The following is a 144,179-nucleotide window of genomic DNA, read 5'->3' as shown; positions in this document are numbered from 1 at the left end:
GGATTATCGATTAGTTCATCCCATACACCATCCTGTCTCTCTGCATTTCATTCAGAGATGACCCAAATTCAGAATGATTTTCCAATTTCCGCAATCTGGCCAAACATTCTGTGATGGATTCCCTGGGATTTCTCCCTGATGTATTAAAGTGATACCTCTGGAGTATGATAGCGGACTTTGGTTCATAGTGGTTTTTAAAGAAATCTACCAGTTCATTGAAAATCTTCAGGGGTACCTGGGTAAGTCAGGATTTTTATTATGCTGAATGCCAAGGTCCCACAAGCTGTGAATAAGATCACTTTCTGTTTTTCATCTCCCTCAATATTATTTCACTGGACGAAGTAAAGCATGCGCTGTACATATTGAGCCCAGTCTTCTCTGTTCCGTCATAAGGTTTGTATTTAGTGCGGCAAGGCATTTTTGCTTTCTGCTCAATGATAAAGGAGAAGAAGAAGAAATAATCTTGTTCACCTTCATCGCCAGAGACCAGTCCTCCAGTACAACCCTGCTTTATTAAAGCAAAGGTAAAGACTGCATCCTTGGCTTACAACAAATCAAGACCTGTGCTCTGGACTTACATAAACCCCAGTCCAGGCTGTGAATGTGGATTTTAAACTCCCGCTGCTTCTTTCTCACTAGGTGAACTCCCGCTCACTCAATCGTGAAATTTGTATTCCACAAAGTCCACAGGGAAATCTATTAATGATGCCCCATGTCCTCCGTGACCACTATAACAATGTCCTAGTCAATAATTATTCCTCAATCCACATCACAAAAGACAGATTAGTTGGTTATTATCACATTGCTGTTTGTGGGATTTTGTTGTGTGATCAATTGGCTACCAGGTTTCCTGTATTACAACATAGCAAATAGGAGCAGGGGTAGGCCATTTAGCCCTTCAAGCCTATTCCTCCATTCAATGTGATCACGGCTGATCTTCTATCTCAACGCCATACTCCTGTGCTCTCCCCACACCCTTTGTTGACTTGACAGTCTTGAAATCTATCTCTTTCCTTCTTAAATATATTAGTGACTTGGCATCCATAGTCCTCTGTGGTAGAAAATTCCAAAGATTCACCATCTTCTGAGTAAAGAAATTTCTCCTTATCTCAGTCCTAAATAGCTTACCCTGTATCTTCTGACAGTGACCCCTTGTTCTAAACTCCAGAGGCAGCTTCATCCCTGCAACCAGCTTGTCCAGCCCTGTCAGAATTTTATACATTTCAATGAGATCCCCTCTCATTCTTCCAAACTGCAGTGAACACAAACGTGGTCAACTGAAAATCCTGCCATCCCAGGAATCAGCCTAGTGAACAACCATGACCTCACTGAAGTATTTTTGGTTTTATAGCATTTTGAGATGTCCAGTGTTCTTGAAACATGCCATGTGAACTACTAAACAATGGTACGCGTTAGCAATCCTCTAGAACGACAAGTATAACGAGAAAGGATTGAAAAATCATGGTTAGGGCCTCTGCTATTTCCACCCTTTGCTTCTGTTAACAGCCTGATTACGTTACGTCTTGGATGTTTCTCCCAACAATGGGTCTGAAGCTTGGCAGCACTCACTGAGGAGGCAAGCTCGATTTATGCTGCATTTGTTTATGACAGTGTTCTGCCAATTCTGATTGTCATATCTTCTCTTCCTCAAAGTAAATTTATAGGTGTTGTGGGGGAATTAAAGAAATGGTTACCTGGCACACAAAATGGTTGCCTGGCACACAAAATGGTTACCTGGAAAGAGACATTAAACAGGCACTGGCTTTTAGCACAGACAAGTTACTTAAAGTTAAAACATGCAGGAACCGAAATGCTGCAGGAAGCTAGTCAGAGCTTGAGGCACTTTAAGATAAGGGCAGACCCAGAACAATAAGTCTGATAATAAGATCAGCCACAGATGGGAACATAAATACATAAATGCAACAACATCAGCCTCTGAATGTATAGATCGAAACCAGTCATTGATAGAGGAAATGTATCCATTCTATGAACAATGCTATGTTAACTGCCCATGTCTGTACCTGTCTGCTTGTAACGATGTGTTAACTACCGATGTCTGTAATCTGCCTACTCAACCTATAACGATGTGTTAAACGGCTAATGTCCGTACTACCTATTGCCTAAAAGGTATAAAAATGATCAACTGCCATTGTATAATTGAGAAGATAGCTGCCAAGTACTGCAGAGTACCAGTGTTTTCTCCCCAAAGCTTCGTGTCCGAAAGAAAACTGTATTGTTGAAACCTCCAAGTCTGACTCCGGTGGTAAATTTCCCACAACATAGAGCTAAATTTTATCAGCCTTTTGGGGATGGGCGGGAAGTGGAAAGGCTGGCAAGATGGTGGCTGGTGTATCCATTTTCTTCCTTTGCCACGCATCAGGAATGGTGGTAGAAAATCTGTCACCCAGAACTAAGGGCCTCTTGGCCTGCCTCTAATGGCATTTTACTAGCAGCAAGGGGCCCATTGTCACATGAGGATATTGGAATGTGGGTCACCCCCATGTCAACCTCTCCACCCATCACCAACAAACCCTTGCTCAGTCCTGTCTGACTGGCCTTGGTAATCCCAGAATCTACTTACCAGCCAATGAGGGCTTCCTCATCCTGCAGGGGCATTGCCAGTATCAGTCACTGCTCGCAACCTGGATGGCAGCCTGGGTGGCAGCCATTTAATTGGCTGCTGTCAGCAAGATGCTCTTCCAGACCTCGCTGATTGTTAAGTGCATTTGCCTCTAGATTTTGGCCGTTGCTGCAGGACCCCTGTCCATAGATTCCAATTCTCACAATTTTAACAATGGGACTCTGCTCAACACGGACATTCTTCAGAGATTCACTCCTCTTCTTTCTTCGTCTTTCTTAGATGGGGTACATTTGAAAAATCGGGTGGCTGATTGGAAAAGTACACGGCTGTTTGCCTATTGGTGCCAATGAAAGGTCCGGACTATTTACAGGAATGGATCACATTAGCATATTGCTGGCACCAAATGAATGCCAGCTCGTTGACTCTGAGTCTGGGCAATATTGGGCAGTTTACAAGCTGACTCAGCTTGTGAAAAGGCAAATCAGGGAGATATCCATATGTCGAGTAGTAAGGTTTGTAAGGGCTGGTGGGGACCCAGCACTGCAGCACATCAGGATATTCTTGTGGTGCCCGAGTAGTATTCAGGCTTCTCCCAGCTCAAAAATAATGACGAACTTTCGGGCTCTTCTTTAGTTGGATTGACAGATGAAGCTGGGCAATGTGGTGCATATTTCATAGAAATCCCTCCAAAAATGTCAATCTGTGTCGATAAGTGCTCAGTGCACATTATAACATTCTATAACACTTGAAACAGGCAGGCACTCGGGTTGCCCACAAGTAAGACAGACTGGCATCAGCAGGAGTAACATTGACAAAGGGGAATACCTTTTCCTCATCATTTCAGGTGTTCTCCTGCCCTGTTTCCACCCAGCAGTGCCATTCATCTGTGACAATCCCTTTAATGAAATTATGGCTTTTCACTGTTGATTTCTCTTTCTTTTAATGATGTTTTAAGTCATGAATTGCAGTTCATGATTAACCATAAAAAAAACTATACTGAGCAAATACAAAACAAAACTGCATTAGAGGATGCAACAAGTTGCAACTTTCATATGGTAAAATGTCCCAACGCATTTCACAGGAGCATTATCAAAGAAAATTTGACATTTAGGACAAAGTTTTCCAAGGGATCCACCTTCCATTCTTCTAATGTTTCATCTGTAACCGTACTAATTTTAATCATATAAAAACTTTCCAACGTAAATGCATGCCTTTAATGTTCTGCTCTGCTGTCAGTCTGGTCAAGCCTGTTTCACAGCAGTGATTCAAATACCCGGCGGAAATGAAATTATTAAAGTTACAAGTGTCAATTCTGTTGCACCATATATGTCCTCAGGCCATCCTTTGCTTGGCTGTCATGGTGCTACCTATACAATGTTCCATGAAGCCGTTCTCAACTCCCTTCAAGACACTTGCAACAAATATAACCCTGATTGCTCTGCATTCCTCTAATCCTGGTCTCTTGCACAGCCCCAGTTGTCATTGCTGTATCATTGGCAGCATTGCCTTCATCTGCCTTGGCCCTAAGCTCTCTAAGTTAGGTTTCAGGAGGGAATTTATGTAATTTGCAGTCAAACAATTGATCAAATTTGGAAAAACTCAGGGGTTAAGGGAGTGCAGCCAATTAGAACGTGGACCCAGGTTTAAATTGAAATGGCAAGTTCAAAGTGATCTCTTTTGGTTTCTGACTATGGTTCCAAAAAATAAATTTGACCAAAATTGAGCATGTCAGTGTGTGGCATTTTGTCCACTTATGGCTACTGTATGCATGGACCAGCAGAGGAAATCTAGAAGGAGAATAAAGGTATCCAGGGGCAGGATTTTTGGATGGTAGGATTTCCACTGCTACCTGGAAAGTCAGCAGGGGTTAATCAACATTGCTAGAATAGAATCCTACAGAATCATAAATCCTACAGTGCAGGAGGTCATTTGGCCCATCGAGTCTGCACCGATCATAATCCCACCCAGCTCTATCCCCATAGCCCCATGCATTTACCCTAGCTAGTCCCCCTGACACTAAGGGGCAATTTAGCATGGCCAATCCACCTAACCCACAACTCTTTGGACTGTGGGAGGAAACCGGAGCACCCGGAGGAAACCCATGGAGACACGAGGAGAATGTGCAAACTCCACACAGACAGTGACCCAAGCCGGGAATCAAATTCGGGTCCCTGGTGCTGTGAGGCAGTAGTGCTTACCACTGCACTGCTAAGCACAGTTTATAAATAATATGCCATTCTTATAAAAATATGTCATTCTTCAAGGCACTGAAAATACCATTTGTAATCACTGGATCCGATTCTGTCAAAGACATCTCAGACAAAGAGTGGAAGATAAATGAGGCCACACCTGATGTTGGATGAATCCTACTTGTGAGAAAATATATTCACCCTACTTAAGTAATTATGTTATGAAGAATCTATTTTCAGTCGGTGAGCGAATGTTTTGTATCATTGCACATGACTGAGTTCATTGTTAAATTGATATAAAATTACAATATGCAATAGTGTTACTGGAAAGTTGAATTTTCAAATTATGCATAAGCTTATTGTTTACACCTTTTGAAATAAACCAATGAAACATTCCATGCATCTCATTTCTCAATAAGGGAAAAGATGTAGGGCGGAGTTTTACCGGCATGTCCGCCCGAGTTTCATACAATCCTGCGCAAGGCCAACGGAGAATGCTGTTCCCCGAGCCTCGCCTGCCCCCGAATTCCACCGTAGTGTATTGAAAATTGCATTGTGCATTTTGACCATTTAAGTGACCATATCCATGTGCTAGCAGAGGGAATCAGAAGGGGAATCATAGAATCCCTACAATGCAGAAGGAGGCCATTCGGCCCATCGAGTCTGCACCGACCACAATCCCACCCAGGCCCTACCCCCACATATTTTACCCGCTAATCCATCTAACCTACGCATCTCAGGACTCTAAGGGGCAATTTTTAACCTGGCCAATCAACCTAACCCGCACATCTTTGGACTGTGGGAGGAAACCGGAGCACCCGGAGGAAACCCACGCAGACACGAGGAGAATGTGCAAACTCCACACAGACAGTGACCCGAGCCGGGAATCGAACCCGGGACCCTGGAGCTGTGAAGCTGCAGTGCTAACCACTGTGCTACCGTGCCGCCAATAAATGAATGAATAAATGAATCCATGTTTTAAAAGCACATGCAGCAATTCTACTTCATACGGAATCTGCTGAATCTTATTGTTTCTTCCCAGTTACAGTGTGGTAGCCACATGTAACCCAGAGATATGCGATCAAATCCCACCATTGACAAGTTGTAAAACTGAATTCAATAAACCTGATCTCGTACCATGAAAGTTGTAGCCTAGCAGTTAATAGAGTGAGGAGTTTCTTTCAAAGTCAACAAAGTTTAACACAATCCAAATGTTGAAATTTTCACATAATATGTTATTTGCACACAATATTCAAGACAGGAGAACCGTGTGATCTGTGAATCGGCCATGCTCACTACCAGCTGCTGGGCTCCCTCACTGCCCCCCTTTATCTTGCCTCCCTAATATTGAAGCTAGTGTCTGAAGAAAAGAATGCCTGAAACAAACGACTTGCGACACTGTGCTTCACAGATCTGTTTGCAATGTTGAAAAAGATGGTCATCAGGTGACCAGAGCTGTACTTTTCTTCAATAAAGTTACAGCATGATTGGAACTGCAACGTATCAGGCAGCCCAAACATAATGGCCTGAAATTTTCTGATGGCAAGGTCTCGCTTTCAGCCATTAGAAGAATCCCAACAACTCTGAGTGCCCTGAAGCCATTTCATGCTCGAAAGAGCTCCAAGTGGCTGCAAGTGTGACTTCTGCCACTCACCCATGTGCAAGTCCCACCATAGGGAGCTGCCAGCTAATCCGATTGGCTGGCAGCTCTCCAATCCTGCAACAACAGGAGCCGCAGCAGACTCAAGAGGAACATCAGGCAGATGCTTGGGTCTAAGTCCCAGGATTGAGCACAAGGTAAGTTTGAAGGGTAAGTTTGAGGAGGGTAAGGAAGGCCTGGAAGGTGCAAAGGGGGAGATCAGAGTGTTGGAGTAAAGACTGGGGCTATCAGAAGGGAGATCCAGTGGCCATCAGATCTTGAAGGTGGGGTGGGTGTTTGGGGGTGGGTGGTGCGGGGCGTGGGGGGGGGGGGGGGTGGGTGTGGCTCCATCACTCCTGAGATCTAGGCACTATCTTTTAACAGGCTTCCCCTCGCCAGATAAATCCTTGCACCAGCCTAAATATTAATGCTGGTCAGGCAACAGCCCCATTAATTGGCCACTTAAAGACCTCAACCGGGACAACAGCAGACTTCCCGTCTAAGGCCTCGCCCACCTTAGTGTAAAATCGCTGTGAGGTCAGGGTGGGTGGGAGCCCAGAGGGAATCACATTCCTTCAATTTCAGGCTATTCCACCCACCCACCACACCTAAAAACGCACCAGTGCGGGAGTGTAATATCTGGCCAATACAGTTTTTGTGATTCTTAACTACGCATCCAACTAGACGTCAACCGTGATCTGTTTAGGTTTTCCTATTCAGGAATGGGAGAATCCCCTCGTGATTAGAGGGTTTTCTTGAAAATCGATTTATAACCATGCAAAGGGTAGTTTTTATGTGAAACACTGTGGGGGTGGTCTTGAGTCCACACTTGCCCTCTGCTGAAATGGTGGTGGCATTCAAGATTCAGCGAAACTCCAAAGTCATGGAACTCACATGGATCTCATCAGATTGAGACTTCTGATTTTCACCTCTCCTCACTGTGAAGTAATCAGGTACAAGGCCATGATGGGCGTGAACATGATTTAAGTATATTTTAATGTTTTTACATTTCATTAACTCTCCTCACCATATATTAACCTCCCATCATATATTCAAACCATGCGGATGTGTTCAACCAGATGTGAGCCTGTTGTGCAATCCCCGCCCCCTCCCCACCCCTGCCCCCGAAGGGCGTAATGGTGAGTATAGCTCCCGGTGGAGAGGGACATGGCCAGGCAGTGCCCTGGCAATGCCCCCTGGCAATGCCCCTGACACTGGCCCTGGCAGAGGTTGGCACTGCCTACCTGGCAGTAACCACCTAGCAGTGCAAACTAGTGCCAAGGGGCAGTGCTGGGGCGGACCCCAGTGGGAGTCTCATGGGGGAGAGGGATTAATTTATTTGGGGTGGTGGTGGGGGGAGCAGATGTGAGAGCTGGGGATGCTGGTGATGGCCATTTGGAGGGGTGCGGTGGTGGATGCCGGCATTGATTTGATTTGATTTATTATTGTCACATGTATTAGTGTACAGTGAAAAGTATTGTTGCTTGCGCGCGCTGTACAGACAAAGCATATCATAGGTAGAGAAAAAAAGGAGAGGGTGCAGGATATAATGTTACAGTCATGGTTAGGGTGTAGAAAAGGATCAACTTAATTCGAGGTAGGTCCATTCAAAAGTTTAAGGGTACCAAGGAAGAAGTTGTTCTTGAATCAGTTGGTATGTGATCGCAGACTTTTAGAACATAGAACATAGAACAGTACAGCACAGAACAGGCCCTTCGGCCCACGATGTTGTGCCGAGCTTTATCTGAAACCAAGATCAAGCTATCCCACTCCCTATCATCCTGGTGTGCTCCATGTGCCTATCCAATAACCGCTTAAATGTTTCTAAAGTGTCTGACTCCACTATCACTGCAGGCAGTCCATTCCACACCCCAACCACTCTCTGCGTAAAGAACCTACCTCTGATATCCGTCCTGTATCTCCCACCACGAACCCTATAGTTATGCCCCCTTGTAATAGCTCCATCCACCCAAGGAAATAGTCTTTGAACGTTCACTCTATCTATCCCCTTCATCATTTTATAAACCTCTATTAAGTCTCCCCTCAGCCTCCTCCGCTCCAGAGAGAACAGCCCTAGCTCCCTCAACCTTTCCTCATATGACCTACCCTCCAAACCAGGCAGCATCCTGGTAAATCTCCTCTGCACTCTTTCCAGCGCTTCCACATCCTTCTTATAGTGAGGTGACCAGAACTGCACACAATATTCCAAATGTGGTCTCACCAAGGTCCTGTACAGTTGCAGCATAACCCCACGGCTCTTAAACTCCAACCCCCTGTTAATAAAAGCTAACACACTATAGGCCTTCTTCACAGCTCTATCCACTTGACTGGCAACCTTTAGAGATCTGTGGATATGGACCCCAAGATCTCTCTGTTCCTCCACAGTCTTCAGAACCCTACCTTTGACCCTGTAATCCACATTTAAATTTGTCCTACCAAAATGAATCACCTCACATTTATCAGGGTTAAACTCCATTTGCCATTTTTCAGCCCAGCTTTGCATCCTATCTATGTCTCTTTGCAGCCTACAACAGCCCTCCACCTCATCCACTACTCCACCAATCTTGGTGTCATCAGCAAATTTACTGATCCACCCTTCAGCCCCCTCCTCTAAGTCATTAATAAAAATCACAAAGAGCAGAGGACCAAGCACTGATCCCTGCAACACACCGCTAGCAACCTGCCTCCAATCCGAAAATTTTCCATCGACCACCACCCTCTGTCTTCGGTCAGACAGCCAGTTACCTATCCAATCGGCCAACTTTCCCTCTATCCCACACCTCCTCACTTTCATCATAAGCCGACCATGGGGGACCTTATCAAACGCCTTACTAAAATCCATGTATATGACATCAACTGCCCTACCTTCATCAACACACTTAGTTACCTCCTCAAAAAATTCTATCAAATTTGTGAGGCACGACTTGCCCTTCACGAATCCGTGCTGACTATCTCGGATTAATCCGCATCTTTCTAAATGGTCGTAAATCCCATCCCTAAGGACCCTTTCCATCAATTTACCAACCACCGAAGTAAGACTAACCGGTCTATAATTACCAGGGTCATTTCCATTCCCTTTCTTAAACAGAGGAACAACATTCGCCATTCTCCAGTCCTCTGGCACCATCCCCGTGGACAGCGAGGACCCAAAGATCAACGCCAAAGGCTCTGCAATCTCATCCCTTGCCTCCCACAGAATCCTAGGATACATTTCATCAGGCCCAGGGGACTTATCGACCTTCAGTTTATTCAAAACTGCCAAGACATCCTCCCTCCGAACATCTATTTCCTCCAGCCTATTAGCCTGTAACACCTTCTCTTCCTCAAAAACATGGCCCCTCTCCTTGGTGAACACTGAAGAAAAGTATTCATTCATCACCTCGCCTATCTCTACTGACTCCATACACAAGTTCCCACTACTGTCCTTGACCGGCCCTAACCTCACCCTGGTCATTCTTTTATTCCTCACATAAGAGTAAAAAGCCTTGGGGTTTTCCTTGATCCGACCCGCCAAGGACTTCTCATGTCCCCTCCTAGCTCTCCTAAGCCCCTTTTTCAGCTCATTCCTTGCTAACTTGTAACCCTCAATCGAGCCATCTGAACCTTGTTTCCTCATCCCTACATAAGCTTCCCTCTTCCTTTTCACAAGACATTCCACCTCTTTCGTGAACCATGGTTCCCTCACTCGGCCATTTCCTCCCTGCCTGACAGGAACATACCTATCAAGGACATCCAGTATTTGTTCCTTGAAAAAGTTCCACTTTTCATTAGTTCCTTTCTCTGACAGTTTCTGTTCCCAACTTATGCCCCCTAATTCTTGCCTAATCGCATCATAATTACCCCTCCCCCAATTGTAAACCTTGCCCTGCCGTACGGCCCTATCCCTCTCCATTGCAATAACAAGCTGTGAGATATGGTTGTGAGGTACTTTTGTATCTTTTTCCCAACAGAAGGAGGTGGAAGAGAGTCTGTCCAGGGTGCGTGGGATCCTTAATTATGCTGGCTGATTTTCTGAGGTAGCGGGAAGTGTAGACAGAATCAATGGATGGGAGGCTGGTTTGCATGATGGACCGGGCTTCATTCACAACGCTTTTTAGTTTGTTGCGGTCTTGGGCAGAGCAGGAGCCATACCAAGCTGTGACACAACCAGAAAGAATGCTTTCTATAGTGCATAGAAAAGCTGGTGAGAGTCATAGCCGACATGCCAACTTTCCTTAGCCTCCTGAGAAAGTAGAGACATTGTTGGGCTTTCTAAACTATAGCGTCGGCATGAAGGAACCAGGACAGGTTGTCGATGATCTGGACACCTAAAAACCTAAAGCTTTGACCATTTCTACTTTGTCCCCATTGATGCAAACAGGGGTATGTTGTCCACTTGCACTTCCTGGTGATGAATCATGAGATTCAGCCAGCCATTGCTCAAGTCATCTATCTCGAGGGATCATGACCAATATCTCCCTTTCACAAGCTTGCCTCATTCTCACTTAGCAGAGCTGTGAACCTCACAACCATATCTCACAGCTTGTACTTAATGCCAGCTATGGCAGCTGCACAATCCATATAAGTCGTACAGTCACTCACAGCAACAGGCAGCCACAACAAACTGGCAGGGGGCAGACTTGACTGTATGTTCTCACCCTGGTGCAAGAGATGGCACCTGTCATTACTGGAGAAGCCACTGGCAGCAGTGAGAATATTAAAGATGATGGTATGCTCATACTTAATCCTCCTTCTCCCTTCACACTTGCTTTTCCTGTCACTTCTGGTTTGTGAACTAATGTGTTGTGTTGCAAATCCGAATGCCTTGCTTTTACCCCCAGTCCCCTCAAAGCAAGCCTACCCTGCAGTCTTTCTGCTTTCAGATGCTCAAGAATTACTTACTACCTGGCCAGGCAGTGGTAGAAGAGCAGGAAGGCAATGGTGAGAATGGATGTCTGTCACTCGCTTTCGGACTCACGGCCACCATCACAGATACTGACACAAGGTGTAATTCAGAGGGTTACTTGGGGGCAGGACCCAAACATGAGGAGATATCGGACATGAGTTGCCGACAGCCAGTTCAGTGGACAAGGGCAGCACGGGTGCCAGCTCACCCAAAGGCAGGGTTGTCCACGAATTCTTGTTAAGGGACCTCAGATGAATACTTTGATCAATGGTCTCAATGTTCTCTCTGAGCGGCTCAGCTGCATGGCTGCTCATAGTTCCCATGGAGCCTGCCTACAATTTGTAGTGACCACACATGCACCACCGTGTGAAAAGTTTATCGGGCTCATGTACTTAGCAAATTGCTTGTGCACATGGAATATAATGCAAGCTGGGGGGCATGTACAATTAAATACTTGGTGCTTCACCAGGACTTCCAGCAAATCTGAGGTCACTGTCAAGGTGGATGGAGGAGTCAGCACAAACTTGGCACCTTTGCACCGAGCTTAAATTTGTTGAATAATGTGGCGTACTGTTCCTCACTGAGGGTGAGGTCGGAGTATTGTTCCCTAAAAACCCTGAGTGGATTAACCCTCCTGCTGAGAGCCCTTTCCCTCCTCTCCTCCCTCTTTCCGCACCTTGCCTTTCTCTGTGTCACCTTTACTCCTTTGCCCTGCCATGCAGGGAAGTACAAAGTGCTGCCTCTTCCCTTGTTCTGTTTTTATAATGATATAAAGTTACAAATCATTCATAAAGGAATGGGCAAACACATTGTGGGTTCATTTCTTGAGACTACTCCAGAGGCCTGGATGAATGGTCCAAACATTCTGAGTTCAAATCCTATCCTTGCCAGCTGGGGAAATTCAATGACAATTGATTAATAAATCTGGGATAAACAAATCACATTAATAATGATCATGTAACTACTGGATTTTTGTAAAAATCCATATGGTCCTGTAATATCCTTCAGAGGATAAACCTCCTGAACCTGTCTGGCCTACATGTGACTCCAGACCTATAACAATGTGATTGACTCTTAACAGCCTTCTGGAATTTCCAAGCTTTAATAGTCAGTCAAAATCATTCAAACACTAACCTGAAAGTAAGGATGGATAACAGTGGGTGGCACAGTAGTACAGCGGTTAGCACTGCTGTGTCACAGCGCCAGGGACCCAGGTTCAATTCTGGCCTTGGGTGACTATCTGTGTGGAGTTCGCACATTCTCCTCATGTCTGCATGGGTTTACTCCGGGTGTTCCAGTTTCCTCCCACAGTCCAAAGATGTGCAGGTTAGGTTGATTGGCCATGCTAAATTGCCACTTAGGCTTGAATTTTACCGGCACGTCCGCCCCCCAATTCCAAGGGCGGGTGAGGCTCGGAAAACAGCATTCTCCATTAGCCTCGGGTAGGATCGTACGAACCTCGGGCGGGCGTGCCGGTAAAATTCCGCCCTTAGTGTCAAGGGTAATTATGTGGGGTTACGGGGATGGGGTGGGATTGTTGTTGGTGCAAGCTCGATGGTCTGAATGGCCTCCTTCTGCACCGTGTGGATTCTATGAATAAATGTTAGCTAAATAACCCAACAATATTCACACCTCCATTGGCACCCATCCACAAAGGCACTGCACAGAAATAGAAAATCTCACCAAGGTTAAATAAAATGTTTTGATGACTTTGATGCTAAATATAAATGAAATTGAACTTACATTGAGCACAGGTTTTTAGCCTCATTGAACTCTCCTCAGCAAGAAAGTTGGGCAGCCTCCTTTACAGGCCTGTGTGATTTGCCAACATTCATAGACATACCTAATTCAGAATGGGCACAGATTCAAAATAGACTTCCCATCATGAGAATGTGCCACTGAGTTGAGTGTCATGAAAGGGAAGCACTTCACAAGAGAAATTCTAAACCAGTTTTGGCCTCCAGTGACAAGTTGGGTTCTAGTCCCGGGTATTGGTTTTCATACATTGACTGAATTTTCTGGTTTCCATCTTGTCAAAACTCAGGTTTTGATCTGAGTAATTGTGGTTGATTTTGGTTGTTGTCAAATCAACTAACTGCAAGCTATAGAATCCTGACACAGTACTCCAATAGCAATCAATGGTGTGATCTCTTCAATAGTGATATTTCATTGTTAAAATGGTACATAGGAACCAAGGAACATGGACACAAGGGGTAGATGGTGTTGGAGGAGCCCTCATAACATTGCCTTTCCTTACTGCCCTTCTTTTTAAAAAATTTAATCATTTCACAGGACGTTAGCATCGCTGAGTGCACCAGCATTTATTGTGCATCCCTAACTGCCCTCCATTTCAGAGGGCATTTGAGAGTCAACCATATTGATGTGGATCTGAAGTCACATGCAGGCCAGACCAAGTAAGGATGGAAGATTTCCTTCCCTAAAGGATATTAGTGAATCAGATGGGTTTGTACAACAATTGACAATGGTTTCATGGTCACCATTAGACATTTAATTCCATTTTTTTTTATTGAATTCAAATTTCACTGTGCTGGGATTTGAAGCTTGGTCCCCAGAGTACTACCTGAATTACTAGTCCAGTGACAATACCACTACACCACTGCCTCACCACAATATATGTAGCAAAGTCCAGGGTGACTTCAGTCAGGGTATGTCAAGATCTTATGATTGCTGAGCTTTCTTCAAGGTCAAGTTTGTTTCTTTAGCTTATGCACCATCTAATGTAAGCAGAAATTTTAGCCTGGATCTACATTTTGTTGAGGAAATGTGCCAAGGTAGGATGACTGCCAACTGGTTTCACCCTGCTGTAACCTGTTCCTGTGAGTCAGAGCTCATTAGGTATATCTACTGTCAACATTATCACAAGAGACATCCTGCTATTTTGAAGGCTACAAATTTGGCAGTGCTGGGGCAGGAGACTCATTGCAACACTAGAAGTGGTGAATGGATCTTAAAGGGAGGTAGATGCTGAAGTCTAGAAATTTTAGAAACTTCTGCACCAAAAGCTTTGGACTGGACTAGGCATTACGGTGGTAATCTTCTGGAGACATTGTGGAAGGTGAAAAGCCACTCGTTCTCTCTGTCCCAGAGTCCAGGAGCCTTGCTACCACTACTCCAGGGTCTAGCACAACCCAGTTGTGGCAGTCAGTTAGGAAAAACAAGGCAACAACAGCAGAGGGAAAATATCAGGAAAACAGATCAGGTTTCTCCAACAGTAACAGAAAATGTTGGAAAATCAAAGCAGGTCTGACAACATCTGGAAAGAGAATAGAGACAATGTTTTGAGTTTGGATGACCCTTTGTCAGACCTGTCGTTTGTCCAACAACCTTGATGCATGCACAGTTGGGAAAGGGATGAAAGGTAGCCTTCTCCATGCGAGCATTTATCCTATCCAACTTTGTCCTGTTTATTACATTACCTTGCTTGAATAGGATGTGATCCCAGAGGAAAATGTACCTGAAAGCACCCTGGTGCAGTGAATTGAAGAAGAACATACCCAACGGCAGGCTGTGCTCAATCTGCAACACACTGTATGTAAAAATGGCATATATTGTTTTAATATTCATTCAAAAGATGTGTGCATTGCTGGAAAGGGCAGCATTTCCCTAACTTCTCTTGAAAAGGTGGCAGTGAGCCATTTTCCCGACTGCTATGAGGTTTGCTAATGCACTTCAGAGGGCAGTTAAGATTCAAACAAATTTGCTTTGGATCTAGTCTTGTATACAGGCCTGACTGGTTAAGGATGGCATATTAACTTCCCTAAGGAACATGAGCAAACCATACAGGATTTTACGACAATCCAGTCATGGTCACCATTGTTGCGGAGCAGCAATTTTCTCCAACCGAGCATAAAGAAGAACAAAATCCATTGTTCTCACAGTTGCAATCTCCATTTCCTAACTTTTGACTCTATCCCTCTCTCTGATCACTGCTAGTTCCTTCACAACAGTGGCATGTTATTTGACACTGAGGTGAGCTCCTCATTCTATTTCTGTTCCTTTGTCCATGTTCATGCTTCCATCAGTGCTACTGAAACATGCATTCAAGCCCTTGTTACCTCCATGCTCTTCTATTCCAATTCTTGCCTGGCTGGCTTCCCATCGGGAACCCTCTGTAAAACTTGAACTTATTCAAAATGCATGCTACCTATACTCTAACTTGCAGGACTTCCTGTTTATATTGTGCATCCTGACCTACATTGGCTTCTGTGCTGTTAACACCTCGACCCTAAAATTCTTATCCTTGTTTCCAAATTCCTCCTTGGACCTCATGTTTTTGTCACTGTCTGATGATAAACGGCTGGAAACTGGTAATTGATGTCTTTTGATAGTCTCTGAGTGATCTCAGGGACTTAGACATTTTACTCTACACACCAACTAACTTGGCCTGAAATCTTTGCAGAGTTAATTTAGCCCAATATGTGCATATAAATGTGTTGCAACTCTGATGGCAATATGACCATTCTGATGATTTTCAAAGAGCTATTGCAATATAGGCTTCTTAATATCAGGCTAGTGTCTGCACACAGTTCTGATGGTGCATTTGGTCTTGGTCCTTCTTCCACTCTTGCACTGGTTTTTCACTAGTACCGAATTCCCACATTGCAGCAGTTATTTGGTGAGTTGGCAATGATGGAAAGCAGCTTCACACTTCATTTGTTAACATGGGGACCCGTTGCTGCAAGCTATGCTCATTCTGCTTTAAGCTAGCATGTCTTAAACTCCCGTGTATCTTCGCAACGCAGCACACCTCACCTGCCTGATTCCATGTGCCGACTGACAGTATAAGGTTAGAAAAACATCCATTCCTGGGATGAAAAGTTGAGGCTGACTGCTGATGCCAGTATAACATTTCACAGTTGACAAGGGAAATCAACTTATACACCAAGTAAATGCAAAAGACTGATTTTTGGTGCCAAAAATGGATTGTCTTGTACACCAGGCCGACTTAAACACCATGATCCACAGTAGGTTCCGAACTTTTGAATTCCCTCCTGAAATGTCTCCATTTCTCTATTTCTCTCCCCATGAAGGTGCTCCTCAAAGAACACTCTTTGACCAAGATTTGATCACCTGTCTTAATTTCTGCTTATGTGCCATCAAATTGTGTTTGGTAACACTCTTGAGAAGGGCCTTTAAATGCTTCATTATATTAAAGACAGTGTGTGAATGCACGTTGCTGTTGTTGTTGTATGGTTGGCATCAGAAGTGTTGTGAGGCTGTGGGAGAAATCAGCCTGAGACAGCAGCAAATGGGCAATAGTTTGACAGGCAGCCCTTGTGATTTATGTTTGAAGCCGAATAGTTGGTAATTTTGCCTATTTTCACCACGGAGACTTCTTTAAGAACATAAGAACTAGGAGCAGGAGTAGGCCATCTGGCCCCTCGAGCCCGCTCCGCCATTCAATGAGATCATGGCTGATCTTTTCGTGGACTCAGCTCCACTTACCCGCCCACTCACCATAGCCCTTAATTCCTTTACTGTTCAAAAATTTATCTATCCTTGCCTTAAAAACATTCAATCAGGTAGCCTCAACTGCTTCACTGGGCAGGGAATTCCACAGATTCACAGCCCTTTGTGTGAAGAAGTTCCTCCTCAACTCAGTCCTTCAAGACGCACTGCCTTCCCTCAGCACTCATTTCCAGGTTGCTGCAGGTAGGGCGTTGAGTGGGTGAGGCTAGATACAGCTTGGTGGCAGGTACACTGTGCCACTGCACTCTTTGTGATCACGTCATGCAGCAGAAAATTGACTTTGGCAGCGACCAAACTGGGTGTTGTGCTGCTGCTCGGTTCTGTAACTCACCCACAGACTTTAATTTATTTTTTTTGCTCTCAAAAGTACAGTAATTTAACTTTTTCACGGTCCAGTCTTTTAAGTTTTAGGTTCAGCTCTTTAAGCAATCTTCGACAAGCAACCTTAGCAGCCTGCCAACCCCACACACCCATCGCGGACTCAGAATTAGGCAAATCCAATAAATTAGTGCTAAATGTGGGAAATCACTTTGAGAAGCTGGCAAAGGAAAAGCTCACTGCGCTCCAGTCCACATGAATTGTAGTTCAGCTTGGAAAATTACAACTTGGGCTTTCAGCTTTCTCTGCAAACAGCTGAAGACTGGATTGGGTAATAAGGCGTCATCATCTGGATAGCAACTTTAAAGCGTATACATGATTTCTGAGTCATTACAAAAAAACAACAGAAGGAAACTATCTGTTGTGGTGATATAAACAAGGCCTAGTTTTAAGGCTGATATAATTGGATATCCTAAATTAAAGAATTGGGCATATTAAAATCAAACACAGTCAAACCTCGGGCAGGCCAATTATACAAATACACAGGCGTGTCTGGGCCTGACCCATCAACCACCCATCAAAGGTTGTTGCACTCTACTTGATACTTAGCAGGAGATCATTGCACCCCATTGAAATGCACCGCCCTATTGTTAGAAGCCCAGATCGGGCCAGGCTTTTCGTCACCAAAAGTTCCTGGGAGATAGGACACCTGGGGGAGCGGGGGGGGGGGCGGCGGACCCTGGTGTCCTGTCAGGCAGACATCAAGAAACCCACTGGGTATTGGAACCCTCTCCTGGGACCTCATTGGCCGGAAGCCAGAGAAGTTTCTGGAAAGGCAAGCAGGCCGGGGGATAAAGGGACACACTGTGAGACACACAGGAGCGAAGACTCGACGAAGGAGGCGGCCTTGCCCATTCGGAAGACTGACCGAAGAAGGAAGGAAGGAAGGAGCTGCCATCGAGACTCACCTTCGTGACAACGGACCAGAGGGACTCAGAGAATCAGGTCTGCAGTTCAACCAAACCATCTTTACGGGTAGTATACTTGAATCTGCTGGGGTATCCTCTTGTTTTATGTGGGTATTTTAAGGGTTAATAGTGTTATTATTAATAAACTTGTTGAACCTTTACTTGTGTTTGTCCTTTGTCCATCTTGCAAATAAGGACACTGGGGTAAAACCTTGGAGTAAGTAAACTGGTTGAAAGTATCTGAGAATTAACAGGTACAACAGTGGCACCCCAGATGGGACTTCGACAAGAAGTGATACATTGCTCCGAAGTCGAACCTTCATCCCGGTATTCTCCAACACTTCGTCTGAGCCTGAATTAAGAGGGCAGCTGCCCCATGTGACGGCCAGTCTTAAGTGAGTGAAGGACTAACACAGATTCAACCAGTAAATTGGGTCATAAATCTGGTGTCTGTAACACAAGGTGGACAAACTGTGTAGCTAGAACTAGAACAGTCTGGGGAATTTGGGTAAAATCTACGGGAGGGAATTTAGTGAAAACCGGACCCCTACCCTGATCCCTTACCTATACTCAAGTGACGAATCCTAAAAGGAAATAATTATGGCCAGTCATGCTGAATGGGAGGACCTCTGGGATTGGGGTTCAAATGTCCAAATCCACCCATGGGTCCACATTCTGTCACAACTGGCCGTAATAGGAATCCTACTTATGGCAGTGTACCTAACCATCCTCACATTTAAGTTCGCCCGATGGGTAGTGGAAGTTAAACGTAAATGCAGCAACCTACAGGCTGCAGTAAAAGTTTTGCATCGAACAGGAAAAGTAAATACAGCCCGCGCAACAGACCACTCCAAATGCCTACGCGAGATTGAAGATTTAAAAGCACAACTAGCCATAAAAAGGGGTGTAATGTGTGCATACACAACCGAAACAGGGGATAGTGACCCAGGGGTAGAGTGGGGGGATTTAGAAGAGGATGCCTGCAATTATGCAACAGCAGGCGTCACTGCCAACAGGGGACCCCCACCTCCCTTCCCGGTAGTGGAACCAACGGCACCACCTAATCCGGCCCCCATCTGGGGAAACTCAGTCTCAGCTCCTAGTCCTTGTACCATCCCAATAAACCCAGTCACTAATCCGGTTCCTGTACCAATGAATCCGGTCACCCACCCAATGACAGGACGGACAGAACCACAATGTGACTTATGTAATTCCATACACCATGACACAGCTCACTGACATAGCTAAAGTGATTGGAGTATTTGAACCCTCCAGGGATCCACATGCTCTCTTCGATCAGGTCACCCAATATCGTGTTTTAAACGGCCTCGACGAGGCAGAAGAGGTTAAACTTATTCTGTTATGTTTAAGTCTTGCCATCCGTTCCGCCCTACCCGAACCCCAGAACATGGCCGGGGGAACCTGACCAGAAATGAAGGCAGCCGTTCTGGCCGCCATAGGCTACAATAGGGATGACCTGGTACAAGGCTTAAACAACTGCCAACAAAAGCGAGGGGAGCACCCAACAGCCTATGCTGGCCGACTATGGAACCAATTTGTTGCGGTTTTCGGCCAATTATGTCGAGTCCAATTAAATGCACACCACTGGTCCACATGGATCCAGACCCTGATAGCACACGCCACTGAGGGGAGTCGGAAAGCTTGTGAGAATTTTGACCCTGATGATAATACACATACAGAAGCCTGAACCATCCGCAAAATGACTCATGTGTGGGAACGGGAAGTCAGACAAACAGATACCCCCAAGTCCACAAAACACGGAAAGATGAACCCAATCCACACAAACCCAGCCCCAGTTTGGCGTAACGAAGGGGAAGGTGGAAACAGGGGACAGGGAAACTCAGGGCACTCACCCCCATATACCCCTGCCAATCATTGATACAGAAAACCTCAGCCCCGCACAGAACCCCGATATATTCCCAACCCCAGGTACAGGGAACAAGATAAAACCAACCCCAGATATGCACCCCCACAAGCACAGTGTTATAACTGTGGGCAACCCAACCATTTTGCCCGGGACTGTAGGGCACCACCAAATTTCAGGGGACCAGCAAACCCCGCACACCCAAACACCCCTGCTGATCGCCGACACAGGGAACCACAAGGCCGCACAGGACATAGGCCCAACCCCCGACACCGAGAACGATATAGAGCTGAGCCCAGAGGCCCAAGCCCACAAGCACAGTGTTATACCTGTGGGCAACCCAATCATTTCACCCGGAACTATAGGGCACCACCCAACTACCCCACACGACCATCTCAGCGGTTCCCCGACGTTGGACCCCGACCCATGCCCTTTGAAGGACCGGCCCGACAAGCAGCTATAACCCCCACATTCCTGGCAGACAACCTAACCTATGGCGGGGAGCCCCATGAATGCCAGGTTCCGGCAATAAAAGACCCCAAGGGGCCATTTTTGCCAAAACAAAAGGGGGGAGGGGCCAGGGGAATCAGCCAAACCCAGGCTCAGGACAGTTTAAACATGTTTGTATATGGGCCATCCATGGTGGAAGAGGGAAACAGGAGGACAGGATGCGGGATATACATGGAAGACCAAGAAGGCCAGCCCCTCGGTATACAAGGTCATGGTAGACCATAAGAAAGCCGGGTGGTATCATGTGAACCAAATGAAGGCATTTGGCTCCCAGCAAAATTTTCAGCAATACCATGTTACCCTGGAAGGAGTCTTTGAGTCACAAGGAAGCCCCAACCCTCACCCCACAGCACCGAACCTAAACCACGGTCCACAACCTGTACCCCAGGTTATCAACCCCCACCCAGTATCCCCAGGAACAGCACACGCAACCTCGGTCCCCACCCCAATTTACAGGGCTTCAGGAATAAAACCCCGGCCCAGGGGACCCCGACGGAAAGGATGGGGAACTCGCAAACCTTACCCCCTATGGCGCCCCTGGTACCGGGACTCCCAGAACCATTTGACCCGGCGCTCACTACCAGAGGTGGTAATGCAGTGGGTACCTGGCAGCCAAAGCCTGCCCACATAGGTTCCCTCCACTAAGAAAGAATCAGGACATCACAGTCCAGATTGTAAATAGCTTTATCCTTCCACTCCACGCATCACCGAATTGAAAAGGGTTTCTTATCTGCCCACATTATACTGCGTCATAATTTTCCGACACACCACAGTTTGGTTGTGGGATGAAGAATCTATTATTATACTGTGCCATAGTCCTCCAACAACAAGGACACATGCCACATACCCAACATTTTATTTTCAAGCTCTGCAAACTCCTTACCCCACTCAACCCTTCGTATGACACTATTGGGCCTTTATTATTCCTTTACTTATTTTTTTGCTTTTTTTAAAAAAAAAGAGGAGTCATATGACATTCTAGTAAAGAAAAGGAAAAGAGAATCAGATATTAATAAGAATTAACAGGTGCTACCTTGATCTTCCCCAGAATGAACTACATACTTCTCTGTTATCTGGGACTCGTCATCTCAGACCAAACCACAGACACCACGTCAACCAAAGACCAGAAGATCAGCCTACGATACCCCGGATATATGTGGTTCACCCTACGCCCGATGGAAGTACAGTCGTCAGAGATCAACCTTTTGGCACCCCTAAGAAACTTTCTGGAAGGGGACTACAGAACAATATCTAAAGAACACAAACTCTTGCAGAATAAAAGACTTGATTTAGATGCAGCAAAAGCAAGACTGAAGAAGGCAAAGGTCTCAGAGGCCCGTTCAGCGGCAGAACAGGAAATGCGAATTACACAAAGTGAATTTGATCGCCAGGCAGAGATCACAAGACTTTGGCTTGAAGGAATTAGCAGCACACATGCTCATCACCTTCGTTGCCTGCATGACTATGTTGATGCCCAGTTGGCCTACTACGCTCAGTGTTACCAGTATATCGTTGATTTACAGAAGCAACTTGGAAGTTTTCCAACCACGTTTTCTTCCAACAACAATCAGACTGCTCTGGCTTCCCTATCGTCCCAAGGAACTTCTGCAAAAACGTGGACTCGGCAAGGGCCATCCGACACCGGGGGAGGCTCTACAATCAAGAGCCTTGATACTCTCCCATCTGTATTTAATATGGATAGTCACTTGTCATTTTGTACTGTTTATTGATTTGTTTTGTATATACCCGATTGATGTATTGTTTCTTATTGATTTTTAAAATTTATTTTACTTCATTTACATTTGTTGGTACTATTGTGGGTTAGGGATGATACTGTCAACCCCAAATTCGGGGTATTTGCTTGTTGAGATGGTTTGGTGAGAATTGTGCGATCCGGTTCGCTGACGCTCATTGGATCAAGAGGAGGGAATGTGGTGACATAAACAGGGCGTAGTTTTAAGGCTGATAAAATTGGATATCCTAAATTAAAGAATTGGGCATATTAAAATCAAACACAGTCAAACCTCAGGCAGGCCAATTAGACAAATACACAAACGTGTCTGGGCCTGACCCATCAACCACCCATCAAAGGTCGTTACACTCTACTTGATACTTAGCAGGAGATCATTGCACCCCATTGAAATGCACCGCCCTATTGTTAGAAGCCCAGATCGGGCCAGACTTTCCATCACCGAAAGTTCCTGGGAGATGGGACACCTGGGGGGCAGACCCTCATGTCCTGGCAGGCAGACATCAAGAAACCCACTGGGTATTGGAACCCCCTCCTGGGACCTCATTGGCCGGAAGCCAGAGAAGTTTCTGGAAAGGCAAGCAGGCTGGGGGATAAAGGGACACACTGTGAGACACACAGGAGCGAAGACTCGATGAAGGAGGCGGCCTTGCCCATTCAGAAGACTGACCGAAGAAGGAAGGAAGGAAGGAGCTGCCATCGAGACTCACCTTCGTGACGACGGACCAGAGGGACTCAGAGAATCGGGCCTGCAATTCAACCAAACCATCTTTATGGGTAGTATACTTGAATCTGCTGGAGTATCCTCTTGTTTTATGTGGGTAATTTAAGGGTTAATAGTGTTATTATTAATAAACTTGTTGAACCTTTACTTGTGTTTGTCCTTTGTCCATCTTGCAAATAAGGACACCGGGGTAAAACCTTGGAGTAAGTAAACTGGTTGAAAGTATCTGAGAATTAACAGGTACAACACTGTCATATTACTAAGTAAAATGCAATTACAATGTGATTAAATTGTAGAGCTTATGCTAAGGACATTAGCAACAGGAACAACTTTTACACAAATAGTTGACAACCATGCCACAATACTGACAGTGTGAAAAGGTGTGGTGTAGAACTACCCAAATATGCATCAGAGCAGCATTTTATTGTTAACACCCTGTAATTATGCAATCTCAGTTAAATGCATCTCATTATTATTTAGTGACTGATATATTGCAAAATTGATGAAACGTGTTGGCAAATGTCAAGATTTTGGCACAACGAACCGCAGCTAGAACAATAAAGGAGGAGCCAGAAAAACAAAGCTGGGGAAATCACATAGAAACATAGAAAGAAACATAGAAAAACTACAGCACAAAACAGGCCCTTCGGCCCCACAAGTTGTGCCGAACATATCCCTACCTTCTAGGCCTACCTATAACCCTCCATCCTCTTAAGTCCCATGTACTCATCCATGAGTCTCTTAAAAGACCCTATTGAGTTTGCCTCCACCACCACTGACGGCAGCCGATTCCACTCGCCCACCACCTTCTGTGTGAAAAACTTCCCCCTAACATTTCCCCTGTACCTACCCCCCAGCACCTTAAACCTGTGTCCTCTCGTAGCAGCCATTTCCACCCTGGGAAAAAGCCTCTGAGAGTCCACCCGATCTATGCCTCTCAACATCTTATATACCTCTATTAGGTCTCCTCTCATCCTACGTCTCTCCAAGGAGAAAAGACCGAGCTCCCACAGCCTATCCTCATAAGGCATGCCACTCAATCCAGGCAACATCCTTTAAATCTCCTCTGCAAACTTTCAATCTTTTCCACATCCTTCCTGGAATGAGGCGACCAGAACTGAGCACAGTACTCCAAGTGGGGTCTGACGAGGGTCTTATATAGCTGCATCATTATCCCCGGACTCCTAAACGCAATCCCTCGATTGATAAAGGCCAGCACACCATATGCCTCCTTAACCACCTCCTCCACCTGCGGGGCCGATTTTAGAGTCCTATGGACCTGGACCCCAAGATCCTTCTGATCCTCTGCAGTACTAAGAGTCTTTCCCTTTATATTGTACTGTTTCATCCCATTTGACCTGCCAAAATGGACCACTACGCATTTATCTGGGTTGATGAAAATGACAAACAGCAAGGGTCCCAGAACAGATCCCTGGGGCACACCACTGGTGACCGACCTCCATTTAGAAAAAGAGCCATCTATACCCACTCTCTGCCTCCTTTGGGCAAGCCAGTTCTGGATCCACAGGGCAGCAGCCCCTTGGATCCCATGCCCTCTCACTTTTTCGAGAAGCCTTGCATGGGGGACCTTATCAAACGCCTTGCTAAAATCCATATAAACCACATCTACCGCTTTCCCTTCGTCAATGTGTTTAGTCACATTTTCGAAGAACTCTACCAGACTCGTAAGGCACGATCTGCCTTTGACAAAGCCATCCTGAGTATTCTTGAGCATACTAAACCTCTCTAAATGCTCATAAATCTTGTCCCTCGGGATCTTCTCCATCAGCTTACCAACCACTGAGGTTAGACTCACCGGTCGGTAATTTCCTGGACTATCCCTATTCCCCTTCTTGAAAATAGGAACCACATCCGCAATCCTCCAATCCTCCGGCACCTCTCCCATCTCCATTGACGATGCAAAGATCATCACCAGAGGCTCTGCAATCTCTTCCCTCGCCTCCCACTGTAACCTGGGGTACATCCCATCCGGACCCAGCGACTTATTTATCTTGATGCCATTCAAAGATTCCAGCACAACCTCTTTGTTAAAGTCAACATACTCAATCTTTTCAGTCCACCGCAAGCCCGCAGTACATCCACCCAGGTCCTTCTCCTCTGTGAAAACCGAGGCAAAATACTCATTAAGCACCTCTGCCATTTCTACTGGTTCCATACAGATTTTCCCGCCTTCACCTTTTATAGGCCCTATTCCATCACATCTTCTCCTTTTACTCTTCACATTTTTATAGAACGCCTTAGGGTTTTCCTTAATCCTACCTGCCAAGGCCTTCTCGTGACCCCTTCTGGCTCTCCTAATTTCCTTCTTTAGTCCCTTCCTACAAGCCGTATACTCATCTAGATCCCTATCTTCGCCAAGCTCTCTGAACCTTTTGTATGCTTTCCTTTTCTTCTCGACTAGGTCCCACACAGCTTTCGTGCACCACGGTTCCTTTAATCTACCAACTCCTCCCTGTCTGCTCGGAACGTTGTCCTGCAGAACTCTATCAGACATTCCTTGAAAAACTGCCACCTCTCTTCAGTACATTTCCCCGAGAATATCTCCTTCCAATTTACACCTCTAATTTGCTGCCTTATGTCTTCATATTTCCCCTTACTCCACATAAGCGCTTTCCTAGCTTGCCTGATCCTCTCTTTTTCCAATGCAAGCATAAAGGAGATAGAGTTATGATCGCTATCCCCAAGATGCTCTCCCACTGAGAGATCTGATACCTGTCCAGGTTCATTGGTCAGTATCAGATCAAGTACAGCCTCTCCTCTTGTAGGCTTGTTCACATGCTGTGTCAGGAAACCCTCCTGAACATACCTAACGAACTCCTCCCCATCTGATCCCCTTACCCTAGGGATATTCCAATCTATGTTTGGGAAATTAAAGTCTCCCATCACAACAACTCTGCTATTGCAACTCTCCAGGATCTGTTTCCCTATCTGCTCCTCCAGCTCCCTGTTACTATTGGGCGGCCTATAGAAAACTCCCAGCAAAGTGATCGACCCCTTCCCACTCCGAACTTCCACCCACAGAGATTCTATAGACAATCCCTCCACAGCATACACCCTCTCTACAGCTCTGACACTATCCCTGATCAGCAGTGCCACTCCACCCCCTCTCTTGCCTCCCTCCCTGTCCTTCCTGAAACATCTGAATCCCGGCACCTGGAGTATCTAGTCCTGTCCCTGTGACATCCAAGTCTCCGTAATGTCCACCACATCACACTTCCAGGCATCGATCCACATAATGTGAGGCTGAGCCAGGAAAGAGAGCTGAAATTCCACTCTTGCTGCATTGATGTTACTAATAGACTTCCCCTGGCATGTTTTGCATCGTAACAGAATTTACACAGGGTGCTCTCCTACCGGCTTGCCACATTGGTTAATTGGCGTGGCGAGCCGGTAAGATTGCATGCGGACTGAAAAATTGGGTTGGCGTTGTGCCGCATGCAGAGTTACTGGCATTGTTTTGCTGACGGGTTTGGCTTCGTGTCCAAAAAGGGTGCAAAGCCAATTTGCATATTGATGCCATGCTTTGCATGTCATTAATGCATCCCACATAGCATCTTCCAGCCTCACAGACGCTTACCTCATTGGAGACCAGATGTGATGTCCTTGCTGGAGCCATTGAAGTCCCTGGGTGGTCGGGGCATGGCCAGGCAGTGCCCATGGAGTAGTGTCAGCCTGGCAATGTCCATTAGACACCCTGGCACTGCCCAACTGGCACCCGGGCAGTGCCTATCAGGTACCAAAGCACTGCGCACATGGCACCGTAACTGTACTGGGGCAGTGTCAAGGCGCAGAGCCTGAGTGTGGGTGGAACATATGGGGGAGGCTATGATGGGGGCATGGAGGGTGAGGGAGCTTTGCGGAGGCGGGGTGGTAAGGAGCTCTTACCACGGAGAGTTCTGCAGAGGGGGTGATTGGTGGGGAAGTTATGCAAGGGGAGCTGTTCAGCAAGGGGTAGGGAAGATCAACAAAAGGGGTGATTGGCAGACAGGGGGAGACCAGCATGGGTGGGCCATGGAGGGTCGTAACAGGGATGCCTCAGGAGGGTCTCAATGCTCTGATGTCAGCGATCCATGTTGCCATGGGGAGGATTACACTGCCGTTGATGATGGGGGTGGGGAGGGTGGGGGTGTAACAGGACATCTCTCAGTTCACTGAGAGATTGGGTCACCGGTACAATGGTGTCCTGAGGGGACTGCAGCCGACTTCACCGATGAGCGTAGGCTCCGCCACCACTGCAAAATTAGTGAGAATTGCACTTCTGTTCAAAAAAGTGACAGTGTCATAAGATTTCCTTTTAAATTCGCCCAAAAGGCAGGTCTGAAACTCATCTATTTTCCCACTCATCAGGCACTTAGAATTTGTTTCACATAATTCCACGCTAAGTGCTGAATGAGCGAGAAAATGGGAGAGTTTCAGACTCATTTTTTGGGCGAGTTAAAAAATGCAATCTTACGGCACTTAGTCAAAAAGAGCCACAATGCAATTCTCACCAGCAGGAGGTATAAATCTGCACTGGTGGAGGACTCGGATAAATGCTGTATTGGTGCAGGACCCTCTTTTTCCTCATCTGAAGTGGCCTGGGGATTTTTTTGGAGGATGAAATGCCCCGTCTTCTTGGTGGTACCTGGAATGGAGAGAGGTGGAAGTAGGTTCAATCAAGTCATTCAAGAGGGCATTAGATAATTACTTGAATAGAAACAATGTGCAGGGTTACGAGCAAAAGACAGGGAATGGCACTAAGTCAGAAGGCCCAAAATTGTAGGGGGCATCTTGCCAGTTGATACTGGGGCCACAGGGGCTGACCTTCTTGTCCTGCAGTCTTTTCTTTGGGGCATGGAATCTCCAGTGGCCTATAGACTGCCATGTGGAGGCCACCTCCATAGAGCTGAGAACCTCCACACAAAATATAGGTGCGGCTCCACTGCTGACAAAGTGCTAATGAGCTCTTCAAATCTCTTTTGATTCAGACTTTAAACATGCATATTGGCTGCCCACTTCCATTCACTGGGTAGTCAAGCCATCTCACTGCCAGCCCCTGGGAAATCTCCCCTGTGTGTCGGGGAGTTATCCCAACATAGCTCCCCGCTATTTTCCCACCTCCGAAGTCACCAGCCCGGCCTGGGAAAATTCAGCTTCGAGTGTTCTTACCCAGTCTGATCTACTTCTGAATCTTGTCTAGACAGATGGAAATGGGCAAGTGAACCGTAATCACCATTATTCCACTGGACACTGGATCTGTGGCTACAATGGTCACTAGCAAGATTGGTCTAATGGTAACTATCAGCCCCAGAAAGCAACAGTCATAGCACTTGCCCCAGCCTGGAAACTGATATTCATTCTACCCTCCATTCTGTCTGCGATTGTCTCCTTAGATGCTGTGTCCTTCCTTTGAGGCAGAGGCACTGACTGATACATTGTTACTGTTTCTCAGTGGGGACCAAATGTTGGTTCTAATGCCACAGACTCTACTGATGTTAGTAAGGAAGAGAAAGCTTTCCTGATGTCCTCATGAAGGATAATTGTTGGCTCAAGACACATCATCTACTAGTTCAATCACATACTTGGAAATAGACCTCAGGGCCTGCACATAGATACAGTGCCTTTCAAACATTCTTTAATTTCCCATGAGCTTTGGCTCCCATAATTCTGAATGTTGGCAGCCTTTTGCTTGATCTTGACAAAGAAGGTGGGACTTTCTCAGTCACTCCATGTTTCTTGCGCTCTGCCAGAGCCAATTCCTCTTGGTGAAAGTCGCTAGGCTGGTGCCTCAGAGCGAGTGCAATAGGCACTGAGTTGTAAGATGTTGGGGCAGAAGAAGGTGGGACAGCCTGACAGCTTCACGGGGAAGGTATACCAGATCTTGTAGGCCTCTGCCACTCATCATCTATCTCTCCCTTCTTGTGTGCTTCCACTGAGGAGTTAGATCAGCAGGAAAAGAGGGTATCAGCTAAGACTGAGTGAGCATTGCCTCTTTAAGATTGAAACAGAGAAATTTATGTTTGCATGGTGCTACCTGGTTGCTCTTCACTTTGGTGTTGAGGTATCTTTTGAAAGGCTCCACAAGGGAGTTCTCTGTAGTTCAGTTCCTCAGATCTATTTTACATGCGACTGCACTGATGGGTTAGCAAGGGAGAAGACCCAGCAACCTCGTGTGCAATATGTCCCATGCAACTACTGGCTCTCGCAATTGTCTTTTGATAGAGGTAAACAGCAGGGTCACTCATTTCGAAGAAACCAGGCCAAACCGTGCCAACTTGCTGTTTATTTCTGTTCAGTCACTCCCTATGGGATGGCGGTAAATTTTATTCATAATGTCAACTTAAACAATGAGAATTAACTATCTGAACCCGACATCATGGAAGTTGCACAACTGCTCCATTCTTGGAGGAGACTACGAATGAAATTTGGATGACTTTGAGCTCGGTTCAATGCGTGTGCATATCAGTAAAATGATTGCACAGGCAAATGAAACATATCCAACCACAGAATCCATACAGCACTTTGAATTGCATCTGTATGCTTGAGTAACTTAAATACAATGGAGCTACTAATCTTTCAGGATAAAATCTAATTTAGAAAGTACAATATTGCAAGATATTTCCACACATTATTTCTTCATACTGGACGATTCTGAGAACTCACTTCAGAGAAAATCATTTCTGCTCTAGTGACTGTTCCTTCTTTTGCTGATTAACAGCATTAATCAGTCAATGCGAATACAGTCTTTTATTGTTAAAACATAAAGTTTTTTTATTAGTCACAGGTAAGGCTTACGTTAACACTGCAATGAAGTTACTGTGAAGTTTCCCTAGTTGCCACAGTCCGGCGCATGTTCTAGTCAATGCACCTAATCAGCACGTCTTTCAGACTGTGGGAGGAAACCAGAGCACCCAAAGGAAACTCGCGCAGATCTGGGGAGAACGTGCAAGCTCCACATAGACAATGACCCAAGCCGGGAATCGAACCCAGGTCCCTGACGCTGTGAAGCAGCAATGCTAACCACTGTGCCACCGTGCCGCCCCACGTCATTAATATCTGATAAATGCAATAAAAATCATTTGCTTTTCTTGGTTTCAGTGGAAAGAATGATTGGTATTATTTCTATATCTAGATTGCTGATAACTCCTATTACTGGAATGACCACCATTAATAAATACACCTACCAACCAATATCTAGATGCAGCAGCTAAAATTTAAAGTGTGAACCAAGGAATAATCTATGGTTACAAAGTCTGACATTGGCCATGTCTGTGAGCACTGCCATAAAACACATTCTTTTAAAACTGTGCATGTATAATTTGTTGCTGAAGATAATGAGCAAGCAGTTTGACAGCTCCCAGCAAGGGGGAGACCACATCCATTAAGGGCCACTTCCCATTCATAGAAATTCATAGAAACCCTACGGTACAGAAAGAGGCCATTCGGCCCATCGAGTCTGCACCGACCACAAACCCACCCAGGCCCTACCCCCATATCTACCCACTAATCCCTCTAAGTTACGCATCTCAGGACACTAAGGGCAATTTTTAGAATGGCCAATCAACCTAACCCCACAAATCTTTGGACTGTGGGAGGAAACCGGAGCAGACACGAGGAGAATGTACAAACTCCACACAGACAGTGACCCAAGCCGGGAATCGAACCCAGGCCCCTGGAGCTGTGAAGCAGCAGTGCTAACCACTGTGCTACCGTGCCACCCATATTGAGGAAGGCCAAAATATTTGACAACAGTACCGACCCCTGAAACAAGTTTAAGCCCTTTACATAAAACATGGGGACAAACACCCCTGTTTGACATCCCCATTGCTATAGATTTGCATTGAACCAATCACTGGCTCCCCTCAGGAAAGTCAGGCCTACATGGGCCTGCCAGGCCTACACGGGCCTGTCAGGCCTACACGGGCCTGTCAGGCAATGCTTAAAAGGGTCATCTATTCAGCTGCAACCAAATTCATTTTTCAATATATACTTGACTGCGAAGCCAGGAGAGCTGGACTGCTTCTTCCTGCATTATATTATGCTATCCTCCCTAACTTCCAAATTACCATTGTTACCATCCTCAGCCCACAATCTCCACTCATATCCTCCTCAACCCCAAACCATACCTCTTTCCCCCAGTCCCTGCTTTCCAGATCCAATCACTCCATCTCCCAGTCACCCAATTCCACATACCTGCTGGGGATGTTGCAATGGCCCGACTTCACCTGCACTTCTTGTCCAAAGCTCCCTGGCCCATTGTTAACAATACCTGAGGCCCATAACTGTGCAAACTTTATGATGTACTTTGTGTCAGTCTTCACTTAGAGGAATCCTTTGGAATGAAGGAGGAGAACCAGTGGATGTAGTTTATTTAAGCTTTCAGAATGCTTTCAACAAGGTCTCACATAACAGACTTCCATGTAAAGGTAAAGCGCATGGGATTGAGGGTAATGTCTTGAGATAGATAGAAAGCTGGTTGGCAGATAGGAAGCAAAGAGTTGGCATAAATGGGTATTTCTCTGATTGGTCCGGAGCTAATTAGCATATTAACATCTGAGTTTCAATATGATTATCAGGCCTGGGACAGTAGTCTCCAGGTATGCTAGCATCTCTCCCCTCTCTCTCCGTAGCCCCCCACCCATTGCCAGGAGATGTCCCAACCAGTGGAGTTTACAAATACCCCCACTAACAGGGAACGGGCATCCTCACCCCACTGGTTGGGATAGAGGCCGGGGGCAAGGACCCTTCTGAGGCCAGGGGCAAGGAGGGGGGTGTCCCTTGGGCAGTACCAGCACAGTAGTGCCAGCCTGACACACTGGCACTGCCCACTGGGCACCTTGGCACTGCCCATCAGGTACTTGGCAGTGCCAAGAAGGTGAGGCCAGAGGGGGTGGGCATATTGGTGGGTGGGGCCTATTTGGGGGGAGCGATCGATGGTGGTGGGTAGGATCGGTGGGAGAGGGAGGGAGGAGGACAATCAGGTCTGGCCATCGGTGGGGGGTGTTGAGATTGGCCTTCGGGGGGGAATCAGGGCTGGTCATTGGGGGAGATAGATTGGCACTGGGGGGCATCAGGGCTGACCATTGCAGGGGAGAGATTGGAGCTGGCCTGGAGGTGTCTGGTAGGCCAGTGACCAGGGGTCGGGGGGTGGGGGGGCGGGGGGGATGGAGGTATTGGGAAGCCAGCAATCAGGAGGGGAAGGTCAGCAATCAGGGTGGATGTTCGACAATAACTAGAAGGTTAGTGATCGAGAGGCTGGCATTGGGGGAGAACCAGTGCGCCAATCTCCCCACTGACAGGTAGGTGCATGCACAGTGGCCCGCTCAGCACTATGGTGCTGGCCTCTCGGGCAGGATGAGCCCCCCCCCCCCCCCCCCCCCGCCTCCCCACTTAGTGGGCATGAATTTCTCTGAGGCACTTTGTGATGCACAGAGTGTCAGAGATTCGTTCAGGTAAGTAGGCCCGAAAAACAGATGGGAAAATCTCCGTTGGGCCCTTAGTATTTTTGGGGGGAGAATCTCAGCCATTTTCTTCAAATTTGCAAATGATACAAGGTTGGGTTGGAGGGTGAGCTGTGAAGAGGATACAGAGTTGATTAGGCATATGCATGGAAGATGCAATATAATGTGAATAAATATGTGGTTATCCACTTCAGTAGCAAAAATAGGAAGGCAGATTATTACTTGAATGGATATAAATTGAGAGAGTGGATACTCAACAAGACCTTGGTGGCCTCATGCATCAGTAATCGTGCAGGTACAGCAGGCATTAAAGAACACAAACGGTAGGTTGACCTTCATAGCAAGAGGATTTGAGTATAGGAATAGGGATGTCTTACTACAGCTGTACAAATCTTTGGTGAGGCTACAGCTGGAATATTGTGTGCAGTTTTAATGTCCTTATCTGAGGAAGGATTTCCTTTCTACTGAGGGAGTGCAGCAAAGGTTTACCAAGCTGATTCCTGAGATGGCAGGTCTATGAAGAAATATTAATTTGGTTAGGATTGTATTCATTGGAGTTCAGAAGAGTGAGAGGAGATCTCATTGAAACTTATTCTAGCATGATTGGACAGGGTAGATTCAGAAAGAATGTTCCTAGATGGTGGGAAGAGTCCAGTACTCGGGGTCATAGTTTAGGGATAAGGGATAAACCTTTCAAGACTGAGGTCAGGAGAAATTTCTTCACCTAGAGGGTAGTGAATGTGTGGAATTCACTACCACAGGAAGTAGTTGAAGCCAAAACATTGTGTGATTTCAAAAAGAAATTAGGTACAGCTCTGGGGCCAAAGAGATCAAGGGATTTTGGGAGGAAGGGGGGGATCAGCATATTGATTTTGATGATCAGCCATGACCAAAATGAATGGTGGAGCAGGCTCAAAGGGCCAGAGGACCCACCCTTGCTTCTATTTTCTATAGTTCTAACCACACTAGGTCTTCCAAAACTCCTATACTACTCCTTTCTGACTGAGAGGATTGCTCCCATGCCTTTGACAACACATCATTTCCACTAAAATTCTGCAGAAGCAACCAGATTGTCAGAAGTACCTTAACTAAAACTTGAATGTTGATGCTATTAAATCACACTGGTGGGAGTCCCTCCTGTAGCTTTTTAAAACATTGTTATTTATGGGACGTTGTTGTCACTGGCAAAGCCAGTATTTGTTGCCCTAATTGCCCTTAAATTGAGTGACTTGCTAAACCATTTCAGATGGCAGTTAGGAGTCAACCACATTGTTGTGGGTCTGGAGTCACATGTAAGCCAGGCCAAGTAAAGGACATTAGCAAACCAGATGAGTCTGTATAACAATCGATGATAGTTTCATGGTTATGAATACTGAAACTAGTTTCCAATTCTGGAGACTTTTTCATTGAATTTAAATTCCACTCACTGCTGTGGTGGGATTTGAATGCAGAGTATCAGGCAAGGCCTTGAGATTACTAGTCCAGTGACCTTATCATTAAATCACTACATGTGACATGCTGGCACATGTTTTACTGCATACATCGAAGAGCGTATTAACAGGACTGTAAGATATGTAATATGTAATGATAGATTGTGCTGACTGCCTTTATGGTGCTTTACACACATCCTCTAAAAATGCTCGGTTCCTCGGGGATAGACTACCACTATTTTTCCTGTAAACAGTTGCGCTATTTTCCAGCTCAGTTCTCCAGTCCAAATCTTGACCTTTTCAAAGATTGAATCAAACCTCCAAAGTATCAAAATCAGACAAATAGCACCAACCCTCAATTGCAGACAACAAAACGGCCACCTGGACAGAATTTTTGTTTTTGGGATAATTGAACGGTGTGCATGCCATTGCTTACATTGTAGTGGTGATGATTTGAGATGGACACGGGGACATTTATCCAAAAGTGTTTTTTGTTATTCAATTGTGGGACATGGGTGTCGCTGTCTGGCCAACATTTATTGCCTATCCCTAGTTGCCCTTGAACTGAGTGGCTTGCTAGGCCATTTCAGAGGGCAGTTGAGACTCAACCATTTGCTATAGTTCTGGAGTCATATGTAGGCCAGACCCAGTAAGGATGGCAGATTTCCTTTCCCAAAGGACATTAGTGAACCAGATGAGTTTTCCAACAATGGTTTCATGGTCATTGGTAGATTCTTAATTCCAGATTTTTTTAATTGAATTTAAATTTCACCATCTGTTGTGGCGGGATTCAAACCCAGGTCCCCAGAACATTAGCTGAGTTTCTGGATTCATAGTCTAATGATAATACCACCAGGCCATCACCATCTCATATGGCATCATTTAAATTCGAGAAAGTGGTCTTTTGGTAGCTCATAAAGGGGACAAACAAAATATTTAGGACAGTATTACTGATGTAATTTTGATTGTCAGTGTTTAGACAAATGTCCCTTCTCAGCCCATTTACTCCCCAATTGACAGTAACAGATGCTACATTAAAGACAATTTCACGGTCCCAAGTTGAATAAACTGTTGGAAACTAAATTTGGAACTGAATAATTGACTCCAGAGATTTGTTGCTTGCAATTATTTATTGATATTTATTTATGATTATGAAAAAGCAGACCGGTTTATTCCACAAAACATTGTTGCAAAGATTCCTTTATCTCATTTTGAAGTAATACTTTTCATTTGTTCTTGTGAAGCGTTTGGTGAAAATAAATTACTTTTGAAAGATAATTGTGCATTGAATTTAGCTTTAGTGTTGAAGATCCAATTCATATAGCATTTTATTTGGTACAGACATTATCTCGGCAGTTACATGACGTGATGTGAATATACTTGTAGATTTCAGTACTTCCATCCTCACAATCAAGTTCCGTTGTGATGTGTTTGGACTCTCCTTCTTTGCAGCATTGACAAATATACTCGATGCTGTCTGATTTGCTGTTGTACCTGGAAATTAAAAGATTGTAGTGAAGTAAATGTAGGAACATAGTTTTGATAACAAGTTACACGAAGGTAGAGTTTGATTGTATACTATGCCCATTTCAGTCTGAAATGTCTAAAATGCTTCCCGTTAGATGAATTGTTCAATGGTTCATGTTGATTTGAAGAATGTGTTGCCACATTCAGAACATGATCAGAAAGCATATGCCACTAGGATAATTTAGAGATACCTTTGAAAGTGCAGAAAAATGGGATTAGCTTGCCTTTCGTGATAGTTACTGTTGGTGCAGACTCAATGGGCTAAAGAGCCGTTTCTGTGCTGTATGACTCTGACTATGACTCTCCAACTCCTGCTCACTTGCTGCTGGTACCACCTGGTCTCTTCTGATCACTGGATTGTGGAGCATACAGGAAGTCACCATGCATTTGGAGACTTTCTTGACCAAGTACTGCAGGTCACTTCCTGACCAGCCATCTCATCTAAAGTTCAGCTTGAGGACCCCAATGGTCTGCTCAATGACATCCTGGTGGCTGACTGCCTCTCAATACTCATCTTGGGCTTTTTCAACATAATCATGAGTAAGGACATCCAAGGGTATCTCTTGATACCTCATTGTCAATCATGCACATTTTATTGGTGAAACAAGCTGCACGTTGAGGAAATTGAATTCCTTCCTACTCCTAGTTGCCTCTGAGTTTAAATAAATGGCAATGCAACTAAATGATAAAGTTGTCTGCCTCCGGTCTTCTCTGGTAATTGGGAATGGTATATCACCATTCCTTGGAGTGATCAGGTCTCACCGACCTCCCTTATGCAGAAGTGCGTGCAGGATTACGACAAGTGATGTACATCACCTGAAGCAAATTGGAAGGTTCCAGTAGCAGAAAGATTTTGTGCACCTGGGCCTTGATTGCCTCAGGCAATGCAATCCTAGCCTTGCTGCAACCTCTGTATCTGCCTTCCATAAAACCACCAATCTGTTTGATGATCTCCTACGTGAAACACAACCTCCTCACCCAGTGCCTTTGGTCATGTGAAGGTAGGTCAGTACTCTATGAAGACCCTGAGTGGATCAGGTTTTAAGCAAGGTGTCTTCATCACCATCCTGCTGTTCCTCTCTTTCTCTCTCTCTTTCCTTCAGCAACCAGCGCTCCACTGCCTGCCCTTAACTCCTCCCCCAATCCCCATGCTGTGAAAGGAGGACTCTGAGCATTTCCTCTATCTTGGTGCATTTCTTAAGAGCTCAGATCTTCCTCTTTCTGGATCATTGGTGACTAGATGATTCCTCCAAGTCATACTTCAGGACTCTATGGAATCACTGATGCAGTGACTCTGTGGGAAGGTTTGAACTTATAATGGGCAATTCCACTGCACCCTGGGACCCTCTGGAAAAGTCTCCAACTTGGAGTTAGAGTTGAAGAGTTCAGATAGAGTTACTTACCTGGATGGTTACTCGGGAAATGTTAGACATAAATATTTTAGTCTAAGCTCTAGGTAACTATAAAACTGATCACACCAACTCCAGTTTTGACCCCAAATTCTGTGTCAGCCTTCCATGAAACCATTGATAGCCCCTAACCTGACAAACTTCCCAATCTGACCATCCTTGACCCACCTACCAATTCATCCACCAACCCATCTCACCCAATTGCTTTGCAATTAAGTGCCATCCTACCTAAATACTACCCTACTACCTCACCTACCTTCCACCCTATCATCGTAACCACCTGCCATCCTACCCATTATATCCAATCAGCCCACCCACCTACACACCCTACCAATTCACTTATTGATTCACTCAGCCATTTGCCCATTCACTAATATTCACACTGGACATTTAAACTTTCCTTAGGGTATCTAGTGTCATAAAGAATCATAGAATCCATACAGCCAGAAGAAGGACATTTGGCCCATCGAGCCTGCACCAACAACAATCCCACCCAGGCCATATCCCCACAACCTCACATATTTATCTTACAAGTCCCCTTGGCACTAAGGGGAAATTTAGCATGGCCAATCAATCTAACCTGCACATCTGACCACCCTTGACCCACCTACCAATTCACCCACCAACTCATCTCACCCAATTGCTTTGCAATTAAGTGCCACCCTACCTAAATACCGCCCTACTACGTTAATATGGGGCAATTTAGCATGGCTAATCAACCGAACCTACACATCTGACCACCCTTGACCCACCTACCAATTTACCCACCAACCCATCTCACCCAATTGCTTTGCAATTTAGCATGACTAATCAACCTAATCTGCAAATTTTTGGAGTGTGAGATGAAACCGGAGCACGTAGAGGGAACCCATGCAGACACGGTGAGAATGTGCAAACTCCACACAGGCAGTTATCTGAGGCCGGAATTAAACCTGGGTCTGTGGGGCTGTGAGGCAGCCATGCTAACCACTGTGCCACCGTGCTGCCCATTAAGGGGGAGTGCGGTATCTGCTCTGATTCTCTCTGTGACGATTCCCGCACAGAGTGTTCTGTACTGTGGATTGGAAGTTGGAGCCTTTTCAACAGATGATTCTGTGATGCAGGTAAGTGGGTAGTTTTCTGTCCAATCAGCATCAGATAGAGGAATTCTGTCTCTAGAGGCTTTGGGCCATGGCCTCCATTAAGATAGAATAGCACAGCACGCACTTTTTATAGGTAAATTCCTGAGAGAATTTCTGGGAGAACTGTTGATCAAGTATTGATGAGATCTTGACAAAGTGTCCAAGAAAGTTTTGTAATGTGTATCAATGGTCCTGTTTAGATGCAGTGGGGTCCTTCAGTTTCAAGCAGCAAGTGAACATTAAAATTTGAGCATAGGTTTAATTAGCCCTCAAAATCCAAGCCTCAACTTGTTTCCTCCTATTAGGGGTCACTAAAGGTTCCAACTGCCAATCTACTATTGGGAGAAGTGATTAGTTGAACGGCTGATTGGCAAAATGAAGCAGCTAATAAAGAATTGTTGTTCACAAGTCCTTGGTCATTCCTTATTGCAGGCCCAAAGCATCTACAACGCATGAAATATTATCCAAACGATACAGGGTGCAATCTTACGAAAAAAATTCTAAGTGTCGAATAAACAAATAAATGGGAGTGAGTCACACTTCTTTTTGGCAAGCTGTGAGTCACAATCTTATGGCACTTTGTGCAAAAGAGGAGCGGGTGGAGCCTGAGCATACCAGTTAAGCCGGCTACTGAGGTCTTGGGATGCCATTGCGCAGGTGCCCCGATCTCCCAGTGTACTAAGAGATCTCCTGCCAACCCCCAACCACCCCATGGGCATTGGCATTCCTCCCACCCTGCCGATCACCCTCTGTGTCATTTTACCACCCCTGCCTGCCCTTGGACATTGGGACCCGCCCTCACTAATCACCATCTCTGCAGAGTTCCCCTTTCCTTACCGATCACCCCCCACTGCAGAGTTCCATTCCCTCTATGATCACACCGTCTGCCGAGTTCCCTTCCTCCCTAATCACCGCCCCTGCAGTGTCACCTTCATCCCCAATCGCCACCCTTGCAGAGTTCCCTTCCCTTCCTTTCCTGATCACCACCCAATGCAAGGCTCCCCTTCCCTCCCCCCACCATTGCGCCACTCCCACTCAGGCACTGCCAAGTTATGGGCACTGGGCACAGTTATGGTGCCCAGTGGGCAGTGTCAGGGCGCCCTCTGGGTGGTGCCAGGCACTGCCACAGGGCAGCCTGACACTGCCCACAGTGTCCCATGGGCACTTCCCGGTCTTGCCCCCAAGAAGCTTGACCGGCGAGCAGATAAGTTGAAGTGAGCCTGGATGATAACATCTGGGTCTTGCTAATGACATTTAATTGATGTGATTAATACTTCAATCGGCTTCACACCCTTTCTGAGCACAAAGCCTATTTCGCCGGCAAAAACAGGGCCAGTACGATTGGGGGAGATGATTTTTCGCCTCTTACCCAGTCGTACCACTTCCCCTCACTGAATGACGGGCAGGGTGAGGTCGTAAGATTGTGCCCACAGAATGAAGAACTACAAACACTTTAAATAGGCGAACTGCATCAGTTTGGTTATGTCAGTCACCCGGAAGCTGTCAACACTGGAGGTGCACTGAAACAATTATTGAACAACTTGGCAATGGACAGTTTGGATACAAACAGAATAAAACTATGGTGAACAAACTACACAAATGTGCATTTACCAGCAACCTTTTTCAAACACTGTGCTACTGAAGCCATTAGTTGGAATGATTAGGGTTTGTAATTAGCCAATTTTAGTTGCACATTACTATGTATACATCTGAATTCATTTAAAAATAAATCAAAAGTAATTCCTAAGCATGTAAACAGTGTTTCCAGTTCCAATCCCAGAAAATTCATTATGAAACAATATTTAATGATTCTTATTTAAATCACAATTCCAAGCATAAAAGGAAATACTTACTTAGCTGATCCAGGACAAGCACCTTCACAAAAGGCCAAATTAAGTTCTTTTGAACATGTTTTATTGTTCAGTATTTTGATGACATTTTGTACCAGTGGTTTTCGTTTGCACTCACGTACTGGAACTAATAAAATCAACAACACAGATTAAAACTTAAGCCATGGTTGAATATATTTTACAAGCCAAAAACTGGGATGGTTCAGGCACTGACTGATCATAAATTTTAAAAGATTCACCCTTGCTCAGTTAATTTTAACTTAGTTATTTCCTCCAGAATGTCTGCGCATACACAATAATTAACTCTCAATGAAACAAAATCAAACCATTCCAAAAAACTGTATTAACTCCTTGACACGAAACTGAAATGTACCATTTGTTGCTCTGTCACTCAATGCAGCTTAACATTCTAAAATGAATTTTTGTGCTGAAGGTGAGAGCCAATAGTGTTGGGGAACAATCAATATCGATGACGCCCAGGTCAAGTAAAGGATGGACGCGTCCCAGCACCTTACATAAGATGGACAGTTTAGGGTGCAGAATTCAGCTGGGTTTCAGACATGACAAACCCTCAGAAACTGAGAAACCCATGACACCATTGAGGAATAACAAGGGGGTTCTCCCAGTGCACCGGCCAAAGATTAATCTTCAACCAGCACCCAAAATAAATGATCGGGACAGTTGTTTCATTGCAGATTGCGAGGCCTTGCCACGTACAAATTGGCTCTGGCAGTTCCTACTGTGGTGAACTATAACACTCCCAAAGGATCAGGAAGTCCCCAGATCCACTTACCTTATAAGGGGCCGTGTTTGAGATCCATTTGTTGTATAATATTGTAAATAGTTCAATTGTTATTGAAATGTGTTAATCGGGAACTTCAAGGCAGAGCTATGTAGCATTCCCCTTTACGGGGCAAGTTCCCAGGGAGCCATGTGACCCATTTGGCCATTTGGGCTGGAGTGCTCAAATCCTGGAGCTGAGTGTGGGTTTTCCTTGCCAGTTCAGTGCCTGGAGTCATGGAGTACGTCAGCATTTATATCACTCTCTGTAAATAGTTACTTACCTTAATAAACAGTTCATTCATTAATTTACTTGGCGGTTGCCCATCTTTGCAAGATACTACACCTACAATATGACATTTCAAAAATACCTTGTGTTGGTTGCAAATACTTGAGGAAGTCTTGAGATTGTGAAGGCCACTGTATAAATACAGGTTTCTTCCTTACAGTCAGAAAACAGGGGAGATTGTCATTCCTTCATTCTGGGTTGGATGAACCCAGAATGTAGAGGTGAAAGTTCATTGTTTATTTAACTGTACCACACTGTTTAACATTCTCTGCAGCCTGAAACTTTGGTAGGCGGAGAGGGAATTTTTTGGATCAAGCCATGGGTGATTGGTGAATAACGATTGATTTAGAAATTTACAATATTATATTATATTTCTCATAAATTTGGGTCCATAAATGCTCCCCCAAAATTGAACATGTTCAAAAATGGTTACCTGTGACATTACATTCATAACAGCATTTTCTGGAGTCCCATATTTTGTCAGACTAAACAAAGAGAATAAACAGTAAATAGTTAATATAGTACATACTCTTCAAATCTACAGTGATATAACTTCTGTGCCTGTAAGAATATACAGATGATCATATGTTTTAATGCATGACGAAAAAAGGGAGAATTTAAACTTTTCATTTATATTTTTCTGAAATTCCTCCACTAACAATATGCTCAGTTTAAAATAAATTCTATGAAGCTTCAGAGAATCACCATCCTTTTTTACAGAACTATTCATTGGCAACCCACCTCTAAGAATCAGAATCTTCTGATGTAGTTACCATTTCACCACTCTGTGACATCTGTTTATGATACCTGTTTGAGTTTGAGACAGTCCTAACCCAGCCACCCCGACCTTCACAAGATACATACTTTAACAGAAAGAAAGAAATGAGAAAGAAAGAGCAGAAATACAGATAAGAGAAAAGATAAATGTGCGCGCAGACGCTTATTGAATGAAAGGTGAGTGATTTGCTTTGTCTTTATGCAATGGAAGATTTATTTTTGGTGAGGAGATAGAGAGTCCCACAGTAGCCAGTCAGTACTGCTGCAGTGGATGGTCGCCTGTCTTTGCAAGACTGGTGTTAACCCAGAAATATATGTGGATTCAAACATGTCGGGCAGAACGCAGTCCTGGTGTACTAACTAATACCATGTAATACGTTTCGGAGAGAAGGCAGGACAAAATCAGCACCAATGTGCAATAGGAATGCAGAGAGATTGTAAGACACAAGAAAAAAATAAACAGAAACAGCGATTGAATTGTGTGACAGCCACATAAAAACTGAGAAAGAGGGAAAAAAGAGGGATGGAACTGTGGAGTCTCAGAGAGATAGAGATAGGGAGAAGCAGATTAGAAAAGAGGTCAAGCAAATGAACGATTATGGATGAAGAAAGAGGTGTTAACTTATTGTGTGAGAGCAAGTACAGTCCATCAATTAATGACAATAACCTGCAGTTTTAACACTTGTAGTAACTATAACGTCTGCAAACTGCATGAAGAACTTCAGTGGTAGCTGCACTTTGCAGCTATTACACTTCCTGCTGAATATATTATTAGCTTGTCCTGAATTACAGAAGCAACAGCATAAGATGAAGTTTCGTATTGTCATAAGTTGAGCAGAGCATCCTGACATTAATGCTGACATGGAAGCAACGTTAAAGTAATAATTTTCTTTTTAGTTTTTTGATGGATATCAAATGATATTGGTTCAGATTAGCAATATGACGTTACATAAAAAATATGCATTCTATAACTCCATACTTGGGGCAGCATGGTGGCATAGTGGTTAGCACTGCTGCCTCACAGCGCCAGGAACCCGGGTTCAATTCCGGCCTCGGGTCACTGTCTGTGTGGAGTTTGCACATTCTCCCCGTGTCTGCATGGGTTTCCTCCAGGTGCTCTGGTTTCCTCCCACAGTACAAAGATTTTTTTAATGATTCATTCGTGGAACGTGGGCATCGCTGGCTGGCAAGCATTTATTGCCCATCCCTACTTGCCCTTCGAGGGCAGTTGAGAGTCACATGTGGCTCTGGAGTCACATGTAGGCCAGACCGGGTAAGGACGGTAGATTTCCTTCCCTGAACGACATCAGTGAACCAGATGGGTTTTTCCCAAAATCAACAATGGTTTCACGGTCATCAGTAGATTCTTAATTCCCAAATAAAGATGTGCAGGTTAGGTTGATTGGCCATGCTAAATTGACCCTAGTGTCAAGGGGATTAGCAGGGTAAATATGTGGAGTTACGGGGATAGGGCCTGGGTGGGATTGTGGTCGGTGCAGACTCAATGGGCCAAATGGCCTCCTTCTGCACTGTTGGGATTCTATGATAGTTAAAAAAATATAGTTAAAATAGAATATTGTTGTATATATTTTGTTCTAGATGTTCCTAATTAAATAAAGTATAAAAGTTCATGCTGGATTATTCGCTGCAGTTAAAATTATTTCACAATATCATTTCTTTCATCATGTACTGATGCTTATAGCAATATCCTCTGAACAATGCCAGTTTAATCTAACTACTTTATCTGTACTTGATCAGGATTCTTCAAAATGAAGAAACATCTGGTAAAGGTGAACAAAATACTGTACAAACCTCTTTGCAATCAGGCTTAGAGCTACAAGTCAATTCCTGTGATGTGACACCAAAGGAACGACATGTGTAGGTAATACAGCCATTGGTGGGGTCACTCCAACTTTCACCGACCTAGGAATGACAAATGCAACACAATGAAAAAAGGAAATGCAACTGATGCTTCCAAAGCTAATAAAACAAATAATTTAATGTCACCATTAAGTGGAAATTTGTAGGGTTTTCATAATCAACATAGTAAATAATCTCAATATATTTATTAAATATAATAGAGCTCTGACGAAGAGTTATCCAGACTTGAAATGTTGGCTCTATTCTCTCTCCACAGATGTTGTCAGACTTGCTGAGATTTTCCAGCATTTTCTGTTTCATTTACAAGTTCAGGGATGGATTCCTTCAGTTCCACACTCTTGCCACTAGAGGTGCACCTTAAGCACCCACCCACTGAAGAGACTGGAAGATTTTCTCAAGGAACAGTGTGCAGAAGGGTTTTTATATGCGTTAAAACTCTTCAGAGTTCCAGGTCAGGATCCTGGTCCCACGTTCACCATTTGGAATGCCTGCTCTCATCAGACATGGTGGCTGTCAGGTTTATCAAGAAGGGAGGTGAATTTCCAGGAAGAATATCCTGGTTGCACATCAAACAAACATGAACAACTATTTAGGAAAAAAAAAGGATTTATTAACCTCAAAGTTGTAAAGCAGAGTTAAAACTATGATTGAATAGAGATGCCTGCCTGAAATTTCTGCAGGGGTATACCGCTGGAAAGAAGTGAATCCCTGCAGAAGTGATTCAAGTAGCCTTTTACACAATTTAGCTGAGGATTCTGCTGAAGTTAAGGTAGAAGTTACAGAGAAAAGTACACAAATTCTACTCTGCCACTAGGCTTTTTGGTTGTCAAAAATTACCCTGTTGCTGAAAGCTAAATATAATTTCATATTTGTCTATTTATTTTATTATGGTTAAACCTAGAAGCTTGAAAACTGCCACATGTAAAATATTAAAGTAGCGAGATCCAGACTTTCCACCTGCAACAAGCAAGTTTCCAAATTATCCTAAATTCTCTCACCAGGTGATGCATCTTCTCAACAAACCTGTGTGTTCAAAACATTGCCAATCTGGGCAACTAGTTGATTGGTAGTACAGAACTTGAGTTTGGGTGCATAAAGAGACATTCTGTCAAAGCTTTCTGTTTTGCACTCATCAGGACAGAAGCAAAATGCCAGATTTAAAAGGGAACAGTATTTTATACTGCACAAGAAAAGGGTGCTGATTGGCTGGCAAATCAGCTCTGATTGGTTGTGATGTTGCCATAGCAAATGCACGAGGGAGCTATTTTCCCCCTGCTTTTATTTATTCAAAGAAGGTACAATGTTTGGACATATTAATTTTGCCTGCTGAGGGCATGTCTCTGCATAAGAATATATGTAACTTCTAGCAAGCACGGCATAGTGGTTAGACCTGCTGCCTCGCAGCGCCAGGGACCCGGGTTCAATTCCCGGCTTGGGTCACTGTCTGTGTGGAGTTTGCACATTCTCCCCGTGTCTGCATGGATTTCCTCCCACAATCCAAAAAATATGCTGATTAAGTGGATTGGCCATGCTAAATTCTCCCTCAGAGTATCCAAACAGGCGCCAGAGTGTGGCGACGAGGGATTTTCACAATAACTTCATTGCAATGTTAATGTAAGTCTAATAAATAATAATGTGACTAATAAATAAACTTTACTTTAAGTCACACTGTGAGCCCAACTAATAATTATAAATTGTTAGCACACTCAGGATTATTCAGCAAATGCTTTCCAATTGCAGAATCACAAGTTAGACATCATGTTCAGAGTTTTGCAAGCATGTGTTGTTTGAGTACGGTCAGTACTCTGCTTATTATGAACAACTGAAGGGGAGTGCTGGTTTGATTTGATCTGCCAATTGTGATGATACACATGCAATCTATATAAATGTATATTTTTTCTTGTTTACAAGGAATGTTTAAACTTTCAGTTTTTTCTGCGTGCAACCAGTGTGTTCGGAAAATACTTTACTCCAGGGTGTAAAAGCACGTTAGTTACTGATTTCAACTAGGAATTTGTTACTTTTATACATTAGATGGGCTTTTGCTTATTTCGAAAAATTTTCTTAGGAGGTTGATTGACAGGGTCATGTGATAATATAAAGAACTGGTTCTGTACAGAGAGAAAAGGGTTTTATAGTTGGAGTGGCTGCTCTGTTGAAGTCAGAAGCATGTGTAGGCTGTCCTGTTATTCTCTCTCTCCCCACAAAATCTCTCTGAAAACTTCAGGACTGCTAACACAATTTATAGCAAGTATATTTATGGTTGCTAACTGTATTTAAAGTGGCACTTGCATCGCTAAGAGGACTGTTGTTTATTTGGAACTGAAACAGACATAAGCCAGAAAGTAAAGTTGCTTCCTTTCAATTGTAAATAATGTTCAACTGTCAATAGTTAAACTACTTAATTTGTTCAAGTTATATTTAAACAATGTTATTAAATAAAATTTGTTTTCGTATAAAGGATCTCTAATTTGTCAATGGAATTACTCCTGGAGTAAAGCCTCCTGTCCTCATATTTAAGCCACAATAGAAAAATTGTTGGGTTCTAGCTTCCTAATGTAATTTGGGATTCTGGTCCAGCACCCTAACACAGTCATTGGGATGTACAGCTTACTTACCTGGCATCACAGAGATACTGAAATTCATATCCCATATGACTCATTTGTGTGATAGGGAGAAGATCTTTTTGGCTTGATAGCAGTGACCTGTCAGTGGAAGACACTACTCCTGTTCCACTCCATAGAACATAGAACATGACAGCGCAGTACAGGCCCTTCGGCCCTCGATGTTACGCCGACCTGTGAAACAAATCTAAAGCCCATCTAACCTACACTATTCCAATATCATCCATATGTTTATCCAATGACCCTTTAAATGCCCTTAATGTTGACGAGTCCACTACTGTTGCAGGCAGGGCATTCCATGCCCTTACCACTCTCTGAGTGAAGAACCTACCTCTGACATCTGTCCTATATCTATCACCCCTCAATTTAAAGCTATGTCCCCTCGTGCTAGCCATCACCATCGAGGAAAAAGGCTCACACTGTCCACCGTATCTAATTCTCTGATCATCTTGTATGCCTCTATTAAGTCACCGCTTAACCTTCTTCTCTCTAATGAAAACAGCCTCAAGTCACTCAGCCTTTCCTCATAAGACCTTCCCACCATACCAGGCAACATCCTGGTAAATCTCCTCTGCACCCTTTCCAATGCTTTCACATCCTTCCTATAATGCGGCGACCAGAACTGTACGCAATACTCCAAGTGCGGCCGCACCAGAGTTTTGTACAGCTGCAACATGACATCATGGCTCCGAAACTCAAATCCCTCTGCCAATAAAAGCTAACACACTGTATGCCTTCTTAACAACCTTATTAACCTGGGTGCCAACTTTCAGGGATCTATGCACATGGACACCAAGATCTCTCTGCTCATCCACACTACCAAGTATCTTACCATTAGCCCAGTACTCTGTATTCCTGTTACTCCTTCCAAAGTGAATCACCTCACACTTTTCCGCATTAAACTCCATTTGCCACCTCTCAGCCCAGCTCTGCAGCTTATCTATGTCCCTCTGTAACCTGCCACTTCCCTCCGCATTGTCTACAACTCCACCGACTTTAGTGTCATCCGCAAATTTACTAACCCATCCTTCTACGCCCTCATCCAGGTCATTTATAAAAATGACAAACAGGGACACTGAGGGACACTGTTATCCGAAAGCTCAAACTAATTACAGTTACAGATCACGACAGGCCCTCAGGATGAGTGAAAAGTAGAATTCACACTACTTTATGTCATGCAGCATTGTGAGACAATGAAAGCAAGAAATGTGGCTAATGATCACTGATAATCAGTGAAGATTTTAAAATCTTATGTCAGTATGAATGGAAGATAAAACTAGAATGTCTCCAAAATTAAGGAATACTTTATAAAGCTAGAGACTTCCCAGTAAAAGAAAGTTCGAAAAATATAATATGCATGGTCATTAATAAAATTACCACCAATTACAAGAGGAAATGAAAACGAAACAATGTGACTCAAAGCAAAGTCCTTGCGTGCAATTCAGATGAATCAATGTGAATGGTTAGTTTCCCATTGTTGCTCAAATGTTTGAGATAAGTTACACTCCTAGAGTAACTTGAAGTAGACTGGACACTTTTCAAGTCTGAAAGCCGCGATGAACAATGATCTGATCAGGTTAGCATTATCCCTCAGGACAGCCACAAATCTACTTCAATGGCCAATATACATATTGGGATTTGTATGGCTTCACTCGCTACAGGATTGGACTTAGCAGAAATCTTGTGAATAGGGCCTGATTCATTTGTTCAATATGTAAGCTTGATGCTAAAATAGGGCACATCAAAGCTATCCTGAGTGAGAATGTTCCCTCATCTGAACATTGCTTGCTGGCCCTAAGATCTGAAAAGTGGTCAGTTTACCTCAAATTACCCTGGAGGTAAAGCATCTCAAAAATTTGAGCAACAAGTGAATCTATTGTTTCATGCTGCTACTATGCAGTGGCAGCACAAGTGGTGTTTGCCACTAACAAAATGTTGCAAAGTTGAGAGCCCCGATGACTGCACGAGGCTGATCTCACCGGATATCCAGGCCCGGTAAGATCGTGAGAGGTGAGATATCGGACACAAACCCGATTTTCCGTCCCTCTCGAGATCTTACCAGCTCACCCCACCAATCAATAGGCAGGGTGAGAAGGTAAGATCGCCCCCAATGTTTTTGTATCCGCTCTGATGAGTGCAAGAAGAGTAACTTCACCAGCATTTCTTTTTTTCTTTCAGCAATAATATGGGCAATAATGATACTTCAAGAAGCAGCATAGTACATCATCACTTCAATGAATTGTTAATGCATTAACTCTCAACCAAATTCTTACATTTTGAAAAATCAAGGCTATTGCTGCATTTAATTTATTGGACATATTACATGCACCATAAGGTGATTAACATATTACATGTTAACAGAAGATGACACTGTTTAAGTGTTATAAAATGACACAATTCCAAAAGGCAGGTGTTCACTTTGAGCCTGTTTTCTCCTCCAAATATATCCTCCACAACCAATCAAAACTTTTCAATGTCATTGTTCCAGTGGAATGATGAAACAATTCCATTCTCTAATATGACAAGTGAACCACAGTTAATAAATAACTGTTTACAAATCTATTCTGCATAAAGGAAACATCAAATTCTGAATCACTTACCGCTCTTCGTGTTCCGTTATTGTCCAGACAACCTGGTGAAAAAGGAAAAGCTTCATCAGTTCCATGATGTTATGTGATACAATGATCAAAGTTATTCATTAATTCCTATTTTCATCTGACTGACTACAAAACTATCAATTGGTTTGCATATTGAGTGAAGGTAAATAAACTCACATGTGGAAACACATGTGGTTTTGTCTTCAGATAGCTTCTGTCCAGCTGGGCAAAAACAGTCTTCTTCATAGGAGGCGTAATTCATCCCGGTCACCACTGTACTGAAAATGAGAATGCCGCCATTAGTATTCTAAAGAGTAGCCAACAATGGCCACGCATGTCTTCAGGGCTTAACCCAGCAGTAATGCTCCAGCACTGACCCTGCCACATGTTGTGAGTCTGATGGGAAAGCATGGGACTAGAGGGTTACTTCAGGCACGTATCTGGCATCTGCCTGCCCAATGTAGTTGGAAAATCCAGAATTGGCCTGGCTTCTATTAGTGGAAGATGGCAGCAAGTTTCTCATGTCCCATTCTTGCTGTCATTGGGCCTGTAAAAAAGTGATGGGGTTCCGGTTCCCACAAGGTTGACCAGGAATTCTCAGGAATGGTGGGGACCCAATGCAGTCTGGAGTTACAACCAGATTATTGGGGAAAGACTGAGGGAATTCAAGCCCAAATTAAAATATTAATATGTTAACTTTAAAATTTGAAAAATTAAACTGGGATGCAATAAAATGTGGTTGTCAATCATTGCATGTAACATACTTATATTCTGAACTAATGTCCTAATTAAATTGCACACTTGGTTTAATTGTTTGGATTTGGAAGAATTGGTATTAGACTGTGATTATGTTTCTTTGGTTTGAATCTAATGAGTTGCCTTTTTTTTGCTTATTTATTCAAGGGATGTAGACATCCTTAATGTCCACTATTTATGGCCCATGAGAAGGTGGTGGTGAATGGCCTTCTTGAACCACTGGGCATTGTAGGTACATCCATAGTATTGGGGATAAATTTCCAGCATTTTGACACAGTGAAGATGAAGTAGTGGCATTATAGTTCCAAGTCAGGTAAGTGGCTTGGAGAGGTGGTGGTCCTATAAACCTTCTGCCTGTTCCTGTAGGTGGTAGAAGTAGCGGGTTCAGAAATTGCTGTCGATGAGGTGTGTTTCTGCAGCGCATCTTGTAGATGGTACTACTACACGCCAATGATGGAGGAAGTGAATGTTTAAAGTGCCAATCAAGCAGGCTGCTTTGTCTTGCATGGTGACAAACCTCTTCAGTGTTTGTGGAGTTTGACTCATGCAGGCAAGTGGTGGTATTCCATCACACTCTTGACTTGAATCTTGTAGACGGTGAAAAAGTTTTAGAGCCTGGAAGTAAGGCTACACCTTACAAAACCGAGGCTCTGGCCATCTCTTACAACCACATTATTTATGTTCCTGATCCAATTCAATTTTTGGTCAACAGTAACAACTCTTCTTTTATCTCAGGATGCTGATGCTAGGCATTTGATAATGGCAAGGCTGCTGAATGTTAAGCAAGGTTGTGTCATGTCTTCTTGATGGACACACTCATTGCTGGACACTTGTGGAGCAGAAGTTACTTGCCATTTATCAGCCTAAGTGTGAATTTTGTCCTGGTCTTACTGCAAACAGGCAGAGCCAACTTTATTTTCTGAGAAGCTGCAAATGGAACTGAGTATTACACAATTGTCAGTGAACATTGCCACTTCTGATCCTATGATGGAAGAAACGTTATTGATGAACCTTCTGAGCAGTCAAAAAAACCATCAGAAATCAAAGAAATCATAACCTAATTTTAAATGAACTGAAACCAGTTGCCCTCCTCAGCCCAAGACAGGATATTTTTCAGGTCTTACTGAATTTGAACATGGACTTCTTTGGTATCTGAGCGGCCACGAATGGTGTTAAACATTGTGCAATCATCATTGAACATCTCCATCTGACCTTATGATGGAGGGAAGGTCATTGATGAAGCAGCTGATGATGGTTGGGCCTACGCCATTACCCTGAGGGTCTCCTACAGTGATTTCATCTCAGCCCTAAATGGTTAATCCTTTCTTCTCAAACTGTGTCTACAAAAAAATCTAAAACTTGTATTTATATAGAGCCTTTCATGACCACCAGAAGTTTCAAAGAACTTTATTCAAAGGAGTGCATTTGAAGTGTAATCACTTGCAGTTTAGAAAATGTGGTAGCCTATTTGTGCACAGCAATTGATATTGATCACATAATCTGTTTTTGTGAGGTTGGTTGAGGGATATATATACATATAGAAAGAGAGAGAGACTGCGATAACTCCCTGTTCTTCTTCGAGATGGTGCCATTGGATCTTTTACCCTTCGTTTTCATATAGTCATAGACTCATAGAGGTTTACAGCATGGAAACAGGCCCTTTGGCCCAACTTGTCCATGCCACCCTTTTTTTTTTAAACCCCCAAGCTAGTCCCAATTGCCCGCATTTGGCCCATATCCCTCGATACCTATCTTACCCATGTAACTGTCTAAACGCTTTTTAAAAGACAAAATTGTGCCCGCCTCTACTACTATCTCTGGCAGCTTGTTCCAGACACTCACCAACATCTGTGTGAAAAAATTGCTCCTCTGGACACTTATGAATCTCTCTCCTCTCACCTTAAACCTATGCCCTCTCGTTTTAGACTCCCCTACCTTTGGGAAAAGATATTGACTTTCTAGCTGATCTATGCCCCTCATTATTTTATAGACCTCTATAAGATCACCCCTCAGCCTTCTACGCTCCAGAGAAAGAAGTCCCAGTCTATCAAGCCTCTCCTTATAACTCAAACCATCAAGTCCCGGTAGCATCCTAGTAAATCTTTTCTGCACTCTTTCTAGTTTAATAATATCCTTTCTATAATAGGGTGACCAGAGCTGTACACAGTATTCCAAGTGCGGCCATACCAATGTCTTGTACAACTTCAACATCTGTATTCAATGTTCTGACCAATGAAACCAATGAAAGGCTGAATGCCTTTTTTTACTACCCTGTCCACCTGTGACTCCACTTTCAAGGAGCTATGAACCTGTACCCAGAGATCTCTTTGTTCTGTAACTCTCCCCGACGACCTACCATTAACTGAGTGAGCCCTCCCCTGGTTCAATCGACCAAAATGCGTCACCTCGCATTTATTTAAATTAAACTCCATCTGCCATTCATCAGCCCAGTGGCCCAACTGATCAAGATACTGTTGCAATCCAGGATAACCTGCTTTTAGGCTGACCAACCAGAGAAAATATCCTCCTAACATCTACCCTTAGGATTTCATATTTCAATTAGATCACGTCTCGTTCTCTCAAACTCTAGGCTATGAAGGCTTAGTCCACTCAATCTCTTTATTTCTTCATGAGCTCCAGACGACATGGACTGTAACTCCAGGCTGTGTGGGGTGATATGTGATTCTCATACACAAAGCTCTGTGGGCAGCAGCACAAGTTGCTCAATTCCAGCTTTGTCTGCCTGTTGTGAACAGACTGGTGAGGGGAAAGGTAATTGTGATCCTAAGCATTTATAGTAAGCATAAGATAACATACAAAACAGGGTCAAACTGAAATTATATAAAGGAAACTATATCATACTTACTTGTTTTCACAATAATCATCTCTCTTCTTTTCACAAGCCTTATATTCGAATCCTTCATTGCATTCGAAAGCTATTCAAAGTGATTTAAAAATAAGTAAGCAGTCAGAAAAACCATCAGAAATTAAAGAAATCATGACCTAATTTTAAAACTAGTAATGCCAGTACCCTGATACAAACAATAGCACACACTCCCACTGGCATTTCTCAACTTTGAAACTAAGGTTAGTTGTATTTTCTACCAGAGAATGTTCTAAAATATGCTCATGCAGTTTTTTTTAATTCTTTGACTTTAATATGTTCTTTAGCTCTGACGAAGGGTCATCCTGACTCGAAACGTTGGCTCCATTCTCTCCCCCCCAGATGCTGTCAGACCTGCTGAGATTTTTCAGCATTTTCTGTTTTTATTCCAGATTCCAGCATCCACAGTATTTTGGTTTTATCTTTAGGTCTATTCTTCAACGGGAGAGAATTACAGAAAAAGCACGTTTGGGTTTAAGAAGTTTTGGAAGTGAAATGGAATAAAACATTTTGGGCACATGAAATAGAACCATAGAGGGCGACCTTGAGCCCGTGCTCGCCGTCTGCGGGAATGGTGATGGGGGCTCAAGATCTGGCGAAACCACAACAGGCGTGAACCAGATTTTAATATGTTTGAATGCATTAACATATTATTAACTCCCTCCTCACTGTATATCGAGCCCAAACAGTGCTAATCTTGCTAAAGTGACGTCACATTGGCGCAATTTACAACAGGTTCACTCAGGTATGAACCCGTCGTGGAGATTTCCCAGGAGAGAGGGACATGGTCAGGCAGTGCCCTGGCAATGCCCCGACACTGCCCCCATAAGAGCTTGGCACTGTCCGATTGGCAACCTATGCCAGGGGGCAATGCCAGGGGCAGACCCTAGTGGGAGCCTCATGGGGGGGGGGGTGATTCATTTACTTGCGGTGGTGGGGTGGGGGGGGGAGCGGATGTTTGGGGCAATGGGGTGCCATCATTGACTGTTTGGGGGTGGTGTGTGCCAGCATTGACTGCTTGGCGTGAGGGCTTGGGGAAGAAGAGGTCTGATATTTGATGGGAAGGGGGGAAGGGGCAGGGTACCATCATTGACTGTGTGGGGTCGGGGGCTGGTGGTAGTGACTGTTTGGGGGAGGGGAGTTGGTGTGCTGGCTCTGATCATAAGAGAGAGAGTGGTGAATGTTGGCTCTAATCACAGGTGGGGGAAGGGGGGAGGGGGGGTGGGGGGGTGGGGGGGGGCGGAGGTAAATGCCAGCTCTGATTGCAGGGGGAGGAAGGAATCCCTGAGACCTCTGTGGTGAGGTGGAGGGGAGGTTACTTTTTCCTCTGATCGGGGTGCCCTTTAAACATGGCACCCTGATCTCAGTGCAGCCAGGCTTTGCCAGTGTCTTTAGGCTCCACGCCTCTACATGACAGTGTGAAGCACGCCATTTTTTTGATAGAGTGTCATAAGATCTGGAGAGAAACACGTTGTTTATCTTGCTGGGACCAACACTGCCATTCTTTTGGTAAGATTACGTCCATGGAGATGAATTTTGGTCTCCTCACATGGACTTGAGTAGATGGACAGAACAAAGAATAATTAGTCAGGGGGAGGGAGGAAGGAGAAGCCAATAATTGGTTGCATGCCTTGTCCAGGTACATCTTTATCCCTTTTAACTCTTCCTGCAGGAGGGAGACAACCAACTCTACGTTCATCCTGCCAATCTGCAGACACCACAGAAGACTCTGGCATTGTCATTTATACATCCGACATCACGGTCAGCAGTGGGAAAGTGAACCTTGAAGTGGGGTATTGTTAGAAAGTCATGCCATATATTAACAATGGCCTCATTTATTTAGTGGGCTGAAATCACTGGTTGAGTTTTAGAATACTGAACAACAGCAATTCAGTTAATCAAAACATCAGCTTCCAAGGAAGGAGCAGGAGTGCAAACGTTTGCATAATGTTATCTTAAGCATTCAAATGCCACTGAAAAGTGAGTCAGGCTGTTCAGAAGAACCCATCAAAGACAATCGCCTTGGAGGAATGCAAATGACCACGGCTGGAATTCCCTGGTCTCGCACAACCTGCTACCACTGCCAACGAGAATGAAGAATCCCAGTCACAGGCGAGTTCAGAGAATTCAAGCCCACATTTCCCAACCCATCCACAAAACATTCAGACACTCACCTGCGTATTCAACTAAATGGAGAACATGTCATTAGACAAAATTACTTTGGACAATGGGCCATGGCTGAGAAAAGAACACTCCCAGCCATAATCTAATCATATCGAAATCAAGAATCTGGAACCAACTTGCTATGATCCCTTGTTTGGGTAATTGGTCAGATGGAGAGAAGGGATCATGTGATGAGCCAGCTAACCCTTGTTTTTGTTTTTTATAAACTGTTTTTTTCCAAGCCAGAGAGCATAAGAAAGTATATTAATTGGGTACTTTCTCTCTCTCCATCCATCCTACAATCTCCGCTGGCTGTTGGTTGACCATCCACACAGCTGGATTTTAAGAATCAACCCAACAGCTACCGACTCCAGAAGGAAAGATACGTTATCTGTCAACATCTTGAAATGGTCTCAATGCAGAATCCAGAAATATCATCAAGCCCAGTTTGAAACTACCCAAGTCATCAATCTACAATGTCTGTATACCACAAATTTTGTTGGATTTTTAAAACCTACTTAATCTATCCTTCCTTAGCTGTCTGTGTCTGAGCTCTTCAAGGCATTTATGAGGGTGAGTAGAAGCATTTTAATTATTTTTATTTGAAATCTTACCTTTTTTGCCAGGAAGGACAGAAATGCTACTCCTGGATCCACAAGAAAAATCACAGCCTCACCTGCGATGGACTCCAAACCACTGGCCCCACACCCACAATCCTGCCCCCAACATATCTCAAACCTCCCCTCACAAGACTATCCTGAAGTCTCTCCCTGGGACTCTCTGCTTCTCAACGTGCTTTCCTTTGCTATCAACAAGTCTTCTCCGACTGAACGTCTCCGACCAGCCAGCCAGGCAGTTGCTGCTTTCTGCCTATTTGGGGATGATTTCTGGCAACATATAGGTGGGGCCCAGGTATTAAAATGCCCCAGGCTGAAAATCAGGGTGAGCAACTTACTCCATTTCTCGCTTTTATACCAGCTGACCCAAGACCCACATGGGATAAAGATTGTCCCCAAGTTCTCACACTTATTAAAATAAGCCATTGACTGTTTCAAAGCTGTACTTTCTTAATAAAGTTTGATTTGACTGTTTTCTCAGTGCAGGGTACTCACGGCATTTATCAGTCAAAGATCTCCAGTCAACACATGTGCTTTGTCTGCAGCTGATAGCAGCAGATTCAACATTGTCACAGTCCAGTTCTGTAGAGTTGCTCAGGCAGTGGTCGGTTCTACAGGTTCTTTTGTAACGTATAAGTTCCTTTGCGTCACATTCTTCAAATGGTCTGTGGAGGAAACACAAATATCACTGAGAAAAAGCCACAAGACCGTGAGCAATATCTTATTAAATTTCAAGCTACATTTTTAGTTAATTCTAAGCACCAATGTGATGCCTGAAACAATAGTTTATTTAGTTAGTTCAAATAACTAAATTGACACTTCAAAACATTAGAAGAGTGAATACCACTCTTCTTTTAGGGATATTTTAAGGATTATTAATCTTTCTATTTCTTAACCATTTTACAGATGTGTGCATTTACAAGCTAATGCACCACTTCAGAATCTATCACTGTGTTTCTCATTCTAAAGATGGGGAACCAATTGGAAAATGCAGGACACAGGGTTGAGCAGATGAAAGGAAGAAGCCAGGAAGAATTACATACAGAACACCCACAGATAATATATGCTGACACACAGAGGCAAGAGTCAGTTTCTAAATACTGACTTGACATTCAGCAGAATCCTTCCATCTGATGAGATAGTTCATCACTTCCCCCCCAAAACGCCCCGCCCTCCCCCCAACATCACGTCTGGTTTTCCAAGTAGAGAAAGTTAGACAGATGAGTCAATAGGACGTTTCTCACGAAAACACTCCAGAGTGTGACCTGTTAGTTCTACAGCAGTGCAAGAAATGCATGGCCTTATGTTTCATTAGGTTTGGGAAGAGAAGAACAGATGATGTGATGCAGATTGTTGAGCCAAGCCACCAGTATCTGTCTTTTTCTCTCCAATTCTATAATTATAACGTTTGTATTTATATAGCAGTTTATCAAACCATGTATCTTAAAACACATTGCACAGTGAATTTCTTCTGAAGTGCAATGGCTTTTATGAAGGCAAATGTGGCAGTTATTTCATGCCAGTAATATCCCACCAACTGCACTGCGATCACATATGAGGAGGGAAAAGCTCAGCACTTCAACACAATGAGCATTGTGAGATTGGAAATAACCACTGAGGGCAATATAAAGGTACAAAAGTGTACCTATGAAGGTAGAAGGTAGAAGTTTCTACTTGATGCATTAACCAACAAAAAAACCTGTCCAATGGTTCCACAAGTGGGCAGCTGTCATAAGAACTGACGTTCATGGGATGTGCATGTTACATTACTCCATGCACAATCACCAGACTTCCTGCCGACCTTTCAGCGAGTATTATTCCCTAATCAGATGGTGCAGAATTTCTAACTGCCTGACGAGGTAGCCAAGTTCCGCACACATGAGGACAGCCTAAACGGGGATCTTGGGTTCATGTCACACTATCTGTAACCCCCACAACTTACCTGGGCTTGCAAAATCTCACTAACTGTCCTGGTTGGAGACAATACACACCTCTTTAACCTGTGCTTAACCCTCTCTCCACTCTCATTGTCTGTACCTTTAAGACTTGATTACCTGTAAAGACTCACATTCCAACTATTATCTTGTAAATTGATGGTGTGTCTATATATGCCCTGTTTGTGAACACAACTCCTCACTCACCTGAAGAAAGGGCGACACTCCAAAAGCTTGTGCTACCAAATAAACCTGTTGGACTTTAACCTGGTGTTGTGAGACTTCTTACTGTGCTTACCCCAGTCCAACGCCGGCATCTCCACATCATGACGAGGTGGAACCAGAGGTGGGTGACTGCATGGTTTATTTCTGCCAGCCAGCACACTGGGCTCCCTCCCTCCCACCTGCTACCAGGCCATTGCATTCAGGATTGGGGTGGGGTGGAGGTTGGTGATGGCTACCTGCCCACAAACAGTGGGCAGTCTACTAGGCCAATTAATTCCAGTCCGCAGGCACCATCTAGAATTTTCCAGTTGGCATGCAAGTCCCCCAGTCGAAATATGGCTGAGAATTTCAGGTGCCCCACCCCTCCCCCAGAGAGCAGCAGACTAGCAGTGGGGGGCAGAGAGGGAGAATCTGTCCAGTTTGGAGACACATTCCCTCACACTAACCATAGGGCCACAGCTGTGGCCGTTGATCACCTGGTGGAGGGAATGCCCCTTCACAACTCAAGTCCGGAAGCTGTGGCATTTTTGAATGTTAAAGAGTTCTGAGGCATTTCAGTGGGTCCTTTCATCTCGAAGTGCCCAGATTCTCTCCTGTCTACATTGACAGCCAGTGGCTCTGCCAATCTCTCGGTGCCGGAGGGGCTCCTATATTGCCTCCCACCTTGTGTGCCTACATGGGTGGTCAGCATTCACCAAGGCCACCAACTGGCCTGCGCATTAAATGTCCTGTCAGGCACCAACAAGGAAGTCACGACCTGGAAATGCTCCCGACCTCCAGAGACCCAGCGCCAGAAGGAAAATCAGCCCCCCGTAGACCATTTGAAAATTATTTTTGAAATATATCAAGTTATAATTTAAAGTTTTACATACGGCTGTGAAAGGATGTCGCACACTGGTGCCTCAGGAACACAAGGCGAAGGAGTTGGAGGCGGTGTACAGGACTCGTTCTGAGGAGCTGACTTACAATGCGGCTTGCTGGGGTCATTAACCTTCCAATCCAATGCTGTTTTGTGGCAGCAATTGGAGTCTTCTATTTTCCCACCTGGTCTCATGCAATCATCAGTGGAACTATCTGTGCAAGAACCTGAGAAAGAGGGAAAAAGCGTGAAATGTTTGTCCTAATTGCATGACCAATATCAAATCAGCAGCATCTTTACTCTGCAATGGAGCATAAATATGGTAAGTATTTGGAAAATGTGAAATCACATACCACACTGTCCTTGTGTATTATTGAAGAAAAACCTTTCAGTCACCATGATTCTAAAGTCGTTAAGGCGAGCAGTGATTGTCGTTTTAATTTCACTGAAATAAATACGCACAGATCTGGAGTTCTGTTTCGTGACACTTATTTCACCTGCTATGTAGGGAATTTCCATTTCATTTCCATCAACTGTCAGCTGCAAGATTTAAAACAGTTTTATTTAAACCGTCCCGAGTGAGCAAGCAGCTTATCACGTCTCGAAATTTGTAAATTTGGACATTGTTAACGATGACGAAAGCAAGATATTGCGGACGCTGGAGATTCAAAACAAATCCTGAAAATGCTGGAAATACTCAGCAGGGGGCAGGTATCACCTGTGGGGAGAGAGATGGTGAGAATTTTACCAGCCCCGCGCGCTGCAGGAATGAGGCAGCGGGGTGCAGGTAAGATTGCAGGGAACCATGGCAAGAGACCCCCCTGACTATGCCATGCTGTCAGGGCATTTCACTGATGGAAACGGACAGGTTTTTCTCCACAAGGAGGCAGGGAGGTAATTTGACTTTGCAGAAGCCCTATTAAAGGCAGTTTTACCATGTCATTGGCATCTTGCATGAAGCAGATCAGGTTCTCCAGCGCGGCGAGACGATTGTCTAAATGTCTCCCAAGGAGTAGCTGAGAGGCGATCATTTTTTTTCAAGCAGGGAAGGCAGCCTTCATGCGCCAGCAATTTCCTCAGAGGGTTGCCCCCTCCATCATCAATAGTTTTGTTATTATTCAAAGACTTTGTTGGCCGTACTGCTGGAGGCTGCAGGAAACATGCCTTTCTCCACAGTAGCCATGTTCCCTGGCAGCACTCAGCACTTTGCGTTGTGCGGCCAGCCTGAACAGCATGGCAACCCTGGTGACACAATGAGCTGCCGTCCATAAAACTGTGGGGGGAGTTCCGCCAACCACCCATGCCTGTTGCCAATACACATTTCTGGCGGATGTCAGGATTTTGTAGGTTTTGGCAAAATCCTGCCCAATGTTGCAGGTTGATGGTTATAGAATCATAGGGCCCGATTTTACTATTTTGATTCTAAGTGCTGAACCTGGGCGTGATTCAGGTCCGACTTGTAAACCTGCTCTCAGGCGCTCCCATACACACTCAGCCTGAAAAGAAAGTCACGAATCTGAATCGTGCTGTGGGCGGGGCTTATCGCACCCGAAACGCTGCAGCTCCGATTGGAGCCTTCAACTGCGCATGCACAGTGAAAAAAAATGTGAAAAACGCTCCCTTGCCACATTGCTCCCGGGCCGCTTTTTTGCATGCAAATGCATTTAAACAGACGTCCCACCCGTTCCAGTCGTGGTCCCGATCACGTCCATTTTCGGGCCTTGGTAAAGGGGGAATCGGCGTGGGCGCAGATCGCTCTATTCGCCTCACGCCCGAATTTACAAAGTTTTAGCGCCCGAAAATGGGTGCAATGCAATGGTAAAATCGGGCCCATAGAATCTACAATGCAGAAGGAGGCCATTTGGCCCATTGATCCTGCACCAACAACAATCCCACCCAGGTCCTATCCCCATAACCCCACACGTTTACCCTGCTACTCCCCCTGACACTATGGGGCAATTTAGCATGGCCAATCAACCTAACCCACACATCTTTGGACTGTGAGAGGAAACCGGAGCACCCGGAGGAAACCCACGCAGACACGGGGAGAACATGTAAACTCCACACAGATAGTCATCCAAGGCCAGAATTGAACCTGGGTCCCTGGCGCTGTGAGGCAGCAGTGCTAACCACTGTGCTACCACCATGCCACCCTCATCTCTTTCATCAGAACAGTATTTCCCACATTTTATCTGTTGTTTACTATGAGGTGTTTATTATTTTTTCAGCCACGTTGATCACAAGACAGTAAGCGGGAATCTGGTTGCCTCTTCCCACCCCTATTCCTGTGATGTGTGGCTGGACGTTCAGTGATCAGTAGGGAGGCAGGCAGGTCTGAAATTTCCTGCCTTTGGCCAGCGGAATGAGTTGCTGTCACGTTCCTGCCCCCGAGTGATTTTCAAGTAAATTGGGTCCAGGACGAAATGGCTACTTGCCTGTCGTGACAATAAAGATGTATGCAAATAGTCCGGCCTTGGATGACTATCTGTGTGGAGTTTGCACGTTCTCCCCATGTCTGCGTGGGTTTCCTCCGGGTGCTCCGGTTTCCTCCCAGTCTAAAGATGTGCGGGTTAAATTGATTGGCCATGCTAAATTGCCCCTTAGTGTCAGGGGGATTAGCAGAGTAAATACATGGGGTTACGGGGATAGGACCTGGGTGGGATGTATGCAAATAGTCATTTAATTGTACAGGACTTGAGCATTACTGAAAACAAGAGGCTTTTTGCTTAAGCTTTTCATCTTGAACTTGACAGGACAATTGGAAAGAAAATACTAATGTCAGGGGAAAAAACATATCCATATTGTATGAAAAGACAGAGCTGATTGGTTGGTTGGTAAGTGGACTCTGACCTGTTTCAGCTAAACAAAATAAGTGAGTCATTCGCTGGTTCATTTACCAGGACAATGTCTTCGCCAGAGTCAAGCTGCCTGGTTTAAATTTCAAACAATGCTTGGCAGTTCACTGTCATAGAGTGAAAGAGGTATACAGCACACAAAAAGGTCTTTCAGCCCATCTAATCTGTGCTGGTCAAAGACAAACCACCCAACTATTTTAATCTCATTTTCCAGCACTTAGTCCATAGCTTTGTATGCCTTGGCATCGCAATTACACATCTAAATACTTCTTAAATGTTACCAGGGTTTCTGCCTCCACCATCCTTTCAGGTGGTCAGTTCCAGTCACCCACCATCCTTTGGGTGAAAAGTTCTTCTTCACATCCCCTCTAAATCTCCTGCCCCTTAGCTTAAATGTAAGCCCCCTGGTCATTGATCCCTCCACCAAGAAGAAAGGTTTTGTCCTGTCTACTCAATCTATGCCCCTCACAAGTTTATACATCGCAACCATGCCACCCCTCAGTCTTGTCTGCTCCAAGGAGAACAACTGCAACCTATTCAATCTCTCTTCAAATCTAAAACTCTCCAGCCAAGGCAACATCCTGGTAAATCTCCTCTGCATCCTTTCCAGTGCCATCACATCACTCTTACAATATGGATTCCAGAACTGTACACAATGCTCTAGCTGCAGCCTAGCCAATATTTTATATAGTTCCAGCATGACCCTGCTCTTAAATTCTATGCATCGAAAAATAAAGGCAAATATACCATATGCCTTCTTAGCCACTTTATCCACACGTCTTGCTACCTTAAGGGACCTCAAGTGTACATGCACATCATGGTTCCTCTGATCCTTGGTGTTTCCCAGGATCCTGCTGTTCATTGTATATTCCCATCCCTTGCTTGTCTTACTCAAGTGCATTACCTCACAATTGTCCTGTTTGACATCCATTTGCCATTGATCAGCCCATCTGACCAGCTCGTCTATATCTTCTTGTAATCTAAATCTATCCTCCTCACTATTTACCACCCTACCAATTTTCATTTCATCCATGAACTACAGATCAGCCCTTTTATATTCAAGTCTGAATCATTCATATTAATCACAAACAGCAAGGGCCCCAACACTGATCCCTGCGGGACCCTACTGGACACAGGCCTCCAGTCTGAAAAACAACCTTAGACCTCTGCTTCCTGCCACTCAACCAATTCTGGATCCAATTTGCCAAATTGCCTTGGATCCCATGGGCTTTTACCTTCGCTATCAGTCTCCCATGTGGGACATTATCAAAAGATTTGCTGAAGTCCAAGTACAGTAAGAAGTCTCACAGCACCAGGTTAAAGTCCAACAGGTTTATTTGGAATCTTTTGGAGCTTTTGGAGCACTGCTCCTTCATCAGATGAGTGGAGCTTAGTTCACAAACATGACATATATAGTTTCGGTCAGACATGACCTCCCCTTAACAAAACTATGCTGACTGTTCTTGACTAATCCCTGCCATTCCAAATGCAGATTAATTCTGTTTCTCAGAATTGCTTCCAATAGTTTCCCCACCCCTGAGGTTAGACTGACTGGCCTGCAGTTTCCTGGTTTATCCCTTCCTCTCTTCTTGAATAATGGGTATCCTCCAGTCCCCCAGCACTTCTCCCGTGGTCAGAGAGGAACTGAAAATACTGCTATTTCCTCCCTCCCCTCACTCAACAGCCTGGGATACATTTCATCCAGCCCTGGAGATTGATCTACTTTTAAGCCTGCCAGACAACTCAGGACTTCCTTTCAGTCTATGTTAATTTCTTTAATAATATCACAGTCCTTCTCCCTGATTTCTATATCCTCATTGTCTCTCTCACTAGTGAACACCAACACAAAATAGTCAGTCACCATCAACTGATGCGTTCTCCATGTTAATACCTCTACCGGTCAGAGCACTTGTCAACCAATCAACATTCTCTTCTCGTACACCATAAATACTTGTTTCCCTTGACTTTTGAATGTCTTGTGAATTGTCCTGAGGATGAGAGCAAAATGAAAAGCTTTGACAAAAATATCTATATTTTCAGCAATACTGCCACAAGGCGGCTTTAGCTGCACAAACTGGAATTTCCCTGTAGGAAGGCTATCCTTGCTGAAACATGGCCAGTGAAGGCTGCTTAACAGACCAGTGATCACCCTCCAGGAGACATTTAAAGAATGCCCCTGGTGCTGACGTGGAAATGTACCCACAATTGCAGTCACAATCCCACCACTTCCTCCTGCATGTGCTACCCCTTCACAATGAATGTCTGGTAGCCAATTCAATCTTTGAACTATTTAAAAGTGCCGAAAAAAAGGTAGGTTATTTATTAGTCACAAGTAAGGCTTACATTAACACTGCAATGAAGTTACCGTGAAATTCCCCTAGTTGCCACACTCCGGCGCCTGTTCGGGTCAATGCACCTAACCAGCATGTCTTTCAGACTGTGGGAGGAAACCAGGGCACCCGGAGAAAACCCACGCAGAGATGGGGAAGATGTGCAAACTCCACACAGACAGTGACCCAAGCCGGGAATCGATCCCAGGTTCCTGGCGCTGTAAGGCAGCAATACTAACCACTGTGCCACCTTGCCGCCTATCTTGAGGGTCTGTCACTCCGTTGTACATGCGTCAGCAAGCTAACACTCTCTCGGTGTCTGAAGGCTTACTGTTGAGCCTGCAGTGTTAGGAACCCACCCATTATCCTTAACTAGATGTCCAGCATACCCCCAGCCACGAATTGGCCATTCCTCCAAAAATGATGTTGACTGACAATACCGACAGGTTAGGACTTGGACATTCTCCTGACATCGGGTTCCCAAACACAGGATGAATGTCTAGGCCATGGGACCCATCATAGTTTCCCCCAGCACTCTGGCTGGCACAGCACAGACCAGTAACTGTTTGGGTCGTACATTTTAACAGCACAACACATTTGGATTCAATCAGTTATTGCTGTTCATACGTTGCATTGATACGTGGAACTAATTGATTATTAGACCAATCAATTTCATGTAAGCGGAAAGTATTGGTAATATAACTGCAGAATACTTACCAAAAAGCCTTCGTAAGTTAAGATTGTCATCTGAACTCTTTTGTAAAAAATATTTAGCCCTTTTGGACAGGAAAATGGGGATGGAGAAATGCATTGGTAATTATCCACTTGAACTGTGAAATTGTATTTTGGATATTGTTCTTCAACAAGAACATATGTGCAATCCTTGAAGAAATCATACTCCAGCCCATTGAAGGTCAAATAGTGTGGATCACCCCATACTCTACATTCACCTAAAAAGTAAGCAGAATATGGTTTGCAAGGTTTAGTTTTGTCATGAGGGAAATGAAATTAATAGCTCTAATGATATAGAAATTAGATCAGGCAAGAGATACTAACATCCACATTCCCAAGACTGGCAGCCACATTCATTTATGACTTCAATTGGCTTCAAATTATTAGGACATGAAGGCTTTTCTTGTGTGCATTGTTTTTTTATAACAACACGTCCATCCACACATTCTTTGATCATACAGTTTTCAGTCCATGATCCATTGAGCTAGGGAAAGAAAGAAAAATAAAAGCAAATTACTGCGGATGCTGGAATCTGAAACCAAAAGAAAAAATGCTGCAAAATCTCAGCAGGTTTGGTAGCATCTGTAAGGAGGGAAAAGAGCTAACGTTTCGAGTCCAGATGACCCCCCCCCCCTCCCCTTTGCTTCCCCTTTCCCCCTTTTTCTCTATTTTATCTCTCCCCCCCCCCTCCCCCCCTCCCGTCGCCCTAATCTTCATCTGTCACATCTTACCCCCTGATTTCGGCTTCTCTGCCGTTTGGCCATTCACACCTACTATTCTCTCTATGGCTTGCCATTAACAGCCTTGGTTTTGTGGCTATGACTCATCTTTCATTCCCTCACCCCAGAGGATAAATACCTCCCACTTTCTATGCCTTTTAGCTTTGACAAAGGGTCATCTGGACTCGAAACGTCAACTCTCTTTTCTCTCCTTACAGATGCTGCCAGACCTGCTGAGATTTTCCAGCATTTTCTCTTTTGGAAAGAAAGAAAGACTTGCAGTTAAGTGGATTAAGTTCATAATCACCAGATGTCTCAAAGCTCTTTACAGCTACTTAAATACCCTCAAAGTCCAGTTACTGTCGTAATGTAGGAAATGCAGCAGCTAATTTGAGTGCAGCAAGCTCACACAAAGAGCAATGCGATAACAAGGGCATAACATGCTTTTGTTATGTTGATTAAAGAAGAACTATTGGCCAGGACGCTGGGGATATCTCCACTGATAGTCTTTAAGAAGGTGCCATGTGATCCTTTACATCCGCCCGAGCAGGCAGATAGGTTCTTGGTTTAATATTTCATTCGAAAGATGTGGGGGACAGTGAGTCCCCCATCCTGCCGTGCTAAAAAATCAGTGCAGCGGGCCAGGAGATTTAAGTGGTGCCCAATCCGCAGGATCCTTGTTAGGCATCCGGCCCCGAGCGCATCTCCCAGCAGAATATTTCAGGCGCCATCAGCTCCGAACTGGCAATAGGCACGGAGCTGCATTATACATGCAGCAGACAAAAGAAGACTAAGGAAATTTGTCATGTCAGCTATGACTCTCACCAACTTTTATAGATGCACTATAGAAAGCATTCTTTCTGGTTGTATCACAGCTTGGTATGGCTCCTGCTCTGCCCAAAACCGCAAGGAACTACAAAAGGTTGTGAATGTAGCCCAATCCATTACGCCAACCAGCCTCCCATCCATTGACTCTGTCTACACTTCCTGCTACCTCGGCAAAGCAGCCAGCATAATTAAGGATCCCACGCACCCTGGACATTGTCTCTTCCATCTTCTTCCATCGGAAAAAAGATACAAAAGTCTGAGGTCACGTACCAACCGACTCAAGAACAACTTCTTCCCTGCTGCCATCAGACTTTTGAAAGACCTATCTTGCATTAAGTTGATCTTTCTCTACACTCTAGCTATGACTGTAACACTACATTCTGCACTCTCTCCTTTCCTACTCTATGAACGGTGTGCTTTGTCTGTATAGTGTGCAAGAAACAATACTTTTCACTGTATGTTAATACATGTGACAATAATATATCAAATCAAATCAATTTAAATATATTTTGAATATCATTAATGGGCACAGGACTAAGGTCTCCAGGCCCGCTAACCTCTCCCCTGCTACCAGGAGTTTTTCACTCTAGTGGGGTTTACAGGAGCTCCCCACTGCCCGTACCTGGTGGAGTGAAGGGGGGGGCAACAAAGGCCTCCCAGAGAGTTGGGCACTGGCGGGGGTGCCCCTTGGCATTGGCACATTGGCAGTGCCAGCCTGGGCTCCCCGCTGTGCCCAAGGAGCAAAGTACCATTTCCCAGGGGCATCTTGGCAATGCCCACTGGGCATGGGGCAGTGCGAAGGGGCCACAGCCTAAGGGTGTGGGGCCTAGTGGGAGCGGGGCCTGATGGGGTGATCCCGCCACAACTCTGCAGTCAGGATATCGGTGGGGGACGGAGGGAAGCCAGTAATTGGGGTCAGCCATCGGGGGGGGGGGGGGGGGGGGGGGGGGGGTGGGTCGGAAATGCAGCAGAGGGAGGTTGCGGCTGCCAAGGGGGTGGGGAGGGTGCAGCATGGCGAGTGGGGGAGGTGGATCGGTGGGGAGGGGTGCTGGAGATCGGGGCGGATTGAGAGAAGGGGGTGGTCGTGGGTGGGCCTGGGCATGTTTGGGGGGCAGCGATCGGTCCATGGGGGAGTGAGAGGGCTGCCCCTCTCACTCAGTGCTATGCTGCTGGCATCTCCAGCGGGAATAGGCCCTGTCCCTGGATCTTTTACATGATGTGTCTTTTACATGATTCAGGCTGAGACACTCTGCAGTGCACAGAGTATGGGAGATTCTTCTCTGAAATCCCACTGGAAAAATAGCGCGATTTACTCCAGTTTTCACACGGATTCGACACTTAGAATTTTTCTGGGGGAATCCCAGCTCGGGTATCTGACAATGTAGCATTCTCTTAGTACTGCATTACAGTGTTAGCCTGGATTTTTGCGGTCAGCTCCTGGGACTGCATTTTACATGCCCGTGTTGCTGGGTGTGTTTCCAGCATGGGAAATATAAAATAGCGGACTTGCTCCAACACCTTCCCACCCATCCACAAGTTCACCCCATAATCTGGGGTGGGTGCCTGGTTGCAGAGAGTGGGTGGGTTCCAAAATCCACAGCCATTCTGATAGATTTAATCAGGTAATCAAGGATCAATTGGACATTTTGTAAAGCCAATTGTCCCTGAGGAATAACTATTGTGGTAATCTCCTCGCTATTCTGTAAACAGTACCATGTGATCTTTTAGATCCCACACCATAAAACATGCATCGTGGGAAGAAACCTGGAAATGGGCAGCCTAATTTTATTAACCAAATTTATCAAGGGATAGGAAAGAAGCTCGGAAGGGTTCAATCTTTGGGGCTGCCGTTTGCATATTGGAGGTGGCTCACTTAAGATGGAATCGTCCCCCACTCCCCCCACTTCTTCCTGCACATCTATTAGTTGCCAAGTGAAACTAGTATCTAGGTCTGACCCGACATCTGAACATACTGTAGCAAGATGCTCAAGATAGGGGAGATTCAATCTACATCATTCCAGAGTTAGTTTTCAACAACTCACATTTATATAGGACCTTTAACGTCATGAAAAGTCCAAAGGCGCTGCTTCACATGAGCATTATGAAACAAAATATGACACCGGGGCAAATAAGGGGATATTAGAGCAGATTACCAAAATCCTCATCAGAGAAGTAGATTTGTAATATTGTCTTAAAGGAGCTAAAGAAACGGAGAGGCATAGGGAGGGTATTACAGTGCCTAGGGCATGGTGACTAGTGGTGTAGCAATTAAAATTGGGGATGCACAACAGGCCAGAATTAGAGAAGTACAGATAGCTCAGAGAGTTGTACGGCTGAAGAGATAGGGAGGGAGGGGCGAGGCCATAAAGGATTTGAAAATAGGGATGAGAATTTCAATATTAAGATATTGTTTGAGTTTTCACTCTTACAATTGGTTTACACCAATGCAGGTTTGATATCAATGTGAGATCTTAAAGGTTTTGCATCAAATTCCAAAGTTCTGAAAATGCTGAGGGCCCTCTCTGCTGGTACCAGCGCTGTTTGTTGCCATTCCCAAAACACAGATTCTATCCCAAATCACAGTGCCAGGGTCAGTTACATGACCGAGATGAATACATCGGATTTGCAAAAACATCCATTGCAGTCTGGCAGTTAGAAAGCTGTGGCAGAACCATTCCAATCACACAGCAGAGAGGAGACCCAGCAAGGATCTGACAGAAAAAATGTCATTAATGGATTGTGCAGGTCTAATAAAAGGTCTGGGTCCTTCTAAAGATCTTTGGCAGGGTTTTCAGCTGCTGTGAGATATCATGATCATAGGCCTTTTAAAGGAAGTATCATTGAAATTTCCAGGGACATCCCAGAATCATAGAACAGAATCATAGAATCCCGACAGTGTAGAAGGAGGCCATTCAGCCCATTGAACCTGCACCAACAACAATCCCACTCAGGCCCTATCTCCATAACACCAATTATTTACGCTGCTGGTCTCCCTGACACTAAGGAGCAATTTAGCATGACCAATCAATCTAACCCGCACATCTTTGGACTGTAGGAGGAAACCGGATCACCCAGAGGAAACCCATGCAATCATGGGGAGAGCGTGTAAACTCCACACAGGTCCCTGGAGCTGTGAGGCAGCAATGCTAACCACTGTGCCACCATGCCACAGAAACTCCCATTGACAACACCCCTTGGGTAGAGAGCAGTGAGAAGATTTCCCTTGGCTCCATTGGAATTTAGAAGCCCAGTGTAAATGGAATTGAAGCCCAACCTAACCAGCTTTCATTCCAAGTTCAGACAGGCTCTAAGCTCCGATCTTTTTAGATCCAGGAATTTCCAGACCATAGCATCAATACGTTCTGAAATTCAGTGCAAGAGAATTTTTGCTCATGCAGTAGGTGGGCAGATAGTGATACCAGTAAGCTTTGGTCGACTAAACTCCATATTGTGAAAGTCCTTCGAACTGTCATTTAAGTGGATGACTAAGCTAAAGTTCTCTATGGGTTGTTTTGCGAACAACATTAGCCAGCAGAACTCAAGTGGTTTAACAACATAAGTTAATGGTGCCGGATATTGACGAAAGTATTTCCGAACAGAGCTAAAAGCAGATTGAGGTCCATTGATGATGGCACATGGGTCTTCACCAAAAGTAGAACAAAAGGAAGAAGACTATTTAAGAAATATAGGAGCAACCATTTGCTGAGGCATTTGAATAGTGCGAAAGAGCATCAATTACTCTGACTAAACTTAGACTTATATTAAAGAGTGAAGAAAGTGATCAAGAAAAGTGTATTTATGTTGAAAGTTGTAGCAGAATGAAATATGAGTTGCAGGGTCTTCTTTTTGAATTATCTTATCGAAGGCAAGTCCAGCCCGCAGTGTCACAATTTCCGCTACAGGCAAAGTAAAGGATCAAGTCCCAGATCCACTATGCTCGTCCACACTGGCCTCCCAAGGAGTCTGAGTTGCTGTGGCAACAAATATACTGCAGCCTGAAATAATAGATAAAGATGGTGGAGGCTCCAATTTCTTCCCATCACGTGGCTGACTTGGAATCTCTCACACTCTAATCACCTGCCATGTGAGGATTTACAAGTTGAGAGCCAACCTGCTTGACTGGATTAAGAGTGCACTTTCATCGGCCATCAAATCATGGATTGGGACTTGAACCTGGAGCTTCTGGCTCAGTCAGGGACACTATCCACTACACCATAGCGTTTCCAGTTATGGCGTTAAGGCCATTATATCTACCTCCAATAGAGGAGCAGATAAGTGTTTGAAGTAGAGAAAGATAGGGGGGCGGGGTGGGGGGGGGAGGGGGGGTGTGGTGGCGGTATGGGGGGTAGGGGGGTGCTGCTAAATGGAATCCTTGCTTGCAGTTAGCTTTTATCACTTTACAGAGTCAATCATTATCAAAAGGGAAACAGAAAATAATATGGGTAACATGGTCTTGCATGGGTTACATAAATAGTTGCAGCAAAGAAATTAATGAAAATCCCTAGGTTGAAGTTTATTCATTTGGGCTTAGTTTCATCTGTAGAAGATAAGAATTCAAGAAAAGTAAATGAAATCTTACAGATTACTGCGATGTAGTACTTTCGTTGAGCAGAAGAAATATTTTTCTTTCACAAAAGAATCACAATTGTAAAATTCTTTTCATGCAGAGTTAATGAATCCTAATCTATTACAACATGTATTTTAAAGCAAATTCTTACCTTCTTGCACGGAGGCGATGTGGAGGTGATTGTCGGGGTAGTTGTGGGAGTGGTTGTGGGGGTGGTTGTGGGAATGGTTGTGGGGGTGGTTGTGGGGGTTGTTGTGGGGGTGGTTGTGGGGGTGGTTGTGGGGGTGGTTGTGGGGGTGGTTGTGAGGGTGGTTGTGAGGGTGGTTGTGAGGGTGGTTGTGGGGGTGGTTGTAGGGGTTGTTGTGAGGGTGGTTGTAGGGGTGGTTGTGGGGGTGGTTATGGGGGTGGTTGTGGAGGTGATTGTAGGAGTGGTTGTGAGGGTGGTTGTGAGGGTGGTTGTAGGGGTTGTTGTGAGGGTGGTTGTAGGAGTGGTTGTGAGGGTGGTTGTGGGGGTGGTTGTAGGGGTTGTTGTGAGGGTGGTTGTAGGAGTGGTTGTGAGGGTGGTTGTGAGGGTGGTTGTAGGGGTGGTTGTGGAGGTGGTTGTGAGAGTCGTTGTGAGGGTGGTTGTAGGGGTCGTTGTAGAGGTGGTTGCAGGGGTGGTTGTGGGAGTGGTTGTGGGAGTGGTTGTAGGGGTGGTTGTGAGGGTGGTTGTGGGGGTGGTTGTGGGGGTGGTTGTGGGGATGGTTGTGGGGATGGTTGTGGGGGTGGTTGTGGGAATGGTTGTGGGGGTGGTTGTGGGGGTGGTTGTGGGGGTGGTTGTAGGGGTGGTTGTGAGGGTGGTTGTGAGGGTGGTTGTGAGGGTGGTCGTGGGGGTGGTTGTAGGGGTGGTTGTGAGGGTGGTTGTAGGGGTGGTTGTGGGGGTGGTTGTGGGGGTGGTTGTGAGGGTGGTTGTAGGGGTGGTTGTGGGGGTGGTTGTGAGGGTGGTTGTGGGGGTGGTTGTGGGGGTGGTTGTGAGGGTGGTTGTTGGGGTGGTTGTGAGGGTGGTTGTGGGGATGGTTGTGGGGGAGGTTGTAGGGGTGGTTGTGAGGGTGGTTGTGAGGGTGGTTGTAGGGGTGGTTGTGGGGGTGGTTGTGAGGGTGGTTGTGGGGGTGGTTGTGGGGGTGGTTGTGAGGGTGGTTGTTGGGGTTGTTATGGGGGTGGTTGTGGGGGTGGTTGTGGGGGTGGTTGTAGGGGTGGTTGTAGGGGTGGTTGTAGGGGTGGTTGTGAGGATGGTTGTGGGGGTGGTTGTAGGGGTGGTTGTGAGGGTGGTTGTGAGGGTGGTTGTGAGGGTGGTCGTGGGGGTGGTTGTAGGCGTTGTTGTGAGGGTGGTTGTAGGGGTGGTTGTGGGGGTGGTTGTGGGGGTGGTTGTGAGGGTGGTTGTAGGGGTGGTTGTGGGGGTGGTTGTGAGGGTGGTTGTGGGGGTGGTTGTGAGGGTGGTTGTGAGGGTGGTTGTAGGGGTGGTTGTGGGGGTGGTTGTGAGGGTGGTTGTGGGGGTGGTTGTGGGGGTGGTTGTGAGGGTGGTTGTTGGGGTTGTTATGGGGGTGGTTGTGGGGGTGGTTGTGGGGGTGGTTGTAGGGGTGGTTGTAGGGGTGGTTGTGGGTGTAGTTGTGAGGATGGTTGTGGGGGTGGTTGTGGGGCTGGTTGTGAGGGTGGTTGTGAGGGTGGTTGTGGGGGCGGTGTGGGGGTGGGGGTGGTTGTGAGGGTGGTTGTGGGGATGGTTGTGGGGGTGGTTGTAGGGGTGGTTGTGAGGGTGGTTGTGAGGGTGGTTGTGGGAATGGTTGTGGGGGTGGTTGTGGGTGTGGTTGTGAGGATGGTTGTGAGGGTGGTTGTGGGGGCGGTTGTGGGGGTGGTTGTGAGGGTGGTTGTTGGGTTGGTTGTAGGGGTGGTTGTGGGGGTGGTTGTGGGTGTGGTTGTGAGGATGGTTGTGGGGGTGGTTGTGGGGGTGGTTGTGAGGGTGGTTGTGAGGGTGGTTGTGGGGGCGGTTGTGGGGGCGGTTGTGAGGGTGGTTGTGCGGATGGTTGTGGGGGTGGTTGTAGGGGTGGTTGTGAGGGTGGTTGTGAGGGTGGTTGTAGGGGTGGTTGTGGGGGTGGTTGTGAGGGTGGTTGTAGGGGTGGTTTGTGGGGGTGGTTGTGAGGGTGGTTGTAGGGGTGGTTGTGGGTGTGGTTGTGAGGGTGGTTGTGGGGGTGGTTGTGAGGGTGGTTGTTGGGGTTGTTATGGGGGTGGTTGTGGGGGTGGTTGTGGGGGTGGTTGTGGGGGTGGTTGTAGGGGTGGTTGTAGGGGTGGTTGTAGGGGTGGTTGTGAGGGTGGTTGTGGGGGTGGTTGTGAGGGTGGTTGTGGGGGTGGTTGTTGGGGTTGTTGTGGGGGTGGTTGTGGGGGTGGTTGTGGGGGTGGTTGTGGGGGTGGTTGTAGGGGTGGTTGTAGGGGTGGTTGTGAGGGTGGTTGTGGGGGTGGTTGTGAGGGTGGTTGTGGGGGTAGTTGTGGGTGTCGTTGTGGGTGTGGTTGTGGGGGTTGTTGTGAGGGTGGTTGTGAGGGTGGTTGTGGGGATGGTTGTGAGGGTGGTTGTGGGGATGGTTGTGAGGGTGGTTGTAGGGTTGGTTGTGGGGGTGGTTGTGAAGGTGGTTGTTGGGTTGGTTGTAGGGGTGGTTGTGGGGGTGGTTGTGAGGGTGGTTGTTGGGTTGGTTGTAGGGGTGGTTGTAGGGGTTGTTGTGAGGGTCGTTGTGAGGATGGTTGTGGGGGTGGTTGTGGGGGTGGTTGTGAGGGTGGTTGTAGGGGTTGTTGTGGGGGTGGTTGTGGGGGTGGTTGTAGTGGTGGTTGTGGGGGTGGTTGTGGGGGTGGTTGTGGCGGTGGTTGTGGGGGTAGTTGTGAGGGTGGTTGTGGGGGTGGTTGTGAGGGTGGTCGTGGGGGTCGTTGTGGGGCTGGTTGTGAGGGTGGTTGTTGGGGTTGTTATGGGAGTGGTTGTGGGGGTGGTTGTGGGGGTGGTTGTAGGGGTTGTTGTGAGGGTTGTTGTGAGGGTGGTTGTAGGGGTGGTTGTGCGGGTTGTTGTGAGGGTGGTTGTAGGGGTGGTTGTGAGGGTGGTTGTGGGGGTGGTTGTGGGGGTGGTTGTGGGGGTGGTTGTGAGGGTGGTTGTGGGGGTGGTTGTGGGGGTGGTTGTGGGGATGGTTGTGAGGGTGGTTGTAGGGGTAGTTGTGAGGGTGGTTGTGAGGGTGGTTGTGGGAGTGGTTGTGGGGGTGGTTGTGGGGGTGGTTGTGGGGGTGGTTGTGAGGGTGGTTGTGGGGGTGGTTGTGGGGGTGGTTGTGAGGGTGGTTGTGGGAGTGGTTGTGGGGGTGGTTGTGGGGGTGGTTGTGGGGGTGGTTGTGAGGGTGGTTGTGGGGGTGGTTGTGGGGGTAGTTGTGGTGGTGGTTGTTGTGATTTCTATGCAGCATACTCTAATTCTGTAGTCAAGACACATGAGACTAATATCAGAAGGTGATGGGGTGCATTTGAGTCCTTGTAAGTCACATGTCACGTTGTCAGTTGTTCCTGAGATTGGCTGGTTGGGGTTTTTAACAGCTTCACACTGAATATTATTATGTGATTCACTGAAATCACATAGGTGTTCTGGGGATTCTCGGTCCCCTCTGGCTGTTATATTTGGTGTAACTGTATTGCTCCATCTTGACCAATAACCTGAACAAGGCTCTGCTGCAAAATAAAAAGAGAAAAATTATCCACTTATATAAATGCTTAGTAAGGGAAGAAAGGTGAAATTGCATTTTTAAAACTTTCATGGCCTCAAGACACCTCAAAAGCACATTACAAATCATGATGTTTTTTTAAAAAATCACCACTGTCGTCTTGGAAAGACACTGCCACAAGTGGCACTGCAAGATGCCACAAAGGTACAATAAGTGGCCAAGGAAAGGGTCAGTCTTCCAGATTAATTTAGAACATGGGTGCAGCTGAAATTCCTCATTTATTCCCATGAGCTATGCACTTGTGTTTCCATTGTTCATCATAAAACCTCTTCTTTCAACTTTCCACCTCAGCATAATCAGCTTGCTGATGGTACTGATTAATTTGATTCTCTTTAATTACAAATTATCATGGGATTTCTTTACATATATTTTGTGTCTGCCTTGTATCTTTCAGTGTGGCTCCTGTGCACCATTTCCTGATGCCTGCTTAGGCATTATTGATTTGTATATTACAGTTGTGAGATTATATATTGCTATCATGAGAACAAAAACATTTAGGATCCTTCAAAATCACAGTTGCGTTATTTCTGAAATGTTTACGTTTAATGCCAGAGTGTGGCGACTAGGGGATTTTCACAGTAACTTCATTGCAGTGTTAATGTAAGCCTACTTGAGACACTAATAAAAAGGTTAAAACTTAATGGGGCAATCATGACCTCAAAATGGGGCCGGTAATCTTAACAGCCTGTTAAAGCCAATCACGTGGCTGGTGCCATTCTGAAAGTGGCATGCCTGTTTCAAGTGAAAGGCTGATTTCAGTATGTAAATAGGGCTCTGAATGTCATCTTAGGTTTGAAATAGTCAAAGTGATCACCAGTCGCAATTTGATTTTTTTCCATTTGCAATGGAACACGTAAGCTTTTCCAGGTGTCACTAAAAAAAATCTATCCCGCTATCATCACCAGCCCCTCGTCCATATACTTACATGTTGTGGTTGAAGTGATCGTTGTTGTGGTTGGAGAGATCGTTGTTGTGGTTGGAGAGATCGTTGTTGTGGTTGGAGATGTTGTGGTTGGGAATGTTGTGGTTGGGGATGTTGTGGTTGGGGATGTTGTGGTTGGGGATGTTGTGGTTGGGGATGTTGTGGTTGGGGATGTTGTGGTTGGGGATGTTGTGGTTGGGGTTGTTGTGGTTGGAGATGTCGTGGTTGTGGATGTCGTGGTTGGGGATGTTGTGGTTGATCTTGTGGTTGGGGATGTTGTGGTTGGGGATGTTGTGGTTGGGGATGTTGTGGTTGGGGATGTTGTGGTTGGGGATGTTGTGGTTGGGGATGTGGTTGTGGTTGGAGATGTTGTGGTTGGGGATGTTGTGGTTGGGGATGTTGTGATTGGGGATGTTGTGGTTGGGGATGTTGTGATTGGGGATGTTGTGGTTGGGGATGTGGTTGTGGTTGGGGATGTTGTGGTTGGGGATGTTGTGGTTGGGGATGTGGTTGTGGTTGGGGATGTTGTGGTTGGGGATGTTGTGGTTGGGGATGTTGTTGTTGCTGGACTTGTCACACTTGTAGTTTCTAAACAAAAAGATCATAATAGATAATTAGATTAGTAACAAACCAATTGATTTAGAGTATCAGCCATATTTAGCAATAGATTACAAAATAAACAATTTCACTTCATTTCAAAAATATAAATTAGCACAATGATTTGAACACACTGCATTGTTGATATTTCAGAATATTGACTCGTCAGACTCTAGGCTAATGTAAAATATGCTGAAAGGTGAAGTACTTATTGATGCCATCAGGAACAAAACTGTTGCCTGGTGTTTGTGGCAAAGTTTGTGCCATCAAAGGCTATCAACCAAAAACTTTGATCAACTATGTTAATTATATTTTCCTTCTGAAGGAATAAACATCTACAGGCACAAGTGGAATATACAATAGTAATTTAGAATATACATATTGACTAACAAAAGAACACAGGAAATAGCTGCAGGAGTACCATATGCCCCCATAAGCCTACATGACCAAGTAACATAGAATAGAACCATAGAGTTCCGACAGTGCAAAAAGAAGCCATGCAGCCCACTGAACCTGCATGGATAACAATCCTTCATAAACTGGTAAAAAAATTACTTAACATTCTTGGCATGTATAAGAATTAAAATTTGAAACAGAATTATAACTTGTCGCTATTTTCACAAATCCACATGCAATATCAGAGAAAGGTATTCACCTGTTGAAGTGGTGGGCGTTGTGGTTGTAACTGGAGAGGAAGAGAAGTTATCTTAGTTCTTTACATGGCAATCACATTTGCTGAGTGTGAGCATCACTATCAGTAGCACATTTTCATCATCACGTATGAATTTAATATTTTAAAGGGTGCAGATAAAGTGAGGGACCTAACCTCTTCAGTTTTAGCCACTGATGGTTCAAAACACCATGATTACTTTAAGTTGCTGCACCATTGCCATTTTGTGACAATAACCGGGTCAGTGCCCCTTGAGAATGTCTCCAGTTCGCATATTCACTTTTACACCAGTCACTGGCTGCCCTTAAAATGTATCCCCATTAAGTTTCTATCCATAATAAAATTAAGAATTTGTCACACTGCTGTTTGCTTGATTTCAGCACGATTATTCCAAAATAGGCAAGAGTTCCACAGAATTAGACACAGAGAAACATTTCCTACTGCATTTCCATGTTTCATTCTGTCACATGCCTAACCTAGCTAGTGATGTTGCCATACTACTTGTGTTGCAGGTGCTCCTACTGGGCCTCTCATCTTGGGAACCACTTGATGGCCTTAATCAATGGCAAATGCTGAGGAGGTCTGTTAATTAAGCCACCTCCAGGACAGTCCAACAGCAGCATAACCCTGACCTGGGCAGAGTTCGGCAAACAATTCCGCCCATCATTTTACAGATGTGAAAATTCTTAACCCACAATGGCTGACACCAGTATTTGCCTCTATGATGATTTACTGTGGTGTCTGATTTACTGAAAAATAAAGTTTACTCACCACAGCTGATTTTTCCTTCAATGCATGTGCTGTAAAACATTAAATATTCAGATGATTTATTTTAGGAAATAAGGGGCCCAATTCTTCAAACGCTGACGCACTAGTTTTTTGGGCGTCAGGTTGGAAGATGCACGTGTCGGCCATTTTGCAGGTTCCCGACGCATGTCTCCCACAGCTGGAGAGTAGGTGCGGTCGAGACCACGCTGGAAACCAGCTGGAAGCCCAGGTAAGTGATTTTAATCTGTTTTTAATCTATTGTAAATGTGATTATCAGGCCCAGGACTGAATTCTCTGGGCCGGAAAGGATCCCCCACCCCACCAGGAGTATTTCACTCCGCGGGTTTAGACTTTTGGGGAACTAGCAGGAGACCCCGCTGGAGTGAAGGGGGGGCAATCAGGCGATGGGGGGGGGGTGGTGCCCCCTGGCCAGGGGGCACCTTGGCACTGCCCAATGGGTATGGGCAGTGCCAATGGGCAGGGCCTGGGGGTGGGGCCTATTGTGGACGGGGCCTAGGGGATGATGGTGGGGGTGGAGGGTTCCCACTGGCACTCTGCATTGGGATCAGTCGGGGCTGGAGGGAGGCCAGAGATTGGGGCGGGCGGGGGAGGGAGGTCTCCTGGGGTGGGGGAGGGGGGCAGTCTGCCTCCCGTGGAGGCGTCTGCCTGCCAGGAGGGGGGTCAGTGGGGGGGGAGGGGTCTGTCAGGAGCGGTGGTTTGGGGGGGGGGAGATCGTCACTGCTGGGGAGGGTGTGGGGGGACTGGAGATTGCAGTGCTATGGGACGGGGTGGGTGAGTGGGGGGGGGGGGGGGGGGGGTCGGGGCTGGCCCGGGATTGCTTGTGCGAACCGCAATTGGGTCTCGGCATGCACAAAGCCCCGGAAATGTCAGACCCTGGCGTGAATAGGCCCCACCCCCCGAGCTTATAATGATTTTCACGATTGTGGCCTCTCCAGTGCACAGGGTGTGGGAGATTCGAACCTGAACTCCCACTGAAAAAACAATTGTGATTTACACCATTTTTCCCGCAAATTCAGCACTTAGAATTTTTTGGGGAGAATCGCTCCCAAGATTTTTTTATGCTGCCTTCATTTGGAGAAGTAGCAATCAGAGTTTTACTGCCAACTCTGCTTCCCTCTGGTGATGGAAAAATGCAACTTCTTGCATGTCTACTCCTATATCCAAAAGTCATTTAAATTGTCATTCTCATTTGCTTTCACCTGGCATTGAAAATTCTAAAATAAGCTTTCAAATTGCACTATATGGATTGATAGCATGTGTATATTTTGAATTATTCTTTGCACCAGTTTCATTTGTTTTATGGCTAACATAGCACCAAAGCAGGTGAAGAAATGAGGATACTACAATATTAGCATCACTCTGAAAAGGCAAAAAGGAGAGGAAATAGCATTATTAGCTTCTCTTCATGCTCCTATTGTTTTATCATCTATCTATGACTTTGTTCCCATCAACCAAGAGTGAAAACATTTCAAATATTCAATAGATGACTGTATCACCCTCTTTTAAAAATTTTGGTTCCCTTATTAAAGACACAGTCAAAGTCACTTAACTAAAAACACATCCTTAAGGGTTCATCTCTAATTGTATAGCATGAAGTTGCCATTCAATGCAACATGTCTTGTAAATGAAAATGATGTTGAGTGATAACGAGTAATTTGCCCATTATAAAACCTTCTTGTTTTGCCAAGGATTTTGTTTGCTTTTCTTTCCCTTCACAGTTGAATGCATCTCAAATGCTTTTTAGACATTGCAGTTAGAAAAGAACTGAAACACCATGGCGAGTGGGTAATTGATCCAACCTGTCAATCAAAGCACTTGAAAAGAACCAGATACCAGATGCTACTCTTTGCAAGTGAAAAGCCAAACTCCCCACTGTAACTCAATCCCTGCTGTCCATCAAAGCCCTTCAAAGGAGTCAGACACAAGGTGCTACTCTTTGCAAGTGAAAAGGAAAGCTCTCCAGTGAATCAGATGGCCTGCTGTCCATCAAGCACTTGAAAGAGGCTTCAGAGCTGCTGGCCTTATGAGAGAAAACAAAGGGATATCCCTGGTAAAACTGACAGGTCCTTTCTATAAAAGTACTTTCAAGAAGTCATTTAACATTTGGAGATTATGACATTAACTAATGTCAATTCCTACAGTAGAATGGAGTTCTGCAGTGATTTTGAAGCCTTCCATGTATCCATGGGGCATGGATATCAAAGTGACAAGGCCACATTAAAGGTTCTAAACAATGGAGATAATAATGAAGATCTTTACCAAAAAGGTGATTGAAATCACAATCCTGAGAACGAACAATCCAGGGCTGCAAGAAGAAGTGCAGTCGTTGGACCACCATCCCATAAGGAAGGTGAGGTGAGTAGGCTGATAAGAGGGTGAAGTGAGTGAGATAATAGGTAGGGGAGGTATGTAGAGTGATAAGATGGGTGAGGTGGCTGGTGGGCAAGGTGGGTGGGCTGGTAGGTGAATGAGGTAGCAGGTGGTTGAGGTGGATGTATTGGGTAGGGTGGGTGAGGTGGTAAAGTGGGTGAGTTAGGTATGTCGGTAGTCAAGTCTGGGGTAATTAGGTGGAGAGGTAGGTAGTTGGGTCAGATCAGCAGGTTAGTTGGGTAGTCAGGAGGACTAGTCAGGTGGTTGTTGGGTTGTGGGGTGGGGGTGTGGGGAATTAGGGTCAGTATTAGTGATTGGGGAGGTCATTTCTGTAGTTACCCAGATGTTAGACTCGGTTTCAATCTGTTTAACATTTTCTGGGTAACCATTCAATTAAGTACCGTGAACTTTCCGAAGTCTCCAACACCACCCCTGAGTCACATACGTTCACAGAGGGTCTCAGGGAGCAGGGAATTGTCCAAGGGAGATTTGAACTACCAAGGCAATTCCCAAATAGGCCCACATATCTGATCTTCTACAGGGACCCAATGCACATCTTCAATGGTACACTCAGTAACCAACGATTTGAAGACTGGAAGATTTGGCACATCGTTGTTTTCATGACCCATTAGTAGTAATAAATAACATTAAAAATGCATATTCTAGATACTTTACCAATGTTCACAGCCAGATACATTTTCAAATGCTTTATATATCTGACCCTTGTAATAACAGGTACAGTTATTTAGGCTGACGCATTTCATTGTATTTTCATCCAGATAAGGAGCACTTGCCGGGCACTTTGGATAGCATCCTAATTATTGTGGAAAATGTGAACATTAGTGTGAGGTGCTTAGAAAGTCTTTGTCATATTATCACAGTTTTATCATAATTATATCACAGTAAATAACACTATAGATTATTAGTTTGTGACAGGTCTGGAATTTCATTCATATATTGTCTCCATTTTTTCTTTAATAGTTCATTATTTAAAACTCAGCAAAATTAATTAACTACGCAATTACATTTGATTTAATTTTATTTATTATTGTCACATGTATTAATATACGGTGAAAAGTATTGTTTCTTGCACGCTATACAGACAAAACATACCGTTCATAGAGAAGGAAATGAGAAGATGCAGAATGTAGTGTTACAGTCATAGCTAGAGTGTAGAGAAAGATCAACTTAATGCAAGATAGGTCTTTCAAAAGTCTGACAGCAGCAGGGAAGAAGCTGTTCTTGAGTCGGTTGGTACGTGACCTCAGACTTTTGTATCTTTTTCCCCGAAGGAAAAAGGTGTCTGGGGTGCGTACAACTGGGCAATGTAAATTTAACTCATACAGATGCCTAACTCAATCCCCAAAAATATGAATTTTGAATCCCGACAAAAAATCTAATTTTTATTGGGCAAATGTAATAAAAGTAGAAAACCTGAAATCTCAGCACTGTGAATGCTTTTCTTTGGAGTTTTGCTGGGGCTTCTTTATGCCACACTCAGTCAAATGCTGCCTTGATGTCAAAGACAGCCACTCTCATCTCGAATCTGGAGTTCAGCTCTTTTATCCATGTTTGGACCAAGGCTGTAATGAGGGCTGCAGTTGAGTAACCCCAACAGAAGACAAACTGAACATCAATAAGCAGCTTATTGCTGTGTAAGTGCCATTTGACAGCACTGTCAATGATGGAAAGTTAAGGCTTTTCTGGAGACGCGCAATTTTCCACGTTGTCAAGTAAATGTTCATGTTGTAGCTGTAATGGAATATAATAAGAGGCTCCTGATCTAGATTATTTAAAAATATGTCCAGTTCCTACAATGAGTTTTGTTCTGGAACATCGTGTCTTTTTTATCTAATTATGAAAATTCACAATGTATCTCTTCTGATGTATTCCTTGTGTTACTGAACAAAATTGTTGAACAATATTTATATCCAGTGCCACAAATTCACACAAACTCTATATAGTCCTACAGGTAACTGAATAAAATTAACGGACTGGATTTTACGGGATTAAGGCTAAATGCCCACCTATCCTGCCCAACACACCAGAAAGAAGCTCATCTCACCACCATAACACGCTGCCAGCAGGCAAAATCAGGTAAAAATGGGGCTGCCACCCCTCAGCAAGAGAATGGGACGTCTGCCGTTCAGTCCCACCCTAAATAGCTGCCTGCAAATCTGATTGGCCAGCAGCTCCAGCAGCCCCGACAGCACCAGAGCTCAGTAGTGGGCACTGCTGGGACTGCAAGGAGGAGAAGAAAGAAGAGGTTGTGATAGAGCTGGTAGCTAAGTCCCAAGCCTTGAGGGTGGGAAAATAACAGAGGGTAGAGAGGGGTTGAGGGCTGGGTTTTGGAGGGCAGTCAGGAACGAAGGGGTCGGAAACTAGTCATCTGCTTCGTGTTAAAGTATATAGAAAGAAAACGAATAGAGAAATGCCTTCTGGCATATCTAAACTATGTAAGAAGTTTAACAACACCAGGTTAAAGTCCAACAGGTTTATTTGGTAGCAAAAGCCACACAAGCTTTCGAGGCTCTGAGCCCCTTCTTCAGGTGAGTGGGAATTCTGTTCACAAACAGAACTTATAAGACACAGACTCAATTTACATGAATAATGGTTGGAATGCGAATACTTACAACTAATCCAGTCTTTAAGAAACAAAACAATGGGAGTGGAGAGAGCATCAAGACAGGCTAAAAAGATGTGTATTGTCTCCAGACAAGACAGCCAGTGAAACTCTGCAGGTCCACGCAACTGTGGGAGTTACAAATAGTGTGACATAAATTCTGATTCTAGGATCGCATGATAAAGACTCAGGAGGAAAAAAGCAGAAATATTTATGTGAAATAGTGTGACATAAACCCAATATCCCGGTTGAGGCCGTCCTTGTGTGTGCGGAACCTGGCTATCAGTTTCTGCTCCGCGACTCTGCGCTGTCGTGTGTCGCGAAGGCCGCCTTGGAGAACGCTTACCCGAATATCAGAGGCCGAATGCCCGTGACCGCTGAAGTGCTCCCCAACAGGAAGAGAACAGTCTTGCCTGGTGATTGTCGAGCGGTGTTCATTCATCCGTTGTCGCAGCGTCTGCATGGTCTCCCCAATGTACCATGCCTCGGGACATCCTTTCTTGCAGCGTATCAGGTAGACAACGTTGGCCGAGTTGCAAGAGTATGTACCGTGTACCTGGTGGATGGTGTTCTCACGTGATCAACAGTTCCAACGCGCCACAGCGAAAAACCGCACCGACCTCCTCAGAAGACAAACACGGGACACAGTGGACAGAGTACCCTTCGTTGTCCAGTACTTCCCCGGAGCGGAGAAGCTACGGCATCTCCTCCGGAGCCTTCAACATGTAATTGATGAAGACGAACATCTCGCCAAGGCCATCCCCACACCCCCACTTCTTGCCTTCAAACAACCGCACAACCTCAAACAGACCATTGTCCGCAGCAAACTACCCAGCCTTCAGGAGAACAGTGACCAAGACACCACACAACCCTGCCACAGCAACCTCTGCAAGACGTGCCGGATCATCGACACAGATGCCATCATCTCACGTGAGAACACCATCCACCAGGTACACGGTACATACTCTTGCAACTCGGCCAACGTTGTCTACCTGATACGCTGCAAGAAAGGATGTCCCGAGGCATGGTACATTGGGGAGACCATGCAGACGCTGCGACAACGGATGAATGAACACCGCTCGACAATCACCAGGCAAGACTGTTCTCTTCCTGTTGGGGAGCACTTCAGCGGTCACGGGCATTCGGCCTCTGATATTCGGGTAAGCGTTCTCCAAGGCGGCCTTCGCGACACACGACAGCGCAGAGTCGCGGAGCAGAAACTGATAGCCAGGTTCCGCACACACAAGGACGGCCTCAACCGGGATATTGGGTTTATGTCACACTATTTCACATAAATATTTCTGCTTTTTTCCTCCTGAGTCTTTATCATGCGATCCTAGAATCAGAATTTATGTCACACTATTTGTAACTCCCACAGTTGCGTGGACCTGCAGAGTTTCACTGGCTGTCTTGTCTGGAGACAATACACATCTTTTTAGCCTGTCTTGATGCTCTCTCCACTCCCATTGTTTTGTTTCTTAAAGACTGGATTAGTTGTAAGTATTCGCATTCCAACCATTATTCATGTAAATTGAGTCTGTGTCTTATAAGTTCTGTTTGTGAACAGAATTCCCACTCACCTGAAGAAGGGGCTCAGAGCCTCGAAAGCTTGTGTGGCTTTTGCTACCAAATAAACCTGTTGGACTTTAACCTGGTGTTGTTAAACTTCTTACTGTGTTTACCCCAGTCCAACGCCGGCATCTCCACATCATATCTAAACTATAGCAGAGGTATAAAATAATATCACCTTCAAGAACGGCAGAGAGCTTTTTTCGAACTGTGTGGTCACTGCATGTTTTTGCTGTCAATGTTCCACATGGCTGATAGTGCCAGCTGCATTCATTGGGCCTGTTGTAAAAGTCACAATACACAGCTGCAAAGTAAAGTAGCAACAGTTAGTGTGAAACAATCAGAAAATTGATCCAACATCCAAATTAATATCTCACATCAAAGTCAATAGTTAACACTACTCCAAAACTATGCTACAGTTTTGGATAAATTATTTCACTACGGTAGACAGATTGACCTTCAAGGTCAATGTAGCACATCACTGGAAGTTAACGACTCAAAAGTCTGTAATTCAGATCAATCAGAATTCCAGGCATAAGTACAAGCCAGGCAAGTGCCACTGTAGAAAAATTAATGCAAAATTAAATATCAGAAAATGATCAATTTGCCTGTTACCTTCACCCATAGATACGTATCTTCATTAAATCATGCAACAAGCCCTCTCGCATTTACCCAAAAGTTTCAGTGAAAATCAAAAAATTAAGACTTACGACAACGTTCTGGGGTTCTCCAGCGAACACAAACACCAGCTTTGTTACAAGCTTCTGCATACATTGCCACTGCTGTACAGAAACCCAGATATTTTCCCTCCATGTCACAGGCACAAGCTTCCTTAATGCAAGCATCATAGTATGGTTGTGGGTTTACCTGATAACGATGCCACAACACAGCGTCAGTAAACAAATGGATGGAGTTTAACAATATTTCAATTAAAAAATAATGCAGAAAGCTACATTTATTTCACACGTTATGAGCATTACCATTCAAGTGAACAGATTATCAGGTCTCTTATACAAGTAAAATAAGTTAGTAGTACTCCAACCAACTAGCATTCTTTGTTTCCCTCCTCTTTTGTTAGTTTGTTTCCATGCTGAGATTTACCTCAACATCCAATGATACAAAACACTGCACAAGCAGTATAAGGGAAACAATCTGATCTTAGCCTCAACCAAAGTCCCCACACTCCCTCTGACTACTGAACTACTCCTTGAGAGACAACCCTTAATAAGAAATGTCAGTTCAGCTTAAGCAGCATAACCATTATACTACACTCCAAACTTTAACTACATAGAAGGGGAGTTTTATATCCCACCTGCTGCCCTGCTCTTGCAGTCATGTTGGTGATATAGTTGTTGGTCAATCTTAATACCCCAGTTTGTAGTTGGTGAAGAATTCAACAATGGTGCTGATGTTGAAGATTAGAAAGACCTACTTTGTTGGCAAAAATCAATAATCACAGTCTTGGGGAGGGATGCTTGTGTAATGGGAATGTCACTGGTCATCCAAGGGCCTAGATTTATGCTCTCGGGGCATGGGTTAAATCTCACTATGGCAGCTGGTATAATTTGAAAATCTGGAATATAAATCTAGCCTTAGTAATGGTGACCATGACAGATTTCATTGACTGTTGTAAAAACCCATCTGATTCATTAATGTCCTTTACGGAAGGAAATCTGCTATCCTTACTGGATCTGGCCCACATGTGATGCCAAACCCACAGCAATGTGGTTGACTCTTAATTGCCCTCTGAAATGGCCCTGCAAGCCACTCATTTGAAGTACAACTGGAGATTTCACAAATGCTGGCCTTGTCAGAGACACTCATATCACATGCAAGTGTTATGTATGTGGTCTGCGGCATGGTAGCACAGTGATTAGCACTGCTGCTTCACAGGGTTTGATCCCTGGCTTGGGTCACTGTCTGTGTGGAATTTGCATGTTCTTCCCGTGTCTGCATTCGTTTCCTCCAGGTGGTCCTGTTTTCTCCCACATTCTGAAAGACGTGCTGATTAGGTGCATTGACCCGAACAGGCGCCGGACTATGGCGACTAGGGGATTTTCACAGTAACTTCATTGCAGTGTTAATGTAAGCCTTACTTGTGACTAATAAATAAACTTTACCTTTTAAACCACGAGGTCAGTGGTAGTAAACTAACTGGAATAGTACATTAACATGTCTTAATTCTAGCACAGTCAGCACAAGTCTGACCAAGCAAGCTCCTCCCAGGGTAGAGCTTGAGTCCTGGGTCATCTGATCTGTCCATGCCCCCAACATACATATCAGAAAGAATAAAGAAAAAATGTAATACAAAGATTTCCTACTACTACTCAGTCCAAACCAATATTCCCTGTATTTTTTTTGTTTTGCATTGACAGTTTTTTCAACGTGTGGTTCACAGGTGACATTTAACCTGGACCAAGATCTTCCAGGTGGCAGTTGCACATTTGTGTAACTTAGTTGAGCTGTTAGTCAAGGCCTGAATGTACGAGATTCTGCTGTATGCTGGCAGAGGCTGCTTCAATATCAGGGCAGTTGTGAATGAAAAGCAACACTGGTCAATGAACAATCCTACTCTTCAAAATATGGTGCAGAGAAGGTGTTGAGCAAATAGCAGAGGATTATGAGGACTGAGGAAGTCCTAAAAAGATAACTTTGGTGTCAAGTGATTGGCTTCCACCAAAAAAGCGATCACCATACATTGTATCTGGGAAGACTCTGGAAATGTGAATATTCTCCACCTGGCTAATACTGAACTCAAGTGTGCTGGAACTCATTGATGCAAAATTAATTAAATATTGCCTTCATGCTCTTTGGCTGCTACTGTCACATTTCCTCTGGCATTCAGTTCTTATATTGATACCCCAGTAAAGGTTGTGATGGGAAGTGATCTGCAAGTGGATTATTGTTCTAGAATCTGAACTGTGTGTCAATGAGCAGGTTATGGGAGAGGGAGCTAGATGTTGTTTGATGGCACAAGTGGTTTATCCTTCCACCGCCTTACCAAATTTTTGACTGAAGTAGATTGTCCTATCTTTGTGAATAAGATAAGTTTTCCACATTGTTGTGTAGAGAACAGTATCAATGCAGCATTATGACAGTTCAGCTGAAACGGCAGATGGTTCTGAACTCAGGTATTTAGTATTTCAGCCAGTATATTGTCAGGATCCATAGTCTTTGTTGTCTTCGGTGTATTCAACCACTCCTTAAGATCAAGTGAAGTGAAATATATTGGCTGGATAATGGCATAAATGGTCAAGGGAACCTCAAGGAGAGGCAGATTAAGGTAATCAACTCAGCATTTTTTGCAAAAAATGCTTGCTAATGTCAGCCTCATAAACAATGGTTCCCCACAGAAAGTTAATGCCGGGAGTAATGTTGATAGCTTTAAAGTGAGATTTCAGCCCTTCCTTGAATGGAAGTCCCACCTCAAAGAGCTGCCAGCCAACTGGCACCAGCCACCAGGAGTAGTGGGAGCACTCCGGATCTACAGGCAGCTCCCAGTGCTGAAGAGCCCAGGCATATCCAGGGTTTGGAAGCGGTGGATTTGGTGGAGCAGTACTTTTGATAGGTTGAGGGCCCCCAAAGGAGGTCCACCCATATACTTGTTGATACCAGAGATGAGGGGTGTTGATTATGAGGAGAGACTGAGCAGATTGGGTTTGTACTTGTTGGAATTTAGAAGGCTAAGGGGGGATCTTATAGAGACCTATAAGATAATGAAGGGGCTGGATAGGTTAGAGGTGGAGAGATTCTTTCCACTTAGAAAGGAAGCTAGAACTAGAGGGCACAGCCTCAAAATAAAGGGGGGTCAGTTTAGGACAGAGTTGAGGAGGAACTTCTTCTCTCAGAGGGTGATGAATCTCTGGAATTCTCTGCCCACTGAAGTGGTGGAGGCGACCTCGTTGAATATGTTTAAATCACGGATAGATGGATTCCTGATCGGTAAGCAAATTAGGGTTATAGGGATCAGGTGGGTAAGTGGAACTGATCCACTTCAGATCAGCCATGATCTTATTGAATGGCGGGGCAGGCTCGAGGGGCTAGATAGCCTACTCCTGCTCCTATTTCTTATCTTAGAAACTTAGAAACTTAGAAGCCCTACAGCACAGAAAGAGGCCATTTGGCCCATTGAGTCTGCACCGACCACAATCCCACCCAGGCCCTACCCCCTTATCCCTACATATTTACCCACTAATCCCTCTAACCTACGCATCCCAGGACACTAAGGGCAATTTTGGCATGGCCAATCAACCTAACCCGCACATCTTTGGACTGTGGGAGGAAACCGGAGCACCCGGAGGAAACCCACGCAGACACGAGGAGAAAGCGCAAACTCCACACAGACAGTGACCCAAGCCGGGAATCGAACCCAGGTCCCTGGAGCTGTGAAGCAGCAGTGTTAACCACTGTGCTACCGTGCCGCCCTTATGTTCTTATGCTCAAAACCAGCCAATGCAGCTAAAGTGGCCGGGCATCCCACATGGTATGAACCCTTCCTGACATGGGTAAAATACTGGCAACAGCAAGATGAGGCCCTGAGGTCACCATTAATTGCCTCAATAGGCCCAAGTGCAAGTGTAAGTCTGGGGGGGCACGGCAGCACAGTGGTTAGCACTGTTGCCTCACAGTGCTAGGGACCCGGGTTCAATTCCGGCCTTGGGTAACTGTCTGTGTGGAGTTTGCACATTCTCCCGTGTCTATGTTGGTTTCCTCCTGGTGCTCCGGTTTCCTTCCACAGTCAAAGGATGCGCAGGTTAGCTGGATTGCTCATGATACAGTTTTGCTTAGTGTCCAAGGTTGTGTAGGCTAAGTGGATTAGCCATGGTATATGCCCAAGTGCACTCTTGTTATTTTCACTCAAATAATTTGTTTTCATGGCTTTAAATATATCATCAATAATTGTCAAAGTTGCAATGATACACTTGGAACAAAGTTTCTTACCTTATTGTGACATTTTTTAAACACTTGGTTAGCATCTTTAATTATGGCACATTTTCTCTGTGCCCATGGAAAACAAAATGGGTTTCTCTCACAAGGGAAAGTCTGATTCACTGCATTAGAGCAGGACTGTGCAGATTTCCAACTGTTTCCAAATTCAATGGTGTTGATCACGATGGAGTTAGATTTTGTTGTGAGATCATCTTCCGTTATATCGTTGAAATTTCCACAAAGGCCACATACGTTTTTCTGGTGTGAAAGTTACAAATAATCAAAAAAAATTAAGAATACTAATCTGACATTTCAAAATAAATCTTCAGAATCAACTACTTTTGGCTGACATGCTCTGGAGGTCAGAACTACCCATCTACAGAGGAAGACCGTTAATCTGAGAAACTATTTAATCATTGTGATCGTTACATCATCACTTACCTGTGCTCAGATAGCCCATCTCAGCAGATATGGCAGCAACATGAGCTCTGCACTGCTGGACTAGGCAAAGGGACAGGGAAGAACATCAACTTGGATTGTCACAGCTGACCATTAACTGGTGGCCACAGGTAAAGGCCATGTTAGTAAGAGTTGGACTCGCCAACAAACCTGCTGACCTCTCTTCTTTAGGGTCACCTTGAAAGAGTAACCGATTGTCCAGAGCATTAGGTGGGAACAAGTCCCTCTGTGACGCAGTCCAGCATCTTTGCGAAACAAAGACAGAAAGCTGGGAAAATAATATTTTGATCTCTGTGAACTAGTTTGTTGCTGGATTGCATTTATGTCCCTTGACTGGAGGTCATAAAATACTGCTATCTATTCATTAGCAACTAATTATTTTGTTCTAATCTGCAAATATCTGACACCATGCAGGTTAATTTGCTTCTGAGAGTATGCTAGAAATTTGAATGCACATTGTTATTTCAGTTGCTTCTTCAGAGCTTCACATGACAATTTACTTCTCAAATTTAGTTGAGTCATTAATGTTGTTCTCTGCCTCCCATCATACGTTGGAATATAAGAGTAGGGACATTATGCTGCAGTTATGTAAGGCTTTGGCGAGGTCACACATGGGGAAATGTGTGCAATTTTGGTCTCATTACCTAAAGAAGGGTATACATGCCTTAGAGGGGATGTAATGAAAGTTCACTGGATTCCTGTGATAAGGGGTTGAGTCGAATTGGACTACATTCCCTGGGGTTTAGAAGAGTGATAAGTAATCACAGTGAATGTGTAACATTCTTAGAGTCTTTGACAGCCAGGCTTCCCCTGGCTGGAAAGGCTAGAACTAGGTGTCATATTGTCGGTATAAGGGCTAGGCTATTTAGAACTGGAATGAGAAGACATTTCTTCACTCAGAGTATTGGAAATCTTTGGGATTCTCTATCTCACAGCTCTGTGGATGGGCTCAGTCATATATATAACTTGAATATATGAATCTATTTAAGACTAATATTGAAAGATTTTTGGGCACTAAGGGAATCGAAGGAAAATGGGGATAAGATGGGAAAATAGAGAAGAGATAGAAGGGCAGCCATGAACGTCTTGAACACTGAACCAGGCTTGAGACCCATATGGCCTTCTACTTCTTCCATATCTGTTTTACTTACAGATAGAATATACTAATATTGTTGCATTGCTGAACTTCTTCTCCAATGAATAAAAGACATATATAAGGTTGGATCCCAAACATGGGTCCAAGATGACTGAACTGTTATTTTGAAGAATGCTAAGTACTTAATAGCAAAATATTTTTGTACCTAATGTTTTAAGCCTGAAAAAGCCCTCAGTGCAGATGTTAACTACCTTGCTGTCTTCTTTCTGAATGTTTCAGAGATGCATTTACTAGTCATGTGACACCAAGTTCTGGATCATTATCCCATCACAGAGATAGACTCTGACTACATCAAGTGAAATTTCTCCACATATATGATCTTCTTTATTCTTTACTTTTTTACAGGATGGGGAGTCACCAGTGAGGCGGCGGGGGGGTGGTGGTGGTGGAAGAAGGCAAGTTTCACGATTTTGACCCAGCAACAATGAAGAATCAGCAATATATTTCCAAGTCAGGATGGTGAGTGCTTTGAAGAGGAACTTCCAGGTGATATTCCAGGATATTCCCATTTGTCAGCTGCCCTTGTCCTTCTAGCTGGTAGAGATTGTGGGTTTGGACGGTGCTGTCTAAGGACTCTTGGTGAGTTGCTGCAGTGCAAAATGTAGATTGTACACACATCTGCTACTGTTCATCAGCGATGGAGGGAGTGAATGTTTGTGGAAGGGATGCCAATCAAGTGGGCTACTTTATCCAAGATAGTGTCAAGCTTTTTAAGTGTTGTTAGAGCTGCACTCATCCAAACAAGTGGAAAGTATTCCATAACATTTCTGACTTGTGTGTTGTAGATGGAAGACCAACTTTGGGGAGTCAGGAGGGGAGCTACCCACCCCAGGATTCCTAGCCTCTGAACTGCTCTTGGAGCCACAGGATTTATAATCAGTTTCTGGTCAATGGTAACTGCCAGGATGTTGGTAGTGGGGGATTCAATGATGGTAATGCCATTAAGTATCAAGGGGTGATGGTTGGATTTTCTCTCACTGGAAATGACACTTGTGTGGCCCAAATGTTACGTTCCATTTGTCAACCCAAGCCTGGATTTGGTCCAAGTCATGTTGCATTTGGGCATGGACTGCTTCATATTCATTTATGCGATAGCTGTGAATATTTAAGTGATTGTTCGAATACAATTTCAGCACAATATTTCTCTTTGTATGACTCAGCTAACCAATTGACAGGTAACCCTTCGGGCCCAATTTTACCATTGTGTTGCGCCTGTTTTCGGGCGCGAACACTTGGTAAAGTCAGGCGTGAGGCGAGTAGTGTGATCCATGCCTGCCTCCACGCCAGTTCCCCCTTTACCAAGGTCTGAAAATGGTGGAGATCGGGACCACGGGCGAAATGGGCACGACAGCCGTTTAAATGCATTTGCATGCATTTAAATTGACTTAATGGGCTGCACGCCCAACCTTACCAGCACTTCCCCCTTTACCACCGTATTCGCCCATCCAGAATCGGTGCGAAACATATAAGTCCAATTCGGGCACTACGTCAGTGAGGATTAGTGAGGAGGTAAGTGCCGAGTGTCCGACGGCTCTCTGCTTGAGATTGGTGAGGGGGGGTAGTGAAAGGGGGTCCGCTGCCACTCTGCCTGTGATCAGTGGGAGGGAAAGGGGGTCCGCTGCCACTCTGCCTGAGATCAGTGGGGGGGGGAGGGGGGGGGAAGGGCCTGCGATCGGTCTGGGTGGCAGGGGATATGGGGGATAAGGGGGTCAGTAATGTTGTGGGGGTGGGGCAATGTCTGTGGAGGCCGGGGGAGGCATTATCCGGCCCAGGAGGGATGTGGCAGTGGAGTAGCATTCTATCATTTATTTCTGCACATGCGCAGTTGGTGGCGCCGATCGGAGCTGCAGGATTTCGGTCAAGATAAGCCCCGCCCATAGGCCTCTGTAACGCGATTCGGACTCGCTGATATTTTTGCAGGCAGAGTACGTAAGGGGGCACCTCCATTTTAGAACGGGTCTCAAAATCAGATATGAAACTCTCCCAGTTTCAGGTCCGCCCAGCACTTAGAATCAAAATGGTAAAATAGGGCCCTTCATGTCAAACTCATGTTTGGTTACAATTTACATCAATTCGTCTGCTTTCAGAAATGGTGAAGAATCAAAAAGCATTAGTAAGAGAGAATATTTGAACTCAAAACTACACTTACCCTCCATTGTGCATCCAATGTGACTGAGAATCTTGTGTGTTTGTCCCAAATCACAGTGACCCCATTAGAGAACGTAAGGATTAGATACAGCCCGACAGTGTGGAGTGAATAGGAATCTTCTGTGCACTTTCCCTTCTGACTTATATCTTTTAGAACGTTTACTTTGCCATCTTCCAAAACTAGTTCTTTATCCTATAAGAGACAAATGGATTTGAAAACAGGATGCTTTCTAATGTACGTGAGTATTAATGGTCCCAAATGAAATTTGTATTTTGGATACTACTAAAATGGCAACTTAACTACCTAATAATTGTAAATTAGAAAATATACCTGAAATAGAATTTTGATATTCCTGGAACATGTCACTCCATCTTCACAGCATGCAACATTTTCTATTAGTATTTGGAATGTACCTTTCTTCCCCTTGCAATGGTCCTAAAAATGAAGGTAGCTTTAAATAAATATGTCCCACTAAGTATATTCTGTACATTTTCAAATGGCTTAAACACTTCAACAATTAATATTACTCTAGTGTACAATAGTATAATGAGAAGAGTACTCAATACAATTTCAACAATAATCCATTGTTATATTTTAGTACACATGGAGATCAAACTAATTGTCACTGTGCCAGTTTCCCTGACAGAAAACATGTGCAAAGCTCCAATTTAGGCGGGGCATTTACAGTGCCCAATCACTGCAGAGATACCGCAGAAGTGGATGGCACAGTGGTTAGCACTGTTACCTCACAGTGCCAGGGATCCGGGTTCAATTGCTGACTTGGGTCACTGTCTGTGTGGAGTTTGCACGTTCTCCCCGTGTCTGCGTGGGTTTCCTCCAGGTGCTACAGTTTCTTCCCACAGTCCAAAAATGTGCAGGTTAGGTTGATTGTCATGCTAAATTGACCATAGTTTCAGGGGGATTAGCAGGGTAAATATGTGGGTTACGGAGACAGGGTGGGATTGTTGTCGGTGTAGGCTCCATGGGCCGAATGGCCTCCACCTGTACTGTAGGGATTCTATGATTGTAAGTCAACCTAAAACAGACATACGGCTCCTTAAATATGCTAATCTGTAACTGCAAACATTTAGAAAGTACTTATTTGAATGTGGACCCAGGAGAAACTGATATACCCTTCCCAGCTCCATGTTAAATAGTAGGGCTTTTGCCAGTCTCTCCCAAACTCACCTCAGTTGGTGTCTGCCAACTGAAATCCTCCCCACCCTCCCCCCACCCCCACTCCCCAGGGACTACCGAGATACCTCTGTGGCCTCAACTGGTGTTTGTGCCTCTCTCTCACACTGTAGCACTGAGGCCAGCAGACCACTGTGTCTTGGCCCTGCTGCTAACGTTAGTTAAAAAGTTATTAAATGTTGTTCTGTTCAAACTGATTAATTGGAAAAAGAGCTGGGGTGATGGTGTTGATGAGGGGAACTTGTTTAATGCAGTGAGTTGTTCTGATCTGGAATGCACTCATTCAAACACTGATAAAAGCAAGTTCAATTAGAATCATACAATCCCTACAGTGCAGAAAGAGGCCATTTGACCCATCGAGCCTGCACTGACAACAATCCCACCCAGGCTCTATCCCCGCAACCCCACATTTGATTGATTGGCCATGATTAATTACTCCTCCTAATCACTTTGGGACAATTAATCATAGCCAATCAACCTAACCCACACATCTTTGGACTGTGGGAGGAAACTTGACACAGGCACGGGGAGAACGTGCAAACTCCACACAGACAGTGACCCGATGCTGGAAGTGAACCCAGGTTCCTGGCGCTGTGAGGCAGCAGTACTAACTACTGTGCCACTGTGCTGCCCTTAACTTTAAATTGTAACTTTAAAAGGGAATTGGATCAATTTCTAGAGAGGAATATTTTCTAGGGGTGTGGGGAAGGTGCAGGGATTAGTTGGATTGTTCTTTCAGATGCTGACATGAGCACAATGCTCTGAATAGCCCCTTCTGAATCAAATGCTTCTATGATGGCTGACTTGCACGGGACTAGTTTCTTCTCATAAACTCTGAAAGATTGCACACATACACAAAAGTCAAAAAGGGTGGTAATGCAGCCACGGTCAGCATCATTGGAACGGATGGAAAACAAAGCGCAATATGGCCATCAGAGCCTTCCAGCTCCACACTTTCATTACTCAATGGCAAGGCTGCGATATGGGCGGACCACAGTTTTGCTATTTGCTGTTGATGAGTGCTTCAACAACCTTTAAGGTAAAGGTAAAGTGAGAAGAGGATGAACTATTTCTCGCAGAGGATAGTGAATTTGTGGAACTTGCTGTCCCATAGCACGGTGGAGTTTGAATCGTTGAATGGTTTCAAGAAGGAGATAGACATATTTCTAATGAAAAAAGGGCTAAGGGGAAATGGGAACAGGTGGGGAGGTGGATTTGACACCATGGAGAGATCAGTCATGATCTGATTGAATGGCGGAGCAGGCTTGAAGGACTCAATTTGCCTACTTCTGCTCCTAATTCTTATGAATTTCTGACATCCCATTATGAAAGCAACTCCCCCATCTACCAGGGAGTGAATGAGTGAGTGAGTGAGTGAGTGAGTGAGTGAGTGAGTGAGTGAGTGAGTGAGTGAGTGAGTGAGTGAGTGAGTGAGCGAGCGAGAGAGAGAGAGAGAGAGAGAGAGAGAGAGAGCGAGAGAGAGCGAGCGAGTCCACCTCTGGGAAAACTCAAGGCGGTGGAAAGACATCATGAAGTTGACATGACATGCAGTGTTACAAATTTTCTAAGTATAATCCCCCCACTCCATTCCGCCACCACCCCCCCCCCCCCCCCCCCCCCACCCCCACCTCAAAAGCCACCTCTGCTCTGCAGGGCTGGACAAGTTCAGCCTGCTCAGTGATTCGTTACCAATCTGCTCATATCAAGGCTTTTATTTTTGTGTCTGCACCATATCACTATTCTTCAGGAATTGTAATATCTGCTTAGAATCTTAATGTAGCCTCAGCTAAAATCAATGCAAAGACATAATTCACTTCCTACTATTAGGAAGTCAAGTATTTAACCATGGTAACTCACTTGAACAAATATATATTCGCAGTTACCCTCATAGGAGTAGCGCATCGCATCAAATGTTGTGAAATGGCCTTCACCATAAACCTTGCAGGTCTTTGGACATTGTTTCTGAGTACAATTCCAAGTTCCACCCAGGCAGGTGCTGCAGCATAAAAAACAAAGATATTGGGTTCTATAACATTAAGGTGCCTTTAACATATGAAATTTATCAATTTTGACATACGTTGAATCTCACCATTTGTTGCAATCCTTTATGATTACGTGTCCTTCAGTATGACTCTCTCCTTCAAATAAACAAGGGCATTTTTCATACAATACACACTTCCCATTTTCATCTTCAGCTTTGCCAACTGGGCAGATGCAGCCAGGAACACATGGATCTGACTGTTAGAAAGGAGAAATTCCACAGTCACTCCTCTATTGTTTAATATTGATGTCAAGTAACATGAAAAATATATAAACATACGCTTATCAATGATGCCGTACTTAGGTCGCAATTACGGAATAAGGAAAACACGCACTCATGCACTTACGCACACACACGCACACACTTTAATAGTCGTAAGAGCCAGCCACATGAACCCTCAAAGCCCCTTCAGCCATTTAATAACCATTCATGGTTTAAGTGGTTAAACTCCACTTTTCCCCATATCCTAGTCTTGACTATAATGAGCCTCGGAACAGAATTTCAGAGATTCATAATGTTTTGAGTGAAGAAACTTCTTCTCGTGCCATTTCTAAATGACCAGCTCCTTATTCTGACACCATTCTGGCTCAGGGGCCAAAGAGCTTCTACAAATACATAAAGGGCAAAAGAGTAACAAGGGGGAGAGTAGGGCCTCTTAAGGATCAACAAGGTCATCTATGTGCAGATCCACAAGAGATGGGTGAGATCCTGAATGAATATTTCTCATCAGTATTTACTGTTGAGAAAAACATGGATGTGAGGGAACATGGAGAAATAAATAGTGATGTCTTGAGAAGTAAACATATTACAGAGAAGGAGGTGCTGGAAGTCTTAAAGCGCATCAAGGAAGAGAAATCCTCGGGAGCTGATGTGGTGTATCCCAGGACATTGTGGGAGGCTAGGGAGGAAATTGCAGGTCCCCTAGCCGAGATATTTGAATCATCGATAGTCACGGGTGAGGTGCCTGAAGATTGGAGAGTGGCAAATGTTGTACCTTTGTTTAAAAAGGGCGGCAGGGAAAAGCCTGGGAACTACAGGCCAGTGAGCCTCACATCTGTGGTAGGTAAATTGTTGGAAGGTATTTTGAGAGACAGGATCTACAGGCATTTAGAGAGGCAAGGACTGATTAGGGACAGTCAGCATGGCTTTGTGAGTGGAAAATCATGTCTCACAAATTTGATTGAGTTTTTTGAAGGGGTAACCAAGTAGGTAGATGAGGGCAGTGCAGTTGGTGTTGTCTACATGGACTTTAGCAAGGCCTTTGACAAGGTACCGCATGGCAGATTGTTGCATAAGGTTAAATCTCACGGGACCCAGGGTGAGGTATCTAAATGGATACAAAATTGGCTTCTTGACAGAAGCCAGAGGGTGGTTGTAGAGAGTTGTTTTTCAAACTGGAGGCCTGTGACCAGCGGTGTGCCTCAGGGATCAGTGCTGGGTCCACTGTTATTTGTCATTTATATTAATGATTTGGATGAGAATATAGGGGGCATGGTTAGTAAGTTTGCACATGACACTAAGATTGGTGGCATAGTGGACAGTGAAGAAAGTTATCTCCAATTGCAACGGGATCTTGATCAATTGGGCCAGTGGGCTGAAGAATGGCAAATGGAGTTTAATTTAGACAAATGCGAGGTGATGCATTTTGGTAGATTGAACCAAGGCAGGACTTACTCAGTTAATGGTAGGGGTGTTGGGGAGAGTTACAGAACAAAGAGATCTAGGGATACATGTTCATAGCTCCTTGAAAGTGGAGTCACAGGTGGACAGAGTGGTGAAGAAGGCATTCGGCATGCTTGGTTTCATCGGTCAGAACATCGAATACGGGAGTTGGAATGTCTTGTTGAAGTTGTACAAGACATTGGTAAGGCCACACTTGGAATACTGTGTGCAATTCTGGTCACCCTATTATAGAAAGGATATTATTAAACTAGAAAGAGTGCAGAAAAGATTTACTCGGATGCTACCAGGACTTGATGGATTGCGTTATAAGGAGAGGCTGGATAGACTGGGACTTGTTTCTCTGGAGCGTAGGAGGCTGAGGGGTGATCTTATAGAGGTGTATAAAATAATGCGGGGCACAGATCAGCTAGATAGTCAATATCTTTTCCCAAAGGTAGGCGAGTCTTAAACTAGAGGGCATAGGTTTAAGGTGAGAGGGGAGAGATACAAAAGTGTTCAGAGGGGCAGTTTTTTCACACAGAGGGTGGTAGGTGTCTGGAACAAGCTGCCAGAGGTAGTAGTAGAGGCGGGTACAATTTTGTCTTTTAAAAAGCGTTTAGATAGTTACATGGGTACAATGGGTATAGAGGGATATGGGCCAAATGCAGGCAATTGGGATTAGCTTAGGGGTTTAAAAAAAAATGGGTGGCATGGACAAGTTGGGCTGAAGGGCCTGTTTCCATGCTGTAAACCTCTATGATTCTATGACTCTATGAGCCCTTTAAAAATGGCGGGCAGATTCCCATTCTGGGATTTCCAATCCCATTTCTAGGCTTTCTAATTTTCAGGAATGCCTTTAAAGCATGGAGGCCAGATCCTGTCAAGTGCCCACAACTGGCACTCCTGAACAGGTCAGCTCCATTGTGAGGATAGGCATGCCCTATTCCAATGCAATTTTCATGGAGTCAACTCCTATGTCCTCTCATGCCTCCTATGTCAAACTCTGCACCTTCTTTCCAGACCCCCGGAACCCTTGGAACTTGTGTCAACAAACTTGTGAGAATGATCGGAGATTAGGGAGCCTAAGCTGCCAATCGAACAATGTTCCCTCTGGAGTGCAGCCATTGTAATAACAACCTGGGCTCTTAGCCAAGTCTCAAGTTGTACACATGCTACTATAGATGGTGTTCATTGTTTCTAGCACATGTACAGTGGATTGATGGACACGGAAATATCAGAGCTTAGCTTAGGGAATATGAGGAAATACAGGAAATGGGTGGAAGGGCAGAGTTCAGCATAGGGGGCTTGAAGGGGTCTGATAGGTGGATGGGGAGCATGAGATGGCATGGAAGGGGAAGGAGAATGGAGGGTGAAGGGGGTGTGAAGGATGAGGGCTTGAGAGCCTTTGTGTTTCTTTTCCACTGGGACAAAGCTCTGGTGGCTGCATCCGCACTTCTTCCTGGGTCAGCTGGCCAGATTCCAGCCCAGGCCCAGCCTCTAGCAATGTATATACCATGTCTGTGGCACTTCCTCCTCGGCCGAGCAAGTGGAGCTGGGAATTTTCCCAAGTCCCCTTATCTACCTCGGGGATAAAAATCCAGAGCCAAGACTTGAGTTCTAGACTCTCTCAGCATCTAAGCTGTCATGATCTAAGAATTTTATACATTTCACCGAAAGTACATCTCATTCTTCTGAACTCCAGAGAATATAGATCTGTTCTGTGCCATTGCTCCTAATAAGACAGCTGTTTCACCCCAAGAATCAACTTAATGTACCTTCATGCACCCCCTCTAAGGCAATTTTGCCCTTCCTTAAGTAAGAAGACCAAAACAGTATAGAGTACTCCACTTGTGTTCTCATCAAATTATTAAATAATTTCAGAAAGACCTCTTTCCTCTTAGTCGTCAACCCTCTGCAAATTAGATTTAAATACAAGTTATTTTTCTAATTCCTTGTTATACCTGAATGTTAGCTCTATGTGATGGTTCCAAATCTCTCTACATATTTAGCAGTTTCACCCGTTAAAAAATATTCTGCCTTTCTAATCTTCCTCCCAATGTGGACAATTTCACATTTTTCCACATTGTATTCTGCCACCTTCTAACCCAATCATTCGACAAGGTGCTATCTCTCTGTGTCCAGCTGACAACATACTTTCCCACATAATTTTGTGTCATCAACAAACTTAGGTACATTACATTCAGTCTCCTCGTCCAAGTCATTAAATATGGATTGTAAATAGCTCAGGGCCAAAGACTGAACCTTGTGGCACTCAACTAATTACTATCTGCCAACTAGAAAATGAACCATTCATACTCATAGTTTTCTATCCATTAACCAATCCTCAATCCGTGCTAACGTTTTACACCTTATCGCTAATATATTACCCAATGCCTAATCTTGTGTTGCAACACTCTAAAACCCCTCCCAACTGGCAGAATATTCAGTCCTGCTGGAGTAAACAGCAATTTAAATTGCTCACTGCATCTACCGGTGGGGAGCCAGCCATGGCGGGGCCATAAACTCCTGGCTTAAATATATTTCATCCACTGACTCCCTCTTTTCTACACCCTTAGAAAACTGTCAAATATAATTTCCTCTTCATGAGCACATGCTGACCCTGCCTCATCATATTATGGTTTTCTAAGTGCCCTTAGGTCCTATTCTTGTCATTGCCATTAATCTGAAGCTAACCAGTCTAGAGTTCCCCTGTTTTCTCCTTCCCTCCTTAAACAGCTGGATTATATTTACTATCTTCGTAACCACGGAGATTACTCTAGAATCTACGCATTTCCAGAAATTCTAAATCTGTGATCATGAAAGATTATCTTGAAAAACTTCACAATGTAACGAGAGAATTTTGTTCTGTCTTTGTCAACAGATCGAAATATATCCCCCATTGTTTACAATCGCTTGTTGGAATATTTTATGTTCGTCTTCTATGTTGTATGCAAGTACGATGGGCTCTTTACAAGCTTGTATTGTTGGATGTCACTTACACATGGTAAATTCAAGTTGCTGCATTTCTTCCCACAGTATTTCCGATCTTCGTTTCCAGCCCTTGAACAATTAAAATATTCCTTATCCACAGGACACCCTAATGGAAACAGAAAATGAAGGAAATTGTGTCATACAGGTTCTAATTCACGCTTCCAGTAATGACAGCTTTAAAAGATATTAATAATTTACCTGGACTTGGTGTTGTCAAAGGAACCAGATGGCAAGTAATGACTCCTCCTACACAAAAACTGAAGAGAGAAAAGGTAAGGGTCTCTTTTCATATGTTTAATAATACAACTTTGGTACACCGTGACAAGTATGCTTACCAGCCATCAACACTCTCTCCAGATGCAATGTACATGCCCTTGTAGTAACATGAGCAGTCTCCCTTATCAACACAGAGCCCATTTTCGTCCATGTACTTTCCATTAGGACAGCCACATCCGTAAACTGCAACATCGTTAACGCTACAGGTGAAGTCTGTTTTGCCCAGAAATCTGCAGGTCCGCTTGCAGGCAATCATGTCATTGTCAAAAACCTGGTTCTTCTCACAAGTTGTATCTAGAAACAGACACCACTAGTGTCAGATTACATTTGAATACTGATGAAAGTGAAAGGTAAGCAAGAAGCATTCTCCGCCGCAAACAGAAAATGCTGGAAAATCTCAGCAGGTCTAACAACATCTGTGGAGAGGGGATAGAGCTAATGGGCCTTATTTTACCATTTTGATTCTAGGTGCTGAGCAGACTTGAAACTGGGAGTGTTTCAGATCCGACTTTTAGATCTGTTCTGAGGCGCCCCCATACACACTCTGCCTGAAAAAATATCAGCGAGTCTGAAGCACGCTGCACAAGCTTGTGGGCGGGGCTTAACACACCTGAAACCCTGCAGCTCCGATCGGCACCTCCAACTGCGCATGTGCAGAAAAACAATGACAGAATGCTGCTCCCTGCCACATCCCCTCCGGACCAGATAATGCCTCCCCCTGGCCCCCACAGACATTGCCCCACATCCCCCTTATCCCCCCACTGCCCCACCACCCAGATCAATCACAGACCCCTTCCCCTCCCCTCACCCCACTGATCTCAGACAGAGTGGCAGCGGACTCCCCTTCCCCGATATCAGGCAAAGTGGCAGCAGACCCCCCCTTCCCCTCCACTGATCTCAGGCAGAGTGGCAGCGGACCCCCCTGCCCCCCCCCAACCAATCTCAAGCAGAGAGCCGTCGGAAGCTAGGCACTTACCTCCTCACTAACCCCCACTAATGGAGCGCCTGTATCGGACTTATTTGGAGCATGTCTGTTTCGCGCTGATCCCAGATGGGCGAATTAGGTGGCGAATGGGGGAGTGCCGGTAAAGTTGTCGTGGCCATTTCCGGGCCTTGGTAAAGGGAGAACCGGCGCGGAGGTGGGCGCGGATCGCGCTACTCGCCTCGTGCCCAAACTTTACCAAGTTTTCACACTCGAAAACGGGCACAACGCGATGGTAAAATCAGGCCCAACGTTTCAAGTCTGGATGACTCTTTGTCAGACCCTGACTCTTCGTTCAGCTCTGAAAAAAGGTCATCCAGACTCAAAACATTGGCTCCATTATCTCTCCGCAGATGCTGTCATACCTGCTGAGATTTTCCAGCATTTTCTGTTTCTGCTTCAGATTCCTGCATCCGCAGTATCTTGCCTTTAGCATTCTCCACCACATTCAGCCAGATGTGCCGAGTAGATGATCCCCTTCGGCTTTCTCCTGAGGACCCCACTTTGACTATCAATGGCCCATTTGATTCATTTGTCATGATATGGCAAAATGACTGAGCATACAGGATACAGATTGGCACTGCCAGATTTGCACTGACAGACAGCAGTGTCAACCTGTGCCAAGGGCAGTGCTACTTGTGCCTGCGGGCAGTTCCAAGGCACTTCCCTGACATGTCCTTCTCCCGTTCCACCCCCCACCACCCCACGTGGCCTAGCCTTATCATGGTGCCCCTGGTGGGTTCCCCTTGACTGATTCGCGTTTTTATATAACTGTTGTAAACCTCGGCGATGTGACGTCATTTTGGCGAGGTACGAATATTCAGTGAGAGGGGATCATGTGGCTGGAAAGTCCTTTAATTATGTTAAAATGTTTTGAAATATATTGAAATGATGTGAACTTTGTCACGTCACCAGCAAGGGCAGGAAAAGGCAGGAAATGAGATTCCGCTGGTGAGAACCTCGTCTCCCCATTCTTGCAGGATTTTGGGCCTGTATCGCTATTTATGCTAACGGTGAACATGGGCTCAAAATCACCACTGATGAATGCACAGAGTTCAGTTTCATGTGCAATTCCTTAGATAATGACACAGTCATGTGTATTCTAGGCCTGGGCTGATCAGGGGAAAATATTAACTAATTGACCAGCAATGACCATCTCCAATAAGAGTGTCTAACCTCACCTTATCTTAGAATCTTAGAAACCCTACAGCACAGAAAGAGGCCATTCGGCCCATCGAGTCTGCACCGACCACAATCCCACCCAGGCCCTACCCCCATATCCCTACATATTTACCCACTAATCCCTCTAACCTACGCATCCCAGGACACTAAGAGCAATTTTAGCATGGCCAATCAACCTAACCCGCACATCTTTGGACTGTGGGAGGAAACCGGAGCACCCGGAGGAAACCCACGCAGACACGAGGAGAATGTGCAAACTCCACACAGACAGTGACCCAAGCCGGGAATCGAACCCAGGTCCCTGGAGCTGTGAAGCAGCAGTGCTAACCACTGTGCTACCGTGCCGCCTGACATTCAATTACATTATCATTATTGACTGCTCTACCATCAATATCCTGGGCATCACTATTGACCTCAAACCAAACTGGGTCCGCCATGACTTCAAGAACAGGTCAGAGACTGGGAATTCTGTGGCATGTTTCTCTCCCCATGATTTCCCAAAATCTGTCCACAGGGCACAAGTCAGAAGTGTGGTGAAATACTCACATGCATGGATATGTACAGTTCCAACATCATACACATATATGAATTAGGCAGTAAGCCACTTGGCCTTTTGAACCCACTCAGGCATTCAGTAAGACCATGGTTGATCTGATTTTAACATCAACTGATTCCTACCTACGTTCATGCAAGACACTCAACATGAACAAGGGGAAAACAGCCTGCTTGATCTGCACCCCATCCACTACCTGAAAAGTCATCCCTTCCACCATCAGTGCATAGTGGCAGCAGTGTATACCATCTACAAGATGCACTGAAACAACTCATTAAGGCTCCATCGACAGCAACTTCCAAACCTGTGAGCCTTTCCCATCTAGCTAGACAAGGGCTTGAGAATATCAAGATGTATACCATCCTGGCATGGAAATATATCAGCATTCATCTATCATCTTTGACTCCTTATCATTCAGCACCGAGGGAGAGCCAGCGCTATAGGGGATGCAGGCGTTCAAGAAGGGGATTACCACCACCTTCTCAAAGGCAGTTGAGTTATGCAATAAATGCTGGCCTGGCATTTATCATTTAAATAATTAAATAATCCCTTAAATAATTACATTTAAAAAACCATCAACAGTCAATACATTTTACTCCGCAATGAAAATGTCTGCTGAAAGATTTCAGTTAGCAGTTTATTTCAGCCTACATGGTAATCTCTTCACTATCCGGGGCTTATTTTAGTTAAGGATCACCCCTGAATAAAATCAAAGTTTTTTTTTGCCCTAAACTCTAATTCTGTTCCATTTATATGAGAGGTTCTTAGATTTTGCTGCTTACAAAACATGGCATGGTGGCACAGTGGTTAGCACTGCTGCCTCACAGCGCCAGGGACCTGAGTTCGATTCCTGGTTTGGGTCACTGTCTGTGTGGAGTTTGCATGTTCTCCCCATGTCTGTGTGGGTTTCCTCCGGGTGCTCCGGCTCCCTCCCACAGTCTGAAAGACGTATTGGTTAGGTGCATTGGCCATGCTAAATTCTCCTTCAGTGTACCCACACAGGCGCCAGAATGTGGCTACTAGGGGATTTTCACGGTAACTTCATTGCAGTGTTAATGTAAGCCTACTCGTGACACTAATAAATAAACTTTAAAAAAAGTTCTGACAATTGGTTAGTTTTCTTCTGAATTGGTCAAATGTCACTCTATCCAATTTGTCATTTTCTACTTTTCTTATCCACCAATCACGCTACATAAAACCCCCTTCTTTCCAACTTCGATTTCTTTCCAGGAATTCCACCAAAATGTTTTGCCAATCATATTCTATAGAAAACAATGATCCAATAGTTTTTAACCAACCTACGATATATTCCTAAAATAACATTCAAATCATCACAAATAAATATGATGCATTCAACAATTCAGGCAAAAAACAATTCAACAATGTTCTCACACTATTTTCTAGTTTCTCTAGCTCACTCAGTGACCCAAAGCACCCTACTGATCTCATGAACATCGCTGAAAACAGTGCAGAAGCATGGAACCTAGCCAATTCAGATGTCAGATTGAAGAACGAAAAGGACCAATTTGTTGAAGTAGTTGCTGTAGTACTAGTTTATTATATGAAGATCTCAAACCCGTTATCTATTAAATCTTGAATCCATCATGGAAGAACTTCCTGCCAAATTCGAGTGCATTTTCACAAAAAAAAGAAACAAAATGTGCAGATATTAGGGCACATCATCAATCGATAACCATCTGGATATGGGCTCTAGGCATCAATAAACATATATTCATTTGTAACTTCTATAAATTGAGTTCAAGCAACTAATTCTGTCTGCAGAAACTGGTGCGAAATTCTATGAAAGATAGATATTCCAACTTACTGCAAACGTCTCCAGCCCATTTCCTCAGGAGGACACCTCTTTCTGCACATGCATGAACATAGGCTCCGAGTGCGGCACAGATGCAGTGATCAACATTCTGACAGGTGCAGATGGAGCTCTTACACATCTTTAAAGCAAGTACAATTAAAATGATCATTTTCTTCTTTTATCTTTGGTAACTTAATGCATATTTTGCAAATCTCTCGAGTTAATCGAATCGCAGAATCACAATGCCAGAATGTGCTAGGAGTCAAATAATTTTTCAAAGTATATCGGGGTCGAATTCCACTATTGAGCAATCGACTGTTGGAGTGCACTGATTGCCTGTCCATCCTGCCCATGAGAAGGTCCTGATGGTTTTGATGGCTTGGCATCATGTAGGGAGCTGCTGGGCACCAAAGAGGTGGCCTGAAGCAACTTGCCAATTTGTGACTCTTTATCAAGCTGTGATGACTGCTGCAAGATGAGCTGTGAGGGCATCATGGTCACAGAGGGTGGGGTGTGAGGTGCCAGGGAAATAGCAGCCCGGATTGTTTTTTTTTGCAAGCATCTGTGCTGCTCAGGGGCCCACAGAGGTAATATAACACAATGCAGACTTCCACCAGTTCTGAGTTAGTGCAGTAACTGGGATCCTATTAACACAATACAAATTTATTTATTACACAGACCCTCTTGCATGAAACAGGTGAGCCCATTGGAGACCTGGCAGTCGGCTCGTTCATTTTCTATGTTATTTTTGAGAGTTTTTGATGACTTCCACTCTATTTTTCCCCACAATGCATCCTGGTGTAATGGACCAACAGGTGACATGTGTTTGTCTGTATCAGTATCATTCCATTTACCATAAAATTCCAAGTGACATTGTCATGTGACTAATAAAACATGTGTAACATCTGGTCCTGCAGCTGTCAATGGGATTTGCCATTGGAGCCACCCCACGCAGCCAGGAAACCTGCGGGCCGGCGGGGCGGGGAGGGTGCTACCAGCGGGAACAGAAAATCCCAGAGAATCTTGGCCTTTACGTTCCTTGCATTCTTTGGAATTTTATAACTGCTGCAGCTTTGGTGGGGGAGAAATTAATTTTTGAAATAGCGCCCTGAATTGTTAGCTCAGTATATTACCTTTCCTTATAGATTCCTCTATCTGAGTTACTTTAATATTTGAGCAAGGGGCCGGACTTTTCCGACCTCAACCACAGCTGGGATTCTTCGGTCTCACTGATGTGAATGGAAATTTGGCTGAGTGCAGTCATAGGAATATAACTACATTAACGTACTGAAGGAATATTCTCCCTTATACAATAAATGCCTGATTTTTGTAATACATTTTACTGCCAGTAATTTATCAAATAATTATCGGACCATTTTATATCTTGTTTAATCCATGTCTCTATTTAGTGTTCCACAGGTGTTAAGTATAGGCCAGGATTCCCCAGCCATTCACATTGACGGAATTCCCAATGACAGCAGTGGGTTGAGAGGATCCCACCACAGGTGGTGACGCGCTGCCTCCCGCCTCCAAGAGAAATACTGACAGGGAGAGAAGAGAATCTCGTCCAAAGACTGTGCCATTTCATTTGATTTTTGATTCTGAAATGTATTCACTCACACACTTTTGCAAAATATTCCCACTTACCTCATAGTATTTTTGGTAATCTACTAACGAATGGCATTTACCAAAAACGCTGTTGTGGTCAAGCAGCACGGAGCAATGTTGTTTTGCATAGATATCTGCAACAAATACGAAGATGTGATTGCTTACATCCCAGTGTGGAATACATTGAATTCAGATGATTCAGCAACTGAACCTAATACAAATATAGTGAGAATAAATCATACCTCAATCAAAGCAATTTGAGATATCATGAGGTGTGGATTGAAAATTCCACTTCTGACTATAAATGCGACCAAAAACATGTTTGCTATTGAAATGGTTATAGCAATTTTCAAATGGATTGCTTTCAAGTATTTGTTTTGCGAGAAAACAATTTTAACTGTTCAGTGTAAACATTGAAGTGAAAAAAATAAAAAAATTCAGCTGGCCAGTTTCAGTGCACAATTGCTGGGGGTAAATATCTGAATGGCTGCTGAGCAAAAGATGTCAATGTTGTTAAGCATAAGACTTGGGCACCACTCCTCATCTATGCCAGAACAACAACTGCAGTATATCTATCGCCTGGAGCAATATGTGCTCTGAACTATCCATCTTCTGTGCTGCAAGGTCCACCTCTCCAGCTACAATGCAATAAAACCTTGGATGCCCATTTATCACAAGGTCTCAGACTGCTATGGTACACATCTTCTCTTTAGTTAAACTCACAGGCCGGGTCTGACACAACGCAATCCTACAAAGCAATGTGCCATTCAGTCTCATTCTTCACATGTTTTTCCTAAAACGCTTGGCTTCAGGGTTCAGAATGGGCATTACCATGATCATAAATCATTATCATAATTATGCGTAGCTTCAGACACAGTTCCCAACAGGAGCTGGGAGAGCGATGATGAAAAATTACAGGGCAGTGAAATCTTACGTGATAGATTGTTACAGGGAAAAGAGTAGCATAAGGCCACTAAAATCCTTACAGACATGGGAAAGGCTCAGAGAAACTTGATTTCACTGACAGTTTTGTCAAGTCTGAAAAGGAAAAAGAGCTATTAGGTGTGGCAAGTAAAAAGAAAGGGAAAAAAACTCAAGATGCCGGCACAAGAAGTAATGGAGCATTGCAGCACCTGACTTCCTGCATGAGGCGTGCAGGAGTGAAGGGGGAGCTTCATGGTCTGATCACGTCACTCCCAGTGCTTCTCTGCTGTCAGGTCAAACACATTAGGCTAAAACTGACTGTTGTTATTGGATGCACCTGCCCCTGGTTATATGGTGAGCAGGTGTACTTGCAACAGGTGGTGAACAAACGACATCAAGTTCTTCAGTGACAAGTGAGATTGCCTCCATCATGATACTGCAAAGTTGGTGTTCTGAGAAAACATTGACCAGTCAGTCACTTTTATTGGTGATGCTAGAGACAATTTGTCCAGTTTCCTTTAGAAATTGAAATCTCTGTACTAACCATCATCAATATTGGGTAGGTTTGACTTCCTGCAATCAGCTTCAGCCAATGGACACAAAACACCACGGGCGGGATTTTCCAGCCCTTCCACCTTCGGGCCATGCTGAAGACGATACCCCCATGGCGGGTTCCCCAGTGGCAGGCCAAGCGAGCCACGTAAAACACCGTACCATCGATGGGACTGGAATATCCCACCAGCAGCCAATGGCAAGTCATCTCTGCTGCTGGAAAACATGCCATGGGGGGGACTGGAAGTTCCCACCCCTTATGTGCAGCCGGATCTGTTTGGCGCAACTTAGCTTGTCCTTCTAGTCTTCCAGATAACATAAACTTGGGAATTCTTATTGAGGAATGCATTGGTGCCAGTTACAGTACAAGGGGAGAGGAATTGACACAAAGCCTGAGGAGAAACTAGGTGGCAGACAGAAAAAATAATTAAAAGAAAAATTGCTAAGAAATGGCTCTAAAGCTGCTGAATCATTTATTCACTGTACCCTTGAGGGTACATCTGATCTGATTTCCCTTGCAAGTTTCTTCACATGGGTGTCATTTGGAACAAACATCTTCTGTGCAGAATTGTCCCAGTATTTATTTTAACAACGCTCTCTCCTGTTACATATAGGAATCCCATTTTCATTAAGGATCAGATGGCTTGCTGGGGAGTCAGTAACCCCAAGTTTTTATGTTTTGCCTGATGACATAATTCTCCGATGGCCATTCCATCACTTGTAGCACCATCATTGTCTAAAGATATTCCTGCCACAATAGGGAAAATCACCTTAGTAGAAATTAAATACACTTTAGCCATAATCTGATTGAAGGGGAAAACTGCTTCATTGGCCAACTTTAATTCCCACCTTCATTACTGCCCTGTAATAAAACCATTGAAAATGAGTAGTACATTGATAAAGCACCTTTAATTGTAGAGAAACATCCAAGGAACATTAGCAACAAATGGCAATTGATCACTGCCAAACCAGAGTGAAATCCATGCCACATGCTCAAACTTGTTGAACTTTTTCTGCTGCTAAGGCCTAGCTGAGAATAAGGGGTTCTATTTGATAGCTAGGGGGACTTTGCATGTAAGCAAAGATTAACAAGGCGATTCTCATGATTTCAATAGAAATCTACAATGATTCTGTCTTAGTGAAAAACACTTGCCAGAGTTTGATCCTGCAGATGGAACACTTGGCTAGATTCTCCAACCTCGCCCACAGCTGGGATTCTCCAGTCCCGCTGCAGTGAATGGAGATTTGACTGAGCGCCAAATTCTCCATTCTCACTGGCAGTGGTGGTGGGGCATGAATGGCTGTAGAATTCAGTGCCAACAGAATGATCCAAAACAGATGGAAGGGACGTCAGCATAATGGTCTGTGTCGCAACCGCACACTTACAAAATAAAATGCAGATATTACTGTTGTGGCTGAAGGTTGGATCAGAGACAGAGCATTACCTTTCTCTGAACTAATACAACTGGGGATTACTGTTTCAGGAGGTTTGCATCTTGAATCCAATTTCCATGATTGAGCAAAATTGACAACAGATTCTTCCACTATTTTCTGTGAAGACATGAAGTCATCTGCGGCATTGTCATTAAAGTTTCCACATAAACCTGGAAAATAAACAATTGCAGAACGTCATAAAAATGTAATGATCTGATTTGGTTGAGTAGCTGTTCTAACAGAGCCAGATAGTCAATACTTTATTTCTCGAAACAGCTTCAAGGAATATTCCTCAAACAATAATAAACAAATGGTGGAATTCTACCGCCCCGCCAGCCACGGATTCAGAATAGGTGATGGTTGGACAACAGAAATATCCGTTGACCTCAGGCAGGATTTTCCAGTCTCGGGTCAAGCGGGCCGTAAAATCCCGCTGAAATTGTGACATTGTTTTAACATTTGCTTTTGCCTCATGCCTGTGTTTCCAGATACAACTCCATCTCCAACTTAACCACTTCTGGCCTTTAATGAGAGCAGAAGTTGAATGGACAGCCAATCCACTCCAAAGGCATGGCATCCAGCTTTAATTGGAGTAATGAGGTTGCAGGTTATAAATGTTAACAGTTGTCATTCATGTCTCCTGACCATTAGTAAATTCAGCAGCTTCATCAGAAGTGAGGAATCGGTGGCCTGCAAAGGTCCGTGTCGTCACACCTTCCTCCTGGATGTGAGTGATCTGAGTGACTGCTTGAAAAGCCTCCATAACTGGGGCACCCCACCCACCCGCTCCACGAACACACACTCCACCCCCACACCCAGCAGTCCATAAGCAACTGTTTAGCAATACCTTTTACAGTTCCTTTCTTGTTTTCTGGCATTGAAATGTACAGCTGCATTGTGGAAGATATTTGCACTTGCATTTTTAGCCCAAATGTTGTTGCAAATTGAATGAACTGTGAAGACTGTTGAAATATTATTATTCCATCTGTGAAATTAAAAAAAACAACACAGCTTTGTTTAATAAAGGCAAATTACCGCGGATGCTGGAATCTGAAACCAAAAGAGAAAATGCTGGAAAATATCAGTAGGTCTGGCAGTATCTGTAAGGAGAGAAAAGAGCTGACGTTTTGAATCCAGATGACCCTTTGTCAAAGGGTCATCTGGATTCAAAACGTCAGCTCTTTTGTCAAAGGGTCATCTGGACTCGAAATGTCAGTTCTTTCCTCGCCTTATAGATGCTGCCATTTTCCAGCCTTTTCTCTTTTGGTTACAGCTTCATTTAAATTTGAACAATACTAGCTTTTCGTTTAAGAGGAGGAATTAATTTTTTTCAATTATAATTTTACCCTGTTTATAAGGAAGTTTAATTTCTTCTCCGCCAAAATAAATGTTGCCATTCCTGTTGAATTCGTATGTGATCTACGATAAAAAATGTAAATTTTTATGGTGTAATTTAAATGAATAGACAAGCAGTAAAAAAAAATCAAAAGTGCTTACTTTGTTCTGATTATATGTAACACGTCGCAAGCAGATCTGTCCAACTGCAACTTGACATATGTGCATCTCAATTTCTATCCGCCAGAATTCTCCCTGTGGGATTTAAAAATTTTGATTTTAATATTTGAAACTCAAAATCCTGGCAACAAGGATGGATGTCATAGATATTACAATATAGCAAAATATCTCACGTACAGAAACTGCAATGTATTTGCAATTTCCTCTCAAATTATAATATTTCCCATCAAATGTAGTGATGTGTGTTCCTTCTTCTATTTTGCACCTTCTGGGGCAGCTACGATGAGAGCACTCCCATAGTCCACTCTTACAAACACTAAGACAGAAGAGGCAAATGTTATTAGTGAATTAGTTGACAATATGGTTGTTGACTGTTTCGATGTGAGATGAATTAGGAGGTTTTACCAAGCCTGGCAGGAAGTGTTTCTTTGGTCTCCGACATTATAAATCTTTCCACTGTATACACAAGGGCAACTTGCTTTCCTGATGCATTTGTTGGTGTCTCGTATGTTATCAAGAACGGCGCCTGAAGAAAAACACAGGTCTAAGTGCATTGAAATCCAACTAAGGCAAAATTAATTGCAGCACCGAAGATCTTGTTATGGCATAGTGCAGGATTTTCATAACCAAACTGGGTGGCAGGAGTCAGGTAAACTCTCGCCCAACTCAGGAGAAAGTGCTCACAAAGATGGGATCGTCATTGCTGGCTGGTGGATATGGGCTGAATTCCTGGGAAAGAGGGTTCCCGGGTCATAAAGAGTGCCTTTGGTACATTGGCCTTTATAAATCGGAGTATCGAGTATAAAAGTTGGAGTGTTATGGTAAGGTTATATAAGGCATTGGTGAGGCCGAATTTGAAGTATTGTGTACAGTTTTGGTCACCTAGTTACAGGAAGGATGTAAATAAGGTTGAAAGAGTGCAGAGAAGGTTCACAAGGATGTTGCCGGGACTTGAGAAGCTGAGTTACAGAGAGAGATTGAATAGGTTGGGACTTTATTCCCTGGAGCGTAGAAGATTGAGGGGAGATTTGATAGAGGTGTATAAGATTTTGATGGGTATAGATAGAGTGAATGCAAGCAGGCTTTTTCCGCTGAGGCTAGGGGAGAAAAAAACCAGAGGGCATGGGTTAAGGGTGAAAGGAGAAAAGTTTAAAGGGAATATTAGGGGGGGCTTCTTCACGCAGAGAGTGGTGGGGGTGTGGAATGAGCTGCCGGATAAAGTGGTAAATGCGGGGCCATTTTTAACATTTAAGAAAAACTTGGACGGGTTCATGGATGAGAGGGGTGTGGAGGGATATGGTCCAAGTGCAGGTCAGTGGGACTAGGCATAAAATGGTTCGGCACAGACAAGAAGGGCCAAAAGGCCTGTTTCTGAGCTGTAATTTTCTATGGTTCTATGGGTGCCGAGCCAGGTTGATTCAAAGATCTGCCCCAGCACTGTGGGACTTCATCCCTGTTAAAATGAAAGTAGAGCTATTATCCATCCACTGTTTCAAACTGGTACCATTATTCCTCAACTTCCAAACCAGGTCTGAAAATTTAAAGTTTGTCTCAACTGCCCATGCACAATACATGATGTGGAGATGCCGGCTTTGGACTGGGGTGGGCACAGTAAGAAGCCTCACAACACCAGGTTAAAGTCCAACAGGTTTATTTGGAATCACGAGCTTTCAGAGCGCTGCTCCTTCATCAGGTGAGTGATATTCCTACTAACTGTCCTGGCTTGAGACAATTCACACCTCTTTAACCTATGATTATCCCCCTTTTCACTCACACTGTCCTTTTGGATTCACCTGATGAAGAAGCAGGAGGCGAGTTTAATCCGTATAATCAGATCCGTACAATGCAATATAATAAATCTGTCTCAGTCAAAACAATATTGTTACCTGCTGGACATTCACAAGTATCCACACAAATATCTGCCTTCTGTTGAAGATTGGGATCAGTACATGTTGAAATAACTCCCGAACCACAATCCTTATAAATCTGATTTTCAGGACAACTAGGCTGTTCTGGAAAGGAGAAATCATGTGTTTCATGTTTTGTGTTATCATGAGTACAAATGCACAAATATCATTGCAGGTGAAGACCTAAAATTTCAGGTTGATGACCTTCCATCACGAGGTGTTCTGACGAAAAGTCATTGACCTGAAATATTGATCTGAATGGATTTCTAACACCAAAGGCGAGTAGCGACTTGTTGGGAGAATGGATACCTGGCTTCCCATGGACACTTCATCAGAAGGTATCCTCAAAGAAGGAATTTTCATGGATGGTGGGGTTTGGGAGTGGGGTGCAGGCTGCAGTCGGGCCAGCCAACACGGGAAAAAGGTTGAAGGCAACAACAGGAGCCACCAGGTGCCTGCATTGGTGCTGTGGACTTTAGCCACGTTATAATGAAAGTAGTAAGGCTCCTTAGCTCTCAATCCTCACTCCCCACAAACTCCCCATGCCCCATTCATGCCCCTTATGTCAGGCTATGCCTCTCCACTCACCCCCATAGTCCTTCATGCCACCACATGTCAGGCACAGTGGCACAGTGGTGAGCACTGCTGTCTCACAGCGCCAGGGACCTGGGTTCAATTCCGGCCTCAGGTCACTGTCTGTGGGGAGTTTGCATATTCTACATGTGTCTGTCTGCATGGGTTTCCTCCAGGTCCTCTGGTGTCCCCCCACAGTCCAAAGATGTGCGGGTTAGGTTGATTGGCCATGCTAAATTGACCCTAGTGTCAGGGAATTAGCAGGGTAAATATGTATGGGGTTACAGAAGTAGGGCCTGGGTGGGATTGTGGTCAGTGCAGACTCGATGGGCTGAATGGCCTCCTTCTGCACTGTAGGGATTCTATGATTCTATTCCCCCCACCAACACCATTGCCCATAATTCCCCATGTTAGGCCAAGGCATTTTCATGCCTATTGACTGAAGAGAACCAATAGGATTTCTAATCAAAAAAGGTTTTTAAAAAGGTCATTCATTCATTATTATCCACATTCATTTTACAAGGTAATAAATGTGTCAAACATCCAGACCCTGTAACAGAAACTGCAAACATTCGAAACCTCCCTACATTACATAAAGAGTCAAGTTCCAACTGAGATCAGAGTTTTCACTGGGTTTCCATTGTTTCAACTGAGTAAGAGATCTCTGAACTCTCAGCCAGGAATGCATAATGAGGCTTGCCTCAGTGCTCAGAAATTCAGCACTCTATTGAAACACTTGAGCCCCAGAGAAAATCTGATTGATTGACAGTTTTACCTCACTGATCTCTTTTGTCAATGTTTATTTGTACAAGGTTACTAGGTTTCAAGTGCTTGCAGTTTCTGCTATTGATACTTTAAAGAGCCTGGATGATTGACACTTCCACTGTCCTATAGTAATAGAACATTTTTATCCTAATGAAAAAAATGATTGAATTACTGTTTTTTAAGCTCTTTTTCACATTTCCGATTGTGACCATAGGATTCACTGGTTCTCTACAGTGTCTAGTGCAGCAATGAGTGTGGAAATGCCATGATTTGCCAAGGGAACTTGGCCTTTTGAACTCGTCTTTCAAATTGTTTCCCCATGCACCCCAGGATTCACAATCCCCTGAGGTGCTATCAACCATGACAAGCCCCAACTCCATGAAAATTGTGACGGACAACAACAGGCCCATCCCCGTAATTAAGTCAGCACTGTCAGGAATGCCAGGTTCTGGGCTTGTGACTGGAAAGCTGGGAATGGGGTCAGGAAACCTGGAATCGGCTGGCTTTTGTGATTTTTAAAGGGCTTCTGAATCATCCCAGCTAGGAATAAAATCTAGGCCATTAACTCTGACAGATTAACTTGACAGATACTCTCAGACCCACAGACTTTGCAGCTTTTTGGTAAAGGTTGTTCGGAAATTCAGATTTCCACCATCAGCAGTATTTTGCTTTTACATAGATATTCTTCGATTTCAGAATGAAATCATTAATGAGTTTTTCTAAACATGCAGGAAAAGTTACCACATCTTGCAGTATCCCTCCATCCGGGTTCAACGATTTCTGCCCCACATTGACGTGCGGCTTCTGTTAAAGTGCGGCAGTGGATCTGATCTTTACTTGGAGAAGAACAGACTTCCTTTTTGCATATGTTGAGATACAGCTTAAAATTGTTGCAGCTCAAGAAATGTTTTGAGATTGGTTCGCGACATCTCTGATGAAAAGAAAAACAACAGTGAAATATTATAGATATGCAAGCCTACTCCTGAGGCTTCAATCTGTGAAATCTACTACAATTGAATATCTCTGATTAAATTCAAATATCTTTTGCATTGCCAAGTGATTTCCAGTTTTCCTAAAGGAGTTAAAAGTACGAGTATTCATTATTAGATCTTGGAGACTGTTTATAGAAGGAGAATATGGAGGACATGACTCAGATCTCGCCTAATAGATATATGACAACATCCTAAAATACCTCCACATCAGGGCAGTAAATATATACATCAATATCCTATGTACAATAGGTCACCTCTAATATCAGCAACTTTATATCCCTATTGATTTTAGGTTTGAATTGTATTGTTAATAACCCCTTCAAAGTGAGGGAGGAACTTCAGGGACGGTCTCAGTTGGGTCCCTGGGATCATAATGGGAAAAACAGAGCCCATGTCTTATAAGGTCCAAGTGCATGGCAAAGTCCAGGTGGTGGTACTCCCCTGTGTCTGACGCTCTTGTTGTATATCGGTTGTGGATTTGAAAGGTGGACCATCTCAGATCGTAACACTGGTGCCATAATTGCTAACTTTTTACTAGGGTTTGAAAATTTTTCTATTCATTTTTTTTCTATTCATTCATGGGATGTGGGTGTCGCTGGCTGGGCCAACACTTATTGCTCGTTCCTAATTATCCCTTGAACCAAATATCAAAGTTCCTTATCTGAACTGGGTCGCCAATTTTGGATGGCAACAGCCTCTCAGCATTTAGCCTGTGAAGCCCTTTAAGAATTTTGTACATTCAAATGAGATCACCTCTCCCTATCTAAACTGCAAAGAATGTAAGATCATATCATACTAGTCAATCTCTCATCCCAAGAATCAATCTAATGACCCTCTATTGCACATCTTCAAGAGCAGTGTTAGGACACCAGTTGATATTATAACTAGACCAGAAGATCCCAGAATGGAACCCCAGCGCAAAACATCCTAATTTTTACTATTCTTTAGGAAAACATGGAGGAATAGAGTCACAAGACCACGAACTGTTTTAACAAGAAAAAAAGAATGATTAAACATGACAAGTTTGATTATGATACGTTGCTCCTTTCCTCCCACTTAGTTTCACAAATGTACACATATGTTACAAAATTTATTTATTAGTCACAAGTAGGCTTACATTAACACTGCAATGAAGTTACTGTGAAAATGCCCTAGTCGCCACACTCCGGAGCCCGTTCGGATACACTAAGGGAGAATTTAGCATGGCCAATGCACCTAACCAGCATGTCTTTCAGACTGTGGGAGGAAATCCGCGCAGACACGGGGAGAACGTGCAGATTCCGCACAGACAGTGACCCACGCCAGGAATCGACCCCCAGTTCCTGGCACTATGATGCAGTAGTGCTAACCACTGTGCCATCATGCCACGGAATTGAATAGTGTAGAAGGCTTAAGGGACAAAATGGCATCCAGCTGTTCCTATTTTTTATATTCTTACATTAAAATGATCTCATCATTTCATCTCTAGGAAGATGTTTATTTGTTATTCATAGCTCAATGTTCTGTACCATTGGATCAATATAGCTCTTTTTTTTAATAGAACACAGGTCAGATTCAAGTTGTACTAAAGTGATTTGTATTTGCAGTAATGCAGAACTCCCTGGAAATAAATAACTTACAGATTCCGCTTCCGCACAATTTATTTCTCCATGTACTTTGATAGGACAGCTACCAACTGCAGTCGAGTGTTCACGGATTGAGACTACATCCACTGGAACAAAGAGGGAGAAAGTGACACATTTTGGTTTTGCAATCTGATTATTATTCATGAAGGCCCATCTTCACAACCGTGCACCTTACCTGAGGGGCAGTGACCCTCAGGTTAAATCACCACCAGTTAGCTCTTCCCCTGCAAAGGGGAGAGCAGCCAATGGCCATCTGGGACTATGGCGGCTTTTTAATATCATGTATGTAGCACATCCCTCAGTGGACTTGAATTGTTTGAACACAAAAGCAGAGTTTAAGTCCAAGGAAACAATAGCAAACAACACACAGATTTTAGAAGTGCTGAAACACAAGAAACACATCAACAGGAGGCTAGAGAGGAGATTGCAGAGCCTTTGGCTTTGATCTTTGTGTCGTCATTGTCTACAGGAACAGTGCCAGAAGACTGGAGGATAGCAAATGTTGTCCCCTTGTTCAAGAAGGGGAGTAGGGACAACCCTGGTAATTATAGAGCAGTGAGCCTTACTTCTGTTGTGGGCAAAGTATTGGAAAGAATTATAAGAGATAGGATTTATAATCACCTAGAAAGGAATAATTTGATTAGGGATAGTCAGCACGGTTTTGTGAAGGATAGGTCGTGCCTCACAAACCTTATTGAGTTCTTTGAGAAGGTGACCAAAGAGGTGGATGAGGGTAAAGCGGTTGATGTAGTGTATATGGATTTCAGCAAAGCGTTTGATAAGGTTCCCCATGGTAAGCTTTTGCAGAAAATATGGACACATGGGATTGAGGGTGATTTAATGGTTTGGATCAGGAATTGGCTAGTTGTAGGAAAACAGAGGGTGGTGGTTGATGGGAAATATTCATCCTGGAGTTCAGTTACTAGTGGTGTACCGCAAGGATCTATTTTGGAGCCACTGCTGTTTGTCATTTTTATAAATGACCTGGATGAGGGCGTGGAAGGATGGATTAGTAAATTTGCGGATGACACTAAAGTCGGTGGAGTTGTAGACAGTGCGGTTACAGAGGGACATAGATAAGCTGCAGAGCTGGGCTGAGAGGTGGCAAATGGAGTTTAATGCGGAAAAGTGTGAGGTGATTCACTTTGGAAGGAGTAACAGGAATACAGAGTACTGGGCTAATGGTAAGATACTTGGTAGTGTGGATGAACAGAGGGATCTGGGTGTCCATGTGCATAGATCCCTGAAAGTTGGCACCCAGGTTGATAGGGTTGTTAAGAAGGCGTACGGTGTGTTAGCTTTTATTGGTAGAGGGATTGAGTTTCGGAGCCAGGAGGTCATGCTGCAACTGTACAAAACTCTGGTGAGGCCGCATTTGGAGTATTGCGTACAGTTCTGATCGCCGTATTATAGGAAAGATGTGGAAGTGTTGGAAAGGGTGCAGAGGAGATTTACCAGGATGTTGCCTGGTATGGTGGGAAAATCGTATGAGGAAAGGCTGAGGGGCTTGAGGTTGTTTTCGTTAGAGAGAAGAAGGTTAAGAGGTGACTTAATAGAGGCATACAAGATGATCAGAGGCTTAGATAGGGTGGATAGTGAGAGCCTTTTTCCTCGGATGGTGATGGCTAGCATGAGGGGACATAGCTTTAAATTGAGGGGTGATAGATATAGGACAGATGTCAGAGGTAGGTTCTTTACTCAGAGAGTAGTAAGGGCGTGGAATGCCCTGCCTGCAGTAGTAGTGGACTCGTCAACATTAAGAGCATTCAAATGGTTATTGGATAAATATGTGGATGATATTGGAATAGTGTAGATTAGAGGGGCTTTAGATTGGTTCCACTGGTCGGCGCAACATCGAGGGCCGAAGGGCCTGTACTGCGCTGTAATGTTATATGTTCTAATACTGGAAACTCAAGAAGTAAGAGAGAGTTAGGAACTTAAAACAATCGCAATCACAAGAGAAAAGACACTGGAAAACTATTAGAACTAAACATTGCCCTCTCTAACTAATGGTCTATATCCTAGGGTCTCAAAAAAAGGAAATGACATGGTGGGGTGGGGGGGGGGGGGGGGCGGGGGTGATGGGGTGGGGGCGGTTGGTTGTTATGAACGGGGGGGGGGTGGTCCTTAAAGTTTAAAGTTTATTATTTATTAGTCACAAGTAAGGCTTACATTAACAATGAAATTACTGTGAAATTCCCGTAGTCACCACATTCCGGCGCCTGTTTGGGTCAATGCACCTAACCAGCACATCTTTCAGACTGTGGGAGGAAACCGGAGCACCCGGGGGAAACCCATGCAGACTCGGGGAAAATGTGCAAACTCCACACAGACAGTGACCCAAGCCAGGAATTGAATTCAGGTCCCTGACGATGTGAAGCAACAGTGCTAACCATTGTGCCACCGTGCCGCCCATGGTGGGTGGGGGAGGTGGGGGGAGGGGGGGGGCGTTGAGCATTGGCAGGGTGGACAATCCCACAGGAGTTCCAATTTGCTGTGATTTTATTAGTTTGCCCTGAACAGTTCATGCTCACTGATCAGGCAATGGAAAGCTGTGCAAATGGCCAAGAAGGAATACATTTAATATCTAATTATCAATGATTTAGCTTCAGAGCGAAAGCATTTTATGCCAGCGAGATTTCTGTTGTGATTGTCTCTGCTGTCCCCACCAATGATGTAACAGATATCCTGACGTTGAACACCAGGATCCCAATTTGAATATATTTAAATATCATTATCAGGCCTTTACACATGATAGTCACCCCACATTAAACTGTCCATTCATGTCTGTATGAATCCCAACAGATCTCCCACGATGTGCACTCGGTGACAGGAACTCACTGGAGGCCCACAGGTGAGCTACATCCCCAAAGGGGGAGAGGGACAGGCCATGACAGTACCCTGGCACTATTCCCTGGCACTGCCCATTGTGGGGGTGGGGAGGGAGTTACCTAGTGGCTGCATTCTGTGAAGGGGGGAATTGCAATGCAAGTGAGGAGCACTGTATTGTGTTGGAGGGACTCCACGGTTGGGGGTGGGGGGGGGGGGGGGGGGGGGGGGGGAGTGGGGGGGGGTGAGTGGGGGGGGTGGATTCTGTGGTGAGTCTAGGGGGGTGGATTGCATGGGGTGGGGTGGTTCTGCGTGTCAGGGTGTTGTTTCTATTTTTCGGACTTTTTAAATTAAGGCACCTTTTGAAAACGTAAGTTACTGCCGGCAGCGCAGCCTCAAAAAAACCTACCCCTTACCCCACAACAACCCCCCCCCTCCCCCCCATCCCCGCTCGCCTCTCCTCCACTCCCAACTCCCAACGCTCCACCTTTAACATGCAAGCTGTGGGCTGAAATGTTCTGCCCCATGTCTCATCATAGAATTACGATATGAAATAAGGGAACACATATCAAAGGCAGAAGGGAACAGAGTTAAAATTCTGTGTGGATTTCATTTGTGCCAAGATTTGCATTATTGTGAAAAATAGTAGCAATGCGAAAAAAGGTTAGACAGGTAGGAAAATTGGTGTTTACTTAAAAACTGAGTGTTCATTCTTACCTTCTTTCATTTTATCATCCTTCTTCCCTTCCTTTTCAAACTTTCCACAAAGCCCACAAACATATCCACTGTATCTCGGGTGAAGTTTTAGCTTAGAAAGAAAATAGATGCAGTATTTAAAATAAAAGAAGAAATATTTACCTCGTTTGACTATTGAAAGTTTTTTTTTCGAACAGTGTCACTCTCAAGCTAGATCATTGATAATTAAATATTAAATGTACTCTTTTTTGGCCATTTGCACAGCTTTCCAATGCTCGGTTAGTAAGCATGAACTGTTCAGGGCAAACTAATAAAATCAGAGCGAATTGGCAGTGGTCATTATTACAGATGTATTTCAGGACAATGGAAATGACTGGGCCTACATGAAGCATCAGGATAGTAGTTGGCATGTAAATGGTGAAAAATAAGACCAAATTAAACAGACAGTGGTTTTGATGAGTAGATCATGGAATCTGAATTTTCAGAAAAATGGAGAGGGCCTCCAGCGTAGCCAAAATGATGCTGGAGAACAAATTCCGGAAATCCAATCCCTAAACCCAGCACCCGCCATTTTCACCGAGGGGGGATGGGGTGTGTGGAGGTTTTCACTTCATTACACTTTTCAAGAGGAAGTCTAAAGTTGCTGGATTATCTGGATAGGTAGGATACCCTTTTGGATAGGTCCAGGGGCAATTTTGGCAGAGATAATGCTCTTTGGACAATGTCAAATTCACTGAAATTATGAAAAGTGAACATAAATGTGCATAAAATGTAGATAAATATAGTAGAACTGTCAATCTGTCAAGGCAATTAAATCTTATTGCTCTCTCATGCTAGAAGACATTTAAATCCTTTGGCCTTTGAATTTTAAAAAAATGCACAATTAAGAAAATATCCTTGCTATTTGATTCTGGTTGCATAAGCCTGAGAACTATCATTATATATTTTGTGCTGTATGACTGATTTCACAATCAGTGATTAACAGCTCCAAGTAGTTATAAAGTCTGATGTGGGACTATAAATACAAATACGTGTTTTATATGGGATTAAGCACTTTGATAAAAGGCTTTTTTTTGTAAGGGATTATGTAGTTGAAGGAATGCAAATGTTGTGAATGGGTTTTTATAAATAAGCCATGGAAGTGGGTCAAGGGGTATAGGTTGCCATGAGGATATGAGGAGTATTGGGGTAAGTGGAGAATCTTAGGTTAATATGTTGAGCATGAGGGGCTACGGAGAACGAGATGGCTTTGGATTGATATCAATAGGTCATGGGGGAGCTGTGGCAGGGGTGAGGGCTGTTAATTGTTTTATTATTTTTTTATAGCTGGATTGAGGTCCCAGATCACCAAGACCAGCCTTTTGGACAACTTGTCTATGCACCTGGCAACCCCTGTGGTTTCCTCTGAACTATTTCTGGGCAACGTTGGTCGAACTCCTGTTGGCATTCACTTATGCCTCTCTCTCTGGAATGAAAATTGGATCACACTGAGCAATTTCTAAAACAGCTATTGTTATTATTCAAAACAGACCTCAATGTTAATCCGAAGAAAACATACAGCAACTATAGAGGGAAAGGTTCACCTTCTCTGCAATCAGAACTCTCTTCTTGTTCATTTCATCAAATAATCATTTCATGTTATATATAGAAATGTAATGATTGAGTTGATTATCAATTATTATATTTGAGCTGATGAAGCATACATACATCACTTGACAGTTGCATGTTGTGCTCAGATATGAGCAAAATTAGTTTGCAAAGGGTGAAATATTAAAACAGCAAAAACTCCAAAAAATTAATGTTCCTTTGATGATGCACAGAGCTAGTTCTAAGAAACATGACTTCACCTACATGCATAAATTTTCCATCTCGAGAACACATAATACACATTCATAAAAAGCCTCATCACTACATACTTCATTCGTGAAGTGAAGAAGAGTAAAAATGAAACTGAATACTACACTTAAAAACTATCTTACCATCAGTGCATCTTTTCTATCCCAGAACAAGGATACAGAATGCTTCTTGTTTGCAATCTTGATGTTTTGTCCATTTCTCCAAATATTGACCACCTTGTCAGCATACGGCAAATTTCTTCTATAATAGTAAAATGGGGATTAAGTGGAAAAATGTGACTGTGTAACATTTCTCAAAATCTTACTTTTGATCCATATTCATTTGTTATCTCCTCTTTCTGTGTCTGGTAAAGCAGCAGTTTTCTAACCAGACTATTAGACCAGAAGGCCTTAGGAGATAGGAGTAGGAGTAGGCCATTCAGCCCCCTCAAACCTACTCTGCAAGTCAAAATGTCATGGCTGATCTGATGTGGCCTTAATTCCACTTTGCTACTAATCTCAGATCCCTTGCCTCCCTTGTCAATCAAGAGGCTTTCTAAATCAGACTTAAATATGTGATTCAGAATCAGTGTCTTGCAGGGTGAGAGAATTCCAAATATTAAAGGTCCTCTGAGCGAAGAGATTCCTTCTCATCTCTGTCTTGTAATCCAGTGAAACACAATCACAAGTCCCACATCGCAGTTTTTGAAAATTTGCATGTGGTTTAAATAAAAGTGGTCTGGTGGTCCTATCCGCTCTGGCTCGGAAGTGACTCAAGTCCCCTGTAACTGTGTGGATGACTCTAAGGATAGGATTTTGAGCTGCTCACGTTGGAGACAGACAGGGACTGTAAGTAGCCCATGGCAGGTAGCTGGTGCAACTCCATGGAGTCTACTTGAAGCCAAGTAAAGGGGTGCCAATTACAGGCACTTGCCAGGTCTCAGCAGGCACATGGTTTAGTTTGGGGGTCAAGAGACAGTCTGCTGGCAGCAGACCAGGGGGTCAGCGCTCTAGACAGGCCTAGAAGACATCCATGCCCACATGGGTGCTGAAGCAACCACAGCCTATAGATAGCAACCACCACCACCACCAACCCCCTACACCCCACCTCCCCAACCCTTTTACTTGTCCCCCAGCTTCAAGAGTCTGCCTACCTTCCTTTACTGGATCATGAACCCACCCTTTTGCCATCAATTGGTCAACCCTGGAAAAAAATCAATGACTGTTTCTCACACAGTGTGAATTTCTGACCCACTTATGGTGGGGTTCAGAAGACCCAGGGGGAATCCTAACTACCTGAAGGACTGACTTAGCAAGCTACACTGTTGTATAAAAGCACGGAACAGCTTTACTATATTAACATATCTTGTTAGTGACACCCACATCCTGATTACATGGGACATAACAACTGTCTTTTTATTCCTTCATGGGATGTCGAATTTGCTGTCTGGGCCAGCATTTATTGCCTACCCCTAATTGCCCTTGAACTGAGTGGCTTGCTAGTCCATTTCAGAGGGCTGTGATGAGAACATGTAGAGAGGCAAGTACCCACATCACTAAGGTAAATAAGCCTACAACTAAAAACAAATCTGAAGGACTAAGGCTGCCCTGGCTAAAGTCACCAGTGAAAAAATGACTAATATGTACTATCACCACTCACCAACTCTTTACAACCAGAAAATAGAGGAAAAGGCAGAAAGAAAATTGGTCAATGGGACTTAATGGCTGGAAGTGTGAGGTCAAAAAAGGCAGCGATTGAGACAATGGCAGATGTAGTACTGTAGAAGGAAGATTTGACGGTATAAGAATATTTGTGTGTCTGTGTGTGTGTTTGTATACATCATTGTATACATCATTATGAAATTCGAGATCATAGTAACTATTGAACTGCATTTGAAAAATGCAGATAAGGATTATTATATGTAAAATGTGTTTTGTTTTTCACGTTACTCTTTTAGTTTTGGGTTAATTAATGGAAAAAGTAAGACACAACAAAACTGTGTAAAGATCAGAGAAGCTCAATGAAACAAAAATCCATTTTTGTTTTTCACATAACTGAAAGTTAAAAAAAAGCTGTGGGCCTGATTTAACTCAGAAGTTAATCCACAGTTCCTCACATAGTTCATGGACATCACTTTACGGGTGTCAAAGGTTTTTCTAAGGTTTATGCCAGCATGAAGAATGAGCTTTTCTGACATTGCGTGAGATTCTTCGGCCTCCCTGTGGTGTGTTTCTCAGCAGTGGGGGGTGGCTCACCGTTAGCCGACAGCAGGATCTTCTGGTCCCGCCGCTGTCGTTGGGATTTCCCATTGAATCCACCCCGCACCACCAGGAAACCTGTGGTGGCGGTACACCGTTGGCAGGACCAGAAGATCCTGCCAGAGTGAACAGCGGGAAAGTTCTGGCCATTGTAATCTACCGACATACTTCAGTTACTTAAACAAAACACATTTTCAGAATAAAATCATGATTCCTTTTTCTTTTTCTCATCTCCAATACTTGAGTAAAATCTTTTTGCGTTGCATAAATTAATCCAGAATGAATGAATATGGGATCTTCAGATAATCTTACGATATAAGAGGGAAAAGACACCCAATTAATAGAATTAGATAGCGATCAAATGAACAGTGGTTTGTGGGTATTATCAAACGTTAGTACATTTATTATAAGGTATAGAAGTGCAAAATATTGCAAGAGAAACATGGTAGAGGGGAAGCCTTATATTACAGGGAACATAAATCTGGTGAAGGAGGTTCAGCTCTCCCTGCCAAAAAGCTCCAGACTCATCTAATTTTCGGAGCACCAAAGCTGAAGAAACGTAACATTTTAGTACCTGATTTTCAGGATAGAAAGGCAAGCTTTTTAAAAAAAATGTTTCTGCTAATACAGAGAATGTCCATATTCTACCAAGCTTCAAGAATCTCAGAATATATGGTTGAAAGCTAATGTAAATAGTCCCAGAGTGAACAATAACGAAATTAGATCATGACTGATGCTGGGAAATTACATAATGGTACTATATTTTGGCTATTGCTATTTGTGTCTTCCTCTTAAATTTTTATTCATAATTTATCTATATATATATATAATATATTTAGCCTTCAGCACTTCAGCCATTCTATGGTACAATAGACAACAAGTCAATGTCCACATGAAATATGCAAGTAAATTGGTGATCCATTTATCTTTGTTTCAATATTCTACAGCTTAACACAATTTAAAAGAAAGTAGCATTTTGTAATATTGTATTAAGTAGTGGTCCCAATGTTACCCCACTTTATAGCAACATGTTTTTACAATTTTAAAAGAATCCACAAACCAATCAATCCATCTTCTGACAGAAGGTACATCCCTATTTTGGAAAGATTTCCCATTTTCTTGCTACAGCATTAGAATCATTTTGAAGTTAATTGCCAAATATATTATTAACACGTTAGGTGCTAGGAAAGGGTGAGCTGAGATTATGCAATTGGGCGGATTCTCCGATTTCATTTGCCCCACCTCCACTGCCAGCGAGAATGGAGAACTTGGCAGTCAGCCAAAACTCCGTTAATTGCAACGGGACTGGAGAATCCTAGCCGGGGGTGAGGTCAGAGGTTTCCAGCGGTTCCCTCAGACTTGTAATGAACGCCAAAAGCAATCCTGCTGCATTTAACTTACATCTGTTCTTTAACCTGAACTGTCCCATTCGTCAACACAATACGGGTGGTTTCAATTTTGATGAATATGTGATCGAGATTTCCATCTGATCCTCTCTGGATGCGCACCATATAATCATCAAGTTGGCCTTTGCAAAGCCTGCTCATGATAAAAGTACAGCTTGATGTAAAATAGAAAATTTCATTGTCAAAATTCTTGAATCCTCCAGCTCCCCAAGTGCTGCAGGTATCTGAAAGAAAAGGACAACCTCCTATGTTACAACATTCAAGGATTATTCCTTTGATAGCTTCAGTGTCATCTCACATCTCTATACTGTATTCAATGTTAGATACTCACAGTGACTTTGCAGTGATTGAGAGGGTTCACTCAATGATCGCTTGAAGTTTTGGGTAAGAGTAGCCTGGTTCAGATCTAATGTAGAAATAGAGGTTTATAACCAAATTAATTATTTATGGAAATATACTACAAACATACGGTTTATTGTCATAATTTTATTTCTATGCTTATACAATCAAATTTAATTTAAAAAACTAAGTATGATAATACAACCTGTGACCATTATACACTGCAGTGTAACCTCTAGCCTGAAATCCAAAATCCACAAACACCTGTTGCCTGGTGTTATTTTTTGAAAAGCTCTGCAATTCACATTCTCACACTCACAGTATTGTAACAAAACATGATTTAGGAGAGAGGGAGGATGGATGGTGTTGGAAGAAATTTTGGTTAATTACGTAGGAATTGAAATAAAAAATCAAAGCCTTTCACATTGGCGGTTTATCTCTTTGTGAAAGGAAATTGTTCTCAGTTTATGTTATACGGAATGTTTGTCATGACCTTACGTTCCTCAGCCTGGGCTTATTTTAGTGCTAATTCTGGATCCTGTGTTACACTCTGTTCTCATGTTGCTTTTCCCCATAATACAGTCATTGTGTCATCCCATCACCCCTCACTCTCTGCTCTCAGTCGGTTTGCACAGCACTTTTGAGCGGACCAAGGATATACTGGTGTAGTTTTCTTTGTAATAAAATTACATAATTTTATTAGTGTTTTATAATTACTTGTCACTGTTTTATACCATAGAGTCATGAGCACTGAAACAGGCACTTTGGTCCACTATGTCTATGCCGACCATCAAATACCAATCTCTACTAATCCTCTTTACCAGCACTTGGTCTTTAGTCTATTATGCCTTGGCGATTTAAGGGCTTGTCCAGATGTTTCTTAAATGTTGCAAGAGTACCTGCCTCCACCACCCTCTCAGGCAGCGCATTCCATATTTCCACCACCCTCTGGGTGAATACTATTTTCCTCAGATCCCCTCTAAACCACTTACTCCCCACCTTAAACCTATGTATGCTTTCTGGTCTTAGACACCTCTACCATGGAGAAAAGATTCTTACGATCTACCCTATTTATGCCTCTTACAATTTTGTATACCTCTATCAGATTCCCCCTCAGCCTCCTCTGCTCCAGGGAAAACAAACCCAGCCTATCCAGTCTCTCCTCATAGCTGAAATTTTCCATCCTAGGCAACATCCTGGTGAATCTGAAGTTGTACCAAGATTTCCCTGTTCCTATATTCCATGTCCCGGCTAATGAAGGCAAGCATTCCATACGCCTTCTTCACCAACCTATGTACCTCTGCTGCCACCTTCAGGGATTTATGAATTTGTACACCAAGGTCCCTTTGTACTTCAATACTCCCCAGGACCCACCATTCACTGTATACATCCGACCCTTATTAGACCTTACAAAATACATCACCTCACAATTATCAGGATTAAATTCCATCTGTCATTGCTCTGCCCAATTTACCAGCTGATGAATATGAATCCATAGCCTAAGACTATCCTCCTCACTATCAACAACACCACCAATTTTTGTATCATCTGCAAACTTACTACACCTGCTACATTCACATCCACGTCATTAATGTCTTGGGTACAGGTTTATATCTGGCTGATACATTTGTGGTTAAGCATTCTAATGTTATTCAAAAATCCAGAAAATTCCAAAATCCAGAAGTGCCTTCATCCCAAGCTTCAAAACAGGAGAGCTTACAATGTGGGTAACAAAAATGTTGTATTTAACAATTTGGTACAGTTGATCCTTAGTCTCTTTCAGACACTAATAGAACTAAACATTTGGGGAAGGGCGAAGGGCTGGAGTGGTTTGTAGAGGTTTTAAAAAATGTGTAAAGATCATGAAGGTATTTAAACACAGGGGTGTGCATTTTAAATTGTAAATCAAATCCATAAATGAAAGAGAGCTAAGGTCAGGATCTTGGGTCCTTAACATTGTGTTGCTTTTTCAAGAAGCAAATTAAGGCTCAATTATGCTTCATGAACAGATGCCAACAGACAATTTAAACAAAGAAAAACTTTTAAAATGTAATTACAGCATCTCATTAGCTATTCTAAACATTAATAATATATTTTATAGCTAATCTTTTAGTTCAGTTGAATTTACTATACTACAGAAATGGTTGTACTACTTTATGACGTCAACTTACCAAAAGTGGATTCTGAATAGTCATGGTCAGTCCAGTCAGTCGCATCATGACCTGTGATGGAAAGAAAAAGATCACATTTTCTTAATGAAAGAAGCAAAGGAAAATAACTCATTTCAAATATAATTTGAGCCTTTCTTTTTCTTTTCTACATTCACCATTTTTGACTTTCAAATACAAGCTTAATGGAGCAGAAGTTTGCCCTTAGTCTCAGGCCAGAAAATCTGGTTATCTGCAGCGAAGACTCCATCTAATTTTACCATAAAAAGGAGGATAAGTTCTGGTTCAGCTCCCATCATGAATGAACATCACACTTGTGTTGAGATACTGAAAACCACCTTGGAAGACCAGAGACAGATGGTAAGGGTCAGGTTTCCTTAACGTAAAATACCATGAAAGTTGCCATAGTCCCTGAGGACCACAGGCTGTCCATCCTTTTTTGAGAGAGAGCTGACTGGTGGTCAGCTGACCTGAGGGACAAGGTTGAGAAGGAATGCACTCTTCATGGACAACCTCAGCCAGTGCGGGAATTGAACCTGTGCTATTGGCATCAATCCACATCATGAACCATCCATACAGCCTAATGAGCTAACCAACCCCCTACTGTCTCTCAGTGACACCTGAATATAGCAGCTGGAATTCACGTCCCGTCGCTACTGCTAGCAAGAAAGGAGAATTTGGCACTCAGCCAAATCTTTGTTCACAGCAGCAAGACTGGAGAATCCCAGCTGCGGGTGAGGTTGGAGAATCCTACCCTATGGCTTAAAAACATCAGTGAATTCCTTGAAATGACTTCTCCCACCAGTTATTGGAAGATTTGGCGCATCTTTGTTGAAAGTAATATTGATTTGTGCCTCAAAGCGATCTAAATTTGAAATTGTGACAATTTGATTTCCTCTGACAAAAATTGATATTTAGTCACCTAGCTAGATTTATCCCCTCAAAAGAATTATTAAATGAATGTGAAATTACCTAACAAGAAATCCCAAATGTTGGATAAATATTATGTCTTCTACATTCATTTTGTTCCATAGCCGAATGAACAATATAGAGGGATTATTTCCCTTATGGAGCGCCTCCAATGTGATGCTGTTGTTGCATGATGTTTCCTTTGTTAAAAGTCTGAACTTTCATTCAATGTTAGTCCCAGTGTTGGTGTATGGTAATTAGAGATATGTCCATTAAATACATGAAAAGACGTGAAATGCATCTCCCTAAACTAGTGTAACTACAATCCTTGGGGCATGTCCGATACTTCATGCCCTGCTAGGTCCAATCCTAGGAGGGATACAATTCCTCAGTCAGAGGAAAGTCCAATTCCTGAGCTTTGTGGAAAGAGATTCTAGTCCTGGGCGTAGGGCGGGAGAGTGATCCATTTGCTGTTCCCAGTGGCGAGTCTGAGCCAGTTGGAATCTGATCCTGCAAGAATTGGAGCTAATGGCACCCACCCACCTCCTTGCTTTCACAATCCCTGGCGCATACCCCACTCTTGAGAACCGCCCCCCCCACTTTACTGACCCCGGTGTCACAGTCGAAGGTTCCATTACACTGTGCACTGTGAGATTGGGGCACTCTCGTACACTGCAGCCAAGCTCAGTAGCTAGTTTAGCATACTCCCCGAACACTGGCTTGCAAAGCGTACCTGATGGACCGACACATATGGACCCAGTATTCTCACCATTATGACACCTTTATTTTTAGGCAAATTCCACCCACTGCCAACAATTAGTTTCAGAAGAACATTGGTGCTTTGAAAGTCCACAAAGGTTTAGAATTGAATCTAATCCATGTTGTCAAACAAACAAGATTAGAAAATGCAGAACTTCGTACTCAGAAAGTGAAAACTAATCATTCACTTTTAAGTGACATTCCCGTTCCACAACATTGTTCAACCGATGAAACAAAATGGTGAATTCAATTTTCTATTGTCTGGCAAGAGATTTTAAAGTTCTTTCTGCATAAAAGGCTTGGCATCAATATTGTTTCTCAAGGTCCATTCAAACCGAATGCATTTCACTTACAGCCTGTCCATTCTGCTCACTAAAACATAACTTACAGTTAGAAAAAGAATCAGAGTAAATTTCAGAAACTGTTTTTCTGCTACCAAACTCCATTTACAGCCATCAAAAAACTTATACTAGTTTGTGTTATTTCAAACATCTGAATCATAATTTAGGAAAGGAAAACACTGTTGGAACTTGAAGACTTAATTGTTTTGCATCATAATATAAACACAATTCATCTTGTCTGACACAAATAATCCACATTTCATTCTATGAAATAGCAAATTCATTACTACCAAAGTGCACAAAGTACCCACTGCCTATAGTGAGTTTATTGTTGGCATTGTATTTCGTCTGCTATACACAGTGGACTGTGTAACCAGGAAATTGAAAATATTTGTTGTGGCTGAGATCTTTACTACCAACTTTATCTTAATGCATGTTTTGAATCATAGAATCACTACAGTGCAGAAGGAGATATTCAGCCCATCCAGTCTGCACTGACTCTGTCTGACGGAGTACTTTTCCCAGGCCCTTTCCCCGACCATATCCCTGCATAACCCCATACATTTACCAAGATGAATCCATCTGACCTACACATCTTTGGCATGAAGGGGCAATTTAGCATGGCCAATCCACCTAACTTGCACATCTTTGGACTGTGGGAGAAAACCGGAGCACCCGGAAGAGACTTACACAGACTCGGGGAGAATGTGCAAACTCCAAATGGAGAATCACCCAAGGTTGGAATCAAATCCAGGTTCCTGGCACTGTGAGGCAGCAGTGCTAACCACTGTGCCACCGTGTCACCCACCATGGTGCAAACATGTCCCATGCCTCCCTGCAAAACAAAGCCAGTACAAAAACATTGGGAATGAGGTTCTCAAGTCCCTGGTGGCTGAGGTCCTGGAACTGGCAGGCAACATAGCATGGGACAACATTCAAGTATCATCCCCCATTTGTCATCACAGGAGCTTAACGTACTGAAAGGTATGACTTGCAGCAGGTACAGGAGTTCCAGCGGCCGGTAACGTGGAGAAGAAAGGTAGCTAGAGGCAGTGGAACTGCCTGATCTAAATTGCAGAGATTGAGATTGGTAAGGGACATAAAACAGAAATGTCACCAAGGCAATCTATATATATCAATAGATGAACCTCGGAACAAGTAAAATGTGCAAACATACAAAATCATCTAGGAAAGTCTCACCTTTAATGAGTGCAAGAGCCCAGATCACTGCTAATACAGAGTTCTTCATTCTATTAGCTTGAGGCTAAACTAGAAATTGGATGTCATTCTAGTTAGTGCTGCTATCCACTGAGGTCTCTGCATTTTATACTGGCAATAGGTTTCAAGTTATTTGAATGGAATGAGGAAACAGAAGTTAAACGGAAGCCCAGTAATTAAAATTCAGCAAATCATAGGAGATAGGTGCAGTAGTTAGAAAACTATTTTCTTATGAAAGTTCTAAAGTTGAACCTTGCGAATTTCCGTTCATATTTATATTCAATTATTTTGTCCCATTCTAGAGGAACGTAGTTCATGTCATTCTGAAGCTGCAACCTGAAAGTAGTGCTCTTTGTATTCATAATCCAAAACCTTAAATGTAATATAGGATATGTTATTTTTCTCGATTAAGTAAGAATTACTTAAAAAGAACAAAGAAAATTACAGCACAGTAACAGGCCCTTCAGCCCTTCAAGCCTGCACCGACCATGCTGCCCGTCTGAACGAAAACCCCCTACCCTTCCAGGGACCATATCCCTCTATTCCCATCCTATTCATGCATTTGTCAATACACCTTTTAAAAGTCAGTATCTGCTTCCATTACGTCCCCCGGCAGCGAATTCCAGGCACCCACCACCCTCTGTGTAAAAAAACTTGCCTCGTACATCTCCTTTAAACCTTGCCCCTCACACTTTAAACGTATGCCCCCTAGTAATTGACTCTTCCACCCTGGGAAAAAGCTTCTGACCATCCACTCTGTCCATGCCCCTCACAATCTTGTAAACCTCTATCAGGTCAGCCCTCAACCTCTGTCGTTCCAGTGAGAACGAACCAAGTTTCTCCAACCTCTCCTCATAGCTAATGTCCTCCATACCCAGGCAACATCCTGGTAAACCTTTTCTGTACCCTCTCCAAAGCCTCCACATCATTATTCTATATCAAAATAAAATCACAAAGTAAGAAAGCCTATTTCATCATCAGCTATAAACTAAAATGAGTATCAATTGCTAAGAATTGTGTCTGTGGTAATTATATGATTTCACCCTTTTTCCAACTGCACATGAATTGTTGTAAAATAAGACTAAACTACCTGGAAAAATTATTTTATCTGAACCAACAAAAAAATCACATCATTTACTTAAAAAAACGATTTTCTGCTTTTTGATTACAGGAAAAGGTGATGGAAAGTGGCATTAATGGACCAACAATTAGCAAAATAACACGACTCAGATAATGGCAATCAGTCTTTTTCAGAATGCCACATTACCACTGCCAGGACTAAGTAGGAATATCCTACACATTATAGGAATGAAACAGATGTGAAGCCGTTCATGCTGAAACACTAATCTAAAAAGGGGAACAAACATTTATCCAAGTATTCTGGACTAGAGGATTTTTGAAGAGGGAAGTTTTCACTTAATATTTTTCAACCATGTCTGGCAATTTAAGATATTTGTATAGTATTGGTGATTCCTGAAATGACAAGTTAACGAGCATGAGAATTACACAGGTTAATATTATCTCCTGTGGAATTTCACATGGTAGGGTAGGGCGCACTGTAACATTGGCCCATTAAGCTTCAATATCAACTGTTAGTCATTGCTTTGACAAAGGGTCATTTGGACTCCAAACGTCAGCTCTTTTCTCTCCTTATAGATGCTACCAGACCTGCTGAGATTTTCCAGCATGTTCTCTTTCGGTTTCAAATTCCAGCATCATCTGCAGTAATTTGCTTTTATTTAACTGCTAGTCATTGTTGCCACAGAACAAAATATGCACTTCTTTTGTACCAGGGACTCTCTCATTCATTCTGCTGCCCAAAATGATCTTGGGCGCCTCCACCAGACTTACATTTGCCAACAGCTTCTGCTTCAGTTGTCACTGGGCTTCACCAGTGTTTCTGACACAATTCAAGAGGGATTCTTCATCTCGCAGCCCCCCCACTCCCCCCAACACCCCCCACACCCCACTTCTTCAGCCAAACTGAACCTCTGTGTTAGTGTTTCTCTGTCCAACGTTCTGACAGAAACAAATCCAGGATAAATAGCTTGTCAACTAAACGGAGGAATAAAGCAGAAACAAAACGGAGATCCAGACTTACTAGTACAATGCAGATAAGCAGTGACAGGTTCAGGTCAGGGAGTAGATTAGCAATACATGACTGGATGTAGAGGTTGGCTACACAACTGTGGTAACTACGTGAGAATCATTGGATGTTTAGTGATGGTATACACATTGTACAATTCAGCTGAGGTGTGTTGAATGTTTAAGTTGATGGATGGTCTGTTTCTTCTTGTCATTCACCTGTTTTGACAGCAAAAAATGAAATCAGTGAAATTCAAGAAACCTGACACAGATGAGAGGTGACATGGCAGAGATAAATGTTTGGTATACATTTCACTGCCACTTCTGAAATCTCTGCACCAGGGGGCACTAGTGCAGAATTATATTCATATCTATTGCACTTGAAAAAATATTGTCTTAACAATGAGGGCCAATTTGCAGAACTTTCATAACCTGACCAACAGCCTTATCAAAGCTGATAGGATCTATGGTAATGTGGCCCCTTTAAGGGGCGATCGTTCGCAGGCCCCACCCGATGGAGTGGGAATGTGGGAAGTCGGGCCAATGAGGAATGAGGGTATGCATCCTGATGACTGGGAGGAGTTCAATTGGTCCCAGGGAGGGGAAGAGAGCAGACCTCCAATGTTTCTGCCAGACCCTTAGAATGTTAATAGCTATCATAGTTTAATAAACCCTTCTGTTGATGGAGCCAGATCGAGTCGCCTCCAGTTACTACACTGGCAATGAGGATGAGATTATTCCAACAGGATAAGCCTGTGCCAACGATTGCCTCTGCAAGCGTATAGAGATGGACCTTGCTTTTGGCAGTGGACAGCTATACCTTCCAATATAGACCTCAGACGCAAATTTTACAGATGCACTCAGTCACCCCTTTCTGCAGCAGACTATGCCATCATCACCTATTGCAAAATATAGTGTTGGCATTACACCTCCTAGATACATTGCTGGTCTGCCAATATAAAGTCCTACACCAATAGGGATCTTTAGCTCTCCAAAGTTAAGAAGATGGTTAGCACTATGACAAGTCGCAGCAGATCTGACCCTATCTACAGCGTATTACGGAGTTAAGATGTGAGGATGGCATGTATTTGTGGGAGTTCATGCTATAGTGCCACCCCAGTGGTGACAACCTTTATTACAGAAGCTGAATGATACACATCCTGGGCAGTGCAGGATGAAGGCCTGGCATTGACAGGGAGATTGAAAGAGTGGTCAGCCAGTGCCCAAGTTGTCAGACCCAGCAATCATTGCTGCCACCAAAAAATATATAACTGTGGGAGTGAGAGTGGCCATGGTCACGTTTGCACATAGACTTTGCAGAACAGTTATTGGGATATATGTTCCTCATTCTGGTTGATGCACAAAGTAGCTAGATGTCCAACCAATCTAATTGACCATGGCCACAGCCACCATTGACAAGTTGTGACAGATTTTTGCAATTCACGGCATCCCTGAGGTCTCACTATCCGACAAAGGCACAGCATTTACAGCTGAGGAGTTCCACCTTTTCATCAGGTCAAATGGTAAATTCCACATTCGGTCAGCTCCTTACCATTCAACTTCGAGTGGCTTGGCAGAGCGAGCTATATAAACATTTAAAGCTCCGATGAATAAGCAAGCTCTGAGGCCACTGACTTTATGCATGGCAAGTTTTTTGTTATTTTATAAAACAACATCAATTGCTGGGGTTATGCCAGCTAAATTATTAATGGAATAATGCCTACAAACCTTTTGGATGTACTGTTTCCAGATTTTATTGGGGAGATTGGAGGCTAAGCAAGCCTCCCAGAAAGAACATCATGACTCAAAAAAAGGAGACAGAGTGTGTAAGGTCAACAATCTCGTCATGGCGAGAAACCTTGACGGTGGACTGGCCTGGGTACCAAAAAGAATTGTAAAGAGAACAGAGCCAGTTTTGTGCGTGTTGGAAGTACAGGGTCACCATGTGAAAAACATGTGGATCATTTGACGATGAGAGCTAGGTCTGATCCAGGAGACCAACAGGTGTGTCCTGCTACTGATTCAAGTGTACCAGCTACTGAATGAAGAACACCTGCGGCCCTTGGGGAGTCAAGGCAGCCGCTAGCTTCTGTGCCTAAGGAGAAAGAAACCAGTGGGGAAGATATCGATCGTGAGCTGATGAGTTTGTCTTTAGCTGCTGCTGAATCGGGACAATTGGCTGCTGAAGGACCCTGTACAGAGTTACAGCATTCCACAGGAGTCTGGTAGTTTCTGGACATGCGGACTTTGTGAATGACCTTTGCTTTGGTGTCCTTAATGTGATAATTGTGTCTGTATAACCTCTGTGTAATAGTGGTCACGATTCTCCCAGAAGTGCTGAGTTGGTGGGAGAAATGTTTTAAATCCCGATTGTTCTGTCAGTTCAGCTTCTCACCTGAATCTCCGCACTCTGTGAACTGCAGAGGTCCCAGTCGGGAATCTGATTAAAAACCCGGGGTGGTGGGGCCTATTCGCACCAGAGTCTAACAGTTCTGGAACTCTGCGCATGCGCAGTGTTCCCAATCTGTCAGATTGCACGTTTGCTGGCCAGCTTTATCGCTGGTCAGCCCGGGACCCCTGCAGTTCTGCCCCTAGCCCCCCCCCGCCACGGCCTGATCACGGTCCCCACAACAATTCCCGGGCCAGTCCTGACCCCCCCCCTCCCCCTGCCTCGGAGCACCCTGATGTATAGCCCACACCCCCCCCATCCCCCAGAAGTGGCAATCCCCCCACCCCTCTCACCCCGGCAGCCCCCGAGGCAGACCCCACCCATCAGACCACCCCCCCAGCCCGCCCCTCCATCCCAGACCGATCCCAATGCAGAGTGGCAGTGGGACCCTCCATCTCTATCGATCGCCCCTAGGCCCCGCCCACAATTGGCCCCGACATCTTGGCACTGCCCGATGCCCGATGGGCAGTGCCAAGGTGCCCCCTTGGCACCTTGCCCCTTGCCGGGGGCACAGGCTGGCACTGCCAGAGTGCCCATGCCCAGCGGGCACCACCCCCCCCACTGCCCAACCCCCGGAGGGCCCCGATTGTGCCCCTTCATTCCGGCAGTGTTTCCCGCCAATTCCCCGAATGTGGGGTACTAATCTGAACCCCACTGAATGAAATACTCTTGGCGGGGTGGGAGATTCAATCGGGACCTGAATGGTCCTGATAATTAACTAATAAACATATTTAAAATACATGCAAAAAAGACTTACCTGCCTTCCCGCCGGTTTCCAGTGTGGTCTAACCGGCGACTGTTCCCCAGCTCTGGGAGATGCGCATGCATTCCCGGTGCATGCGCAAGTCCCTGTTCAAGGCCAGAGACACGCGTCTCCCACCGCGACCCAACAGAAAAGTTGCAGGTCGCAATGGGAGAATCACAGCCAGTGTTTCTCTTTTGTTTTCGCTTATTGGTAGACTCAGAGTTTGGGGGGAAGGAGTGGGGTTAGGATTCGATCCTTCGCAGGCTACATGATTGTCCAGAACATTTTGAATGGGAGCACGGGAGCACCGGAAGCCGGATCAACCAGGAGTGAGGGCACACATCCTGGTGACTGAGAGGAATTCAGTTGGAGCCGGAGAGGAGAAGAGAATAGACCTGTACAATATTTCTGTCAGACCCTACATAGCTATCATAGTTTAATAAACCCTTTCATTGTTGCAGCCACATTGAGTCGCCTCCAGTTATTGCAGGATCTGTATGATGAGAGTATGTTAAAGGGTGAGTAATCCAAAGGCCTGGATTAATGATTTTGAGACATGCGTTCAGATGGGAAATTTCAAATCTGTTTATTTAATAAATCAGGAATGAAAGGGTAACACCAGGAATGGTGGCCACAAAACTACCAGATTGTCCAAAAAAAACCACCTTGCTTTGTTTCATGAACGTCCTTTAGGGGAGGAGTTTGGCCTTCCTTACCCTGTATGACATCTATATGAACCTATCCTCTAAAATAACTTAGCAAGTCATCCAGTTGTACCAAACTGTCAAGGCAGAAGATAATCACTGTGAGAGTACCTGCACCACACAACCTACAGCTGTTCCAGAAGGAGACTCGCTGCCATCTTCTCAAAGACCATTAGGGATAGGCAATAAATACTGGTCTTGCTAGAAATGCCCATAACTGTGAACGGATGTAAACAAAAATGGCCAATGTACGACTTTGGCACAGCTGCATTTCAAGTATATGTTCTGTTTTAGTGCCAACATATTGCAAAGGATGAAAATGATGCCCGGTCTTAAAATCTTTTCTATCAGGATATGCTTAAGGGCCTCGGATCATATAATAGAATCATAGAATCCCTACAGTGCAGAAGAAGGCCATTCGGCCCATCCGGCCTGCACCGACAACCATCCCATCCTGGCCCGATCCCTGTAACCCATGTATTTACCCTGCTATTCCCTCTGACACTAAGGGGCAATTTTAAAATCCCTACAGTGCAAAAGGAGGCCATTTGGTCCACTGAGTCTGCACCAACAACAACCCCGCTCCATCCCCTTAACCCCAGGCCTTTACTCTCTAGTCCCCGACACTAAGAGACAAGTTAGCATGGCCAATCAACCTAACCCGCACATCCTTGGCGTGTAAGAGGAAACCAGAGCATCCAGAGAAAACCCACGCAGACATGGGGAGAATGTACAAACTCCATACAGACAGTGACCCGAGTCTGGAATTGTACTCAGGTCTCTGGCGCTGTGAGGCAGCAGTGCTAACCACTGTGCCACCGTGCCGCCCCAATTGAGCTTATTTTGTTCACTGGAAAAATAAAATAACATTGCGGTTCTTAAAGTTAAAAATTAAATAGATTTTGGTTTAGTTCAAAAGAGTATGTGTGCTCAGTGGAGAAGCTGGAGAGCTGATATGAATTATGAAAGCCAAGATCTCGGGCAGATGTCATTAGGTACCTTTTTCCCCACACAGAGTCATCAATCTCTAGCCAAGCCTGAGTTCACCAAGGTTCATTGGGAGGAGACTAGATAACTTTCTGTGGAAAAAGGGCAGCTCAAGTTGTAGAGGATATGTGTAGACGAGGCTGAGTTGTACACTCCTGATACTTGGCACAGAGGTCACATTGCGTAATTAACCTGCATCCACTCAAAGAAATGCAGGCAGAACATAAATTTGTGCTGCATGCAAATTTTAGTAATTGGGGTATGCAGCCATGTCTTAGCAAGGAGCCCTGGTCTTAAATCTAGCCTGCACTCGGTAAGCTAAAGCAACATTTTGCAGGTGCTGAAAACCTAAAACAAAAACAGGCAATAGTCAACAGGTCCAGCAACATTTATCAGAGGCAGAAAGGTTTCAGGTCAATAGTCTTTCATCATAGGTTGTTTAGGATGTGAACACAGGATCACAAAAAGCTTATTGACCTCGCATACTTGGGCCAAAGTCAAGGAATGCATCTTCACATCCCTTATCCTACAACTCACTACCAGCCGCACCCACTGTTCTATTCATCATATCCCCTTCACACAACTGTCAACAAGTTTCAGCAACTACAAATTGTACCTCACACTCTTTGCCTTGCCATTGTTCACATGCTTGACACTGTCGCCAGCAATTTGTACACAAATCACAGCTTGCACACACCGTCAGATATTCATCTGTAGCAAGCATGTCATCCAAAGCATATTGCATTACACCCACTGAAACGCATCCCTTTTTAATCGCAAGTCAAGTTAGCGCATTATCAAAGGCAGTATCTGCTGACCAGTGGGAGTGGGAGCAGCCCTCATCCCCATGGAGTGCGCGGTGCTGGAAATCATTAGAGCCATCACTGAGGCTGTGGTCAGCAGCAGCGCTGAAACTACGGAAAAGGATGACATGTTCCTGTCTGACACACTTTTTAAAACCCAACTTCATCTTCATCCTACAATCTTTTATGATTTACTCTTTGCAAATGGTGTAACCAAGGGGTGGGGAACATGATACGAGCACAGGAACAGCTGTGTTTTTGTGAGCTCTGGCACTACTCAGTCTGTAATCCTTTCCTTTAGCGTATTTACACAGGCCTTATTTATCTGCTCCAGGAGTGAGAGCTCTCATGTTATGTCCCTGGAAGATTTCTGGTTCAACATTGGTGACAAAATGCCTAGAAATATTCAGAAAATCGTCGACAAAAGATAGCAGTCAGAAGTAACTGGGGTGAAACCGACTTCTCAACATGGCAATGTAGTGAATGCGCATGCTCTCAATCCGGCAATCTTGAAGGCATTACGACTGATGACTGCTAATATTATTGATGAGAAACTCGGTTTATTAGTACAAATTATCAACGCTTATACTATAGAACTGTAGAATACTGACAAAAGACTTGATGAAGCGGAGGAGAGAACTGTTATTCTCAAAATGCACCTTCCTTGGTTGAGGCCTGCTGTATGGTATGTCAGAATGCCTTGACGATCTGGAGAACCAAAGGGTGAGGACAAATGTCTGGTTTGTTGGTCTGCCAGAAAGAGCTGACGGTAAGCTCCCAGTTAAATTCTTTTTGAGCAGGATACCATATTTTCCAAATTTAGAAATGAAAGCTGGGCACATTACATTAGAAAGGGCACATTGTATCCTGTCTTTGAGGCCTGGAGAAAATCAATTACCCTGACCCGTAATCGCCAAAGAGTATTGGAGGCAGCTACATGTAATAGAGCCTTGCTCTATGATAGAGTGAAGGTCTATTTCATTCAAGGTTTCTTAGCGATGATACGACAGATGTCCAAGGGCTTCAATTAAGTTAGAAGGCCTTTGGAATGCAATATACCCTGTTATTTCCTGCTTCACTGAGAGTGATATTCGACAAATCTATCAAGACATTCAACAATCTGGCTAAAGCCATTACTTTTGTGAACTCTATGGGCCGATTTTACCATCGTGCTGCGCCCATTTTCAGGCACGAAAACTTGGTAAAGTTGGGCGTGAGGTGAGTAGCAGGATCTGCGCCCATCTCCATGCCGGCTCCCCCTTTACCAAGGTCCGAAAATGCCTCAATCGGGACCATGCACGAAATGAGCGTGACGGCCATTTAAATGCATTTTGTGGGTCTACTGCCAATCTGCTTGAGATCAGTGGGGAGGAAGGGGGATCCGCTGCCACTCTGCCTGAGATCAGTGAGGGGGAAGGGGGTCCGCTGCCACTCTGCCTGAGATCAGTGAGGGGGAAGGGGTCCGCTGCCACTCTGCCTGAGATCAGTGGGGAGGAATGGGGTCCACTGCCACTCTGCCTGAGATCAGTGGGGAGGAAGGGGGTCCACTGCCACTCTGCCTGAGATCAGTGGGGAGGAAGGGGGTCCACTGCCATTCTACCTGCGATCAGTGGGGAGGAAGGGGGTCCATTGCTACTCTGCCTGAGATCAGTGGGGAGGAAGGGGGTCCACTGTCATTCTGCCTGAGATCAGTGGTGGGGAAGGGGGAGGGTGGATCACTCTGTCTGAGGTTGGTAAGGGGGAAGTGGGGAGGGGTCTGTGAGCAGTCTGGGTGGTGGAGTGAGTGGGGGGATAAGGCAGTCAGTAATGTCTGTGGGGGCCAGGGGGAGGCATTATCCAGCCCGGGAGGGATGTAGCAGGGGAGCCGCATTCTATTATTTTTTTCTGCATGCGCAGTTGGAGTCGCCGATCAGAACTGTAGGATTTCGAGCGAGTTAAGCTCCGTCCACAGGCTTGTGCAGCACGATTTGGACTCGCTCGTATTTTTGCAGGCAGTGTGCGCATGGGGGCGCCGGGGAACGGGTCTAAAAGTCGGATCTGAAACCCTCCCAGTTTCAAATTCAGCACTTAGAATCAAAATGGTAAAATAGGGCCACATGGAAGGCAATAATTTGGAGTAGTTGGCTGCAGTTCACTGTAAAATCTGGACTCGATCCCTTGTAATTATAACTCATTCCTGATTCTGTGTTAGTATTTATCATTCTGATAGGGGTGATCTAATAATTGAGCACTGCAATGAGTTTTCACCCTTAAGATTTGCAGGGACTTCCATTGGTCCTCAATGGAAAGCATTCCTCAGCATGCTCCTTCCAGTTAAGGAATATGTTGGGCAGATTATAAAATACTCGGGCTGTGTAAAATATCCTTCTTACCTTCTTTTTATCCATATGCTTACAGTGGTGGTATATGTTTTATGCTTTGATCATAAAAAACATTGGTGGTACCATAACAAAAACAGAAAAAGCTGGAAAATCTCAGTAGGTCTGACAGCATCTCTGGGGAGAGAACAGAGCTAACATTTCGAGTCTGGATGACCAATCGAAGGGTTATCGGGACTTGAAACGTTGGCTATATTCATAGAATTCATAGAATCCCTCCAGTGCAGAAGAAGGCCATTTGGCCCATTGAGTCTGCACCGACCACAATCCCACCGAGGCACTATTTTTTCACCTTAACTCCATGTACGTACCCTGCTAGTTCCCCTGACACTATGGGAAATTTACCATGGCCAATCAACCTAACCCGCATTTGTGGGTTGGGTTGATTCTCCTTCCGCAGATGCTGTAAGACTAACTGAGATTTTCCAGCACTCTCTTTTTGTTTCAGATTCCAGTATCCACAGTATTTTGCCTTTAACTGAATGGTACTACTGCTGGGAGATGGGCGAGTAGCTTAAGTCTTAAATAGGAGGAGTTAGAAAAAAGTTTAAAGTTTATTTATTAGTTACAAGTAAGGCTTACGTTAACACTGCAATGCAGCTACTGTGAAATTCCCCTGGTTGCCACGTTGATTGCCTGTTTGGATCAATGCACCGAACCAGCACGTCTTTCAGAATGCAGACAGGGCATTCTGTACGCACTGTTTTCATGGCATATTTTGTCTCCCCTTTTTTGATGAAAAGGACTCCTTGGTGTGATTATGGAAGGTTTATAGATATAGCCCCATAGTGTCCTCACATCTGGTGAGGAAAACCCTCTTAGAACTGAGGCCGTGATCTTATGACTTCGTCCCACCTGACTTCCATGTGAGGTGGAATGGTAAGATCAGGCAGGAGGTGAAAAAAATCAGGTTCATGTCTGGCTTTTTGCCTCCCACGATCATACTGGCAGTGTTTGGCGGCCGATATCGGCTTTGGACTCTTTCTGGGCACAAAGCCAATTTAAATATTAATGACATAATTCGAATGTAATTAATGAGTCCTGGGTGCTTTAGTCCAGGCTCAAGTATGCTCAAGGGTGTGGGATTGGAGTCCATTGAAGTCCCTGGGTGGTCGGGGCAGGACTGGGCAGTACCAGCCTGGCAGTGCCTGCCAGGAAACCTGCTAGTATCCACTGGGAACCCTGGCACTGCCCACCAGGGGATGGAGCCAGAGTGGGGGTAGAACCAGAGTGGGGGCGGAACCAGAAAGTGGGGCAGGGGGTGGAGACAAGCGGGGTGCTCCTCAGCGATAGGAGAGAGGGAATTCTGCCAGGATGGGAGAGAAGTGGGGGAACTCTTCCAGGGGAGGGGGAGACGATCGGTGATTGGAGAGAGAGGGAGGGAACTCTGCAGTAGGGGACAATCAGTGGGGGTGGGGGTGGCGATGTCCATTGGGAGGGGTCCCGATGTCTGTGGGGCAGGTAGCAGGAGATCTCCCAATACACTCGGAGATCGGGGCTCCTGCTTCACAGATAAGCTGAAGCTCCACCCCCTCCACCCTCCTTGCTGGCCAGAATCGCACAAAGTGCCATAAGATTACATTTTCAAACTCACCCAAAAAACAAACCGAAAACTCTTCTGTTTTCTCGCTCGTTCAGCACATAGAATGTTATTAGTAAAATTCAACCCTAAGGATTTCTGTTTTCTTATTCTAGCACTAAAGAATCATTGGTTCCTGCAAATAGGTCTTGTGACCTAGGAAGAGGTTTTATAATGTGTCACTAATGCTTTTGGTATAGCTGGAAGTTGAGGATGTATGTTTTGGCACATATCCGAGCATCTTTATGGATTTTGCTGAATTAGCATCAACAAATTCTTTTATTGGGGGGGACTTCAACTATCATCTTAACCCTTTGATGGATAAACTTCCCATTATTAGGAATCCTCCCACTCAACAGATCGGTATGCAAGGAAATGGGGTACTTGAATATTTGGAGAACAGTGCATCTGAAAGATAAGAGTTCACCTTCTTTTCTGCTCCCCACCAATGTAATACTAGAATTGACTATTTTTTCATGCCAAAAACATTATTACACTCAGTGGTCTCCTGCTCCATAAGTAGTATTGTGGTCTCTGATCACAGTCCTGTCTTCTTGGAATTTTTACTCAAAGGAATTCATCCTCAGTCTAGATTTTTAATGGCCAGATGTTTACCACCTTGCCCGCCCCAGAAATGGGGCGGGTGAGGCTCGCAGAAGGGCATTCTCCATTGGCCTCCAGCAGGATCTTACGAGCCTTGGGCGGGTGAGGCGGTAAAATTCCAGCAAATGTGTCTCTGCTTAAAGATCATAACTTTTTCTTGTACTTTAAGACTGAGTTTGGTCTCTTCTGCTCAGTCAATTCACTCTCTGATGTAAGCCCCTCAATCCTGTGTGAAAACTGCAAGGGAAGGCTTTTGCAAGGGATTTTGTAATTTTGTATACGACCAGTAAAATGCTGGAGCCCCAGCGCCAGCGTGAAGTAAAATTGGCCGAAACATA

The 144,179-nt window shown here is 44.3% G+C and overlaps 1 protein-coding gene across 1 annotated transcript; it reads right to left on the bottom strand.

Annotated features, from left to right (window-relative positions):
• Positions 1-34,947: 34,947 nt before the first annotated feature.
• On the bottom strand, positions 34,948-131,568 carry LOC144507481 (mucin-6-like). The gene is made up of 45 exons (XM_078234606.1): positions 131,491-131,568; positions 128,285-128,335; positions 126,106-126,180; positions 125,770-125,998; positions 122,254-122,371; positions 120,296-120,386; positions 116,744-116,835; positions 114,874-115,063; positions 112,774-112,899; positions 111,293-111,413; positions 111,065-111,203; positions 110,870-110,962; positions 110,719-110,791; positions 110,220-110,357; positions 109,384-109,542; positions 106,502-106,596; positions 104,867-104,993; positions 100,384-100,618; positions 100,247-100,305; positions 100,057-100,154; positions 95,444-95,592; positions 95,212-95,350; positions 92,491-92,595; positions 92,161-92,352; positions 88,409-88,654; positions 84,178-84,334; positions 83,646-83,771; positions 79,951-80,089; positions 76,888-76,916; positions 76,102-76,131; positions 74,853-75,437; positions 73,618-73,874; positions 70,306-70,482; positions 64,365-64,524; positions 64,026-64,258; positions 58,477-58,663; positions 58,137-58,350; positions 55,601-55,770; positions 52,308-52,377; positions 48,863-48,963; positions 48,689-48,720; positions 43,396-43,506; positions 41,240-41,291; positions 39,741-39,864; positions 34,948-35,324 (listed from the first exon to the last, which is right to left on the bottom strand). Exons 1-45 carry the CDS (start codon positions 131,537-131,539, stop codon positions 35,159-35,161), a joined length of 6,309 nt encoding a protein of 2,102 aa, XP_078090732.1. The 5' UTR covers positions 131,540-131,568; the 3' UTR covers positions 34,948-35,158.
• Positions 131,569-144,179: the final 12,611 nt, after the last annotated feature.

The sequence above is a fragment of the Mustelus asterias genome, chromosome 19 (genome assembly GCF_964213995.1).
Source record: "Mustelus asterias chromosome 19, sMusAst1.hap1.1, whole genome shotgun sequence".
Classification (NCBI taxonomy): domain Eukaryota; kingdom Metazoa; phylum Chordata; class Chondrichthyes; order Carcharhiniformes; family Triakidae; genus Mustelus; species Mustelus asterias.
The sequence above is the reverse complement of the archived record's forward strand: the minus strand, read 5'-3'. Positions and strand labels throughout refer to the sequence as shown.

Bases quoted from the DNA above. Each gene is read 5' to 3' on its own strand.
- LOC144507481 (XM_078234606.1), bottom strand. From the start codon at position 131,539: ATGAAGAACTCTGTATTAGCAGTGATCTGGGCTCTTGCACTCATTAAA. The intron at 110,792-110,869 runs GTAAGCACTTTT...TTTTTATCGTAG, and splicing joins TTACATATAATCAGAACAAA to ATCACATACGAATTCAACAG. The intron at 39,865-41,239 runs GTAACCATTTTT...TGATTTTATTAG, and splicing joins TTATGAATGTAATGTCACAG to TTCCAGTACGTGAGTGCAAA.